Genomic DNA, 144,179 nt, shown 5'->3' with positions numbered 1-144,179 from the left:
CAAATACAGTTTAAAATCCTTAATAGATTGCACTACACCCCTGCCAAAATCGCTAAATTCACACCTGATGATCAAGGCAACTGCCCCAAAGGCGGGACCCCCCAGGCGGGATCCTATCATATGTATTGGGAATGCCCTCATGGCAAGATTTTGGGAGAGGGTTGCAACCATGTTGACAGGCATCACGCAGATTTCCCCCTGTCTGACCCCACAAAAATACTTGTTTGGGGATATTGGGAAATGCTCTGAAAAAGTTAGAAGACTGTTCAATGTATCATGCGTTATTGCCAAGAAATGTATATTACAAGTATGGAAAAGCCCGAACCCCCCCACCATGAACACTTATTTACGTGAATTAACTTATATCAATGAATGTGAGGAACAATACGTGCTAACTTTACCAAGTACGAGCCGACCTAAAGACATTTGGGGCCCTTTCAGGGCGTACCTATGCGATATGCTCTCGGACAATGTAACAACTATGTAAGCTGTAGATTCTTAAACAGCTGGTTGAAATATTGTTATATGAAGGACCATATGTTGTGTTAATTGAATGCTGCTGTAACTGTTGAGACCATCAATAAAGAGATGTTTAAAAAAAAAGAAAACGTAAACAGAAGCGTGGATTTAGGGAAACCAATATAGTTTCTCATTCAAACCGTTTTCCACAGAATTTGCCAGATATCTGATTTGTTGTTCTTTCTTTAGTAATGTTCTTTTATCCCGGTTAATATCTGGGGTTGGTTTGAGTTTGTATAGTACTGTCCATCTCAACTCATCCGGTTTGGGTACAAATTCTATCCAATGGTCTAGTAGAGGAGCATTGGTAATCCGGTTTCTGAGGCAGCTTTTGTCTTCCCCTATTCTCGTTTTGATCTTCCTTTCGGTTTTCCCGATGTATAATTTCTTGCACTGGCACCATATTCCGTAAACAAGCATTGTTGAGTTGCAATTACTCAGTGTAGTTTGTTTCCATGGTAATTCAATTACTGCCACTTGCAACTCTTAGCGCCAAACTCGTAATGAGCCCCAGTGTGTGGGTGCAGAAGTACGAGTCTGACACAATGGTGGCATGGGGACTGGCAAAGACTTTATTCAGGCAAAAATAAAGAGGAAACCTATCTATCCCTAACTCTAAGAGGGGTTTCCCTGCCACTACTAAGGAACTAAGGAATCGGCCAGAATGTCCAAGTAAATAAAAAGAAAAATAAGAGTCCACCATTGTGTCAAAATGCCTACTTCTATCTCTCACACTTTTAACTAAGGTAGAGGATCTTCCTGGCCCAGGTTGAAGGACTCCCTTCTTCTGGACAATGAGCCACAGTTCCAATCATAGGGGGAACTTCACCTGAGACAATGGGCCTCATTACGAGGTTGGAGATAAGGGGTTAAGGTGCCGCTAACCCCTTACCTCCGTATTCCAAGGTCCCTTAGCGGGTCCCACTAAGGCCGGCTGGTTTTACCAGCCGCCCTTAGCGGAAGCCGCTAAGGGACCATGGAGCTAATAACGGGCTCGAATGGGAATGGGGAATGGTTTTCAGAATGGGGACTTACTGGGTCCTCCAAGGTGGGAATGACCCGGTAAGTCCCTATTCCGACAACCCGGACCCGGAATGCGGTAAGGGGGTAGCCATGGTGTTAATAGCACCATGGCTACCTCCAACCTCGTAATGAGGCCCAATGACTCCGTTGTCCAGGCCACAGTTCTGTTACAAGGAAATAAACAGAGTTCCAGCTTGTGGTGCTATAAAATGTCAGTTTTAATTCAAAACGTTTCAACTCAAACATCATTCCTTATTGGCCATAGTTTGGGATTCAGAATTCCTTCCCTCTCCAGGTATTTGGTTCTCAATGTTCTCACAGTGACAGGGGAATGACTCCCTTCCCCGGGCCTTCTTTTGTTTGGGTTCACAATGTAAAACACCAGGAGTTATTGTTTCCTTCTCCTAATGTTTCTTGGCTTCACATTTCACAAAGGACAGGCGGAATGACTCCCTTCACCCAAGCCCTTCTCAGACTTTAGTATGCAGTTCACAATGCCTGCGGGAATGCCTCCCTTTCCCTAGCTTCTTTGTCCCTTTTGCTTTCACAATTCACAGATCAATATTACCAGGGGGAATGCCTCCCTTAACCTGGCTTGGTTTGGAATTCAAAGATTCACAGTTCACATGATGTCCCAACCTTAGGGTGTGGTTCCCAGACCCAAGTTTTCCTCTTGTCTTTGTGCTGTAGCCCTGGTTCACTGTTCTGCCAGGTACCGTGACAATAAATATGACTTTGGTTGCTCTTCGTAAGTCTCCCGTGTTGATGCTGCAGACCCGGTTCACTATACTGCCAGGTACTGTGACTATGAAGAGGACTTTGGTAACTCTTCATAAAAGGGTGCATGTCCCTGACCCATGTTCTGGCACTTGTCGGGCCCTCTGAAGGCCAACCATCTGTCCCGGCAGCCCAGGTGCCTGAAAGGGGCTTGCCAGTCGGTCGCGGCCTCTTCTCTGTGTCCATTCGAGCCCCCTGCAGCTTTCCGGTGTGCTGCAGCTGCTCCTCAGTGTTTGGTTCTTCACAAGCTGCGTGTCCCCTGCCGACTGCGCGTTCCAGCTGCTGCTTGTGCCTAGACGCCTGCTTCTCCACGGTTCCGGTCAGTCTCTCCATGGCAGACCAGATAGGGACATCTCCGCCTGCAGGGCAGCATCCCCAGTAACAACTTACTCTGTTCTCTGGTCCGGTCTGCCTCCCGTCTCTCCTTCCTGGTTTCCCTCTTCAGTTTTGAATGGGTTCTGCCCAATCAGGTTTCGGGAAAAACTAGACTTCTCATTCACGTTCTCATGAGTACTCTCTATGCTTCTGCACTTTATCCACATTCCCACTACTGATTGTGAGGTCCTCCAGTGAGTCAATTGGACTCTCCTTCGTCTCAGTACTAAGGCATACATATCCCTTGAGGAGTCCACACTCTTCCTCATCCCAGTACTTCCTTTATTGGTGGTATCGCAAAAGCATACAGGAACAGTAGGGAAAGTGTTGATAGAAGGGCGTAGGAAGGTGTGTTAGGGTTAGGTGGGCTATGGGGATACAATGTTATCACTAATCGACTAATCCCAGAGGGGGTTTCCCTCCCCATGAGATCCACCTGTGGTGCACCACCGTGACCTCATGGGAAGGGGCTCCCCCTAGGGGAGAAGTGACAACATCAAGGAATTTGTCACATTACCCACACTTTGTATAGGCTTGCAAATGGTGCACTAACTTGGGCATCTGATAGGAGTGTTTGGAAAATGCCTATACAATGCCTCTAGACAAGCCAAAACTGTTGGCTTTTCAAATACCATATTGCTTATAAATCAAATGGCCAAAGGCAGACCTGGTTAACACATTTTTGTTACACCACTACCATGTTTACAACACCGATTAAACCATTAGCTCTCAGAAGACTGGTTTGAAAACACCCTGGCAGGCATTTTGAGGGCAAAGTTTGATTCTAAGACTTGATAAAGTTAGCTCAAAGAGATTCCAGGAGGATGCGTTTTGGGCAGAAAGTAGGTGGGACCGGCCATAGGAATTATTATGGCTATGGGCAGTAAATGGGTGGGAAAATAACCAAACAAGACCTACAAGCATTGTTCCCCTCCTCGTATGCCATCTCTCCCTAGATGTACTCCAATGCATTCATTTCTGCTTACAGGTGGCGCCTTAAAGCCAAAACTAGGAATGAGCACCCCCAAAGTGGTTAGAGTCATTTTATATTTGATGGGAGGGCCAAAACAAATAAACAATAAGAAATTTAAACATAAGAACCAAAATGACCTACAGAAAGAAGAGTACCCCCAAACTGGTTAGGAACATTTTCAATTTAATGGGGAGCCAACAAAAAAAAAAGAAAAGAATTAAACAATCACAAGTGTAAAAACATAATTTGAAAACCCAGTTGCCAAGGGAATCAGCACAAGAGACACCATGAAGAGCGGATCATGGTGGTGGAGTTTAACAAAGGCACTCACCGTAGTGACTACCTTACTCCTAGTCCATAGTCCCCTTTCCTCCATACTTGTGGGACATTCCATCCTTCGGGGTGGGACCGGAGCACTTTTGATAAAAAGCATCAAAATTGAAATAATGTTATCTTTCTTCTCTTATTACGCGGGTCACCGCACGCGGCCGTAACCCTGCCCTCCTGAGCTCCGCCCCACGCATCGCCCTTCAGTCCTTTTCTATCGCCGGGTCTGTGACCATGTAAGCAATAATAGAGGATACTTATTAGAGGGGACGGTGTCATAATTCCCACTCCCGGGGAGCCGGTTCAAGCCCTGCGTCCCCGAAAGCGGACATCCAGTCCCCAAGGAAGGACCCAGCAACCCCATATAGGGGCCCATTGGACAGTGTCCTGGCACCTATGGCGCCAGGCTCATAAAAGACATCGGTCCTGGCCCCATAGGCGCCAGGCTCATTTTGGGAGTGCTTGGGTGCACTTACCTGATGCAGACCATGCTGCAGGATCCCGGCCTCCTTGAGGCCTGAAAGGAACTACTTTACCTGTGGGACTAATTTACCATCCGGGCGTGGTCGGGGAAGGATACATACCTGATTGGAGGAAGGATACATACCTGGAACTTCTTCCAAGGCTATTTAAACCCCACCCGAACAGCCACACGTGCTTCGTGTTGTTCTGCATCTAGCAGCTGGACGCTCACCGTGTCTGCTCCTGCATCCTGACTTCTGCCACGCCTGCCAGCATCCTGGATCACCTGCAAAGGAAGAGAAGAAGAGAACAGAAGAAGGAAAAGTCCTTACCTGCTAAATCCGCATCCCGGAGACATCTCGCCGACAATCCTGAAAAGGAAGACTTTAATTTAAAAGCTCATCGCGTTGATCGCTGCAGCGCCGCATTCCACTCACCTTTACAGGGCGCCTCTATGTTCAGCAGCGATCATCCGGATTCGCAGTCACGCCCCAGCGCCTAGGGAGAAAAAGAGCAGAACAAAAGGTGAGAGAGAGAAGGGAATAAGGAAAGCTAAATCTCCATGTTAAGACTTACCTGTTGATTCATTCCCTCTTCATTTCGGGACCGCGCCGCATCCTGGCATTTCCGGACCCCGGCCCCTAAGGGGAAAAAGAGACATCAGCGTTAATGAGCGAATGAAAAGACATTACCAAAAAACGCTCATTAAAGACTTACCTGATTTCTACAAGGATTTCACCTCTCATCTCGGGTCGGTGCCTGTTCCCCGGCATTCCGTACCCCGGCCCCTATGGGGAAAAAGACACTAGCATTAGTACATTAATGCATGGACACAAGGGGAACCTCTTATCAAAAAACTTACCTGGAAGCCAAGCAAGTTTGGTTCTCAGCAATACGAAAATCCAGTGAAGTAACTGGATACCAACACGCCCCTGCATCAGAAGCAGGATGGAGAGCTCGTCCTTCCAGACCCTGAGGTGAGACGCTACGAGAAATCACAGAAGGGTTTCGAGGAGGGTGAGAGGGGAAAGTGGGAGGACGATTGCATTACCCCGCAGACAGTTAATCCCCTATTTTCGCCTACAGAAGGATACTTCTGCGAGCCAGGCAAGCCAGATTTGGGGGCCCGGTCCAGTCCGTCTTCCGAACCCTGCGCATCACCTTAGAGAAGTCACAGCAGCGCGAACCAGGCCAGCGCCTCCGTGGGAGTCAGGTGAGCGTAACAGAACGCGAAGCCTTCCTACAAATTCCCACCCAGGCGCTATGGGATGTTCTGAGACTGATCAGTTGGCCCAATTACTGGGGGAATTACGGGCCGAAGTACATGCCGCTCGTCAAGAGACTAATGCCCTCAGGAGGGAATTAATAATATCTAAGGAAAGAACTGATGACCTGGCCAGACAGCTTTTGCAAGGTCAAGCTGGGCAAACTCCTCTACCCGGTTCCGGAGGGAACCCCGCTCCTGTGGTTTCCAGTAACCCTGTGCAGATTAATCTACCTGGAAACATGCCGCTGGCCCCAACCGAACGCTTTGCTGGGGACCCCAAACGATTCGCCGTATTCATGAATCAGTGTCATTTGCACTTCCTATGCAGACCTGGGGCCTTCCCTAATGATCAAACCAAGGTAGCCTTTGTATTGTCATATCTCAGCGGCTGCGCTGCCGATTGGTCAGTTCCACTGGTTTCTCAAGATGACCCGATTCTCCGTGATTTTCAAAGGTTTCAAGCAAGCATGGAAAGGTTATTTGCTCGACACTCTCAGGGGCAGGCTCTGGATGACAAACTTCTATCCCTGCGACAGGGCAATCAGGACCTCCTATCCAATATTGCAACCTTTAATAGACTAATTGTGGAAACGGGATGGCCAGAGGATAAAAGAGTCACGTTGTTTTATCGAGGCCTTCGCGGAGAACTTAAAGATGTCTTGGCCCAAGTTGTAAATCTGCCCCAAGAATGCAGAGTATATAGACTTAGTGGTCCAATTGGATCACAGACTTCAAAACAGAAAAGCAGATTGGTCCAGGTTTGAGACCCGGGTGTTGGTCAAGACCCATGCTAATCCCAAGGGAGTTGATGTCTCTGAGCCTATGCAAATTGGAGGGGTTAAAGGACCCTTAACTCAAAAGGAACGTGAAAGGAGGCAGCAGTTAAAATTATGTCTTTATTGTGGGAATTCTGGACACTTTCTACGAGATTGCCCGGCAAAACCGCCCCGAAAGGCGGTAGGAGCCGCTGATAAAAACCATGAAGACTCTGTTTCGGGAAACGACTCCGCCCGACAAGTGTAGGGGTCCGCTTGCCGAGCTTGAAAACTAACTCTCAGACCTCGCATTTCATTGTACCAATGGTTCTCGTAGATCCAGAACAGCCTAAGCGGTTGCATGCAATAAAGGCATACATCGATAGTGGGGCTATTGGAAATTATGTGGATCGTGAATTGGTCTCTAGGATTAACCTCCCTCTCCGTCCTAAAACCAGCAAAGATGTCATCACCACAGTCGATGGAACTGAAATTGCCTCTGGACCGGTAACACATTCCACTACTGAGGTGACTCTTATTGGTCCCGACGGCCATCGGGAGGGTGTTGTGTTTGATGTAATCAAGGCTCCACAGTTTCAGGTTATTCTTGGAATCCCTTGGTTAGAGACACATAATCCTCGAATTGATTGGCGAGCTAAGAGAATAACCTTCCCCGATTGTACACAAACCTGCTAACCAGAATACCTGAAGATTAATCTAGCATCTGTAACCTCTGCCTCCATGCAACTACCTCCGGAATACCAAGACTTTCAGAACGTCTTCCAAAAGGAACAGGCCAACACGTTACCTCCTCACAGATCGTACGATTGCCAAATCGATCTGGTGCCCGGTGCACAACCCCCTTGTAGCAGGATTTATGCCCTTACCGAACCTGAGAATCTGCATTTGAGACAATATTTGGATCAATACCTAGCTAATGGTTTTATTCGCCCGTCAAAGTCCCCGGCATCCTCGGCTTTGTTCTTCGTGCCCAAAAAAGAAGGCGACCTTAGAACTTGTATCGATTACCGCGCATTGAACCAGATAACGGTTAAAAACCGTTATCCTCTGCCTCTGATCCCTGAACTCCTTGACCAGGTGAAGGACGCTTGCATATACACCAAGTTAGATCTCCGGGGGACTTATCATCTGGTACGAGTTAAAGAAGTCGACGAATGGAAAACTGCCTTCCGTACTAAATACGGATTATTCGAGTACCAGGTGATGCCTTTCGGATTGTGTAACGCGCCGGCTGCCTTCCAATACTTCATAAATGATGTCCTTCGGGAACTCATCGATGTTTGTGTTGTCGGATATATCGATGACATTCTGGTGTACTCCTCTTCGGAATCTGATCACCGAAAACACGTCAGGGCAGTACTTGAAAAACTGCGCCAACACAAACTATTTGCTAAATTGGAGAAATGTGTTTTCCATACCACAGAAGTCGAGTTTCTAGGTTTCATCCTGACACCCAAAGGAGTCCGAATGGACTCAAGAAAAGTGGATGCCATCCTCAAATGGCCATCACCTAGCTCTGTAAAAGGGGTTCAAAGCATGCTCGGCTTTGCCAATTTCTATCGCAGGTTTATCCCGGAATTTTCACGCGTGGTACAACCCATTGCTGCACTCTTGAGGAAAAATAAACGTTTTGAATGGTCTGAAGAAGCCGAGCAGGCCTTTCAGGATTTAAAAGCTAAGTTTACCTCCGCACCTATATTGAAACACCCGCGTCCAGATCTCCCTTAGGTCGTCGAGACTGACGCATCCAGCCTAGCTATGGGAGCTGTCCTGTCCCAAAGAGATCCCGAAACCAACCAACTGCATCCCGTAGCATTTTGGTCCAGAAAATTCTCGGCACCCGAGGTTAATTATGCAATCACGCACAAAGAACTGTTAGCCATTAAGTCCGCTTTTAAAGGCTGGCGGCATTATCTGCTTGGCGCTCGACATACCATCACAGTGATCACTGATCACCGGAATTTACAGTATTTGAAAACCGCCAAGGCTCAGTCATCACGGCAGCTCCGATGGGCTTTGTTTTTCGCTGAATTTGATTTCGTGATTACCTATCGACCTGGCTGCAAGAATGGCAAAGCAGACGCCTTATCCCGAATTGGAATGGGAGAATCTGATACAAACTCAGAACCAGTACCAATAATTCCTGAACAGAGGATTCTAGGCATGACTTTGTTACAAACGCTTGAAGACATTCAAGCCAGAGTAAAACAACTCCTGGACCCTACAACCTTACAGGAATGGATACAAAAGGGATCAGACTTTACCATAGATAATGGTTTACCTTATTTCCAAGGACGCTTATTCCTGCCACATAAGGAATTACACGAACTAGTTATTTCCGGTTATCATGATACATTAATAGAGGGACACCCCGGTATTGCCAAGACAGAGGAAAAGGTGAAACGACAATTTTGGTGGCCCTCTTGGCGAAAAGATGTTAAATCTTTTGTGATGTCCTGTGGTGTTTGCGCCCAAAATAAAAGTGAAAAGAAAAGACCAGCCGGTCTCCTTCAACCTCTAGACATACCACCAGCACCCTGGCGCACCCTATCAATGGATTTTATTACGGACCTGCCTCCTTGTTCGGGGTACAATACTATTCTGGTAATTGTGGATTTGTTTTCCAAAATGGCCCACTTTATTCCTTTGAAAGGTTTACCTTCAGCTTCTGTCCTAGCCAAAGAATTCCTCGAAAATATGGTTCGGCTACATGGATTCCCATCTATACTAATCTCTGACCGGGGAAGCCAATTCATTTCCCACTTCTGGCGCAAATGTTGTCAAATTGCGCAGATCGACGTAAGATTATCGACCAGTCACCACCCCCAGACCGATGTTCAGACCGAGAGGACAAATCAGACCCTTGAACAGTACTTACGGTGTATGTTACAGCAATCTGAAAGCAACTGGAAAGACATTCTTTGGATAGCCGAATACGCATATAATAATTCGGTACACTCTGGAACTTGCCACAGTCCTTTTTATACTTTGTTTGGGCATCACCCTCGAACCTCAAACCTTGACTCACCTCAGAACCTCGGAATGCCTGCAGTAGAACATCTGCATTCTACAATTGCCCAAGCCTTCAAAGAGGCAACTACGCATTTACAACAAGCCAAGAGAAAATACAAGGAGAATGCTGATCTACATCGGAGTGAAACACCACCGTATCAGATTGGGGATCAAGTGTGGTTAGCTACCAGACATTTGCCACTCAAAGGGCCTCGAACTTTTAACCCAAAATATCTGGGACCTTATTCTATTATGGCAATAATTAACCCAGTGGCTGTTAAACTTGATTTACCAGCTAGTATGCGAATTCACCCTGTTTTTCATGTGTCACTTCTGAAACCAGTGGTACCCGGAACCCGACTACTCAAACCTCCAGAACCTATTCTAATAGATGGGGAGCCCGAATTCGAAGTGAAGAACATTTTTGACTCAAAAATGTTTAGGTCAAAACTGTTCTATCTAATTGATTGGAAGGGGTACGGACCTCAGGAGAGGTCATGGGAACCCAGCGACCATGTGCATGCACCTCGATTAGTCAGGAAATTCCACCGACTCTTCCCAGACAAACCAAAACCCCCGGAGGGAACAACCTTGGGAGGGGCTTTGGGGGGGGGGGAGGGGGAGTGCTGTCATGATGCCCGCTCCCGGAGAGCCGGTTCAAGCCCTGCGTTCCCGAAAGCGGACATCCAGTCCCCAAGGAAGGACCCAGCAACCCCATATAGGGGCCCTTTGGACAGTGTCCTGGCGCCTATGGCGCCAGGCTCATAAAAGACATCAGTCCTGGCGCAATAGGCGCCAGGCTCATTTTGGGAGTGCTTGGGTGCACTTACCTGATGCAGACCATGCTGCAGGATCCCAGCCTCCTTGAGGCCTGAAAGGAACTACTTTACCTGTGGGACTAATTTACCATCCGGGCGTGGTCGGGGAAGGATACATACCTGATTGGAGGAAGGATACATACCTGGAACTTCTTCCAAGGCTATTTAAACCCCACCCGAACAGCCACATGTGCTTCGCGTTGTTCTGCATCTAGCAGCTGGACGCTCACCGTGTCTGCTCCTGCATCCTGACTTCTGCCACGCCTGCCAGCATCCTGGATCACCTGCAAAGGAAGAGAAGAAGAGAACAGAAGAAGGAAAAGTCCTTACCTGCTAAATCCGCATCCCGGAGACATCTCGCCGACAATCCTGAAAAGGAAGACTTTAATTTAAAAGCTCATCGCGTCGATCGCTGCAGCGCCGCATTCCACTCACCTTTACAGGGCGACTCCATGTTCAGCAGCGATCATCCGGATTCGCAGTCACGCCCCAGCGCCTAGGGAGAAAAAGACCAGAACAAAAGGTGAGAGAGAGAAGGGAATAAGGAAAGCTAAATCTCCATGTTAAGACTTAGCTGTTGATTCATTCCCTCTACATTTCGGGTCCGCGCCGCATCCTGGCATTTCCGGACCCCGGCCCCTAAGGGGAAAAAGAGACATCAGCGTTAATGAGCGAATGAAAAGACATTACCAAAAAATGCTCATTAAAGACTTACCTGATTTCTACAAGGATTCCACCTCTCATCTCGGGTCGGTGCCTGTTCCCCGGCATTCCTTACCCCGGCCCCTATGGGGAAAAAGACACTAGCATTAGTACATTAATGCATGGACACAAGGGGAACCTCTTATCAAAAAACGTACCTGGAAGCCAAGCAAGTTTGGTTCTCACCAATCCGAAAATCCAGTGAAGTAACTGGATACCAACGCGCCCCTGCATCAGAAGCAGGATGGAGAGCTCGTCCTTCCAGACCCTAAGGTGAGACCCTACGAGAAATCACAGAAGGGTTTCGAGAAGGGTGAGAGGGGAAAGTGGGAGGCCGATTGCATTACCCCGCAGACAGTTAATCCCCTATTTTCGCCTACAGAAGGATACTTCTGCGAGCCAGGCAAGCCAGATTTGGAGGCCCGGTCCAGTCCGTCTTCCGAACCCTGCGCATCACCTTAGAAGAAGTCACAGCAGCGCGAACCAGGCCAGCGCCTCCGTGGGAGTCAGGTGAGGGTAACAGATGGTGGGCGTATGGAGGAAATTGGACTATGGACTAGGAGTAAGGTAGTCAATACGGTGAGTAACATTGCTATACTCCTACGTCCTGTCCCCTTTCCTCCATACTCCTCCATACTTGGGGGAGATTTCAAAGCACTCCTCACAGGTAATACGGGTGGATGGAAACTCATTACTGAAAGAGGTTTTTAAGAACAGCCTGACCGAATTAAGCATCGGCCCTGGAGCTCAGGTCCAAGCAGTAATGCTTACAAAAAGCTGATGGGGAGGCCCACATCGCCGCGTTGGCAGTGGTCTCCTAAAGAACATATTTTTGGAAGGCAACAGCAGCCGCTTTGCCATGTACAAGATGGGCATGAATGCCCTTCGCAGGTTGAAGGCCCTGAATGGTATAGGCCTCTGAGATACTGGAGGCAATCCATCGGAAGATAGCCGCTTTTGAAGCGGGTTTCTCTTTCGGGTCTCCGAACGTAACAAAGAGGAGGAGCTCCTGAGTTCAGTTGTTCTATCCAGATAGAACTTCAGAGCTTGTCTGACATCTAAATTGTGTAATACTCTCTCGGCATCTGAGGCCGGGTTCGGTAAAAAGACAGGTAATGATATAGATTGATTCAAATGAAAATCTGTCACTGCTTTAGGATGGAAAGAAGGATGAGTGCAGAGCACAATCTTATCCTTATGAAAGGTGAGGAACGGGTGTTCCACGGACAAAGCTTGAAGCTCGCTTAAACGCCTTGCCGAAGTCACTGCAATCAAAAAGGCAACCTTCCAAGAAAGGTACTTCAGATCCATCATAGCCATAGGTTCAAACGTTTTTTGGCATAAGGCGGTCAAAACCACATGTATATGCCACTTTGGGTGAGGATTGCGTACAGGTGGAAAAAGATGTAACAAACCTGCGAAATGCCTTTTAATGAATGGGTTCGTCAAAGAAAAGGAACAGGCGTCAGTGGACAAGAAGGCGCCAATAGCCGACAAGTAAGTCCTACAGGATAAGACATGAATGCCCGAAGCAGCCAGATGAGAAATGAACGAAAGGACAGTGTCAATCGTAGCGTGTCTGGGGTTCAATTGCTTAGCTAAACACCAGTGACAAAACCAGAGCCACTTGCTCCTATTCTGAGACCTCGCAGAAGGTTTCCTGGCTGCTTGGATAATGCGCATATTGTCTTCAGACAGGTTAAATTGTGCTAGGGATTTGAATTCAGGCACCAGGCCGCCAAGCTGAATGATTGTGGGGAGGGGTGCCACATCTGCTGATTGCACTGGTGAAGCAGATTGGGAATCGATGGCAGTCTGATCGGAGGACAAATCGACAGATCCTGAAGTTCCAAAAACCAGAATCTGGCTGGCCACCAAAGAGCTATGAACAGGAGAGTGCAATTTGATGCATTCCTGAGCTTGCAGAGTGACCGATGAATCAGAGGAAGAGGCGGGAATGCATATGCCTTCATGTTGTGCCACGGGATCTCGAGAGCATCCCATAGACAAGAGGCCCTGAGACCGTTCCTGGACGCATAAAGAGGAAGTTTCCGGTTTGTGGCAGTCGCAAGAAGGTCCACTTCTGGAGTGCCCCATTGGCAAAAGATGTTGGAGTTGTTCCATGTTCAGTTCCCACTCGTAGCCGGCCGCTGTTTGCCGGCTGAGTGAGTCTGCAGTCACGTTGAGTTGCCCGGAATGTGTACCGCCAGCAGCCAAATGCTGTGCTGGATGGCCCATGCCCACATCTGAATGGCAAGGTCCACAAGAGGTGGTGACTTGGTACCACCCTGCTTGTTGATGTAAAACATGGATACCGAGTTGTCCGTGCGGACACGGACCACCCGGTTCGTGATGGATGGTTGGAACGCTTTCAGCGCCAAAAAAGCATCCAGGAGCTCCAAATAATTTGTGTAAAACTGCCTGTCCTACTGTGTCCATAGCTCGAAAACCTGGAGATGATCCAGAGTTGCTCCTCACCCTAGGAGGGCGGAGTCTGTGGTAATCATCACTTGTGGGCAAGGCTCCTGAAAGGAGGCCCTCACCATAAGATTGCTGGTCGAGGACCACCATAGAAGGTCCGCCATCATGTAGGAAGGAATTGGTATCATCTTGGAATCCGATTCCGAAGCCTGACACCAAGAATTCCAAAGAACTAGCTGCGTACGCCTCATTTTTAGGCACGCAAGAGGAAGAGCAAGTATGACCAAGGGCTTGAGGCCGAGAAGTCTCTGGAACCACCAAGCCGTCATGTGCTCTGACTGAATGAATAGATGACACGTGGCGAATAGATCCGCAATCCTGTCTGACGTCAAATACACCCTGGAGTCGATCGTGTTCCAACGAAAACCCAGGAAGATCTTGTCCTGGGAGACCGTCATGGAAGATTTCTGCCATTTCACCGAAAGTCCAAGGCGGACCAGGACCTGAAGGAGAGACTGGAGATTGCTCAATGCCGTCTGTGGACAAGGGCTGCGTAGGAGCCAATCGTCCAAATACGGATATACATGAACGCCCGGTAGCCGAAGGAAAGCTGCGATCACCGACATCATCTTTGTAAAGTCGTGTGACGCCGAGCTGAGACCAAACGGGAGCACACGGAACTGGAAATGCTCCCCTGCCAGGGAGAATCACAGATACTTTCGATGCGGCCTCCATATCAGGATGTGCATATACGCGTCCTGATGGTCCACAACACTGAGCCAGTCGCCCTTCCGAAGAGAGGACTTTATTTGGCAGGGTGTGATCATCTTGAATTTCTCTTGGGGAAGAGAAAGATTAAACTGGGAAAGGTCGAGGATGGGGCACAGGTCAGCCTGGTTGGGTTTGGGCACCGTGAACAGTCGAGGGTAGAAGCTCACCCCATGCTCCCCAGGGGGAACAGGTTCGCCCTGAGGACTAGAAGCTTCTGAACCTCGGCTCTGAGGGAGGGTGTCCCGATCTGTTGGAAGGGAGGATTGAAGGGTGGGGGAGGGGTAAGCGAAAGCATGCCCGAGCCATGGACAAAACACACCGATTGTCGGTGATGGTCTGCCACGCCTCCAGATGAGACGAGATTTGTCCTCCCACCGGAGTCTTGTGCAACCAACAAAAAATATAATTTTGCAGATTTGTCGGCAGGGAGACTACCTGCTCCTGGAGTGGAGGCTGAAGGCTGAGAGAAAAACCGATCATGTTGTTGTTTGATGGGTGCCACCAAGGGTCAGTTCTGTGTGCCCGGCGGTCCTGAAACCCTCTGAAGCCAGAGAAGGATCAAAGACTGAGTATAAGGGGCCTTAGCTGGGACCTTTGCCAGGACCGACAAGGATTTGGAGGTTTGGGTACTCACCTTGGTCTTTGTGAGTTCGTCATCCGTAGAAGAATGAAACAACTCCTTTCCGTTGAAGGGAAGGTCCAGAACTTTATCTTGCCCCTCCTTCGAAAACTTTGTCGCATGGAGCCACGTCTGGCAGGAGGTGTCAATTCCCACCATCAGGCCTCAAGCTGAAGCATCCACATGGTGTGCCGCAGCCTCCAGGATATCCTGTGCCAACACCCTAGCGTCCGACAAACCGGCCTTGAAGTCGTCTAGCTTATCCGTAGGAATGCCCTCCTGGAAATCAGCCAACTCCTTCCACAGCTTCATATTAGCTGACGCCAGGATCAGCTCGGTATTTGCTTGCTGAAGTTGCAGTGCTTAGTTGGCAAAAACTTTTTTGCCCAGGAGTCCAGAATTTTGTCTTCCTTGGAGAGAATCTGAGCCACAGCAGTAGAGGTCTCAGAGGCTGACTTGGATTGAAGCGTGGCTGCAGCTACCACCGTGGGGGAAGGGAGCGGACAAGAGGCCAAGGCTATCTTCTCAGAGGTGTGAAGCCTGTATCGGGCGTCAGTTCTTTTATTGATATGCAGCCCTGTGTGGGGCTTATCCCACACTTTACGGGCCTCAGCCAAAATGTCCTACTGGAAGAACAGGCCGGTACGCTCTTGTGGCGACAAGGTGAACGCTCCCGAAAGCACCCCTTCCTGCGGAACGGGGGCCTCAGGTACTGGAATGTCAAGGAGGGACATCATATCCAGAACCCGGGCATGAAATGCTCCGACAGAATGTGGCTGCTCATCGCTATCCTGATCTTCCTGAGGGTCATCCAGTGAATCAGGAACAGACGGCTGTGCCGCCACAGGTTTCAAAGTGCTATCCCGTTCTACCGGTGTCTTCTCTACGGGAGACAGGTGGGATAGGGGGGGGGAGCGTTGGAGGCGGACCGGTAGGAAGAGATGGTACCACCACAGCCACCGCCAGAGCTGCCGGGGTGAAAGGTGGAGCCGGAGGTTCAGGGTAGATTTCTTTGAAAAGACCCTTAAAGTACTCTTTCATAGGGTCAGAATGCATGAGCCTCTGAAAGTTCCCAAAAAATACATCCTTTGATGAAGGTTTAGGCGCTGGAGTAGGCAGAGGACTCTCATATGGGGCATACCCCCACAAACGCAATAAGAATGGTTGCCAGGAAGGCCCTCCACTGAAAACACTTGTGTATAGGCGCGTTATAAATGCCATATCATATTATATACATCGGGCAAGGCAGTATTTGGCAGCGGCATCCGAGCACACCAGTCATAAGAAGGGCGGAACAGATTGTTACATTCCACCTAAGGTGAAAAAGGCTGCTCAGCCCCAAAGTTAAGATTCCCAGCACCCGCCATCGAGAACATAGGTGCAAGAGAAGAATCCAAAATGGCCGCCATGGACCATGAGGGGTGGGCCGCCATTTTTTCGATGCCTGAAGAAAACTGCGTCACATGTACAGCTGAGGCAATCGTCTCCTCAGGCCGGTCAGGGGACTTAAGTAACATTTTAGCCTTGACACAACGATCCTTGGCCGAGCCGGTACTGGGGGGTCTCAGATGTTGGCTTGACATCTTGGAGGTGGCCCCAACATTAGCCTCCAAGGGAGGAACCTCGGCAGAGCCGGTAACAGAAGAGTTACGGTGCATGACCGCCCTCTCTGTTCCCTCAACAGAACTGGTAAGACCGCAATGAGTGTGGGAAAACTGAGGAATCAACCTTACAGATGAGGAACAGGTCTCTCGGTTTTGTCGGTACAGACCTTAGCCTCAAGAAGAGGAACCTCGGGTTTCGTCCCGGTATGTGTATCTCCCCCGCAAGGGGCCTGAACCCGTGGCTTGGTACAGAAATCTCCAGAAAAGGAGACCTCAGACCGAACCTCGGTGTCCAAAGCCTCAGACGAACTAGGCCAACGTTTAGCACCCGACAGGTGAACCTCGGAATGTGTTCTGGTCTTGGCAGGTCCGTAATGGGAACCCCCGGAGAAAACTCTGGTATGCCAATTAGGCCTGCGAGGCACCTCAGGAGAAATCCTGGTGGTAGAGCTACTGGAGCCACTCCCGGACTGAGAAGACCCCAGAAAGGGGTCTCCCGGCCAGGGAACCCTAAAAAGTAAGGAACTTACCGGGCGTCTCTTCTTTTCGTCGATGAAAAGCTGAAGATGAGGCGAAGGAACGTGCTGAAAAACATCCTCCACCGAAGAAGACGACGCTGGAGTGCCCGGACGGAGAGGGAATCGCAGTAGAAGCACGAATCCCAGCGGTGGTCAGGCCCAAGACACTCAGAGCATAGAGAATGTAGATCCGCCTTGGCAAAGCAACATTGGCATGAAGAACAAGACACAAATCCCGGACGCAACGGCATAGACGGAGGACAACGCAACAGCAGAACCGGAGCAGGAGAGAAGGACAACAGGAACAAAAAACCCCCGAAGATGCAAGTGCATCCAGTCCCGACCGTGCAGAGAAAAGGACTGAAGGGCGATGCGCGGGCGGAGCTCAGGAGGGCGGGGTTACGGCCGCATGCAGTACCCTGCGTAAAAAGAGAAGAAGGACAAAACATGTTCAATTTTGATGCTTTTTATCAAAAGTGCTCCGGTCCCGTCACTAAGGACGGAATGTCCCACAAGTATGGAGGAAAGGGGACGAGACGTAGGAGTTTGGTTATTTAGAGGTGAAAGTGGCAGGTTAATGGTTGCTCAAGAAATCATTACAGGCAAATATTTTGGGATATTGTTGTTTTGTATTGCAGCCATAGAATCACTTCATCAAAGTATTCTCACTGAATTGTAAGGTTTTATTTTTTAGGGAAACGTAACATAACATTTCTTTGTACAATATTTGTTTAAACAAGTTTTACAGTACGCATAACAACATAAATATTTCCTGCGTTGTACATCACCATACAGTGCCACTATGTGATAGATGGCTTTTGAAAAACAATAAATGTAGAGCATTTCCATAAAAAGGTTAAGGGCAACTAAAAACATAAACCCATAATCCGAGCAGAAAAGTGGTCAAAGGTGAAAAGAAGTACAAAGAGGGGGAATTACTAGGGGGTGATTAACAGAAGCACATGGTAAAAGTGGCGGTAACTGGAATTACCACTACTTTGACCAGTCCGGCGAATCACAAATCATGAATCGACGCAAATACAGTCACTTGTAATACCATTGCCGGTAATAGTCGGCAGGAAATTCACAGACTGTATTACTGGCAACAGTATTATAGCCAACAGTATTTGCTGTGAAGGTACTAGCAGCATAACAGTATTAGTGGCTAATTACAAGTTGGGAAAATGGTGGTAACACTGCCTAGATTTGTCAGTTAAAACTGGTGAATCCCCAACAGAGATACCTCCACCTGAAAGCAGGTGGTAAATGCAAACAGGTGACAGAAATGAGGCCACATGTGCACCCAATGCACACAAGAAGGGAACAAAAGGGCCACAACTTCTTCAAACACACATCTCAACACCACCATGCTGCCACTGGTCTCTGTGCATCAATATGCAGCTGCTCCATCTCAACATTGACCTGCAGTGGCTGGAGGACCAACACATGGACCATGAAGCAGAGGAGAGGAGGATGGTGAGGAGGAGACTCCATGCAAGGCCCATCCCCCGGGTCAGAGCCTCAACATGGACCTTCACAGACAGCCAGATATTCACCCTGTACAGTCTCAACATGGAGACAATTGCTGACCCACAGACACTGATCCAGGAGGATATCAGATGCAGGATCAACATCAGGACAGCCATACCACCGTTGGAAACGGGTACATTCCAGCACACAGTGGGCACACTGCATGGCATCTCCCAGCCCACATTTTAGAATGTGCTCAGTCCGGTGCTGGAAGCACTCCTGCATCATGTGTCACAGCATATTGCCCTACCCACCACCCAGGCATAGGTGAATGCCACAAAGGCACGATTGTACACCTTGCACACCCACCCAAAGTCGTAGCAGTCCTGAACTGTACCCATGTGGAGTTGGTGGCACCCCAGGCATTGGAGGAGGTCTACCACAATCAGAAGCAGTACAACTCCCCCAATGTCCAGGTCACTTGTGATCCAGACCTCACCATCACACACTGCTGTGCTGGATTCCCAGGCTGCACCCATGATGCTATGGTCCTGCGGAACTGCACGCTGCCGGGATACATGAAGAGGTACAGAGGTTAATGGACCTGGATATTCAGTGAGTCCAAGTTCCATCATACCAACCTTGAGCACAATTGGCATGCAACTGCAGGGTGTGGTGGTTACCACACATGAAGAGTGCATGCCCTTCCAAGGCCCTGTACATGCAGGATCTGCTCACACAGGCTGCAAATGACAGACTGCAACCTACAGGAGGACTAAGACATGAGTTGTGATTCTGCATGAAATGGGCAACTAAAATATTCCAAAGAGGACAGCTACACACACAGGACTTACGGAACCACAATGCCACATCACACATGGCAAGATATCTAGGGTTGGCAAACTGGGGGCTGGCCCCCTTAGGGGTGTCTAAAGTATGTCCGGAGGGGTGAGGGGGGGCAGAGACAGGCAAAAAGGACGCAGATGACAGTAGGCAACATAACAAAGGACGAAGGTGACTGTCAATTCAATGTAAAAGGAGACAGTAAAATATAATCATGGACAGCAGATGCACTAACAAATCACAGAATCACTGAATAGCCTGGGCCCCTCCAGACATCCCTATGGCCACCTAGAGTGGGGGGCGAAACACTAGGTGGAGGGCCCTCAAACACCATTGAGGATCCAGGGGTATGGGGGTGGCACAGTATGTATATGCCCATCTAGGGCCGGATGAACTGCAGGGTGTGCTGGATGTCTTGGTTTAGGGACTCAGCAGAGGCTGATGATGCCTCCATATGCTCCTGCACTCTCTGTCCCATTGAGGTCATGGCGGCGGTAGCATGGCCAAGTGACCGGGACATCCTATGGTAACATCCCTGCACGCAGTCACGCATGGCCTGCATTTCATGAAGCTGCTGGCCCGCAAGTGCCTCTATGGATGCTTGCCGTCACTCTCTGGCATCCAGCCTTGCACATGCTGCCAACATGCTGGTCACGGGCAGAGGTGGTGGGCTGTGTGGTGGCTCTGGACTGAATCATAGTGATGAATAGGCTATGGCTCGCCTCCCCCTCGTCGTCATCAGTGGTAACAACATGGACCCTGCCACTATGGCTGCACGTGATGGTGATGAGGGCGTGCTATAACCCTGCCGACTGTGAGCCAGTGCTGGGAGGGAATTGGTGCGAGTATGGCGTGGCAGTGATGGCTTCAGTGGCAGCCATGGTCGGTGGAGGGGCCACTGTGCACCACTGTGGGGATGGAGAACTCATCCAGAGTTGATGTTTCCACAGCGGTGTTGAGTGGAGGAAGTGGAGGAGGTGGTGGCCGCCTTGTAGCCCTACTCTGCTGCTTGCTCCCACTGGCAATGGGCCTGCAGTGGTGGGTCCTGCCTCATCACTCTCTGTGGACTGTTTACCTTTTGGGAATAGACTGTTATGCTGTCAGTAATCATGCAGACTTGTCTGCGGTCTTGCAAGACACTCATGGGACATTGTGTGTGTTCCAGGGATGCACATTATGCATGATTGGCATGGGTGGTATCAGTACAATGAGTGTTACTACTTCTATGCGGTGGTAGTGCACAGTGCAGCATGTGCACAGTATCTGCTGGCCTTCTAAGGTGGCATGTTGTCGTGTGTTTGGGGGGGATCAATTGGCCAAATGGACTTTCATGGCACGCATGGATGCTCCTCATGTGTCCAGTATTTGGCAAACAAGTTTCACCTACAGTGCATGTACATGGTAACATTTCCCCACCTCCACATCTGGTGACCCATTCCCTTGCCCATGTAGTACATCTCTGCTGGGGGATGCATTCTTATGGTCACAGCATTCACATGTACATAGGTTGGCATGGACTTGCCTGCATCACCGCGGGCCCCTGCTCTAGCATCCTTTCTGCCAATCCCCTCGATGCCCACCAATGTGAAGAATTGAGCTGGGTCATCTCCTCCCAAGGCATGAGTTTCAGGAGTTCCACTGTACCGCCTCCTGTGGCAGCACTCTCCCTCCTGTGCTGGGCTATTATGAGCCTGCGCACCCTCGCCTTCAAAGCTTGTGGCAGTCCCTGACAGCGCAGGGAACCGTGCTCACTGCTCTCACCCTTGACATGATGCCAGCCCATATGGCCGTTTTCCTCTATGAAGAGGTCTTGCACGGTCTGTCTTAAAAAGCTCCTGCATGCTCCACGACTGCATCAGCGAGTGCAGTGAGCTCTACCTCTGTGAACTTGGGCTTCCCTTAGCCGCAGTTCTGGTAGGCGTGCCTTTTTATTTTTTGTGCCATGATGCTGCGACAAGTATGGGGGTGAGTGGCAGCAGGAAATGGAGAATTTGGAATGGATTGGGGTTTTTAAAGATGGCAGCTGCTGCGCTTCCCACTCCAGCGACAACATTATTTCTGCTGCCGGTAACGGTGATACCAGCAGTGGTAATACCGTCTGATATGCTACCGGTATCAGTGATACTGCTGTTTATTTGGTGGTATTTACGGCAAATGCATATTGTTGGCGGTAATTACACCGGACGGTATTACCATTACCAGTGCAGTGGTGATTGCGCCCGCAAGGTCTAATATGGCAGTACCTCCGCCAGTAATGGTAATACCACCGGACCAATATTACTGCAGTTTCACCAGCATACTTGTAATGACCCCCAAAATCTGGAATAGCATTCTCAACACAATCAATAACAATAACAGCACTAGAATATGTCACTCACCACCCATACAAGCACTCTAGTATATTATGCAAACTATACATAGGGCCTCATTACAGGTCTGCAGTTAACCATGCCGGTAAAACGGCAGGTGCTGCCGGACCCGTAATGAATTACTGGCACCTGACTTCCCGATAACACCGGGATATTCAGAGCCCGGCAGCAAGGAAGTTAGGCGCCAGTAATTTTGTAAGTCCCCATTCCCATGGGGTCCATGCAATGGGGACCACAGAAGCACCGGCGCCGTTAACAACGGCGCCGGTGCTTCCGCGAAACTCTGCGGGCGGGTGCCGTTCCGCCCGCCAGGTCTGACCCTGGTGGCCGGGCATGCACCCGCCCGCAGATCCGTAGTGTGCCAGTTTGGAAACAACGGTGCTGGTAGGCTTACTGGCACCGTGGTTTCCGGACTAGCACAATCATAATGAGGTCCACAGAGTTCATTGAACCTCTGCTAGATGGACTTGTATACATATAGGTGGTCTCTTCACTAGTAAGAAGCATTTTTCTTTTCAGATAAAGCAACCAAGGGATTATTTTCCTTCAAGGGCCTCACAGGACTCTTTCATTAACTTAGTACTTATTTATTTTGCAACCAAAAGATCCATGTAGAGCGCTTATTCAAAGAGGAGGATAGAGAAATTCTGCACTGGAGAACGTCCAGCAGGATGACCAGCGGCTCACTGGGAAACAGGGATGATGATACAAAAGCATATGAGACATGAACTAATTTTCACCATGAAAGGTCCAGCAAGTAGGTGCTTCTATTAATCGATCTTTGAACATCCTAATATTGATAGAAACTAACTTCCTGCTGAGCATGCTGCAGAGATAAGCCCAGTGTAATGCCAAACTGACCAGCACATATTAGTTTCCAGGACCTCTATGTGATGGCATTCAGATCAGTTTCCCATTTCAACTTGTAAGAGAGAAGGTCACAAACATAGGCTAAGGTAGGCATTATCTTGTAGTTTGTAGAGACAGCAAGGCAGGAGCTGCCCATGAAAGCCATGAATCCTTATCAGTGTATCACAGATAGTCCAAAGTACATAACATTTAGCTCTCTCTCCGTGATTAAGCTTATACTTGAAATTCAAGATCTTAAATCCGTGAGAGCACTTGTTTTCCCATACATCCTTTATAATGAAGAAACTAGCCAAGATCTACCTTTTCCACTTAAGAGTCCTATTTTTGATCCTTTTGATTTCAGGATTATTCCAGAGGCCGGCCTCACTGTGAATCAAGTAATTATCATTTATTGAGGGTGTTCTAGCTGGCAAAACGTTGATCAGGCTTTCAACATAGATGGATTTTGGAATTTTGCAATGTACAGTCAGTGGACAGAAGAGATTAAATTGGTATTAATTACACAGAAGATCTCTCGGGTTCACACTATAAGGGGTTTGAAGGCTGTGGTGGGAACAGCCAGGGGTGTAGGGCCAGCAAGACAAACATGCTGTGACAATTCTCTATATACAAGAAGCTAAATCCCCACCCCACATCAGGTTTCTCCGCTAGGACATACCTAGGGATTTTTGGGGCATTATCTCATAATAATACAATGAAGGTCTAACAGATAAGGACCAGGTATTTACATTCAACTGGAGGGGGAAGAACACACATTGGGTATAAAAAATGTGTAGAATCACTATTTCAATAATACCTATTTTACCCCAAAACATCATATTTCAACTTTGTCCACCTTCTGATGCTGGTCTTACCCACTTGAAATTATCTATCAAGGCTTTCTTGGGGTCTTCAGGGACTTCAATCCTCTGGTATGGTATTGTGACTTTTGCCAGGCTAATAGACCAACTTGGAAAAATGACCCTCTGGCAACAACCAGTAATCTGGAGGACAAAAATCTTCAAAAGTTTAACTTAAAATATGAGAGACACCCAAACCTTTCAAGGACAGTGAACAAATGAACACTTGAATACTCAGGGTTCCACAAAAGGAGAAACATATCACCTGCATAAAGGAAGAATTTGGATTCAAAGAGGCCAAGGCAAACGTTAGAAATCCACCCATAATTTCTTATTTCAGTTTCCAAATTGCTAAATTAATAAAATACGGAGAGTGGGGTAGCCCTGCCTTGTGACTCGCCACATAAAAAAGGAGGAATTTGGCACTATCACATTGATCAGGATTTTGAAGTTTGCACAATGATAAAGAGTCCCAAACATTTTCAAAATGCTGTGCCCAGGGGCATAGGAGAAGTAATCTCAACCTACCTGGCTGGATACTGTTCCCCATCTTTGCTAACCACAGCCAGAGGGAGAGAAGAGTTTCAGTCCAGGTGCAACACATTCAGCACAATTCCCTCCATATTATCTGATTCGTGCCTGTCTTTGATAAAGCTCACCTGAGCCGAGGTATAATCATGTCTAAACAATTGAACAAAGCCTTTCATTCGGCATTGAGATCAATCGATAACTCACCCAGTCCATAGGTCTAATTGTCAGGCCTCAAAATTAAAGTAAAGAAAGCTAAATTCATGGCAATTCTTGGACTTGCATGATGGAGATGTCCAACATAACCTCCTCATTGCCAGCAAAGGGGCATGCCAAACAGGTGGGTGAGGCAAGGTGGACCAAGCATTTTTCGGCATTATATGACAATCACAACCTAGAGAAGGTCGACGGCACAAGAGGCAGAGTGATCCCCTATAACATCTATAATGCAGGCCCAGGCCTGGTGGTTTCAATGGATGAAGTTGCAATGGCCCTTGCTGGATCTGCAAATGTCAAAGCGGCAGGACCAGATTTAATTCCAATAGAATTCTTTAAACATGAGAAGGTGATCTGGGTGACAATTGCTAATTTTATATTTAACATAATACTGCACTTCAAGATTTTTCCAGACTCATGGAAGGAGGCGGTCAATGTTACAATTTTCAAAAAGGGAGACAGAACTGACCCAGCCTGTTACCGCCCAATTTCACATATTGACACCTCAGCTAAGTGGTTTGGGCGGTTTCTACATCAAGAAATTATGGCTTGGGTCACTGAAAAATGGATCCTCTCAGAGTACAAATATGGTTTTCGAGAGGGTGTCGGAACAGTTGACCAGATAGTAAATCTAGGCTTGGTTCTGGATAAATATGTTTGCGCCCTTAAAGGCACAATCTACCTAGCTTTTATGGACCTCTCGACTGCCTTCGATTGTGTGGACTATAGCAAGCTCTGTAGCATATTGCACTCAATGGGAATACCGGGTGAGCTGCTAAAGATCTTGGTTCATGTGCATACCAATCTGACGGCAAAAGAAAGACTGGGAAACCAAGGCCAAGAAACACAGGCATTTAAGATCTCTCGTGGAGTGCGACAGGGCTGTGTCCTGGCCTCACTTCTTTTCAATCTCTACATAAATGAATTACTGAATGTTTTAGCTGACTTGGAGAGCAATGTTCCAAGGATAGCTAACCAAATGGTTTGTGCATTCTTGTATGCGGATGATGCAGTCAGGACAAAACACACCGTTCAGAGATTGGCAAACGGATTCAATGGGTATATGAAAGAGAGAGGCTTGGCAATTAACGCAGGGAAATCCAAGGTCATGTGCGTTGCCAACAGAAAACCGCGAGGGAATGCCATATTAGCAGCGGGGAAAAGTCTCAAATTGGTCAAATTGTTTTGTTACCTGGGGGTGAGGATCTGTAGTGGCTTGGGCTGGCTTTTACACGTAAAGCAGCAAACCGTAAAGGCATCTCAAATTAATGGCTAAATCTTGAGATTAGGGGCATAATTGGGTGGCCTGCTCATGGATCACACCCTTTGAATTTATTCAGCAAGATCAGTACCTTTGCTGACATATGGAGTGGCTGCATGGGGTCATCATCAAACAAAAACAAAAAAATAACCGAAAACATGTTCCTTAGGAAAATCATGGGTTTACCACAGGACTTGCCAGGGAACTTGTTGCACCAAGAGCTTGAATTAGCTTAGGTGGAAGACCTCGTATCAATACAACTTTTAATTTACTGGCTGCGTCTATGGGAGGGGCCCCAACTGTCAATAACCAGAGTCCTGGTGAGGGATCTCATGGCCACACATTCTTGTGCTGCCTCGCTTTGGTTGAAATATATAAAATCATCCTTACAAGAGCTTTGCTTTGGGCACTTGTTTGGTGACGAATTGCGGACAGGCAAGGCTGATAGGGGAGAGTTAATAGACGCATTCTCTCCTCATAGAGCGAGAATAAGGAGTAAGAGTGAATTGCAGAAGCAAATTGTACAATTTTATTACTGCAATCTTGCCCCCAAAACTTTAAGGCTAGCCTACTTCCAATGGTTCGTCACTCCAAGGAAAGGGCAGTGATTATGCCTTTCAGAGCAAATCTTTTGTTCACTGGGGAAAGGGCATTTTTTTCAACAATAAATATCACTGAGAGGAGGAGCCGCCCTTGCTGTGAGAGTGACAGGAATGACTTGCTGCACATCCTGTTTGTCTGTCCTACTTTAGCAAAGACAAGGAAAGATTTCATAATTCCAGTATTAAGAGCGTCCAAGCTTAGACACATGCAATCAGCACTTAAGTTTTTATTGTCAATCCCGGACCTGCTGACAGCCCAGAACGTACATTTATACATTGAGGAAGCCCTCATGTTACGCAGGCACTTTTTATGCTTTAATGAATGATTTTAGTTTATATTTGCAGTGCACAAGACTTTGAGTGTATCTTAATGGATTTTACTGCTGGTATATTTTTAATGTGTGTTCTTTGATGGGCATTTTCATTTCCGAATAAAGATTTTATCTATTACTAAAAAGGTTTCATTGTTGGATATAGATATGCCTCCTATTAAAGATTCAACCAGATCTCTGAAAAGGTTAGAGGGCATCAGAAAAAGAAAAAGTTACTCACCATATCGACTTCTGTACTCCTAGTCCATAATCTCCTTTCCTCCATACTTATTTGGAGTCCGTCCTAGGGTACAGGACTAGGCCTATATAGCACACCAACAAAAAAACAAAAGAATAAGTGTATTCCCTTTAAATGTTCATAGCGCTGTGATGTGGGGCAGTTTGGGGTTGACTAGCCCACGCTGACCCAGCCCACCGGCAACACTCTTTAGTCCTTTGAATCCCTTGTCGGGCTTGTTAAAACTAATGTGTCATACTAAGGGGGATGGAGGGGAGGGCGTATGGAAGAAGGGGGACTATGGACTAGCTGTACAGAAGTCACTACAGTGAGTACATTTTTTTAGCCCAACATCCCGTCCCCTTTCCTCCATACTTATGGGAGGTGAAGTAGGACTATCCACACCGGGGAGGAGTTCAACCTATTCTCAACCAAAAAGGTTTTGCAAGACTGCTTGACCAAAGCTCACATCTGCTCTGGTAGCGGAGTCCATGCAGTAATGCTTTCAAAAGGCTGAAGGAGAAACCCATATACCTGTTATGCTTAGAACATCCCAGGGGACGTTCCTTTGTTAAGCCACAGGTGTTTGCTTGGCCCTAACAGCATGTGCATGCAGAACCTTTGGAGGCTGCTTGTTCTGAAGTGTGTAATCTTGAATAATGCAAGCAACAATCCATCTGGCTAGTGTCTCTTCAGAAGCCTGGGAACCTGGATTCTGGCCACTAAAGGTTACAAAAAGGCTATCTGCTTTTCTGAAAGATTTAGAGCGATCAAGGTAACATTTTACAGCTCTTCTGACATCTAAACAAGTGTTATTTTGTTCTTCTGATCTTGGAGAAGGGAGAAAGTAGGAAGTGCAACCTCTTGGTTGATATGAAAAGATGAAACAACCTTGGGAAGAAAGGTCGGGGGTGTTCTGAAATCAACGTTGTCTTTGTGAAAAACAGTGTAGGGTTCCAAAGCAGATAACACTTGAATCTTGTCAACTCTTCTAGCTGATATAACAGCTACAAGAAACGTGGTTTTCCACGTTACCAACTTAATATCGGACTTAGCCATGGGTTCAGAAGGCTTATTAGCGGGGGCTTTCAAAACTACATTTAGATCACAAGATGGGTGTGGCTTAGCTACTGGAGGATATAGATGATGAAGACCATCAAAATGTCTTTTGATTACTGGATTAGATACAGAAAAGGAAATTTGTTGAGAGCTTAAGTAAGCACCAATGGCTGATAAGTAATTTTTACAGGGCTCAACCTTGACTCTGAAACTGCTAAATTGGAAATTAATGAAAGTACATCATCCAGAAAATATGTTTGGGGGTTTGAACCATGTCCTAGCATCCAAAACAGAAACACATCCACTTGCTCTTGTATTGGAGGTGTGTAGAGGATGTCCTAGTTGCTTGAAAGATTGATAGATTTTCTTCTGATAGACCAAGCTCCCGATAGAATAGTGCCTCATGAACCAGGCTCATCATTTCATCGATAGAGAAGAGGGATGGAGCACTCTTCCCTCCAGCTCGATTAGCAGCTCTGGAAATATTGACGAGGACAGGGGCTTTCCTGCTTCAGTCTCAGAAGATTGGAGCAACAAATCCTTGTTGGCCAGTTTGGCGCTATTAGTATGAGTGAACATAGATGGGATACTCAAAACTTCTCCAGCACTTTCATTATCAGAGGGACTGGAGGTAACGCATATAGGTTTCTGTAGTTCCATGAAAATGAAAGACCGTCTCTGAGTCATTACCCTGGCTCATGAGGGAAACACAGAGGTTACACTTGCGAGTTTGTGAAGTCACAAACAGATCTATCTCTGGTGTCCCCGAGACTTGGAAGATTTCTAACACTACTGCTTGGTTCAACTCCCACTCAAGTTTAGCATACGAAAGACGGCTCAGTTTGTCTGCTTCTACATTTAGCTCCCCTGCTCGATTAACGACTTTGAGTACTATCTGGTGCTGAATTGCCCATTCCTAGATTTGGATAGCTAGTTGGCATAGAGGAGTGGACATTGTCCCTCCATTTTTAGTAGCACCAAGGAGCTTTGAATGGCTGGAAGAAATGACTTAAATTCTTTAAATATCGCTAGAAGCGCCAAAACATTTATGTGAAGAGACCTCTCCTGTTGGGTCCATAGTATATGTGTCTGCAGGGGACTTAACGTTGCTTCCCAACCTGAGCAAGATGAGTCTGTGGTCAACACGTATTGGTGAAGATTCTCCTGAAACTGAGTTTCCTTCAACGGGTTCATGTCATCGCTCTACCACCTGATGCCTGCCTTTAGTTCTGGTGGGAAGAGTTTTTTGATCAATTGTTTGTCCAGTTTCTGATTCCAACATGAGACGTATTGGAGCTGAATGTGCATCATCCTCAGGCGAGCAAATGAGATAGCTAGAATGGAGGACCCCACTGGTCCTAGTAGATGTTGATACGACCAGGCTGAGGTTTGTTGATGGCATAGGAAGTGACTGGTAGCCAACCTGATATCCTGCAACCTATCTGTCAAGGGAAAAACTTTCCCTATGTTTGCATCCCATTGGAATCTGGCAGATTTGATGCCTTGAGTTGGAAAACGGCAAGATTTCTTCAGGTTGACTGATAGACCCAAACTGAAAAGTAGATCCAGCAGAAGTGGACGAGACTTGCTTGTTGAAATGAATCCTCTCGAATCAGCCAGTCGTCTAGTTATGGATAAACATGTACCCCTTGATAATGTAAATGGGCTGCTACCCAAGTCATTTGCTTTGTAAAAACACAAGGAGCTGCATTCCGGCCGAATGGCAGAACTCTGTATTGATTGTGAACATCAGACTCAACAGCCCCTCCCATAGTGACCCGGAGTGACCCGGCATCCCGAGTATCCACTGACACTTTCCAGACTGCAACTCTGCTTCGCCAGGTGCTTCCTTCTGTGCATCCCTGCCTTTGTGCTGGGCTCTGCCTCCAATCTTTGTAACGGTCGCTCTCTGCCTTCCTGACAAGGGTTCCCAGTCCGGCACTGCTCTCCCGGCGGTACTCAGAGGACCCTTTTCGGCATGTTGCCACTTCGGCTTCTCGTCCCCTATACACAGCACTTCTCGGGTTCTCCAGTCCTCTTGCACCATCTGCAGCACTCATACTTCACTAACCTCTTTCTTTTCCTCCTTTTGCATGCCACCTTTTATATGTTCCCTGGCTGTTGATGGATTGCATTTGTCATTCCTAATTACCTGGCTTTGTGTAAACTCCTTAGTGTGACATGCCTGATTTTCATGGCTAAATGCAGCTAAACCTCTCTTCCTCGTCGCAGTACCAGTTATTTTTACTATGGGAAATCGGTATTGCTCCTAGTTGCCTCTTCTTCTTCCCAGTACTGAGGGGGTATTTACAGGGGATGATCGAATGAGACTGGTAATAGCCCATAAAGGCTAAGGGAGGGGCTAGGTTTCTTCGATATGAGCTTGTGACCTACAAACCTACCAGGCTTATTTGCTCGGCTAACCAATCTTTACTAAGCATTCCCAGTTTTCGCCGGGCCAGAGCTGGAGGAAGATCCTTTACGGTTCTTGCCTCCACGCTCTGGAACGCTCTCCCGCCCGACCTTTGTAACTTTCCAGAATACCTTCTCTTTCGTAGGAATCTGAAAACCAATCTGTTCTAGTTCTCCAGTCTGAAGCTGCTCTCTTCCTCTCTTCCACTCTCCCTCTCCCTCTCCCACTCCAGCGCCTTGATGACACTCTGTCTTTCCTTGTGCACTACAAATATATATACACAATACAATACAATACGAGGGCAGAGTAGGTCAATGCCAGGAAAGGGAGGATACCATGTCTCGCCATCAGATACCCTCTCTCCAATCCCTAAGGACCTTCCCCGAAGGTCGTCCTCCCTGCTTTTCCACCCCCAGGGTAACAATCCAAGAGCGATGGCCCTTCCCATGCCACCTGAACAGAGGATCCCAGGGGAGTAGATTTGAGAGTACCCTCTGGTTTCTCACAGTAGCCACAAAAAACAACAAAATCTTCTGACCTGAAACTCCGGCATAGATCATCTGGATTATTGAGGGGCCTTAGTAAGGACAGTTAATAATTTTGCCATTAAGGTACACATTTTCTTTTTGGTTAACTCATCTTCCGTAGATGAATGAAACAAATATGTTCCCTTGAAGGGAAGATCCAAGATTTTACTTTGGACGTCTTTATTGAAATTAGTCAATATGGCCCAACCTGTACGGTGCATGTCGACTCCCAAGCAAACAGCTCTAGAGGCTGTATTAATGAGCTGTATTGAGGACTAGCTCAAGTCTTGGGCTTTCAGTTTGTCCTCAGCAAATCCAAATTTGAATGCTGCCACCTTACCCTGAGGCAGGAACTGTTGGAAATCCGAAATCTCCTTCAACAATTGCTGGATAGCAGCCGTTAGCATAGCGCCACAGTTAGCCTGGCGTAGGTGCCGTGCCAAATTGAAATACACTTTCTTACCAAATGCTTCCTAAGGTTTGTCCTCCTTCAAAAGGGGTGCAGACAATTGTCCTGTAGGTGATACTGATGAAGCTGCCACTACCTAAGACTGGGGGCGAGGAGAAGCCCAAAAATATTTGGTATCCGACTGCAGTTGTCGATTCCTAGTTTTCCCCTTCTTGTTGACAGATTGTACCAAATGTGGATTTTTCTTTAATTTTGAAAAGATATTCCTGACCTGTCTTGATGCTGAAGAGACATAACTCCTGATAAGACACCTGGTTCAGAAAAATTCCCTCTGGCAAGGGTAGGCCCAGAAATTCCCGAACCCCTCGCATTGTGCCATGGAAAGACAGCAGGCAGAAACATCCTTGTTGTTGTCATACATTATAGTGGTAGTAGTATCCAAAATAACTGGACCTGCAGAAAGTACATGTCTACCTGTAGTCTCTTGGGTCTCCGTAGCCATAGGGTGAGGATAGCCACCTGCTCCGGGCTCCATTGGTGCAATTGGAGCATTCAGACCAGTTGCTGTAACAGTGTGAATAGCTAGCATGGTAGGCTGAGAGGTTAGAGTTGAAGGCCAAGGTGCTTGCAGATGTGGCACTACTGTCGGGTAAATAGGTTGAGGTTATACAGGCTGCTGTGGCCTAACCTCTCATTAGATTTTTAAAATAACACACCATAGCCTCAGAGTGTATTATCCTTTGAAACCTGTCAAACAATCTGTCCTCTGAGGAGGAGGACGATAATGATGCGGTCGGGGTCTAGGTTGATGTGGAGGTCAGGTAACATATGTGGTGGCTATGGGGTGGAGAAGCAACAATGGGTGATGCTCGATATCTCATTGACGAGGATTGAATAGGATAGGACTTAGCCCACAAAGTAGTATTCAGAGACCAGTCCACCCGTAAAAAAGCCTCCTTGCTAACAGTGTGGGGCAGTGGGTCCCGAGGAGGTCGTTGTTGCGCAAAATTTGTAGAGGCCGCAGATAAATGAGATTCGGGAGATGATACTTTTGATACAGCTTCCGCGGTATGAGTAATCACCACTGAGGCAAAAAGTCCTCCTTTTGGTTCAACGAGAAATTAGTCTCTCTTAGACGGATCAAAAGATCTCTTGAACACCGCCTAAAGAAAAACCACACCCCAGAAGCCCTGGAAGAATTCAACTCTGCAAACAAAACCTATAAATCAGCCATCATCGCCCATAAAGCAGATGCCTTCAATACTAGAATTAGTAATGCGTCCTCCGATAGCAAAGAGCTATTCACCATACTCAAGGAATTGGAGAATCCAATCCCCATAATTAACCGAGTCAAACCTAGTAAAGAATGGTACACTACCATCCAAGATGCCTTGGACACTAAAATTAAACTATTACAAAACATAATTATCTCCAAAAGAAACCTCTTGTCCGACAAACACTCCACGGCCAACCAGATCTCCACAATCATAGAAAATACCGCCCCCCTCTTCAACTTCACATCAGTCTCTCATGATACAGTACTTAATACTATATCCAAACTTAAAGCGTCCAACTGCAAAGGAGATAACTTTCCAGCACACCTAATTAAACTCTGTGCCCCCACCCTCACGCCTATAATCACCAACTTTGTTAATGCCTCCTTCTCCACAAATCAGGTCCCAGTCAGCATTAAAGCGGCTTGGGTGACCCCTCTACTAAAAAAGCCCACTCTAGACCCTCTAGTGCCCACAAACTACCGGCCTATAACGACTGTCCCATTTTTACTTAAAATCATTGATAAAATAGCTTACAACCAACTACAAACTCATCTAGAACAAAATAACCTCCTAGGAGACAGACAATCAGGCTTCCAGCCTAATCACAGCACAGAGACAGCCCTCCTGGATCTTTAAATCCAAATGGACTCTATTAGAGACTCAGGCAAACTTGCCACACTACTGCTACTGAACCTATCAGCAGCATTCGATTTGGTAGATCATGACAAACTATGCAACACTCTAAAAAAAGATTTTAATCTTTCCAAAAACGCCACATACTGGATCAAATCCTTTCTCACCGACCGTACATCCAGAGTTGCCATTGGAAACTTTGCAGTAGACCCCATAACAGTACCCTCAGGGATCCTACCTCTCCCCCACCCTCTATAACGCATATACTAAACTCTTATTCTCAGCCTTAGACGATATGGGTGTCATTTACACCAATTTCGCAGATGACACACATATCCTCATCCCTATTACAGGCGACTGCACCCAAGATACCATCACCATCAATAAAGTTTACTCCATAATCCAAAACTGGATGGCCCTGAACAGTCGCTGCCTAAACGATGAGAAAACGGAGGTCCTCATTGTGGGCTCACAAAAAAGAATAAGCACCCTTCACCCGGACAACTCTCATATTAACATCGACGGTACCCAGATCCCAGTACTTAAACAAGTCAAAACGTTAGGTGTCTACATTGATGCCAACCTCTCCATGCACAAACAAATAGCAGCCCTTTCCTCGTCCACAGCCTACACAGCAAAACTTATTGCACTCAGTCGCCAATTTCTCACCCCTGTAAATTGCATCACCCTGGCTAGAGCCCTAATCCTAACAAAACTAGATTACTGCAACATCCTCTTCCTAGGAACGTCCAAAACCAATTTAAACAAAATTCAATTACTACAGAACAAAGCCCTTAAAGCGGCTTTAGGGATGAAGAAATCTGAACATATATCCAGTACTAGAAGAGAAAACCACTGGCTGCCATTTGAAGCAAGGATCATATTTAAAACTCTTAGTATCGTCTACAAATGTACCACCAACAAAGCGCCCAGCTACCTCAACAATTCCATAAAAATAAAATGTCATGCAGGTCGCTGAGATCTAATAATCTGGCCCTCTTAGAAGTTCCTCAATACAAATACAGCAGAGCAGGAGGAAGCAGTTTCAAAGTTCTAGCCCCTTCGCACTGGAACACTCTACCTCTGAGTATCAAAAACGAGGACTCCTTACGAAAATTCAAAAAAGTATTGAAAACCTGGTTATTCAATAAATATTAACCGCTCAAGCCCTACCCTCCCATGACCAACTACACTTCTTAGGCAGCCGCAATAATGCAAATAGTGCTGAAACAAAATGGGAAGGGCTAACTGACCAAAGGGAAACTGGTATATGACTACATGATCTCTTGTAACTTATGTGTAAAAAAAAAAAAAAAAGTATTATTTGTTTTTGTAACTGCAACATTGTATAATAATGAGTGAACTCTCCTGTATCTTTCGCCGTGATACCCTAGGGTCTGGGCGAGTAACAAATGTAATAAATAAAATAAAATCAATAAATATGCTTGTCAGGTTGTTGCGCAGCCATCTTGTGAGGGATGTGACGCAGCTGAGTTGAGCCCAGTGATAGTTTAGTTCGAGACCTCAGAACAAGATTAACAGAGGAACCGTGAAGCACCTTAAATGAGGTACAAGAAGGCTTGCTCAAGGTGGAGCTCGGTGTTTGAGACTCCCTCAGCGCAAACCCCGATAATAGAGGAATCGTCAGAACGAGGTCTGGTAAAGGGTCGGTGACCGTGGGGCTCGGAGAACACAGTAAACTTTGGATGCTGAGGCATCACCTCAGGTTCATCAGACCGAGTACTAGACCATGAACGTTCTTCTGTGCCTGCACCCGTAAAAGCCTTTACGGCCTCAGGGCAAGCCCCAGTAAAACGGTGGCCAGCCGCTGAAGAACTTACGTTGCTCCCATCTGAATGAACAGAACGGGGTGCGATAATATTAGAAGAAACACCTGTAAGTGGCCTCTTCTGCTGTCTACATATTCAGTTGCATGCTGTGGCGGAGTACTTTGGAAAATATCTTCCCAACGTAGGAGTCTTTGGCACAACACATGAGGTGAAAAAGCATGCCAGAAATGACAATACACCCATCTCGAGACCTAGGCACTCTAGGCACAGGCTATATGAATCTGCTGCGACGTAATGCTTACCGCACAATGCGAATGATGAAAAACCGATAACACTCGATATAAAACAATTAACGTGTTTTGCCATGAAGTGAGGGAAATAAAAAATGAACTAGAAAAAATATGCAGGAAAAACATCACTGCGTGCCATGCAAGGCATCCAGTCTCGTCAAGGTGGAAAAAAGGACTGACGGGTGTCGCCGGTGGGCAGGGTCAGCACAGCTAGCCACGCCCATGCTGCCGCGCATGGAATAAAAATGTAAAGGGAAATCTTTTTTTGTGTGCTAAAAAGGCTCTGTTCCCGTCCCCTAGAGCGGACTCCTCATAAGCAGGGAGAAAAGGGAACGGGACGTTGGGGTATGATTGATACTGGAATAAGCTCGGGGTATGATTGATACTGGAATGGGCTGAATGCACCGGGTAGAGGAATGTATAATCTCTCTCTTCAGGATGCAGACATCACCTGGGTCAATAATAAAAAGGGCTGGCAGCATGGCCTCCAAGCTTGTGGAGACATCTGGAATGCCCATATTACAATAGCAACCCATTGAGTCATTGTGAGCAAAGTTCAAGTCACACCCTAGGATCATATCATTACTCTTAAAGGACAGACGATTTTCTGTGACCAACTGTATGAAAGCCCCCTGTGAGAAATGGGGGGCATACAATATTTCCAAGCACCAAGATCCTACCATCCACCACTGCTTCCACGAAGAAGAAGCATCCCTCCAAGTCACAAAGAACTGCCCATAGAATATAGCACAAGGACATCCTTAATGAAATAGTCACAACACTGGACTTGAAGGTGTAGCAGCTTGACACTTCAGCATTATATGTATTACCCAGACTATACCCACTATCTTTTTCAAGGAGGTGTGCCTCCTGCAAGAAGGCAATTTGAGCCCTCTACGGTGGAGCTGCAAAAGCACTTTCTTCCTCTTCGCTGGACTAGAAAGACTTTTCACATTACAGGACACTATTTTAAGGTGAGAGAACATTTCAGAGAAGATGTAACATATTCAGTACACTGTACACACTACGCTAATAGAGGTACAAGGGCAGGGTCAAGAAGGGACCCCCTCGTAGCATACAGAGCAATGGCAGGTTTACCATGCCAAAGTGAATGTAGAGGCCATGCCATCTGACACCAGTATAACTAAGGTAGCTACCCACAGTTTTCAAAATATGACTATTTACAAAAAAACATTTTCTAAAACGTGTAATGTGAAAGCAAGCCAGAATCCCTCCTCCCCCAGTATCAGACATATATAATTATCTGTTACTAGGAAACATCATCAATAACATCCGATTGACAGAACAGACAGCGGCAGTAGGAACATCAACAGCACATGAACGCCAAAATACAGGAGTGACATCAATAGAAGTATGTGACAGTGCATCAGTGGTAATAGAAGCAGACAGACCCTATCACTCACCCAGCATCAATAGTCAGTGCATATCTACCCTTCAGCTGCATTTGTCAGCTGCAGACATTTAAGTAGATGCCAGCAACCTAAACAACTGATGGCATATAAGGAAGAGGTGCCCAATTGACAGACTCACAGCCAGCTTCCTTGATGGACAACAAGATCCCCTGTATCCTTGAAGGGGACAGCTATGAAACAAACTTTGCTTCAAACTGCAGAAAGCAAGCGTGAAGTGCCCCACTCTGAGCAGCGTAATCACCTAGCCCAGGATAGGGATTGGCACTTCCTGGAGGTAGGTTTCAGGAATTCCTCTGCTGCCACATGAGTGCAGTATCCATGCCGAGGCATCCCATTGCACAGCAATCCCAAAGGGCAAGCAGTCCTCGGGAGTTCCTTGCTTCCTTCCATATCCAAAGATAAGTGCCAACTTCACACACCACAAATGTCAACATATTTCGCAGTATATTCCATAGTCAACAACGCAAGTAGAGAAGGAGACAGCAGGCAACCACACACAAGGTCTTTTTCATTGAAGATTGGAAGTACCGGATAAACAGTAAAAAAGAAAAAAAGGTTCCACTCCTGGCAGACATACCTCCTCCAACTGTCTTTCCACCTGCATGGAATCTTCAGAGCTAGTATTACACATTCCAACACACATTACAGATGACCAAGTCATGCACTGCCAGGTTAAATGAAACATCAAGGATCTTATTTGCCAGCATTGAGCATATTCACATTTGGCTATATGCAAGGCCTGGCTGAACTTGGCGCAACACTCTAAACATTTAGGAAAGATTTGCCCCTAAATGGGATTAAGACAGGTTTTCGCTGCTGATGAATCCTGAGTAAAAAATGTGACAGACTATTGCCAAATCACAAGCTGTGGATCTGCGGTTGAATCAAGGGTTTATTTGTGGAGTTTGCCAAGTCAATCAGATCCCTCTCAAGCTGATTTGTCGAGTTTGTTGAGCCAATTAGAGCTCTAGAGTCTCCTAAAGGACGTTTAACCTCTAGAGAAGGTCCAGCTGACCTGTTCTTTCTGGGTTTTTCTAGGTTGTAAGAGAAGGAATACACAGAGCAGGCTCACAAATGGAGGGTGTTTGTAAAAACATGTTGAGGTTTGGAGCCGGGTTTGTAGGAATTGTTGCAGTTTGGTTTAGATCTTTTATCTAGTTTTTTGTTTTTGTAAGATATTGTTGTGCAACTTTGGTTTAGTGTTTGTTTATTTTGTTGATGGAATGTTGTTAGTGTTCAAATTTGTTTTTAAAAAATGCCCTCCTTTGCATTCACCCCCTGCACTGATACCGCCATCCCTCAGATCATTACTAGCATGAAACCCACCTCATGCCAGTGGGACGTCTGCCACTCTAATCTCGTTATCTGCCCATGGGTTACCAAGCTAGTTAATCTGTCATTTTCTGAGGGCTCTGTTCCACTCTTTTTCAAGGAGGCTTGGATCACTGCCCTCTTAAAGAAAGACAACCTTGAATCTTTAGCTACGGAAAATTATCGTCCAATAACAAACATTCTGTTTCTCCTCAAAATTCTTCACAAAGTCGCCTACTTGCAATTTCAGTGATTTATTGAGCAGAACAACATTATTGGCACCCAACAGTCAGGCTTCAGATGGGCATGGTAGGGAGACGGCCATGATTGATCTTAAGGCTAATCACCTAAACATTGTCGATAACGGCCAACCAGCACTTCTAATGCTTTTTGATCTCTCCTCCGCATTCAATCTTGTGGACCACACCATCCTGGTGGTTAGACTACAATCTATAGTTGGCTGCTCTAGTCTGGCTTCTCTTTGGATTGCCTCTTTTCATGGGCCTCGGAATGCCAGAGTTTCCACAGAGGCGGCCTACTCTAGGTCTGCCCCCATTACTTGTGGCGTCCCTCAGGGGTCCTGTATCTTGCCTTCTGTGTTTAATATTTATATCATCCCTCACTTGAGACTGTTAGAAGGCCTCGGTGTCCAGTATACAAATTATGCTGGTGACACTCGGGTTGTCATGAAACTCACTGGCCGGTATGCACAGGATCTCGCCGACCTTAACAATATCTATACTGCAATCCATGACTAGATGGCTACTAATTCAATGGCACTCAACACAAAACAGACCGAACTCCTGATCGTGGACTCTAGCCCCAAACTTAAAACCCTACCTCTGGAAAATGACAGCTTTACCATCCTCAAATGCTGTTATTCCTGTAGCTAAATAAGTGAAAACCCTCGGCATCACTCTAGACATTGAGCTAACCATGAACCAGCATGTTTCCCAGTTTCAGGGCTCTTGCGGTCTAGTCAACAAATTACTCAGTAACATTCAGCCTTTTGTGTCATATGAGAATGCAGCCATCCTAGCCTCCGCCCTCATTAGCTCCCGCTTGGATTACTGCAACAGTCTCTTGAGCAGTTGCTCTCTGACTAACCTATCTTCCCTCTAGATAACTCCGAACGGTGCAGTTTGTGCAATCTAAGGTCTTTCCAATTGAATGCATATAACAGCCCTAAGACGGGAACTTCACTGGCTTCCAATGAAGCACAGATTTATCCACAAGCTCCTCACACCGACTAAGTGTGTTCTGAACACTGCTCCAAAAATACCTCATTGACAACCTTCTACACTACACCCCATCGCATACTCTTTGATCTAAGAATCAACGTAGACTTGAGCAGCCCCGGTTTAGTCTGGCTAAGCAGGCGGCCGTAGCTTTGATGTTATGGGTCCTACTGCTTGGAATGTACTTCCGATTTCCCTTAGAGCTCCCATAACGACCAGGGATTTAAAAGAAAACGGCTGAAGACCTTCCTCTTCAACCTCCCCCCTGATTGACTCTTATGCCTGATGTTTATCCGTTGATGCCACCGCCTCACGCAATTTCTGACTAGGACTTCTTGTCTCGCCTAACCCTGTTTGTTCGTCTCGTTTTTTGTGCACCCTGAGGCCTACGGGCATGTGGCGTGGTATATAAAAATTCCAATAAATACCCTTTGTGTGCCTTTTCTCTTTTGTGTCTTTTTTATTTTATTTTAAAAAGCCAAAAAGGGCCGCTGCAAACTCTCCCTCCCCAAAAAGCAAATACATATGTTTTTCCCTTTAACAGTTTCTACTTGTATGTTTATTTCTCTTGTCGTATCGCCTTGCTTGCTTTTCTGTGGGTTTGCTATGTATATTTTAAATTAGCAGAGCACAGTAGTTATTATGATTTATTTAGTAGTTATATTGTGGATGTGCGGTGGCTCTGAGAGCTAGTTCGTTGTATCATGTTTGGACTAGGTGGGGGCGGGTTTGGGGCAACCCGTTTCTCAGCTTTGCCAATTGCCATTTGTGGTTCTCATGGCATGCATGTAATGCTGGAAGGGAAAGGAGAGAAAGGTTGCAGTGGAGGTGGGGGATTCCCCCACAATTGATGGGTAAGGGGCAACTTGTGCTTTTTGTGGTTGCCAGAGAGCAGCGTGGGCCTCCTGTGCATACCCCCCAAAGGTAGGGTGGGCACAGACTCTAACGGATGTCTCACAGAAGCCGAAAAGGAAGGGGCCTTTTTTGAATGCTCCACAATATGTGGGGAAGCAGAGCCTCTAGTGGATGTCCCCAGAGGGGCAGAGTTGGTGGGAGGAGGGGTGCCTGCAATACGCATCCTCAAGGGGCTGCATGGGGAGGCCCCTGCCAGGGTGGTGGCACTGAGGAGTGGTTTCCACCCAGCAGAATTAGGGAGTTGCAGAGGATAAGGGATGGGTCTGTGAGGAGGTGGCTCAAGGGAAAGACCAGCACATGCAGGTGCTGCAGAAAGGAGTAGCTGCAGGGAGGGAAGGGTGTTGAGGAGGTTGTAGAGGACCCTTCCTGAACCTGCCTTGGAGGGAAGCCAGGCACAGGATGAGTCAGAGGAAGAGGAGACCTCTACCTCTATAGCCTGTCAACAAGGGCCTGGTGTGGGATTATTATGACCTGCCACCAGTGAAGACCATCAGGGGGAGGAGCGTGAGGTTTCTTGTATTGTGAACAGCTGTGGGAAGAGGGTAAAGTGGGGGCAAGATGGAAGGGGCAAAGGCTGCACCATAAGGAGTGAACCAGGTTTGCCGGTGGCGCAAGAAGGTATTCTTGGCGAACAAGTCCTCTGCCTAAGCAGAAACCACTACTAACCCGGCTGCCACCACCGCTTCCTTTAGCACTGGTAGGGTGAAGGGTGCAGCACTACCCAGGGCAAGGGTGCAGCATCGCAGTGACATTGGACACACAATGTCAAACTCCCAAAATAATCCAGTCTGCCCAACTGGTAGCAGTGGCATCACCAACTGTGGCCAGTAGCTGGCCCTGTTGCCAGGACCAGCCAAACAAGAGAATGTGTCCTCAAAGCCATAAAGTGAGTTGTCCCAATAACCCATTGACACCAGGGGCAAGTAATACCAAAGCAAGAACAGGGATATATGAAATACATTGCTTATCATTATTTAGTTAGAGGCTAACTCTGCAATCCTCTTTGCGATGCCTATGGTGTTGGACATACGTGGATATCAATGTTTCGGTCCATTATTCGCCAAACATCTACAAATAATTGCAATCATTGCACCTTAAAAACCCCATTAATTGGAGTGCTCATGTATTAGCAGTCTAAGTGTAGCACAATTACCTGTTTCTTTTTATAGCCAAGGGAGACGCCATTTCGAAAGTCCTCTATTTCCCATGAAGTCGGTTTCAGACCTATATGCTGACGTGTGGTGCTATTTTTGGGTGCTATATAAAATCAATAAACACTTTAAGTATTTTGTACTACTCTCGGCCACAGTGGTCAATCTTGTATCCTTTAGTAATGAATATTACTTCTGACTCACCTCCTCTTGTTTGGTCCCAGGAGCTTCTCCTGATGCACGTCTAAGGCAGGTTTCTCATGTGGTGCAGAGCGCACAATAGTTGCTAAGATGTGCGTCTACACATCGTTACATATGTCATGTAATCCACGTACATCTAAACACATGACACTCGAGGTGCATCCAATAGGCACCTTTTTGCAAAACAACTATTATTTTAAAGGGAAATTATTGTAACAGGTACGTCCTATAAAAATAAATAAAAATAAACGTTGCGTTTAGTAACTCGTGTTTATGTGGGAGGGGCAGCGAGTGGCAAAACCACAGGCAGTTAATGTTATACATGATAAGAGTAAGTGTCAAGGCTCTGGAAAATATTTAAAACATTATTTTGCCAACATTTTAAATTGTCAACGGGTGCAGAGTACACCGACGTTTTAAAAGGGATTTTGCATGCCTTTAAAAAAAAAACTAACACCTTCTTAGGATGTCATTCATTCGCATCCTAATTGATGCCACATCCTCCACCTTTTCCCATATGTCCACTCCCCTGTGGCTTCCATCCTGTAAACCTTCCATGCACAATGGTGTTATTTTACAATATGTTAAAGTTATTTAGTGCAACTATCACCTGAGGGTATCTTGGCGCTCTAGACGACATAGCCCGGAGGGGTCGCTAGGGAAAGAAGAGAAAACTGCAAAATCGTAGAGAGGACGCCTAACAGCTATTGAGGACAAAGAAATGTTTTAAGAGCTTTACAATGTTGCCTGGTGCCTAATTGCATATACCTGCTGCACCCTTGAATTACTGTGGGGCCCTTCTAATGGAAGGAACGGCCATCCAGTGATCCGACTGTCGTATAGTCAATGCTCTGACCACTAGTTCACAGCTCCATGAGTAAGTGGGCCTTTTGTTCCACAGAGTATTGTGATAACCACACCACTGCAGCAGCCATAGCCTCATTGTTCAGTTTTGGTACCGCTTTGTGAGAGAGAAAAAACATCTGGGAACTCCTCAGCAGTGATTGCTTTTTTCACATAAGCTGATGGGATTCAGGGTTTTCCACAAAATAGTGGGGCAAGACGTACTTTGTCATCATTTTAGTCAGGTTAGCATCAAGCAGATATTGATGGTCATGAGATTTGTGAAAGTTTTGGCCATGCAGAAATACTTCTACAACCCTGGCCAACGAACTGTGGGAAACACTGCTACGGGCCACTGGAGTACAGGGACACTCCCAGTCACCAAGGCATTAGCAGCAGTATTATCAGGGCTAATTGTGCAGACTATTGGAGGTATGCTGCTTATCTGACTATAGATGGGGGGATGCACCTGCAGTCTTTTGACTTCATCCCATGTCTGTGAATGTTACCGCAGCACATGGGACAACATAGAAGTGCTGCCCATCTTGGTACCTGACATCACTCAGCACACTGCGTTCTTCTGAATCACCTGAACATTTTGTGGGAAAGTCTATCCACACCTACAATTGGTCTGTGTGAACTCTTTACTATGTACATGTGAACAATCACAAAGAGCAACCACAAAACACCTCCTCCCTTTTCCAAAGAGGCCACGGTACCTTCTCTAACTTGGATTAACTTCTGATAACCCCATCAGCAAGTTTCACAGTATTTCGATCCACATGTACTACAAAACGCTGTACAAGAAAATCAATGATCCTCTGCATCATATTTAGTTTGTGTCGCTTTTTGACTATCCAGCATCCTCTCTCAACTGGTCATGGTCTCAAAAGGCTACTCTTGCCAGGTCCATCTATCCTGAACACACACACACGTTGTGTTTCCTTCCTCAAGATTTCAAATGGTGACCCAATGTCAGGACAGGAGGGACAAGCATATATGCCTCGATACTTTCTATATGCAGCGCCACCCATTCCAACCCACATTTCCATGCCATCTGAACCCCATCCATATGTTTCCTATCAAAACCTCTATCACAACATTGACTTGGGGGTGACACATACACTTGTGTATGGTGAATACCACTGAGTTGCAAAAATGCCTCCATCTCCTTTGAAGCTATAGAGGCACCATTGTCTGCGAATGTCATGGCAAGAAGTCACCAAATCATCTCTTCCAAAAATGAGATGATCCTTTTATGGTGATTTTATTTGACACACCCGCTTATGGTCACCTAATGTGTAGATCGCGCAGGGAAGTAAATAATCTACTCACTATAGCTAATATCATAATGAGATATGATATGATATGGCATTCATAACGCGCCTATAGACAAGTGTTTCAAGGCGCGATGAGACAACGAAGGGGGTACATGGGGAAGACAGACAACGATCCTACTAGGCCAGGTGTCATTCAGATAGCGCAAGTGCATAGGAAGGCGGAAGGGGAGGGGACAGTGCATTAAAAGGATAATAGAATAAATAACAATAAGTAAAGTACGGCCAGCAGCTGGGAAGTGCAAGAGTAAAGGGTAAGTGCAGGCATCAAGTGTCAAGTGCTGGTAAAGGGACTGCAGGGATACAGAAAAAAAAACGAGACACACAAATTCTAATAGTAAATACTCCTATGGCCTTTTGAGGTGTTTCAGCACACCCAGTGGTTGTGTACACAACCACTGGGTTGTGTACACCCAGAGAGAGCAGGAATGAGGAGGACAAAGACTGATACCAGAATGTAGTTTCCAAAATGTTTTATTTACATGGATCTACATGATAAAAAAATGTAGAATCCCAAAACATCATATTTAATTTTCTTCTTTTAAATGCATTTCACTGCAATTTAATGCGGGGGAGACCCCCTGAATCCCCCCCTCACGTCTCTTCACCGTAATCATTACCCTTACTAAGTCCCCTATCTTTATTGTGGCGGAATTGTAATGGGATTGGGTGACAGAGTACTAATAATGTACTGGGGTGCGGAAGAGTGAGGCAGGGTAATGGATTACTAAGGAGTTATTCGCCATAATGACTACTGTACTCCTAGTTCACAGTGTCCCTCTCCCTATACTTGCAGGAGTACGAAATAGCATGAATGGGACTGGAACATGTTTTTCGTGAAATAAAGAAATCCCTCCATTTTCATTGGAGGCGGATAGGTGCACATGACCAAGCACCTCTAAGAGTGGGCCTCAGTCTCGCTCTGCCAGGCTTTTTCCATCACCTAGATAGTGGGTGACTGATGTCTAGTTTGGGTCTGAGGGTTTATGGGTGAAGGGCAACTTTGGACGAGGACTACAGAAGTCACTAGAGTGAGTTAACTTTCTTACTCTGGCATACCTTCCCCCCTTGCGCCATACTTGGGGAAGATTACCAAGCATTCACACACTGAAGAGGGGCAGTGGCCCTGAACTGTCTTCTTGAAAAAGGTTCTGCCATACTGCTTCCCCAATCCTGCCATCAGCCCGATTTCAAGTAGTAATAACAGCAAAAGTCACAAGGCCAAAGCGGCAGCCCTCACAATGACTTCCCAAAGAACATGTCACTCGAAGGCCACTGAGCTCTTTGCCCCTCCAAGGACAGATAAGGCGGAAAAACAGAAGGGTTATCTCCTAATTAATGTGAAAGTATGATATTACTTTCCGCAAAAAAGAAGGCTGTGTACGAAGTACCACCTTGTCCTTGTGGATTGTGGCAAGGAGCAAAAATTAAAGTTGCAAACTACCAGCCAGTCACTTGAAACCTCATTTATATATATAGGTTATCAGTCAAAATCTCGAAAAAATAATCTCGAATAACAATAAGGTCGAAAAAAAAAGACCGAAAAAAAAAAAGTCGAATTTTTTTTAAAATGATATATTTATTTTGGGGTCCGGGATTAAAAAAAAAATGGTTAAAAAAAAAAATAAATAAAAGGGGGGGTTTGGGGGGAACCCCCCCATTTCGAATAAAAAACGTCATAAAAAAAGTTCGACCTTTTTTTTTTCGGCCTTTTTGTTTCGAGATTTATTTTTTCGAGATTTTTTAATTCGGTATTATGACCATAAACCATATATATACATATATATATATATATACATATATATATATATATATATATATATATATATATATAAACAGCACACCATTTCTTACTCACCAAAAGTCAAATATCACTAGGCAATGGCTAGTGGCGAGTGCACATTTTACACCCAGATAGTGGTAATGGGTTCAACTCTAGAATGGGCCTGCAGCTCACTGGCCCTACAGGCCGACGTGACAACCACCAGAAAAGCTGCCTTTCATGCCACCAGATTGATGGCAACCATGGCCATGGGTTTCAATGGTTTGAGCCAGAGCAAGGGCATTGAGTTTAGTAATGACTTCAAGGCTCTTCATCTCAAATGCAGACAAGCAGAACGTAAATGGCGGTGCTCCTACTCTGCTGGGGATAGGACTGTTTTCTGTGCCATCACTTCTTCTCATCATGTGGCTATTAAAACAGGCAAAACAAAAGTTCTTCACCTCCCAAATTCAGAACTCTATCACTCAGCCTAAAGAGCTTTTTAGGGTAGTGCGTTCTCTGTCTGCCAAAGAGTCTTCTGATGACTCTATTCCCCCGACCCAAGAACGTTGTGATTCTCTGGCCGAATTCTTTGGCTGCAAAATAGACACTATTCGGTATATCTCTGCCACTCGCAATCCGGTTGAGGTGACACCAGGTTTATCTTCGGCTCTGCTGACAGGGCATATGTATGTTACCATCTGGTGCCCTCTGGGACTCCTTTCTGCTCTTCATGGCTGTGGATATCACTTCAGCAGTTCAGAGAATGAAGACGGCCTCTCCAACCGATGCCATCCCTTTAAGAATGGTGACAGACATTCTGCCTCTGATCATGTCTAAACATCATGGCTGCGGTTAACCATTCTTGTTCAACCGGGACCATTCCCCCTGTTCTACAATGTGCCACAGGGATTCCTACTGTTAAAAAAAAAAAAAAAACCTTGGACCCTTTACTTCTTGTAAACTTTCACCCCATTTTTTTATGAAGTTGTTGGAATCCCTTGTCTCCCTGCTGCTTGGGCAGTTCTGTGATGATATGTTCTTGTTTGATGATTTTCAGTCGGGTTTTAGGCCAGGACATGGTACCGAGACTGTTCTGGTCTCGGTGCTTGATGACCTGACACTCATTGCTGATCTGGGTGGAGTGGCGGCATTGATCCTCTTGGATCTCTCTGCCGCTTTTGATACTGTAAAACACTCCATCCTGATGAGTCACCTGTCAGCGGCTGGAGTATCTCGCTCTGTTCTTTCTTGGTTCCATTCTTTTATTTCTGACTGCTCGCAGATGCTTTCACTCCAGCCCTTTCTTTCTGCTGCTGCTGCTCTGGTCCGTGGGGTTATTTAGGGTTCTGCCTGATCTCCCACTCTCTTCAATATTTACATCCAGCCTCTGGTCGCTCTTATCCACTCCCATGGGTTCAGGTGTTACCAGTATGCTGATGATACTCAGATACTTGTTCAGCTGGACCTCTCCCACCTTTCCCATGCCACTCAGCTGCGAGATTGTCTATCTGCTGTGGGGTGTTGGATGAGCGACAATTGTCTCAAATTGAATGGGGATAAGTCTGAGGTTATGGTTGTGGGTTCTACTGCTGTCATGTCCCCTTGGACTTTGTCTTTCTGGCCCTCTTCCTTTGGCTCCTTTCCTGTTGCTGTCCCTGTGATCAAGAATGTGGGTGTAAAGCTGTCTGCTTCCCTCTCTATAACCTCCGAGATCAGCTCACTTTGTCAGGCTGGTCATTTCCAGCTGAAGATACTCAGAAAAGTTTTGCAGTTTATTCCTTTTAAATTTGCGGGCTCTGGTGTTCTCCGATTTGGTGCTTAGTTGGATCTATTATTCTAATTCTCTTTATCTGGCCCAGCCTGACTATCTGTTACCCCACCTTCAAATTCTTCAAAATTCAGCCCCCCGTCTTACCACTGGTTCTTCCTATCAGGAGCACATCTCTCCAGTTCTCAATGCTTTGCATTGGCTGCCAGTGGCTAAACATGTGCACTTCAAATATCTTTGTCTGGTGGATAAGGCTTTTTATACAGATGACCCCGAGTATTTGCAGTCGACGTTCGACCCTACATTCCTGCCAGTGTGCTACGCTCCAAGGATCGCTTCCTTCTTGCTGTCCCTAGGTTCCGCCACGAACTGGCGGTCGTTCATTTTCTTTTAGGGCTGACATGCTGTGGAATGCCCTACACATTGTTCTTCGCTCTGTGGCCGCCCATTTGTAATTCAGAAGGCCTCTGAAACTAAACTTACTCTTCTAAGCCCTTCCTCTTTCTTTAATAGTGCTTCTCAGTCTTAGCGCCAGGTTGCCTTTGGGTGTCAGTTGCGCTGTACCTTGGTATGAAAAATCTTAAAATGACATAACATCCCATCTAGGATGAGGGCAACCAACTGAAGGAAACAGGAGCTTAAGCACCTCGAAATGCTGCTTCAACACATTGCATCGGCTCCCTTTGAATCCTTATAGGCTGCCATTGCAGAAAGGTAAGTGCCACAGGATTCCACATAGATCCCTGAAGATGCCAAATTGGAAATGAAGCACAGAACAGGGTGATGGCCACACGACAATGGGTTTATATATCTGTTGAAGAACCAATGGCAAAAATGCATTTGTTTTCTCTCTCGTGGAAGGGAGCCCGGCAGCCACAATGAGTTCCAAGTTTTCATTTCAAAACCCCAGATATCGTGTGAACCAGACTGACAAGTGAAGAGATTGAAGGGAGGATTGCCCGATCCTCCCTCTCTCTGCAACAGCACGTCCGGCCTGTGTGGAAGGCTTATCAGAGAGGAAAGGGCTACTCTCTTCACTTCTGAGAACCAAAACATGGTGGGCCACAAGGAAGGTACTAGAATTACTGCTCAATAGCTCATCTCCATGAATTGCTCGATAGATCTTTGTTTGAGGGGGTACGTGAGGAAATGTGTGGATAGCTAATCCCTCCCTAGGAATGACAGTCTGCCCCCCCACATGCCTGCATAGCCAAGAGGGAAAATGGGGGCACCTCAGAGTGAGCGGGGAAGCAAACCCATCCACCGTCAGAGGGGCCCCTCCTCCCTCGCAAGATACATGTACCACTTTGGGTTGAGTTCCCACTTGTAGGCCAAAGCATCCGGTTTGATGAGAGCATCCACCTCTAGAAATTTCTCACCCAGCAGATAAAAGGCCCACATATGGGCGTTTTGTTTGATGGCCCACTCCCACAGCTCTAACGCCAATTGCACAAGCTGAGGGGACCTCATTCCACCCGGTTTGTTCAAGTAAAACCTAACTGTCGTATTGTCCATCAGTACCTGAGTGTATAATTCCCTGAAGATCAGGAGGAAAGCCTTCAGAGCATTGAGGGTGGCCTGGAGCTTCATCACATTGACAATAAATAGACCCCTGCTCGATGTTCCACAGATGGCACACCTTAAGTTGCCCAGGGTTGCTCATCAGCCCAACAGTGAAGAAAGCAACTGACGGTCCAAGAAGCCAGGGGGAACATGAACCCCTCTTCTCTCCTCAGAATGGAATGGTCTGTGATGATTCACACATTCTTATCACTTCTCCCCAGAGGGGAGCCATTCCCTATGAGGCTAGGGAGGTGGGGTAGCTACCCAATAGTCCCCCTAGGGTGGTACAAAGTGGAAAGACCTCATAGAGAGGGACTACCTTCATGGGGAAAAGGACTCCCGTCCCGTGAAAGACCTCCCTAAACCCTTGTTCCCAGAAACCATGGCCCTATTAACTCCTTCTCCCTCCATTCCCGAAACTACTACTGTGTGTTAGTGTGAAGTCTCTACTATCTCATCTGTAGGACCAGATAGGTCTGAGACGAAGAAGAACAAAAGAAACATACAGAACAACAGTATAAGGGATTACCAAAGAACTGTGACGAGGTGGCCACTAGGAGGCATGAAGATAACTTCAGAGGCATTGATGACGAACACTGACGCTACGCTGGGGCGGTACCAGAAATATAAAGTAAAGACAAAGTAAGGACTAGGGGTGTTTGGGAGCAGGAAGAGCAGTGTGGAAAGCAATGTCTGTCCTGCTGGGCCCTGGAAATTCAAACCTGCACTGCCCGAACCATAGATCTTGGAAGAAGAAGCTGAAGGGAACCATGCGAGCCGGAGTAAACCTGACTCGCTGCAGAAGCAGGTAGAATCCAACGGTAGTGTGGCCTATCCAAGGTGGACCGCGTTGTTCTTAAAATAGGCCGAGGTGGCCGGAGCAACAGCTCAGTGGAGACACACAGACCATGGAAGAGGAAATCAGGAAAACACACTTAATTTAACGTATGCAGAACCAACAGCGACCTGAGACCACGGGAAGAACCGGTAGAGCTCCCCATTCAAGATACAGGTAACGGAAGTTGTAGGATCGCCCGGTGATGTCCAGGGAGTGCCAAGAGTCAAGTTTTCCTTGGGAGTGATCTCCCTCATCACAGTATTGACACCCAGCGAACCAAGAGTCAATTATTCCTCTGGAGTTATCGCCCTCGGCACAGTGGTAACAGGAAAAACCATAAATCCCAGGAGTACATCGGGAGGGAACTCCCTTATCATAGTGTTGACACGAAAAACCATAAATCAAGAGTGCCTCGGACGTGAACTGCCTTGTCACGGTGGGAAACCCAACACATGTGAAAGATACCAAAAGGACCAAGAACTGTCAGGGAGTAATCGCCCCAATAATCAAGATAGAAGAAGTCCGACAAAGCATCAACAATAAGAAGAAGATACTGACAGCCAAAATAAGCTTGCCCAAACAGACCCAGAGATAGTGGAGGCATTCGCCAACTTCTATGCCGCGCTCTATGCCGCCCCAACGGCCCCTATAGATTCATCCCTCCTAGATGAGATTGTGCTCCCGCACTTGTCGGAAGTGCAGAGAACACGCCTATATAGGGAACTGGACGAAGCAGAAATAGCAGAGGCTATGACCCAGTTACAGTCCGGGAAAACACCAGGCCCAAATGGTTTCCCGGCCGAGACCTGGAAGAAGTTGGACAGCAACAAGCTGGCCGCCCCCCTCCGCGACCTGTTCCTCGCAGCCATGGAACAGGGCACCCTTCCACTAGACCTACGAATGGCCAACATTGTGGTAATTCCCAAGCAAGGCAAACCCCCCCCGACCAGTGCACATCGTATAGGCCGATAACGCTTATCAATAGCAAAGTCAAAATCCTGGCTAAAGTGCTGGCCAATAGGCTTCAACCGGTCATATCCTCACAGGTTCATCAAGATCAATGCGGCTTCATGCCGCAAAGATCGACTAGAATGAACTTACACCGCTTAAATCTGCTATTGGAAAGAGCCCCAACCCTCAATACACCGCTTGCGCTACTCGTAATCGATTTCGAGAAAGCATTCAATTCGGTGATATGGGAAAGTCTCTGGGCAATAATGAGGCGCACGGGCATCGGCGAAGCCTTTCTTAGCTGGGTCCAACTTTTATACGAAGCCCCATTAGCCGCAGTTATAGTGAACGGCTGTACCTCTGGGACCTTCCCGCTGGGCAGAGGCACCCGACAGGGCTGTCCTCTGTCCCCCCTCCTTTTCGCACTAGCGATAGAACCACTGGCCCGATGGCTCCGACAGGTCACCACATGGTCCGGATTCCACTGGCCAGAAGGGCGAGAGGACAAGCTCTCCCTTTACGTAGACAACCTATTACTTTATCTACGCAACCCAGTCCATGCATGTCCAATCATAACCCAAATGCTAAAGACCTATGGGGACTTCAGTGGCCTCAGAGTGAACTGGGGAAAGTCGATCCTCTTCCCAGTAAGAGGTGACGACCTAGCAATTCCTCGGGACACCCCGTACCGAGTAGAGAGGGAGGGCTTCCGCTACCTGGGCATATGGGTCTCGGGGCTCTATCGGACTATGTGCTTCACAACCTGCACCCACTAATTGACCGCTTTGCCGGGGATGTGCAACATTGGATGCTCCTACCCCTTACGCTTATGGGCAGAGCGGCCCTCTTTAAGATGATGGCACTTCCACGTTTCCTTTACATACTGCAAAACGCCCCACTAGCTATACCAAACTCGGAATTCGTCTGAGCGGAGCGTCTCCTTAGGAAGCTGATATGGAAGGGAGGGCAGCCCCGAATTGCGCTGACCACGTTGCAACAATCTATCTGGGAGGGGGGTATAGGAGTCCCACACCCTAGGTCCTACTACTGGGCCAGCCAATTACATGTAGTCAATGACCTCCTCCACAGGGATCGCAAACTTCCACATATTAGAGCGGAACTACCCATTGTTCAGGACACCCCACCACTCGAAACATTATACCAGAGTCTATCCAGGCCCCCAGCACAAACAATGTCGACTCACATTGCGATCATCTGGAGGCAGGCTCACATGCACATAGGCTGGGGGAACAAGATCACCACAGCACAACCGCTGTGGAACAACCACATGTTGTCGGAGGTACGAAAACTGAACGCTTGGACCCGGTGAGTGAGGGCGGGGATAACCACGATAGGAGATATTGTTACCGATGGCTCCTTCCTCTCCTTTGAAACACTCCAGCAGAAGTTTGGAAACCCAGCAACAGAACACTACCATTATACACAACTAACGCACGCCCTCAATGGTTATAGGCAAGCATTTACCGATGCACCAGATTGCACACCCCTGGAACGCAACCTACTCACACACCACATCCCCACCAAGGTAACAACTATCCTATACAAGGGCATTAATGCATTTGCTACCCCGGAACTGGTCAGCCTCAAAGCCAGATGGGAACGGGATGTTGGGGCCATTGAACCTGAGGACTGGATCCAGGTTCTCATGCACCCACGCGAAATTGCAATAGACTCCAGAATAAGACTGATTCAGCTCAAAATACTCCATAGAGTATACTACCCCCGAGTGGCCCTTTTCGGTTGGGGAAGGGCAACGGATCCCAACTGCTTGAGATGTCGGGGGAGGAAGGCACATTCATCTCCTCTGGGAATGCCCCAAAATCAGGACCTTCTGGACACAATGCTCTCAAATATTAGGAAGGACGCTGGGTCGCACAATAGCATTACAGCCTGCGATAATGTTACTGGGAGCCCCAGATGAGAACACCGCAAACAAATGGGAGGGTATTTTTCTCTCCATAGCAATGGGCCTGATAAAGCGTGACATAGCGCAGAAATGGGGAGCCCCGGAGTGCCCAAAAGTGGCTCAATGGTCAAACGAAATTGACATTTGCGCGGCGAAAGAACACAGAATATACACAGCATGAGGGTGCCCAGCCAAGGCCACGAAAATTTGGGGAAAATGGGAAGCATGTGTGACCTAAAGACTGCCTGCATTGGGGGGGGGGAGAAAAATGGAGGGGTGGGAGAAGGCGCAGGAGCGCAACGCGGAACTCGGCAAGTAACACGGCCATCCTGCCAGAATACCAGGATGGTTGGGGATCATGTACCTGGCCTTGGGAACCCATCTCCCATGTGGGTTGACCATCCCCAAGTTCAGAAGAAATCCCAGGGAGCCCCGGCAGGGTTCCCCTCCCTTCCGGGAGGTAAATTCTTTAACGCATCCCAGCCAGACCTCCAGGAGGGTTGGGGGTCCCTGGCCTTGGGCACCCTTCTCCCATGTGGTTCGACCATCCCCAAGCCCAGTCTGGTGCTCTGGCTGGGCTGCGTTACAGCCTTTCCCTCCTCCCTCCGGGGAATAATGGGGACCCTGTCAGAACTGCCACTGGTCGACCCACATGGGAGACAGACAGTCAAGGCCAGGGACATTTCCCCCGACTATCCTGGAGCTCTGGCTGTCCTGCGTTGCAGCTTCTCCCTCCGTGAAAGGTCGGGGACCCTGCCGGGGCTCCCTGGGACGGCTGCTGCACTTAGGGATGGTCAACCCACATGGGAGACAGGACCCAAGGCCAGGAACCTTACCCCCGACTTTCCTGAAGCTCTGGCTGGCCTGCGTTGCAGCTTCTCCCTCCAAGAAAGGTCGGGGACCCTGCCGGGGCTCCCTGCAACTGCTGCTAGGCTTGGGGATAATCAAACCACATGGCCGACAGCCGCCCAAGGCCAGGGGCATCACCGCCGACCATCCTGGAGTGCTAGCTGGGCTGCGTTACAGAATTTTCCCCTGGGAAGGGAAGGGTACCCTACCAGGGGCTCCCTGGCAATGCCGCTGTGCTTGCGGATGATACACCCACATGGGAAACGGATGCCCACGGCTGTGGATACCACCCCTTACCACCCTGGAGTTCTTGCTGGCCTGTGTTACAGCTTTTGCCCAACAGGGAGTCCTGGCAGTGTCCCAATACTTCCCAGAAGGGAAAAGCTATAACGCAGCCTAGCCATAACACCAGGACGGTTGGAGGTGATGTCCCCAGCCTTGGACATCTATTTACCTTGTGGGTGTACCATCCCCAAGTACAGCGGCAGTTCCATGGAGCCCCGACAGAGTCCCCATCTTTTCCTGGAGCTAACAGCTGTACTGCAGACTCTCCAGGATAGTTGGGTGTTATGTCCCCGGACTTGAGCGGCTGTCTCCGATATGGGTTGACCCTCCCCAAGCCCAGCGGTAGTTCCATGGAGCCGGGCAGGGTCCCTGTCCTATCCCAGAAGGAAAAGCTGTAACGCAGGCCAGCCCGAACTCCAGGATAGTCGGAGGTGATGCATCTGGCCTTGGGCGCCTCATCCCCCATGTGCGTCGACCGTCCGCAAGTCGAGCGGCAGTTCCGAGGAGCCCCGGCAGGATCCCGATTCTTCCCCGGAGGAGACATCTGGTACGCCGCACAGGCAGAGGTGCAGCCTGGGCTTGCGGACGATCAACCCACATGGGAGACAGCCGCTCCCAGGGAAACACCAATGTTATGCTGGCATGGGGGGCAATTTGTGGCATGACCCTGCAATTGTGTCCCTGCCCACCAGAATACTTTCCCAGATGGCCCACTCCCATCCACACCACCAACAATACAGCCCCACTCCCACCCAACCCACTGACAATGGGCCCTAACCATAGAATAATAAAAAACAGCACTCACATAACGTTGCAGCTGCTTGCGTAGATTAAGCTGTAAACAAAACAAAAAACATTTGTTACCTATGGTCAGGCCAGCAAAAACAAAACATAAATACTACTCACAGATCACGGCCCCGCTTTCAAGCCATCCCTGGTGGTCTTCTGACCCTCACCACCCAGTAAAAACACATTTGCCCCTTCCTAGGGACAGATTTCCAGATTGCAGTTGCAATCTGCCCCCAGGGAGGGCTACATGAGAGCCCCTCCTCCATTTTGGGTGGGGCCACCCCCTTTCCATTACATAAGTCGCTGGTGGTTTAGGATGCACCCCAGCCCCCACCAAAACCCTGATTTTATTTTTATTTTTTTGTATGTTTTGCCCATTCCCTTGAGGCAGATGGGCACATTAGTGTGTCCATCTGCCCCAAGGGGGGGGACAACATGCACTGCCTCATGCTTGGGGGGGCTGTGACAAGATTTCTGGTGGTGCCCTCCCCCTCACCCCAAATTTCCTGGAGGTCTAGTGGCCTTCCACTCCCATCCACAACAGAAATGTATTATTTTCTTTTGTTGGCCCCTTTCCCAGGGTGGGGAAAACGTGCTGCCCAAGGTTTAGGGGGGGGGGGGCCTGTGGCAAGATTTCGGTTGGCACTCCCCACACCCCAAATGGATGGGGGCATCTCATGTACCCCTTCCTAGGGGCAGAAATCTGCCCCCAGGAAGGGCTACATGAGGTGCCCCCCATCCAATGGGAATGGGGAGGGAGCAAACAATGGGCCCGTTGATAACAGTGCCTGTTGTTAGCTCCCTGGTCTGCTAGCGGGACCCGCTAAGGCCGCCTGGTTTTACCAGGCGCCCTTTGCGGGTCCCGCGATCAGACTCGTAATAGGGCGGTAAGGGGTTAACGGCACCGGCACCATTACAGGCGCTGTTAACCTATTACAGCCAACCTCGTAATGACCCCCTTTGTATCGGAGTGGTCACGTGCAGCATAAAACATAAGATCTCCGAACAAAGGGCAATCCATTTAACGCGGAACGAAGAAACATTAAACATTTAAAGAGGAACAAACAAACATTGAACATACAAAGCAAAATAAATAAACATTTAACAGTAGAATAATTCTTGAACAACAAACAATGGAATAATGAGTTACAAGTGAAATGCACAACTACGGAATACCGAACTGAATTAAAACGTTGTGAACAAACAGAATCAAGACCTTTTTGAAGTTTAAGAGGGAACAGGACCCTCAATTCAAGAAAATCACATTATGCTGAGTTGCACAGTGAATATAACTTTAAAGAGCAAGCAAACTACTACATGTTGTGTTCAAATTTGAAAATAACTGAAGAATAAGCAAATAAAAACTGAAGTCTGATCAATAATGCAACTTTAAACTTAAACAACAGAAAGAAATATAATTTCCAACTTGTGCGAAAGCTACCCGAACAAATATTTGAGAATGGAAACAACGGTACTGTAAAAATTAAAATAAAGCAAGGATTTTTTCGTTTGAACTGTGCTGTTTAACCAAATTATTGAGCAAGAGAATCCTTGAGATCTGAGACATTTGCTGAAGTGAGGACAGAGTCTAAAGGTTCCCTTGTGTTTCGTGGCTTGGAAACTTGGGGAAGGGTGCCCAGAGTATTGGTTAAAACTATATCCTCTCGAATCCAAGGAAGGTGACTAAGACTTTTGTGGAACTGATTTACACTTGGGGAAGGGAGCTGAAAGGAAGCTGCAAGCTTGAAGAATCTCAGAATTTTTTGTTGTACACGGTTTTCTTTTGGTTGCTGACATCCCTATGCATTGTACAGATATAGTTGTGAGGGCAAGCATAGGTTTTGGACACAGACAGATTCCTAAGTTGAACTATTTGACTGAGATTTTTCTTAGTTTTATTTAGGTACGGAAATCCCACCTTGGCATAGGGCAAGCTAGGCGTTCGACCATCCTGACATATAAGTAAAATAAAAGTGTTTGTTTGAATTTGAAGTCTGTGTTCTAGACCCAAGGGGGAAGGGGGATTTATCGCCCCCGGCAACTTGTGATCCGGCGCAAATTTTGCCAGACCGAGTTGTGGTAGCGTTATTAACGCTGGGCAGTATCCCAGCGGCATTACTGCCAGGATTCGGCCCAACTCGTCATGAGGCCGTAAGACTCCAATGATCACTCACCATTACCTATTCTGACTGGGCCTAATGGGAGTTGTAGTGCAAAACACTTTGGGAGCTAAAGGTTACATGGGCCTGCAATAATACATTATGCCAAAGAAAACATAGGCTATGGCCAATACTTGCAATAAAACACCAGTTACATGAACAAAAGTCGCAGGCCAGGCTGCATTAGTGTGAAATCACAACAAAAGTAGCTTCTTTGGGGACATTTGGCCACCTCCCGGGAGGAAAAGGCAGGGCAAGCTTGACCATGAGAACCAGAACAAGAGAGCCAGTGGCAACAGGAGCAAGGTAATATAAGGGATAACAGGATACAGGAAGGTGTAGGTTGTTCAGATGAGGTCAGAGAAGGAGGGATGGTGGATAGGAGTGTGGAGGCGGTTTATAGAGAAGGTGAGGTATTGGCTGGTGAAAGTGGTACTGTGTTGTAACTTGTGAGTGTGTGCACAAGGTGTGTGAGTGAATTTGGTGAGTGACAAAATGTGGGAGGTGGTCTATCTTAAGATGGGGAGGAAAAGTGTCTCTGACTTTGGCACTGTTGAACTTTGTGAGAGAAATCTTCTTAACTTTGGACCCCTAGTTTTTCTATGATCTATGAATTTCATTCTGTACATAGTGGTCCAGTGCCTTCGTTCTTTAATACTGCTTTGTCTGAAAATTGTGACTTGTTTATTTTTCCTTTTTTTAAATTTCTTTTCCCCCCTTTGGAGTTGGTTCACTTTTAGTTGTTGTTCTTCTTTTTATTATTGACTATTTCTTTTTTTACATGTGTGCATTTAAAGTTTTTTTTTGGAAACTAATTGATACAATAAATATATATATTTTTTTTTTAAAAAGAATGACGCCATTTTCTGCAAGGGGGAACCCCTTCCCTTGAGGCCAGGGAGGTGAGGCCCCTACCTGATTGTCCCTCTGGGGGGGGGTGGTACCCAGTGGAAGGATTGCATGGAGAGAGACCCCACTCTGAAGACAGGCATCTAGAGAGAATGTGGTATGACCCCCTCCCAATTACCCCTCCTAAACCTACACCTATGGTACAACCCAGTAATATACCCAACACTGCATCTGTGTAGGGCGAGTGACAGAATCCACTGAGACAAAGAAGAGCCCATACTACCCAAGTATGACTTACATCACCAGGACTGGGGGGAGGTTTAGGTGCAGAACTATGAAGATCACTACCGGAGGTAGGTGTGAGCATTCTAGTTCTCCAATAAAGGCCACTACCAACACCGTCATTAAAAACAGAAGAAGGACTAGGGAGTTTGTCCAACTCTCCCTTGAGGGGCCACGAGCAAGGAAGCAGTCCGTGTGGAAGCAAGAATAGATTGCTATCCTTGACGCTGTCGAGAAGACAGAGACGTCGCCACACAGTCCGGTGTTGAAGGACCAACCTGGAACCTGGCGAAGCATAGGTGCAGGCCCGTGGAGAAACTAGACTGTGCAGTCAGGTGCAGATGCACCGACTGCAAGGGACCGTAGACTGCGGAGCTGCCGCAGTAAATCATAACGACTGGAGCACACAGGCAGAAACCCTAAAAAGGTACCTGGGTTACCGGGATGGTTATTGGGGGCACAACAAAGTCAGGGAAGACTCAGAAGAAGTTCATAGAGCAAGACCCACAGAGCAGGGTCAAGAAGGGAACCCCTGGGATAAAGAGGAACCTTGAATATCTAATGAGATAAACACGGATCTAGGACCCAAAACAAGGGAGAAGTATAAGCCATCTTTTACGGCTTGATTGTTTAATCTTTATGTGTTAGATGCAAGTGACCTTTTCATCCCAGCAGTCCTAATTCCTTCAAAAGTTGGCTTGGAGCATATTTCCTGGCTTGCAGACGATTTTCTCCCTTTTGATCAATCGTGTGTGGGCTTAAAAAGACTCCTTAAAGTCTTTTCTACATTCGCTCTTGACAATGGTTTAAAGATTAACCTAAAGAAAACTCGAATTCTTGCAATTTCGAGAAGCATGAAAAAACGCCAACAAATTTGATCTTGGGATGGCATTCTGATTCCGAAAAAGGGTGGATCAGTAGAGGCACTCCCTAATATTATATATTTAGAAATTAGTTTAATCAATGGTGTAAAATAATATCAATACTTTTTTTGAGGTGCGGGGGAGGAAACGTGAACCTGGCACAGGATCACTGCAACAGTATATGTAGAGGAAAAACGAGGATCCAAAAATAGGAACCCTCCCGTCCCCTGCACTCTATCATAAATCCATCAAAGGATGGTTCAACAAACTTTCAAAAGCATTAGTAATAGTTAAACAATAGTTTTCAAATTAGATAGAAAATAAAAATAAACATTCAATGATTTCATAAAGACACCAAAAGGTGGTTTTAATTATAGTCACAATTAGTTAACCATAAAGCCTTACTGTACAAAAAGCCAAAATGACTGTCTAAAAAATACCATGAAAACAATAAGCAATGATAGTCCATGTATACAATTTATGGCTGACGCGTTTCGGGATACATATCCCTTCTTCTTGAGCCTAGTTGATTTGGACTGCGGAACCTAAATAAACATAAAGAGCTGTTTCAATACACAACATGTTCATATATTAGACATTAAACAAAGTAATTATTATTGATCTCACATAGACATTACATGTATTGGTCTAACCAATTGGGTGTAGTTCAAAGACATCTATAAAGGATGTTAATCCGAGTCATCCCAGTTAGAGGGGTCCCACCCGGGATCAGTGCGCCAGAGAGTGTACATTAATTACTACAGAAGTAATCAAGAAGAGTTGCTAGCGGTTGCCTATCAGTGTCAACGGCCTCCATTACATATATCAAAGCCATTCAAATAATGCAAATAATGGTATGTCCATCAGTTACATCAGCCTCCATTAATTATATTCAAGGAATTCGAATAGTGGCGTACCTTAAGTTTAAATCAAGGTCAAGTGTAAATTTCCACTCAAAGCATGGTAAAACCGTTTGTGCCAATTCTTTCCGCCGGTCAGTGAAGGAGAACTGCTCTTTTCAAAAGTGCATAGTGCCTACGGGTCAAACAAGAACAAAGCGATTCTAAGGATAAAATATTAACTTCCCACATAAGAGGTCAACACACTAGTATGGTTTTTATATAGTTAGCGCTAAAAAGCAGGGCCAATTATAAAGTCACGGCTTACCTCTAAAGTCGTAAAATCTGACGGGAGAAAACGAGTGTGTACTCCGCTAGCACGGTGATCTTAAAGTGTCCCAGGTTATTTCGCAAACAGGACAGATTGTTCTGTATGGAGAAATAGAGAGATAAGAGAGCTCAATCAGTTCCACAAGGCGGAACTGCGGGGTCTGTGTCTGCATTGAGTTGACAATCTGTAAACAAATATGATATTCACCTCTGTAATGGAATCCAAAGGGATACTTGGACACGTGTAGAAAAACAGCCGCAATAGCGGATGAACGCTTCCCGAATGCGAGCGCCTCCGAGCAGGAGGATGCGTCCCCCGTGCTGGCTGAGGTGGGTCTACTGGTAACCCTGACAACCCTTGACACAGACAGTAGCCCATCTAGGACTAAGCGTGTGCGTGGTAAACATAGAAGACGTCCTAAGTGAGCACACAATACAAAAAGTGGCTCTTAGACTGGTGCAAATGGGAGCGCCATTTTGGAATGTACTTTGTAGAATGGAAAAAGTGACTGCTGCAGCATATAGACAATGTCTGCTCATTAATGTAGAACAATTTAAGGACCCGTAAAACACTATATTGTGTAAAGTAAGGAATGTAAAATGTTAAGTCATTCATGTTGGTCTAAACCAAAGAAAAGGGTTAGTTATGTGATTTGACTATGGTAAATAAGCGTGCACACTACACACTGTGGCCACAGTAAGGATCCCCCTGATGGAACAACATTTCAATTTCCATGGTTTGGTTCAGATTGAATGTGTATGTCTGGAAAGCGAACTCGCACCCAAGTGGAAAACACCTCAGAAAAGAAACGGATGCCAATATGCTGTAGATAGAACCCACACCATACTTCAGAGCTTGAGCTTATGAACAGTGGGCCGGTCAACATGTCCCGGACTGATTAGACTTTAACAGTTATTCCACTGTTGGTAACGGCTAATGACATTTGATATGTCTATTCAGGTAGAAATTTTAACTATTACATAAGTACAATTAATTAACTAGAGGAAGAAATACGGGGGAATTGTGGTGAAAAAAATCCAGTAAATAGTTTTGAATAGGAAGAGAATTAATTAAGATGTCCTCTACCCCAAGTAGTATAAACCAGCGGGGGCAGATGAAAAAAGAAAAAGAAAAAGGTATCTTTTTACACTACATAGTGGGGACACCATTTCTCTACGAGAGAGCCAGGGGTCTATTAAGTTCAGATAAAGCACCTCAGGGAAAATTCCTCATTGAGCCCTTGCGGCTTAAGTGTGTCCAGCTGGTGTATCCAAAATTTCTCCCTACGGGAGAGGATGGATTGGTAGTCTCCCCCTCTATGTGGCTTCTTGACGACCTCCAAGACTTGAAACTTGATCTGGGCCACCGTGTGGTGGTGTTCCATGAAATGTCTTGCCAATGGAGATTTCGTGTTCTTGCACCTGATGTTGGATTTATGCTCTGTTATTCTTTCCTTCACCGCTCTTGTGGTCTGGCCCACATATAGTTTACCACAGGGGCATTTGATTGAATTGATAACACCTAAGGTTGAAAAGGATAGTCTCTGATCCTGAAGGACTCGACGTTGAATGTACCAAGTTGTTGGATAAATTTGAAAAGAGGGGCTACCCACAACCTGTCCTGGAAGAAGCCAAGGAGAGATCCTCTAAGGTTAGCAAGGAACAACTTCTCACACCTAAAATCAAAAATAAGGAGACTCCATTACTCTATATCTCAAAGTACTCCCGGCAAAGTTTTCAAGTAGGGAGAGCAATCAAGAAACATTGGAGTATTCTCCAGAACGATCCATTGCTTGAAAGACTATTTCCCAAATACCCAATGATGGCCTTTAAGAGAGGCCAGAACTTGAGGGATAAACTTGTGCGAGCCGAGAAGCCACCTAAAGATAAACAGACGTTTCTACAGACAAAAAAGAAGGGCACATTCCCATGTCTGGGATGTTCCCATTGTAACAATGTAATTAAGGGTGAAAACATATCACATCCCCTTACGGGCAAGAAATTCAAACTCCGGGATTACGCGACCTGCATGTCGACAGGTGTTATCTATTCAATCAAATGCCCCTGTGGTAAACTATATGTGGGCCAGACCACAAGAGCGGTGAAGGAAAGAATAACAGAGCATAAATCCAACATCAGGTGCAAGAACACGAATTCTCCATTGGCAAGACATTTCATGGAACACCACCACGCGGTGGCCCAGATCAAGTTTCAAGTCTTGGAGGTCGTCAAGAAGCCACATAGAGGGGGAGACTACCAATCCATCCTCTCCCGTAGGGAGAAATTTTGGATACACCAGCTGGACACACTTAAGCCGCAAGGGCTCAATGAGGAATTTTCCCTGAGGTGCTTTATCTGAACTTAATAGACCCCTGGCTCTCTCGTAGAGAAATGGTGTCCCCACTATGTAGTGTAAAAAGATACCTTTTTCTTTTTCTTTTTTCATCTGCCCCCGCTGGTTTATACTACTTGGGGTAGAGGACATCTTAATTAATTCTCTTCCTATTCAAAACTATTTACTGGATTTTTTTCACCACAATTCCCCCGTATTTCTTCCTCTAGTTAATTAATTGTACTTATGTAATAGTTAAAATTTCTACCTGAATAGACATATCAAATGTCATTAGCCGTTACCAACAGTGGAATAACTGTTAAAGTCTAATCAGTCCGGGACATGTTGACCGGCCCACTGTTCATAAGCTCAAGCTCTGAAGTATGGTGTGGGTTCTATCTACAGCATATTGGCATCCGTTTCTTTTCTGAGGTGTTTTCCACTTGGGTGCGAGTTCGCTTTCCAGACATACACATTCAATCTGAACCAAACCATGGAAATTGAAATGTTGTTCCATCAGGGGGATCCTTACTGTGGCCACAGTGTGTAGTGCGCACGCTTATTTACCATAGTCAATTCACATAACTAACCCTTTTCTTCGGTTTAGACCAACATGAAGGACTTAACATTTTACATTCCTTACTTTACACAATATTGGGCCTCATTACGACCCAGGCGGTAAGTTACCGCCTGGGCCGTGACTTTACCACCATGGCGTAAACTATGTTTACGCCATGGTGGTTGGCGGATTTACCGCCCCATTCCAACCTTGGCGGGGCGGTAAATCCCCATTTTCCCATTTTCCCTTCCCCATTCCCATTTTGCCCCATAGGGCATAATGGGAGTGGGGAAGGCGTTAATTACGCCACCGTAAATTACGGTGGCGTAATTAACATCAAGGTCCCTTAGCGCCATGGATTTTAACACCTGCTAAAAGCAGGTGTTAAAACCTCCATGGCGCTAAGGGACCTCGGAATCAGGCGGTAAGGGTCGGCGCTGTTTACGCCGCCGTAAAACCCTTACCGCCTGAGTCGTAATGAGGCCCATAGTGTTTTACGGGTCCTTAAATTGTTCTACATTAATGAGCAGACATTGTCTATATGCTGCAGCAGTCACTTTTTCCATTCTACAAAGTACATTCCAAAATGGCGCTCCCATTTGCACCAGTCTAAGAGCCACTTTTTGTATTGTGTGCTCACTTAGGACGTCTTCTATGTTTACCACGCACACGCTTAGTCCTAGATGGGCTACTGTCTGTGTCAAGGGTTGTCAGGGTTACCAGTAGACCCACCTCAGCCAGCACGGGGGACGCATCCTCCTGCTCGGAGGCGCTCGCATTCGGGAAGCGTTCATCCGCTATTGCGGCTGTTTTTCTACACGTGTCCAAGTATCCCTTTGGATTCCATTACAGAGGTGAATATAATATTTGTTTACAGATTGTCAACTCAATGCAGACACAGACCCCGCAGTTCCGCCTTGTGGAACTGATTGAGCTCTCTTATCTCTCTATTTCTCCATACAGAACAATCTGTCCTGTTTGCGAAATAACCTGGGACACTTTAAGATCACCGTGCTAGCGGAGTACACACTCGTTTTCTCCCGTCAGATTTTACGACTTTAGAGGTAAGCCGTGACTTTATAATTGGCCCTGCTTTTTAGCGCTAACTATATAAAAACCATACTAGTGTGTTGACCTCTTATGTGGGAAGTTAATATTTTATCCTTAGAATCGCTTTGTTCTTGTTTGACCCGTAGGCACTATGCACTTTTGAAAAGAGCAGTTCTCCTTCACTGACCGGCGGAAAGAATTGGCACAAACGGTTTTACCATGCTTTGAGTGGAAATTTACACTTGACCTTGATTTAAACTTAAGGTACGCCACTATTCGAATTCCTTGAATATAATTAATGGAGGCTGATGTAACTGATGGACATGCCATTATTTGCATTATTTGAATGGCTTTGATATATGTAATGGAGGCCGTTGACACTGATAGGCAACCGCTAGCAACTCTTCTTGATTACTTCTGTAGTAATTAATGTACACTCTCTGGCGCACTGATCCCGGGTGGGACCCCTCTAACTGGGATGACTCGGATTAACATCCTTTATAGATGTCTTTGAACTACACCCAATTGGATAGACCAATACATGTAATGTCTATGTGAGATCAATAATAATTACTTTGTTTAATGTCTAATATATGAACATGTTGTGTATTGAAACAGCTCTTTATGTTTATTTAGGTTCCGCAGTCCAAATCAACTAGGCTCAAGAAGAAGGGATATGTATCCCGAAACGCGTCAGCCATAAATTGTATACATGGACTATCATTGCTTATTGTTTTCATGGTATTTTTTAGACAGTCATTTTGGCTTTTTGTACACTAAGGCTTTATGGTTAACTAATTGTGACTATAATTAAAACCACCTTTTGGTGTCTTTATGAAATCATTGAATGTTTATTTTTATTTTCTATCTAATTTGAAAACTATTGTTTAACTATTACTAATGCTTTTGAAAGTTTGAGGAACCATCCTTTGATGGATTTATGATAGAGTGCAGGGGACGGGAGGGTTCCTACTTTTGGCATTCTGATTCCGTCAGCCTTCTGCATGACATATTTGGGTTATATCTCGGCCAGTCCAGGTTTTGTTAATGGCAGGAATGTGCTAAATCATAAGGCGACCATGTTGACATCGCAAGCCCTAGCGATACACCGTAAATTTGGTACCTTCTCCATTTTGCTGGTACTGAAGTGTTATGTTGGTACAGTGGTGCCCAAACTAATATATGGCCGGGAATTGGTTCATGGCTCCTCTCTGAAACCATTAGATCTGCGGGAAGCCAGGTTTTGGCTGCAAATATTGGGAGGCCCAAACTGTGTCCCTCTTGCCGCTATGAAGTTTGAACTGGGCCTTATTTCGATACATGCTTGGGTAGAATGGAATCTGTTGTCTCGATTTAGGAGACTACGTCTCACCATGTGTGATTCACTTTACCTGAACTTACAAGAAACCATGAATCTCTGCCCTATTGGCAAACAGCCCAACTTTGTCTTTGAAAGCAAAACCTAAACTAGTCTCGAAAAGAACATCCAGAGGATATAATTTAAATTTCTTGCATTAAGGATTTTATTAGACCTAATACATTTCTTGTTGTGTGAGTTTAATCACAGATTTATTTTGCACTCAAACAATTATTTATTTAACATAGTAGAAAAATTGTTAAAAGGCTCATCATAATTCCATAAAATTCATACTCTTGAATCATTCACACATTTGTCCTCAGTCCGTTCCTTTAACAAGAACTAAGGACGTGGCTCTGCTGCAGGGGAGATGCGATTCTCCGGTCCGTATTGAAGGTCGGGCAAAGTCTGTGTGCATGACTTAGTCTAGGGACAGGTCCAGCACGTCGTTGGCTGTCGGTTTCAGGTTCCACTCTCCTGGTAACTGCAGCAGCTTCCTCTTTGAACAAACATCCAGCTAAGGGTACCACCAGCACCACTAACAGGTCTATTATGATCTGACCCGCTGGGATTGAAGCATTGAGTACACTCGTTCATAAAAGCAGGATCCTCTACCTGAAGGCTGATAAATCTTATTGACAGCGATAATACACCACAGATTTATTCCTGTTGGCGCTCTCAAGAAAATGTATTAAATTCTCCTGATGAAGACGTAACACAAAAAATGTTAACACGTCGAAACCGGTAGAGAAAGTGTGGATAAGGCTATTTGTGAAGATCTTCTATTCCTTGCCTATCCGAACTACTGACCACCCACAAGAATCACTGTGATCATTTTGTTTGTTGTTGTTTTTTTCAAAATATAATATATTTTTTGTATAAGAATTGGAATGTCAATTAATTGTGATGTTTCTCATGTGTTTTTAACCTGTATTTTTGGATGTTGTGTATGAATGGGTAAATGTATGGTGTACGACTGAGGACAAATGTGTGAATGATTCAAGAGTATGAATTTTATGGAATTATGATGAGCCTTTTAACAATTTTTCTACTATGTTAAATAAATAATTGTTTGAGTGCAAAATAAATCTGTGATTAAACTCACACAACAAGAAATGTATTAGGTCTAATAAAATCCTTAATGCAAGAAATTTAAATTATATCCTCTGGATGTTCTTTTCGAGACTAGTTTCTGTTGCTAATACCCTCTTCCGGAGAGTGGGGTTTCCTGTGCCTTTCAGAGAAACATTTGAAAGCAAAACCACCTGGGAGTGAATACTAAATAAATTGTATATTAATATAGATACCCTTATCTCTAATCCACTCAAAGTGAAGTCCCAATTGTGTGATTGGATTGCCACTCATGAGAAATTTGCGATTTACTCTTCCATGGCTCATCTTGCCCTTGAACATGAAAGAAGGGGCGACATTGCAATATATCTTATTAAATTCCCAGATAAAAACTTTCTTCTGAATAAGCAAGTCATTCCCCCTGAGTATTGCTGAGCATAAAGTGGCTGTGAAGTCAAGATACCAGGAGAAAGGAGACATTCTGCTGGTAGTGCTACATCTACAGGAAAAGGGATAATCTAACCAAGAGGTCATGGTTTTATGTGAGAAAATGTGAAGCCAGAGACCAGGAGAAGGGAGTCATTCTCCTGGTAGTTGAATCTGCAAAAAGGATAAAACCACAGAATATTGTGATCCAGTAAAAGGGAGTCATTCCCACTGGGGTGAGCAAACTGAGAACTTTTCTGATACAGAGTGTTACAGGATGGACAGTCCTTTGTTTGTGAAGTATTGGAACCAGGGGATGGGAGTCATTCCCCCTTGTTAAGAACTTGCAACCAGAACTGTGCTACCCACCCGAGGAGAAGGAAGTCCCTTTCCTGGAACATGAATATGAACACAACCTTCTAGTTTAGTTATAAGTGTAAGGGACCGAGTAAGAGTTTTCACACAGGACGGTGGACGCTTTAGTTTACAAGGACTTTCTGACAAACCCATTAGCAGTTTAGTTAGGTTACCCCTTTATTTTCTTGGTGAATAAAAGTCGATAGCAACCACTATACCACCTGTGTGTCAGTCTGCTCCTTCTGCACCCTTACAGACAGGTGTGAAAGGAGAGTGACTGTGGAGAAGGAAGGCTGGGGTATTAGTGGATTACGGGGGGATAGTGGTAGAGGGGGGAGTAGTAGAGGTAGGGAGGTCGAATGGTACTGCTGGAGTGACAGTGCTGAGGTGGGAGTAGTGGAAGTGTGCGGCTGGAATAGTAACAGCATGTAAGTGGGAGGAGTGAGAGTGTAGCAGTGGGAGTAATAGGTAAGAGGCGCAGAGAGAGTAGAAGTGGCAGGTCTCTGTCCCGGGGGATGAGGAGGGCGGAGCGTTGCCAGGGTCCGTTTCTCGGATAGGAACTAGACACGAGCTGTAGGGCGCACCAGCTGCGTTTCCAGGGAGGTGGCTCGCTCAGGAAGAGAACCAGGGAGGAAACACTGGCGTCCAGTGCGTTTGGTAGAGGCCCGTTCCTTTAACAAGAACTAAAGACGTGGCTCTGCTGCAGGGGAGAGGAGACTCTCTGAGAAGGCGGACCCAGGCAGGGCGGAGCAGCGACTGGGTGGAGGGTGCTGGGTTCCAGGAGGAGGAGCGGTCTCTGGAGTCGGATGCAAGGAGTGAGAGTGCTCAGAGGAGGCGGTAAGAATGGGTAAGGGGAAAGGGAAGGTTGGAAAGAAAGGGGGGGTGGAGGAGGAGGAGACAAAGAGTGGGAAGTCATCATCTGTGAAATTTACACTTGTGGAGGGGGGGAAGGGGGGAAATGAGGGACGACATTGCAGCAGATCCCCTCAGAGGGATGTTGAAGGGGGGCTGGTCCGGGACATTTCAGGGTCAGGGACTCCAGGAAAGTGTGCTTTGGAGGGGCTGGAAGCCTCAGTGAGCAGTATGTCTGAAGAGAAGATGCAGTCTGATAGTGTGTGGAAGGTAGTGTTGAAACCTGAAAATCGTGACAAGACGTTTCTGGGGGTGAATCCGACGGAGATTGCTAGATGGTTGAAGGCAGCAGTGGGAGATGTTTCTCGGGTACAAGTGGTGGCTGGGGGTCGGTTGTTGGTGGAGGGGTCGGATGCTGATAGCAAAGCAAAGATTCTGGAGGTGCATTGCCTGGGTAGGCATGCGGTTAGAGTGTTCGATCAAAGTGGAGTGTCTTGTAAGGGGGTGCTGTATGGAGTGCCAGTGGTTATGAGTATGTCTGAAGTGGAGGAGCAACTGGCGGGAGTGGGGGTGGTGGAGGCATGGAGGTTGGGGAGGAGGGATGCACATGGGGATGTGGTGTCTACAACTGTGGCAGTGAGATTTGAGAGAATGGAGTGTCCGGAGGTGGTGGAGATGGCTTATCAGAGGTATCGTGTGAAAGCATATGTGGCAATGCCATTAAGGTGTTATAAATGTCAACGATTTGGACACATGGCGAGAGCATGCAGGAATGAGAGACATTGTGGGAGGTGTGGTGGAGAGCATGATATAAAGGAATGCAAGGTGGGGACTCCGGAGAAATGTGTGAATTGTGGGGGGGAGCATTCTTCTGCGTTTAGGGGATGTGAGAGTTACAGGGTGGCGAGAGAAGTGGTACAGGTGAGGGCGGCGGAAGGTCTGTCTTATGCGCAGGCTGTTGCAAAGGTGAAACCAGTACGTGTAGTGAGTGAGGTGAGTAAGGAAAAATTGGTGGTGGATGAGGTTGTGGGAAGAAAGAAAGTGGTGGGTGAAGTGAAAGGTGTAGAAATGGTGGTTGTTTCGAAAACTGAGTTTTTGTGCTTTATAGTGAATGTGCTAGATCTGGTTCAGGGGAATACGTCCATCAGTTCATCAGATCTTACGAAAGGAGTGGTGGAAGCTGGGAGGAGGTTTTTGAATGTTGTGGATGTATCAGAAGAGGATGTGTTTAAGAAGGTTGTTAAAGTGCGGAAGTTGAGTGGGGTGCCGGCATGAGGATTTTGCAGTGGAACGCGAGGAGTTTGTTGAGGAATGGGCAGGAGCTGAAAGCTGTGTTATGTGAAGAATTGAATGTTGACGTGGTATGTATTCAGGAGACATGGTTGAGGGGTGATTTGAGATTTGTGATACCAGGTTTTGAGTTGTTTCGTAAGGATAGGTTGGAGGGGAGAGGGGGGGTGTGGCTTTAGCAGTTCGAAAGGGGTTGATTGCAAGGGAGATTGTGGTGGATGGAGCAGTAGAGGCGATTGGGGCAGGGATTCGGATAGGAGGATCGGAAGTATTGGTGCTGAACTATTATAATCCGTGTGAGGTGGTGGAAGTGGGTGTGTTGACTGGAGTGATAAGAGGACATGTGGGACCGTGTGTTTTGTGTGGTGATTTTAACAGTGCCAACACGTTGTGGGGTAGTGATAGGACAGATATGAATGGAGAACTGTTGGAAGACATGGCGGATGAATTGAGTCTGGTATTGCTGAATGATGGATCGGGTACGAGATTGGACGTGAGGACTGGGAAGCTATCGTGCTTGGATCTGACCTGGGTGACTGCTGCAATTGCAGGAGAATGTGATTGGAAGGTACGTGAGGATGGAGACATGGGGAGTGATCATTCTGCTATTTTGGTGACTGTGAGGGGTGAGGTAGGGATCAGGTCACGTATGACTGGGAGTCGGTTGAATTTTAGGAAGGCTGATTGGGAGGTGTACAAAGGAGTGTGTCGGGATTTGATTGTTCCAAGGGGAAGAGAGGGGGGATTGGATGAATGGAATGAGCATCTGGTGCAGGGAATGAGAGCAGCGTCTGTGGCAGCAATTCCGGAGGTTGAGAAGGGGAAGAGTGGGAAGATTGAGGTTCCTTGGTGGTCGGTGGAATGTTCAAGAGCAGTGGCGACACGAAAGAAGGCTAGAGCAAGAGCGGTGAGAACGGGAATGTTGGTGGATCTGGTGGCATATAAGAAGGCTAAGGCGGTGGCGCAGAGGGTGATTAGAGAAAGAAAGCGAGGATATTGGAGGGGCTATTGTGGGTCTCTGGGGAGTGCTTCTGGTGTGAGTGAGGTTTGGAAACAGTTCAAGCGGATGTCCGGATTAATGAGGTCGCAGGGTGGTATGTCTGTGTTGTTGAAAGGAGAGGAGGTGATTAGTGAGGATGGGGATAAGGCGAATTTGTTGGGGGAGTATTTTGCGGGGGTTCACAGTTCAAGGAACTTCCCAGAAGAGGTGAGGATACGAATGGGTGTGGTAGAGGAGGAGACGCGAGAGGTGGTGGCGAATGTTGGACCTTGGGAGGAGCAATATGAGGTTCCATTTTCGATGACAGAGTTGAATGGAGCGATTCGAAAAGGGAAGTGGTCTAGTCCTGGGGTGGATGGAATTATGTATGTATTTTTGGAGAAGTTGCCTGAGGAATGTAAGTTAGAGGTATTAGCGTTGTTTAATGAGATCTGGAAGAATGGAGTTTTGCCAAAGTTGTGGAAAAGAGCGATTGTTGTGGCGATTTTGAAGGGTGGCAAGGTTCCTACAGAATGTAAGTCATATAGACCGATTGCGTTGACTGTTGTGCTGTGTAAAGTTATGGAACGGATGGTGGTTGAGCGATTGGGGTTTTATTTAGAGTCGAATGGATGTTTGAGTGACTTTCAGAGTGGGTTCAGGAGGAATCGATCGGTGGCTGATCCATTAGTGAGATTAGTGACTGGGGTGGAGGAGGCATTATGTGATGGAGAGTTGGTGGGAGCGTTCTTTTTGGATTTGGAGAAGGCGTATGATATGGTATGGAAGGGAAGGTTGTTAGTGAGACTGTTGGAGATGGGTGTGAAGGGAAGAATGTTTCGGTGGATCAAAGCATTTTTGGCAGATAGGACATTTCAGGTGAGAGTGAGGGGGGTGCTGTCTGAAGTTTGGAAGATGGAGAATGGGACACCACAGGGAAGTGTGATTAGTGTGATGTTGTTTAATGCGATGGTGGATGGGTTGATTCGAGCTTTGGCAGGATTTGGGTGTCAGGTGGATTTCTTCGCGGATGATGGTGTGGTCTGGGTAAGAGGGCGGTGTTTGTTGTTGGTACAGAGACGGTTGCAAGCTGCGATTGTACGCATGGAGGAGTGGTGTGGGAAATGGGGTTTCTCGGTGTCTGTGGATAAGAGTGTGAGTATGGTGTTCTCAAGGAAAAGAGTGCAGCAAGAGTTGAATTTGGTTTTGAAAGGTGTGAGGGTGAAGAGCGTGGAAGAGTTTCGATATTTGGGGGTGATTCTGGATAGAAAGTTGAATTGGAACGTGCAAGTGGATGGAGTGATAGACAAGTGTAAACGCAGGTTGAATTTGTTGCTGGCAGTGACTGGGAAAGAGTGGGGTGCGCAGCAGAAGTGTTTACGAATGTTATATAAGGGATTGATTTTGAGTGTACTAGATTTTGGATGTCAGGTGGCAGTGGGTTTCACAAAGAGTCAGAAGTTGCGGTTGGATAGGGTGCAGGCGAGAGCGTTGAGAGTATGTTCGGGTGTGATGAGGTCCTCTCCAATGAATGCGGTTCAGGTACTGGTGGGGGAGATGCCATTGGGATTGAGAAGGGATGTGTTGAATATGAGGTGGTGGGTGAAGTGTAGTGCGAAGAGTGTGGCTCATCCGGTACGTGAATGTTTGCGGTATAATTGGAGGTTTGACTATTATGGGGATCGGTGGAGGAGGAAAGGGGGCACTTTGGGGTTTCACATGTGGGAGAAGGGGGTGCAGTGGGGTGTGGGCGAGTTGATGGTTGTGACAGATATGGATCTGGTGAGGTGTCCGATGTGGATGATGGGGTCTCCAAAGGTGTGCTTGGAGTTGACGAGTGTGGTGTCAAAGAAGCGGGGACTGCGGGGTGAGATCAAAGATTTGGGTCAGGCATATGTGGCAGAGAAAGAAGGGTGCAGGGTGTTCACGGATGGTTCAAAGGATCCGGTATCTGGAAGAGTGGGAATGGCGTATTATTTGGAAAGCACTGGGGAGTATAAAGTGGGGCGGCTGACGGATGATGTGTCAATTTGTACGGCTGAATTGGTGGCGATTGCAATGGCGATTGGAAGGGTATGCGAGTTGAGGTTTGAGAAAGTAGTGGTATTTTCAGATTCATTGAGTGGGTTGCAGGCGATTGTGGCAGGGGATGGAGATAGGAAGGATGTGATTTTGGATATCAGGAGAAAGATTGATCAATGAGTGCGTGGGGGGATGGATCTGGAGTTGGCGTGGGTCCCCAGTCATAGCGGCATTCTGGGAAATGAGTTAGTGGATCTGGCGGCGGGTGAGGGTATGAGAAGGGAAGCGGTTGATGTAAGGTTGCCTTTGAGTGTGGATGAGACAAAGGTAGTGATGGTGAGGCGGGTCATGGATGAGTGGCAGGAGAAGTGGGTGAGTGGGGTAAAAGGTAGGTGGATGTTTGGTATTCGTGAGAAAGTGTCAGTAAAGGTGGATCCGGGAAGTCTAGAATGGAGGAGGGGGGAGGAGGTGATGCTGAATCGATTAAGAATAGGACATGTGGGGCTGAATGAATATCTGTTTAGAGTTGGGAAACGAGAGTCGAGGGAATGTGCGGTGTGTGGAGAGCCTGAGACTGTGGAACATTTTCTGTTTAGGTGTGAGAGACACGCTGTAGAGAGAGAATTGATGAGGGTTCGATTGTCTGCGCAAGGTGTGGCTGAGTTGAGTGGGAAGGCTTTGTTGGGAGGTGACGGGGTGAGTGGCAGGAGGAGGAGTAGTGTGTTGTTGGATTTTGTGAGGCAGACAGGGCGGTGGGAGGAATTGTGAGTTTTACGTAGGTTGAATGCTGAATGGTGGATAGGTGCACATCATCCAATTGGATGGGGAAGCGCCTGCGTGGGTCCGCCCACGCCTACTCTAATTTAAAGAAAGAAAGAAAGAAAGAAAGAAAGAGAGTAGAAGTGGGGTGTAAGCAGAAAAGGCAGTAGAGGAGAGTGAGAGTACAAGGGTGTAAGATCGGAGGGTGGGAGCAACTAGCAGGAGGTGCATGAGTGGAGAGACAGGAGAGGAAGTGATAGGAAGAAAGAGGAGACAGTGGGTGGAGAACAAACGAAGGAGCAGAGTATACAAAAAGTAAGGGAGAGAGATACCAAGCTCCAGGGAAAGGAGCAGAAGGGTGTGCTAGACCAGACAATTGTAAGGCACTATTCCACCAACATCCCTGATTGAAGTCACCGAGATTGCTCCCGGGGGGGGGGAAGTCTAGCCAGAGAAGGTATTTGTCTTCAGGACATTACCTACAGACAGGTAACTTTTTCAGTGGTAGGGGTTAGCAAACACTAGTACGAGTCTTGGGTTGAGGTAAGACTGGGTTAGGAAGGAATTGCCCATCCCTAGGTTAGAGGGGGTGGCCATCACTAGGCCTGTTGCCAATTTGACAATGAAAAATTATTAATCTCATCTGGAAGTTGGTGTGTTTTTGAGGCATCTGTGACATACCTCAACCGAGAACTGTAGAAATTAAACTCATACCAAGAGAAGTCACCACTGTGATTTGTATGTATGCCATCATGTCCAAAAGAATAAGATAGCCAAGAAATAGCTAACTATTCATAGGTACTGTAGAAACACCTTTCAGGCTTTCAGGGGCCTCAGACACATGCAGATGTGTCTAGTAACCGGGAGTGTTCTTCTATAAGGCAAAAAGGAGCGCAAAGGATTGTGCCAGTGGGGCATTTATTACAGATGATCGTAAGGAACGAATTTAAGGGCAACTTTGTACTGCAGTCTACAAACAAGATCATAACAAATCTAGTAGCAACACTAACATCTATAGCACCGGCTCAAAATTGGAAGGAAACAATTTAGGCGGATTTGAAAAACGAGCGTGGTGGGTGGATACATGAGTGGATGCCTTCATATCCCATAAAATATTTCTCATTGATTTTCTTATAAGGAGCTTATCAGAATCATAGTCGATCTTATATAAATCCTACTTAAAACTTATAAATATTCAGTAAGTATTTGGGTGCCATATAATATATTACAAATGTGCTTTTATTTTCCCAAATCCCCACTAGTTTCTCACAAGTTCTTATATGCATCCTGTAGTTCATTTTTGTATGGGAGGGTAAACGAGAGAAAAGTGGGAGAGGCACGCATCCAGCCACAATGCCCCCGCACTCCTGCAGCCAAGCCTGGAGTCTGTGCCCTGGCCATTGGTGTGCATTCCATGCATGCACGTGTCACTACATTTGGAAATATTATGTAGTGCGTTATTTGGGGATGCATATGGCATATGATGGCAGCAGCTGCATATATGAAGAACAGGGTTATTTATAGTGGTGGTATTGTTACATTTTAGGCAGCACTTGACATGTGACTGTCAACCCCTTTTGGCTTGACCATTGCTTGTACAAAACAAGTTAAATGTACCATACTAATACTACATTTCCAAAAATTAATCCTACTGAAATGCACTTCTAGTGGCCAATAGTACTACATAATTTTGAGAAAGAAGACAACTGTTGTGAGTCGAGAGATTTAGGTCATTGTCAGCGAGATTTCCTGTAAAAATGTGCATGATAATGCGAGAAATCATTTTAGACTAGTTGTTTGACATCAGAAGCAAATTAATAATTTACAATCAATAAACGGAAATCCTGTTGTAAAACGTCACAGACAAGACTGTACATTCATATTTAATACTGGTGCATAATTAACAATGATCATGAGTAAGCAGTGTTTATATGTTTTTATAACTCGGGCCTGCATTTACACGGGTCTGGCCGGAATGTCCCCAGCTTGGCAGACTTTGGCCACATCGAAATAAACCCACTGGACTCCTAGAGCCCACATTGTAATAACAACGAGCGAGCGCTGGTCCTACTGTCAGGTGGGTCCTGCAAGGCTTCTCTGCTGTTCTATTTCCGGTCGCTTTTCAGCGCGCGGTCCAGGCGCACGCTTCCGGATTGCCCTGCACGTCGCGCAACTCCAGCTCCATGGAGACTGCTCCGCGCTCACCGGAGTAGTCGATTTGGCAGGTGTAACGGCCGCAGTCGCTTTCCGTCGCTTCATAGAGGGTGAGGGAGGCGTTGCCCCTCATCAGCTCGGTCTCCTGCACGTCTGCCCCGACACGGTAGGCCTTCACGCCATCATCGTACTCGAGCACTGCATATCCATCCCGGCTCCACAGTACCCCCAGTTCCGTCAGGTCCAGATCATCAATATCGTCCATCGTGAATAAGCACATCAGCAGGGCATTCATCCTTGGGCAGACGTGCACAACGGGCGCCCCAGTAAACACCCAAAAAGCTGCGGAGGGAGCCGTCCCGTGTGAGAGGATCAGGAGAAAGAGCAGCGATGGCAAGGCCAGGCGTCCGTCAGATTTTGGCGCCATTCTCTTTCCGACCGTTGGCTGCTGGCGCGTGGCGGGAAGTACTTGCGGGCGGCTTAATGCTTTCCGTGCCGTATGGCAGGGATGGCCGAATCGCTGTCTAGCCCTACTTTCCGTTGACCGCGCGATTGTAAAAACGAGACTGTGTTCGCAAACACGGCCTAGGGAGAGAAAATAAAATACAACGAATACAAAAGAGACGATTCGTTATTTCACTGCCGAAAGCAAGTGAAAGGTAGTACTGCCAAATACATTGTAACCTCATGTAACGGTATACGTCGATGGGTCTGATACCGCCCACCACACCCAATGGAATTTGGAATGTGTTGATCAATTTCTGTTATTTTTCTTTTAATTCTGTGAATTGAAGATAAAAGCACAATTATAAACATAATAAGTATCAAAATGGAAGGGAAAACCTATTCAAAGTTTAAATGCCATCCCTTCCTGCGGCAGATTTTAGATTTTTCTATTCAACATTTTTGCCAATTTTCAAATTCTTCCTCTTTATTACCCTGCTCAGTGCAGCACACAATACACATTATTTGCATTCAAATTTTATTCGAACAAGAAACATCTGGTGTATCAACGTTTCATGAAGAGTCGTGTGTCAAGACACCTGCTAATCAATGAGGTCTGAATAGCGTATTTTTAACTCTCGAAAACCAGAACAGATGAGTCCTGCAAGGTCCAAATATGGACATGTATTGTTGACATGCAGCAGTGTCTGTTTTTTTTCTTCAATTCTGAGTTTCCAACCCATTTTAGTATATTTTAAACCAAATTTGTGCATAGTATCATTCAAAAGTTGAAACCTCTGTGTGGAGGTCCATCCCTCGTTTCAAACACTTTAGCCATCTGCATACATGCCAACCCTCCCGATTTAGGCAGGAGACTCCTGACTTTCTTGAAAAAATATTGCTATTTTTCACGTTCTCCCACCTAAAATACTCCTAGCCCCAGTGCATCCCTATGGGAAAGGGTGCGACTCCCGATTTCTCAGATGAAATCTCCCACCCAGCAGAGTCGGAATGTTGGCATATCTGCATCTGATTTCGGGTTTTCTAACCCGCCTCCCGAAACAATATGTTCAGATAATATCAAATTGGATCAGAATGTCTTTGTCAAATTATTTTGTGAAGGAAAGTATTGAGAGTCAAGACAATGGAAATTGTAGGCACCTTATAGTGTCCACATGACAAGACAAGCCAACCTTCTAGCTGGTACCCTGGTATGTATTAATACTACATTCCACATTCAGTATCATAATACTTAATCCCCCGCACTATCGTGAGTGGGGGTTTAGATTCTATTAAAGACAAGGAGTCGAGTATTATGCAAAACAATCTTTACTACTAACACATAGCAGCAAAGAAACTTTTGTAAAATCAAAACTTCTCTCATAACAGAAAAAACACAAACCTCATAAGCACATCTAGTGCAGGAACCCAGTCCAAGATGGGGCTTAGAACCAGCCCATGCGACCAATCAGGATGGATCCACCCCCATAAATGTCCTTTCCTCTAAACACAAATCCTCTTCTGAAGCTGCAACCTGACGCTACAGTGAGCAAAACAAAAATGGTCCACAGTCCAACTAAAGAACAGCTCAGCCAACTCATCAAGGCACAAACTCCAGAGATCTTTCACCAGTTCATCATCTTCTAGCTCATCAACCTGAAGCTGTAAATTAGACAAACATTAGCAACGGGTGGGTGGGATAATACTCGCCTCCTTGCCTTTAATAGAATCTAAACCCCCACTCACAATAGTGTGGGGGATTAGGTATTCTATGGCATGACAAGGAGGCTCATATTATGCAAGTTCAAAGACCTTGCATCACATTGAAAACCACATGATCAATATGCTTATGATAGAAAGTTTTAAAGTAGATTCCCTGGACCAGACAGCTGCTTTTAAGATCTGCTCCAAACCTCCCCCAAGGAAAGCCGCCTTAGAGGCCATAGCTCCTCTTACCGAATGTCCTCCAAAGGAAGAGATGTCAATCCCAGCCACTTCCATAACCCATTTAACCCATCTAGCCAAAGTAGCTGAGGACACTGCCTTATAGGGTTTACGGTAGGAAATAAGCAGCTGAGAGGTACCTGGGGGGCGAAGCCCTTCTTTTTTTAGTTCAAAACACTTCAAACACTGTACTACACATAATTTATTATTCTCAGGAAACGCAGGATAAGAAACAGAAGAAATCCTACATTTAGTTCTCTTGGCCACAAAGAAAGTCACCACCTGAGGAGAGAAAACCTTGTTGTCCACTTCGAGAGCCCTGATGTCAGACACTCTTTTAATTGAAACAAGACATATAAGCATGGCTAGCTTTGAAAAAAGCTGTTGCAGGGACAATTCCTGATTATAAGGCCAAGTGAGAAATAAATTGAGCACTTTATCAACATCCCACAAAACCGAATACCTGGCTTTAGGAGGAACTTTAACTCTGATGGGCTTAAGGGCTTTTCTTACTAGGAAATGCTTCCCAACCAGTTGCCCCTTAACCAAAACATGGCCGGCCAATATCGCCAACCTGAACCCATTAATTGTTCTATAGGCTTTGCCCTCTTTGAACAACTCAACCAAAATATTTACTATGTCTACTGGAGGAGCAAAAATGGGATTGAAGTGCCTAGCCACACACCAGCTAACCCAGCGGTTCCATGCTGAGGAGTACCCCGCCTTGGTGGAGGATGCCTAGGAGTCTTTGATGACATTAAGAGTCCTGCGAAAGGCCTCTGAAGCACCAGGAAGAGCCGAAATCTACTGCTATCTCCAGGAGATTGGGAAAAAACAGGGTTACTATTACTAGGGTAGTGAACTGCCTGCGCAACTGCACCAAGGCCCTGGCTATCGTGGTGAATGGAGGAAAAGCATAGGGTAGAGGGCCCGATCAGTCCTGGAAAAACGCATCGGTTGCCACTGCTAGGGGGTCCGGTCTCCAACTGTAAAACAGAGGAACCTGGCAGTTGAGACGGGAAGCAAATAGGTCTATCTGAATGGGACCCCAAAGAGACTGAATCAAGGCAAAAATCTCCTTGTTCAGCATCCAGTCGCTCCTGTCCTGAAGGTAACGGGAATTCCAGTCTGCCACCATATTGCTGGCTCCCGGTAGATACTCTGCTTGTAACAGAATGTTCCCGTCCAGGCAAAAATGCCAGAATTCCCTTGCTAAGTCCCCTAGGGCCTTCGAGCGGGTCCCCCTCAGGTGATGATATATTGCACTGCTGAAATATTGTCCATCCGAAGGAGGATACAGCAATTCCCTTGGTCTTTGAGAAGGCTCTTGACCATGAAGGAAGCTGCCATCTACTCCAGACAATTTATATGAAGTAATTTCTCTTGGTCTGACCATTTCACTCCAGTGGAAGTCTGACCTATCCTGGCCCCAAAACCGGCTCTGCTGGCATCGGACTCGAGAACCACACCAGGGGACGGGCCAAAGATCGCTCTGCCATTCCAGGCGTCCATATGCTTAAGCCACAATAGAAGCTCCAACCGGGATTCTGGATCCAGCACTAACCTTTGACAATATGACAGACTCTTGCGCAGATACCTCCCCTTGAGGCGTTGAAGTGCTCTGTAATGAAGAGGCGCTGGAAATATAGCCTGAATGGAGGCGGACAACATTCCCACAACCCTCGCTAACTATCGGAGAGACAGAATCCCCTTCCTTAGGATAAAGCGAATTTCCTTCCGAATTCTTGAGAACCTGGAGTCTGGAAGAAGGAGGATGCACTACTTTGAATCTATACTGAAGCCCAGAAATTGGATACATTGAGAAGGACAAAATATGGACTTCTTGGCATTTAGTACAAACCCTAGGCCCTGCAAAAGAGAGGTCGTTAGATCCAAGTGACCTTGCAGAACCTGGAGATCCTGAGCCAGGAGAAGCATGTTGTCTAGATAAATTATACTCCTGATCCCCTTCGACCTGAGGAAAGCCATCACCGGCTTCATTAGCTTGGTGAAACACCACAGGGCTGACGACAGGCCGAACAGGAGAGAGGCAAACTGCCAAAGGCGACCCCCCCCCCGAGAGAATTGGAGAAACTCCTGATGAGGGGGAAAGACAGGAACCACCATATATGCATCCTTGAGGTCCAACTTGACCATCCAATCCCCTGGGAGAAGGGTATCCCTTAGAAGATGAATGCCCTCCGTTTTGAAATGATGGTAAACTACAAATAAGTTGAGGGCTCTGAGGTTTATCACAGGGCAAAACCCCTCTTCGTGCTTTGGAACCATAAAAATCGTGCTGAGAAACTAGGAAGCCCTGAAGGTGGCCGGGACCACCACACCCTTGAAAATGAGATCTTGAATCTCCACGTCCACCAGCTTCTGCTTCCCTTGATCGAACACAAGAGGAGGAGGCAGAGAGAGCTTACACGGAGGGGAGTAGAACTCTATCTGGAAACCCTGAACCGTCTGTAACACCCATGGATCCGAGATGAGCCCCTTTCACCGATGAAGAAATTGTACCAACCTGCCCCCCAAACCTCTGTGGGAAGAAACATTTACAAGACGACAGAATACCTGGAGTGGATCTCGCTCTGTTTGCACCTCTGCCATTTCGACCTCTCCACTGAGTTCCTCTCTGGGGATAGAAGGGCATCTGGGAGCCTCGAACAGAGGAAGAGTGATGAGTCCCTCGTGAGTCGTACTGCTGTGGGTGGGTAGAGCCCCAGAGGAACTGCCAGAAGAGCGGGCTCTTTCTCGTCCAGCCTTGTCAAAAATTCTAGACGCAAACACCTTTCTAATGTTTGCTTGGGCCTTGTCTAGTGCGGTAAAGGTATGGACATATGCAGAGAGGTCCTTAATGAACTTATCCCCAAAAAGATTTCCCTGTGCTTTGGGGCCAGCCTCTCCTTCAACCATATCTTGCAGTTTAGGGTCTATGCGCGTAAGGAGAGCTTTGCGCGCCTCTCTGGATATGCTGGAATTGGCATTGCCAAGCAGGCAAAAGGAACGCTGCACCCAGCCCCTGAGCGCCTGGACATCGATCTGTGAATCATTAAGAGTGGCCTCCTCTGTGAACTCAAAGATCTGGGTCAAGGGCCCTAACATGTCCAACAGCTTGTCTTGACAGCCTCGGAGTGCCCCGTCAACCCCCTTTTTTGGGTTCATTCCCCTCTGGGACAAGAAAGCCACCATAGATTGATCAATCACTGGGGTCATAGCCACCTTGTCAGGAATAACAGGCCGGGGACATTGAGACCTTAACTTATTCCTGTCCTCGCTTCGAAGAGACTTCCTGATCAAATGATGGAGGAACGAGGAAACCGCTTCAGAAGGGCGCCATTCCGCTGATCTAGGGTGTTGGATGAGAGAGGGGTCGAAAAATGGAACCCCACTGTCATCAAACAATTGCTCCTCAATTGCCTGGCATACCCCAACAGATGAAACCTTCCTTTTACACCTCTTAGGCTGGGAATCCGAATACTCAGAAGAATCAGGGGATGATAAAGGAGTAGCGGTAACCCTAATTGGGGCAGAAGACTGAGCAATACCCTCCCCGAACCTACGCTTCAAGGTCCTAACCGGGGAGTCGGGAGAAGAGGGAGAACTCGGAACAGGGCTTAGTTGCCCTTGCAAATGCTTAGATTTGGCTGTGCATTTTCTGGGCGCTGCAGAAGGACCCTGATCAGGATTGCGATGGAAGTCAGCAATCTTATTGATTAATCTATCAAACGCTGAGGCTAAAGTTGAATTTAAATTCAATGGGGCAGAATCCATGGAATCCCTTCTAGCCCTGGAGACAGATGGGGGTGGAACCAGGGAAGCCTCCCCCAACCCCCTAACTCCAGAATCCTCATTAGGTCTATCAGTTTTCTTCGAAGCAGCCCTAACCTGGGTGCTGGCATCCACCGAAGGGGCCCCCAATGCCCCTTTAGTTGACTGCATGGCTATTAACAATGGGAAACAATGGAAAATGGGAATATGAACAAAAACGCCCAACTGTCGCTGACAACCCAGGAGGCCAAGCAGACCTCCAAATGTTCCACCTGAGTTCTGTGGATTATTTAAAATATATATATATATATATAATGTATAAAAATAGCCCAGGCTGAACCCGGAAACGAAGCAGGCAATGTTCAATAATAATAATAGCACAAACAAAACCTTAACACGCGTGAGCAACGTGAAAATAAGGTGTAAATCAATTGCAGCCTGAGGCAGTCACTTGCACTGCACGCCGAGCAGGCGAACACTTTTGGTCACCAAACACCTCTACACACGAGGCGTGACTGAGCGGTAACACGCTCGGGCTGCTCCCCAGCAGGCGAGCGCCCCAGCAGGCGAGCGCTTTCCGTGTACAATGACACAGCGCCGAGCAGGCGAATCGAAAAGGCGGGGAAGGGCTTGTGCACGTAGCGCTGCACCTAGCCTGAAAGTCGCCAAGCAGGCGAACAATAAACTCCCAAGGGGAAGCGAGGGTCGGGGAGGAAAGAAGAGAGGGCCGACCCTGGGCGTGACTGAGGCGAAACTAACGCCTCACGCCGAGCGGTCGCAATAACAATTGAAACCTCCCCACAATGTTCGAATAAGCAAACGCTACTTCAAAAGCACACAGATATACAAATTAAACACAGATACTACGTATCGAAAACGCCTCACAGAAAGTAAGGACTAGCGTGTAACAAATAGGACTTACCTCGTTGCGTCAGCAGCAAAGAAAGAGGAGTAGTGTTTAGAGGAAAGGACATTTATGGGGATGGGTCCATCCTGATTGGTTGCATGGGCTGGTTCTAAGCCCCATCTTGGACTTGGTTCCTGCACTAGATGTGCTTCTGAGTTTTGTGTTTTTTCTGTTATTAGAAACGTTTTGATTTTACAAAAGTTTTTTTGCTGCTATGTGTCAGTAGTAAAGATTGTTTTGCATACTATGAGCCTCCTTGTCATGCCATAGGATCGGAACACTCACACCCACACCTATATCAACTAAGCCAATATTTCTTCCTAATTATAACTGACACTTTTAGATATGATCGAGTTGCAAGTTTAAAGTGCCAATTGAACGGCGAAGGTTACATGATTTAGATTTTTTAGAGACAAATATGCATATAGCATTGATCGATTGGTCAACTTCTGTAGACATCACATGACTGAAAACCCCAATCACAGCTATGAAAAAGGTGTCATCTATCATGTATGTGGACTTTACTTATAAGTAGTGAGAAGCCTCATCTGAGTCTAGGAAGTGTTGGGATGGAAAATAGCCTATCCCAGCGCCCTAGGCGCTTTCAGGTAAGGCAAACACCATTTATAAATAAATCAAAATAAATTAATATGAGGTGATGTAACATACAGGGTGGGAGTAATCCGCACTATGAGACAGCATGTAAAAGTAATGCAGCGCTTAGAAGTAAATGTGCAGCACTAGAAACCCAGAGCCCATGACTCCATTTTGTAGTAGGCCCAAAAGGGATAAGCTGCAGGCCTGCGCTATTCACGTTCTCGGCTTAATTTCTGCAAGGCAGACTAACTCTGCAGAGCCCCGTTGTCACGGAAGTCCACTTCCCTCTCGGCCCTCAGTATTGCAAATATTTAGTATCTTCCAAAAGAGTGCGCCCTGCAAGAGCGTGAGACAAAACTATGCTCCGTGCTGTGCCCATTCATCGCCACTAAACGGCCATTAAGCCTCTAACCCCCACCCAGCCAGTCCGTAGCCAGCCCCACACCACTGACCTGTCCCCCACACCTTTGCATTTCCTGATAAGCAATCGACCCCCCCGTCCCAACACAAATCGTGTGTCCCCAGAAGATCTAAGCTTGCACAGCTGTATTTCTTGCAAGCATGAGAATATATTCCTTGTAACGTGAGGTACAGGGAGGGATAAATTAAAGATCAAAACCTCGGGTGGAGACCTTGAGTGTGGGAGCTGCGGTATCAAGGAGGCCCTGAATGTGTGGGTCAGCGTGACTGTATTTTATGCCCCCGGTACCATTTCCTGTGCCACCTAGGTGCCTGCCACAATGAGTTAATATCCAAGCTTAGCATGTTTAGTTCAGACAGGAACAATGTATTAATGTGTGACCCGACCTTCACCGCGAGGATGAGCCCAGCTGCCCATGTGGATCCAGACAGATGGGAAAGAACTAACCAATTTCTGCCTGGCATCCCATATGGAGCATGCTCATGTGTAGGGCGCCTCCAATCATTGGCACCCATTTGTACTGTATATTATGACGCATGTGGGTTTTTGAAGCCTCTGTTTGTGACTGTAAGAGTAAGAATGCTCTTGAGCAGCACATTCCTTTACTGATAATTGTATTTTGTACAATTAAAACTTGTTATCCTTGCAACGCTATCTCCTAGCCTTTATCCCTAGTGGGTTCTCTTTATTCTGGAGTGTACGAAAAAAGGGACTTGCCTTCATTTGGTGACCCTTACGACGTGATTCCATCGCTCACCTACTACTAGTGCGAGAGAGAACTACAAGAAGAAAATTATGAGCTCCATATAATTGGAGAGCCTGGAAGAATATTGGTGGTTGTTTTAGCTTATTTTAGTATATTTTGTTAGTGTATTTTTTATATGTACGGAGGAGGCCCATGAGGGGCGTGTGTGATGTGTGTGTGGGCGTATCGGCTGAGCGTGTAGGGAGTGAATAAAGATGCTCTACGGGGCAAAGGTGAAATTGATGTTTTCTTTGTTATGCACAATGTGACGGAAATGACTGATAGTACTGTCACGATTATAGTACATATGTTTAAGTAATACTGGACGTATTGCATTTTTTGGGTTCGTTTGTGGGACAACTGTACAAGCGCATTTCTCGACCCACCATACTGGCTGGACGTAGTCATGGGGACGGACACACCCCTAGACCACATATTTAAGCCCCTGTTCTGTGAGATAATTAAGAAGTACCACAACCAATGGGTAACCTAGACTAAAGGAGAAGGAATGCCCCACTCATAGCCAGATTGGGGGTCATTTGGGAACTTCTTGTTGGTTCCATTTTGTACGACCCATATGCCAGGGTTGTCGCTTTCTCCTCTGCACCTCAAGCCCAATTTAAAATCTACTTTCCAACATATCTAATACCATAGAATTATTAAAACCACATGCAGATTGAATAAGAGTGCAGGGTATTCTAGGTGTATATGTTTTTCTTACCCATCATTGGGTTGCCATAACAACATACCAATTGGTCCTACCAAAAAACATGGCATTGTTGAAAATGTATTCTCTGACAAATAGGTTAGCCACTACACTAGCCTTCAGTGAAGACGAAGCTACAAGAATCTTAGGCCTTATTTCAAATATAGACAGACACCCCATCAGATGATAACCCAGATAGACAAGTATATACATTGGAAAAACAAGTTCACAAAGAGATCTCACAGAAAGTGCATACATCTACATTGGCACAATACCATAAATCCAAGATGATCCCCGAGACGTAGAGTACCTGCGCCCGACATTGTTCAAAGAAAACTAGGAGTTTGTTAAACGCTGGGAACAAATCCTGAAAAAATGCTCCTTGGACCTTATACTGCTGACAATTGAAGAGCTAGCCAAATCTTTATCTACCATTAACCAAGAGATAGAAGAAATTAAGGAACAATTATCCACACTGAAATCAGGAGACGAATTCGGCAAGATCTTAAAGGACACTAATCAAAAGTTAGATTCTTACAAAAAAGACATTGAGCAACGGAAAATAAGCAAATTCCGGAGAAACAAGCTAGACTACACCAGAGATATTGTGTATACCTGGCAGGAGTTCAATCATAATACTAGACAAATTCCGTACAGAACAGTAAAACAACCTCCTAACAAGGGAAGTACGGATAGTAGTGACATCACAAGTGGCGAAGGTGAGAACATAAATAACACGAATACCCAGAACACTGGAATCCTACCTAGAAAAGAGGCATCTCTCACACAACCTGCTACTTCAGAACCCATTGCTGCAAACCAACCCTCTTTTTTAGAAGGAGGAAAACCCAAAGAGGGAAAAAGAAAGCAAAGGCCCAGGAACAAATGAAGGATCACCTCATCATTAATATTTCCTCTAAACAACTATCCAAATCACACATGGATACACTGAATTTGGGACCATCACACATTCCGATCTACAACACAACATGTTTTGAGGAGGAGATGCACCTTTTAAACTAATACAGAAGATGGACCATTTTTTGAGCATTTTTTGAAAATCTACCAGAGACACAAAATAGACTCACACAAGCCGAATATCTGGAAATCAGAGGTAAAATTATGTTTCACCCACAAGTGAATCACCCAGTTATTGATATTTTCAAACTAAAAACAACAAAGGAACTAAGGCGCCTTAACTACAATACACAACAGAAATGCAACATGAGGAAACATCAACTCAAATTAATATAGGAACTGGTGGAAGACAATACCATCACAGTGAAACCGGCAGATAAAGGAGGTGCACTAGTTATCATGGACACTACCTCTTACAACCAAGGCTGTATGAACCTATTACTTGACCAAAGAACATATCTAATCTTGGACAGTGACCCTTCAACATCAATAAAAGAACTAATCACCGAAACGGTAAAGAAAACCTTGGACTCAGATTGGATAACAGAATGAACCAGTGAATTTCTTCTAAATTCATCCCCCATCACATCAGTCTTTTACGCTCTGCCAAAAATTCATAAGAATCTGACAGATCCACTGTTCAGACCGATTGTTGCTGTCACTAAGTGTGTTTTCTAACCACTTGCAAGTTACCTAGATACAGCTTATACAGGCTACCATTACCTATCTAAAGGATACAGCAATTTTTTTTACAACTAATGAGCGAGCTTCAATTGACCAATCCATCACTGATATTCTTTACTTTAGATGTTACCAGTCTATATACCTCTATTCCCCATGGTGAAGGGATAGACACAATGGAATGGTTCCTGTTACAGCATGAAAACGCCTTGATTCATAAAGTCTTTGCCATCCAACTACTTCATTTGATTCTATATAACAACTACTTCAAGTACAATCCAAGATGGCAGTGTTCGCTATTGGCAGGAGTGGGGACTTCCTGGATAAGAGCATCACTTTGCCACCTGACAATCTTTCGCCACCTCGAAAACGCCAAGAGGTTCGCCATAGACATCGCCTACAGCACGAAAAATCGCTGGATTGCATTCCCTGAAGTTCGCTACAGTAAATAGCATTCCTGCCACCAGCTATCAGGAATCTGTGTTTTTTGCCAGTTACTACAGTCACCTGCAACTTCCACCCTCCATTGTACACCACAAGGAAGGCACCATCCTTAGCACCACAGCCCTGTTTCCGCTCTACTCAATTTCTGATACGCTTGATGTTCTTGCCCCTGTCATGAGGATCCGTTTGCAGTCCAAAGCCAAGTACAATTCCTGGTATGACTCTGACCTAGCTACACCTAAACGTAAGTGTAGGGCAGCTGAGAGGAAATGGAGGACTTCCTGTTCATCCTCTGGCAAACTGGCCTGTCGCCTGCTACAAAGGCAATACCGACTCTGTCCTCACCAAGAAGAGAGTCCACATTCAAGCTCGTGTCTCTGCGGCATCTAACAACTCGGCCGAACTCTTCAAAATCTGCAAGGAGCTGGCCAACCCTGCTGCAGTCTCTACCCCTCCTGTTGCCTCCCAGGCTCTTTGCAATGCCCTTGCCTCTCACTTCATTTAAAAAAACCCGGGACATCCTGTCCACCCTCTCCACCCACACTCTTCCTCTTCCCTCTCCATCTGTGCTTGCTGACCCTCCTTTAGCAACCCTCCCACCATCCTTCTCGTCCTTTCCTCTTTTCACCCCTGACGAGGTTGCTAGACAAGTCCCATCTATGAAAGCCTCTTTAAAACAGGTTCATCCCTGTTCCTCTAAAACCATCAAGGACCACATTGACACCCTCGCTCCGGCCCTTGCTGATTTTTGCAACCACTCCTTTGCCTCTGGATCCTTCCCCTCCCCTCTGAAGCACTCCTTTGTGCATCCTCTTCTCAAGAAACCCACAGCTGATCCTTCTTGTCCAGCTAATTATCGACCAATTTCCATTACTCCCTTTCTTGGTAAACTCCTGGAAAAGTTGGCCATCTCTCAGCTTAACCTTCATTCCAATTCTCTTGGCTGTCTCCATGACCACCAGTCTGGCTTCAGAGCTGCCAGAAGCATGGAAACTGCTCTCCTAAACATCTGTGAAGATCTGCTCACCAACCTTGACTCTAACATTCCCTCTGTCCTCATCCCCCTCAATCTCTCTTCTGCCTTCGACATGGTCAACCATACCATCCTGCTCAACCGTCTCCGTGAAAACCTGGGTATCACTGATCAGGCTCTGGCCTGGCTGACCTCTTTCCTCTCAGATCGACCCTCCCAGGTCCAACTTGGGTCCTTCCTTTCATCTATCTTCCTCTCTACCTGTGGTGTTCCCCAGGGGTCTAACCTCTCGCCCTGGCTTTTCAACCAATACCTGGCAACTCTCGCCCACTGCATTGCCATTTTCTGCTCAAATTTCCAGTGCTACGCTGACGACACTCAACTCATTTTCAGGCTGCCCTCTGCCACCTCCTCTCCCTCTCTCATCTCTGATTGCCTAACTGCCATTCAAGATTGGTGTGCCGCCAATGATCTTTGTCTGAATGCCAGCAAGACGGAGATCCTCCTCATCGGCACACCTTCACCATCCTTTCCCCTCACTCTCTGGCTGGCCTCCCTTGGCCCTCCTCCTACCCCCACCTGCGAGGCTAAGAAACTCGGGGTCATCTTTGACTCCACCCTTTCCTTCTCCGCCCACATCTCTGAGGTCTCTAAAAAGTCACATTTCCGACTGCACCTCCTCAGAGGTACTCTGCCTTTCCTCTCCTTCCCCCAGAAGCTCATGGTATCTCAAGCTCTGGTTCTCTCTAGCTTGGACTATTGTAACAGCCTCTTTCTAAATCTACCTGCCTCTACTCTCCGCCCTCTGCAACTAATCTAGAACAGGACTGCAAGACTTGTCCTTGGCCTCAATCCCTGGGATTGTACCTCTCCAGCTCTGAAATCTCTTCTCTGGCTCCCAGTGGATGCAATGATTACATTCAAAACCCTCTGCATTGTCCTCAAGGCTTTCTGGGGCCTGGGTCCAAAATACCTTCAGCTATCCCTCTGCAAATACCTCCCCTCTCGAGCTCTTCGCTCCTCTACCTCTAACTCACTCAGGGTCAGTTGTTTTTCTAAGAAACGAGCTGGGGGTAGATCTCTGTCTTCGGCTGGGGCCTCCCTCTGGAACAGCCTCCCTGCCACTCTAAAACTTGAGGAGAACCATCTCCAGTTCCGGAAGCACCTCAAGACCTTCCTCTTTTCTTCTGCCTTCGCTCCCCCTCTCCCCTGCTGATCTGTTCTCTCTTGGCACCGTGCACCTGGCCACCCTCTGTCTTTTGGACCCAGGTACCTGCTCATCCTGTCACCCTCCCGCACTGCCTCCGTGCCACCCCTTGCACTGGGGTCTGTATCTGTACCCATACAGCCCCCCCTTTTTCTTCCTGCACTTATCAGACCTACCCTGTCTGCTGCATTAAACCTAGCACTTGCAAATTACTGGCTGCATTACCACTGTTTGTTGCCTTTATTATTTATTTATTGTTATTTATCTGTTTCTCCTCTCCCCCCTTCCATGCACTTTTCCCCTCCCCCCATGCACTTGCGCGTTCTCAATGTCACTGGCCCTAGTAAGATCACTGTTTTGTTCTCCCCTGTTCCCCTCCCTTGCCTTGTTGCGCTCTGAAACACTTGTGTACGAGCGTGATAGAAATAAAAAATCAATCTATCAATCAATCAATCACCCGCTGCCTAACCAGGCCCAGGCTGTTTAGCCAGGCACTGATTGACTGCTGTGCTCCATTTTTCCACCTATCCCATGCCGACAGGCGAAAGCCGGCCCATGTTCTCCAAGGCCCACAGAATCAAGCTGCCTCCTGTCCTGAGCCGGTCCCCAGCCGTACACGCCGTCAGCCAGAACCACTGCCCAGGCTGTCCTGGACTTTGATGCATCCCTGTGGCAACTAACTACTTCGCTAAGGTAACTCCATCTATATCTGCATTACCGCTCCCACTCGCCTCCATATTGCCTCCTAAGTGCCAGGAGTGACGGTCCAAACATACACCCAAGTGCCCACGTAAGCCCCTGTGCTCCTAAACTCCTTATTACCACCATCCAGTGCTCAGCAAGTCACGCGGCAACTGAATTCTCCAACACCTCCCCCATTTCGAACTATGAGCATGGCGTCACAACCGCACACCGACTAGCTACCGATGACACTTGCCATTGTTCATGAGACACATGTGCACATTGTATTAATGGACAATTCCTTATATTGTAGCCAGGAACATGGATTGGAAATGTTGCTCTCTAACTATTGTCATGACACACTTGTAATCTAGCCTATCGTGCCTTACTGAATGTGCCATATTGAATGCCCTATCCAATGTGCCTTGTACAACGAAATTCTGCATTGATTAATACACATACTGACTATGCCTGAATGTACACTGTCGTTATAAGTCACCTTTTATGCCATATTCCCATACTGGTGGACTACTATTGTTTAATGGCCTACTGCTGCCCACTTAGGTTAACTGTTAGCAGCCCTACTGAACTAGCCCACTGTTTATCCTGTATTTAAGTGAACTGGCCTATTGTTTATCTTATGCCAATATGAACTGGCCTACTGTTTATACTGTGCCTAATTAAACTGCCTGTTGTTTATCTTGTGCCTATTCATATTGCCTATTGTGTGCTGCTCGAAGTGCCCAACTACCAGCAATTCGTCTGCCAAAACATGCACACCAGTACTTACAGCCTCTTCGCTATCAGTATACTCTTAATAACTAGCCTCCTAGTTCACTGTGATAGGCTCCCACCCCTTGGTGTAGTACAAACCCTACCTAACCTGACCAAAATGTCACTATATAGCCTTCCTATCATCAGCCAACCTAGCCACTTGACCACACCAAGCTCATAACGCAAGCAATCCTTGCACTGTAAATTATAGGAAATCTACACTGCGCGCCAGACTAACCAAACTCTACGAACCTCTAACGAGATCACTACCCTCAACAAACAAGAAAACAAACTTCCATGCCCACGTTAACAATGCCAATCATGTCACTATGTCGCCTCACCCTCAGACCACCTCTAAACAGCAGACTGTGCATAAACCTAAGACAGCCGACTTCATACCTACCACCCCTATCCATGCCACAGCCATAACGGAGGCCCACCCTCTTAAAGGAGCCCTTATACACGCTAGGTTCCTGGTTGCCCATGCAACTGACATTTCTGACCTGATACAGGCAGACAACTTGGATTTCCTGGCCATATCTGAATCATGGCTACATGACGCGGCAGGACCTTTGCTCTCGCTAGCTGTCCCGGACGGTTATACAATATTTAGACAGGACAGAGATAAAACATGAGGCGGAGGTATTGCTATCATATCCAAATCAAGCGTCCTTCTGAGACTAGCTCCTCCACAAACTATACAATCTTGCAAAGTCCTCACCATTAAACTCCATCTAATTAACTCCCAAACCCTTACCATCCATTTAATCTACAGACCGCCTGGTCTACTTGGGACATTTGAGGAGGACATCTACACCCTATTATCTAACAACTTTAAACCGATTACCCAACTACTTCTACTAGGCGACTTTAATCTAGGATTCAATGACCCGGCAGATAAACGTGCTTCAAATATAGCCAATATCCTATCAGAATTACGCTTCTCCCAAAAAATTAACAAACCCACCGACAATAAAGGGAGAACCCTAGATTGGGTAGCTGACTATAATTGTACCTCCACCATCACCTCCATCTCCCCGCAATTGTGGGCAGACCATTTCCTTGTGTCTTTCACACTATCTACTACTAGACCACTCCCGATGGTCTCACCAACTGCCCCTCCTTGTTTAACAAGGAATAAAAAGAATATTACAGTGGACAAAGTGATCCCGGCCATTCTCCCTACCCTTAATTCACTGGCTGACAACTTGGATCCAGGTACACTGGACAACGAGTACAATAAAATTATGCTAACTGCACTTGACAAAATGGCTCCACTTAAACATAGACCCAGCAACCTTAAATCTCACCTAAACAAGTGGTTCACCCCTCAGCTAAAGGACCTACGACTCCTAAAGAGGAAATGTGAAACCGCCTGCAGACGACTCCCCTCAGATGACAACAAATCCAAGCTAAATAAAATCTCTTCCCAATATAAAAATGAAATCTGCTTGACTAAACATAACTCTTACAATGAACGTATCTCTAACGCCAATTCCAGTATGAAGGAATTATTTATCATACTAAAAGAATTAGAGTCTCCTATGCCTATACCTGATATCTGCACCAAAAATAAAACATGGTGCTCAGATATTCAACAGGCACTTTCTAATAAATAGAACCTCCAGAACAAAATAGCCCAAAAAAAGTCATCCCATAACTCGCCATCACAATTGAACAATTTAAGCTCCCCTAGTGAAATACCATCTGACCGTCCCGCCAGAGTCCATTTCACTAAAACCTCCATACTCGAGGTAGAAAAAGTCATTCTATCACTCAAGCCTTCCAATTTCCAAGGCGATCCTTGCCCAGCCCAGATTATAAAAGATGCTGCAAGAGATCTTGCCCCTTTTTATCTCTAAAGTGATCAATGCCTCCTTTGCATCTGGCACCATCCCCACCAAGCTGAAGCAATCTTGGGTACTCCCACTGTTAAAGAAGCAAACCCTAGATCCACTTATACCTACCAATTACCGTCCTATCACAACGCTACCCTTCTTGCTCAAAACACTTGATAAGGTTGCTTACACTCAGATCCAAAAATATTTGGAACTCCATAAGCTCCTGCGAGCAAGACATTCAGGATTCTGCCCCCTACATGGGACGGAAACCGCCCTCATCGACTTAAAAACTCAGGTCGATGAGCTAAGAGACAAAGGCAAAACAGCCCTCCTCCTACTGTTAGACCTCTCAGCCACATTCGACCTCGTGGATCACAAGGTTTTATGCGGCCACCTGGACTCGGCAGCCCACTTCTCCACAGAGGATATCAGATGGATAGAATCATTTTTGAGTGACAGAACCATGAGGGTCTTCTCCCCTTCGGCAGTGGCTGACCCTACGCCTATCACGTGTGGTGTCCTCGATGGCTCCTGTGTCTCCACTATATTATACAATATATTCACCAAGTCCCTGTTCGATGATCTGAACCTTCTGGGTATCACCTACACTAACTATGCAGATGATACTCAGATTCTCCTCCCACTTTCCGGGGATTATGACAAGGATTTGATCTTGGCCAGAGCTCTAATACTTTCTAGGCTAGATTATTGCAACGCTCTTTACATCAGCGCCAATAAAGCCAATATTCAGAGGATACAAATCCCTCAAAACAATGCCATAAGAGCTGTACCTGGTGTGAACAGAAGAGTACATATCTCTGCGACTAGGCCCCAAAACAACTGGCTCTCGACCCATAATAAAATCCTCCTAAAAACTGCATCCCGCACCCACAAAGCATTAAATAATGCTTCCCCCAGCTATCTCATGGATAGACTACATACAAGGGCATCCACCAGACCCATGAGACCCAGAAATGCCAATTGCCTTACTGTACCCAGATTCAGACTGACTAAGGCTGGCGGTAGTAGCTTTCCCGTGAAAGCAGCCAACTTTGGCACTCCCTGCCACACCCTCTTAGAGAAGATAACCTTACTTGAACTTTAGACGTAATTACATTAACTTGCTCAAATCCACTGATCTTTAGGATTGCTGCACCACTCATACTTAGGATGTATTTGTATATTGCATCAAAGTATTTCTTGATACCTGCCTTCTTTTATTTTTGTATCCTTCATGTTTATAACTTGCATATATGTTTTTCCTTGTCCATATCTTGTAACTCTATAAGCTTTGCACTGTCTTTTGCTGCACCCTGATACCTCCGGGACTGGTGCACATTCGAAATAAATAAACTAACAAACAAAACCAACAATGCAGTTTTTACTTACAGATAGCAGGCACCTCCATGGGCTTGAAGGCTCCCACAAAACATGTATCCCAAATAATTGTAAAAATAAGGGAGACTCCCCAGCAGGGGAATGAGACCAGGAGATGATTTGCAAAGAAAACAAAGTTTATATAATCATAAAAATTGCCAGCAAAGAACTATGCTGCCCGAGAGCGCTCTGCCGAAACATAAGACAGACACCACATTAAAAGGACACACAGCATCACTGATGACTACATGTATATGGTACATTTTCTTGTATCAGATTGTGGGTGGCATATAGGACAGTCGATACTATATGGGAAACAAGATGCTGATTGGTCGGCGTCTTGCAGTTGCTCTTGGCACACGTGGGTCAGCTGGTCTCATTTCCGCGGTGTGAAGGTCAGGGCAAGGAAGCAAATTCTCTAACTAAACTAAACAACAGGAACTGATAATGCAGAAATAATGGCACACATAAAAATGTGCATGAATGCGGGTATTTAGGTCAGATGATCTAATATATTGGCATTCCGACCCCTGCACTCTGGATTCTCTTCGATACCGCAGGTCTCTCATCAATGCGCCAACCCCTAAGGTTTTGATCTAGCATCTGTGCTCCAGTGGTCCCAGTGATATAGGGGGGTGTGTGTTGCTTTTGGGAAAATATGCTGCTACCCAAGATTAGGGCTGTGGCAGGGGTCCTGGAGTGATCGAGGTGCAGGTTTGTCAGATAGGTATTAGCATGAAAGGAACTGGGGGGTCGGGGCTAGTGGGCTCTGGCCTGGCAGGGTGGGGGTTAAGAGGGCACAGGCAGTTTAGTGGAGGTGAATGGGCACTAGGCTTATGACTTGTCACTGTCTGACACTCTCCGCAGAGCATATTCTTTCGGAAATTATACTACAGGATTGCAACAAGGCATAGCTGGGCTTCTGTGAGAACAGGGCTCGCACGGAGCTGGCAAGGGGGAGGCGATGGTGTGGGCTAGTGGTGCGAGGCACTGGGAATGGGAGAGCTGCATTTCTACTGAGAAACAGATTTTCAAGCCTAGTAAAAAAGATGGCGTTGGGCCTAGTTCAAAATGGCATCTTACTGCGGGGATGGGGGCTACAGTATCTGTGTTATTCTTTATTGGATGTGATGCAACAGTACGCCATGGGGGGTGGCTACGCCTCCCCGTTGGTTATTTCATATGTTATGTCCCCGGAGTGATGCAAGGGGGGGCAAGGATCATCGCCTTCCCAACAGGCTCTTCAGTAGCACCATCGTATGAAAATATATTCTTGTATCATTTAAAAAAAACAACACATACTGGACAGGAAACAGCTAAAAAAATCGAGATTGATTTGAAGGACTTAGAAGATAAAATCAAAAGCAAATTCGATGTGGAAGCTTTTAAAAAAGGCTTAGACAAACATCTTAAAGAGATGCAAGAATTTAAGAGTGAAACTGTCTCCGAAAGAATCAAAAGAATGAAGAAGGACATTCATAACTTCTCTCACGAGAAAGCTTTCCGTTATACTAACAAGGACTACAAATTTGGAGAGCCCAGACCCAATATAAAACAAAATCGGCGAGTACGGTTCCGGAATACATCGTACAGTTCGAGTGGAGGTGGCTCCTCGGACAATGACGAATCCGAAGATCCAGATATTCCCAGTAACAGGGGGGGGGTGGCCGTCCCTTTAGAGCTAGAGGGAGAGGCACAAGGAACAATAGCCAGAGAGGCAATAACCAAAGACAGTCTTTTTTAGGAAGAGGCGGAGATCAGAGACAGTGGGAACCAGAACGGATGCAAACGAGAAGTTACAGGGGTTGGTAGTGAACCTTTCTGATACCCAGATCACTAAAAAAGAAGAGGAAGTGCTCAATAAGGGTTTAAATTTCGTACTAACTAAGTTTCACAATCCCTTTGAATTTAGGATTAAATTCAACCAGTTTATGCGGAAAGTCCACCTGAGAGAAATCTTTATGGATAATGCATTTGATAAAGGTGACAATTGTAGCGGTTTGAGAAATCCCTCTGTTTTTGTGCACCCATTAACGCACATTCAGCAGAATCCAAGGTTTTTGAAAAAAAGGTTTTGGAGGAAGTAACCAAGTTGGAAACCAAGGGTATCCCTCACCATTCAAATCTAAGTATGGTAGAACAGAAAATTTTGAAAGATTTGGGTGCGAATGATAAGATAATTATTCGCCAAGCTGACAAAGGGGGAGCCATCGTTATATTGAATCGGGGTGATTACATCCAGGAATGTGAAAGATTGCTATCAGATGAGAACCATTACCTCAAAATAGACAAAGATCCCAGTAATTACCTTTTAAACATCATACGGGACAAGGTACAGAAGGCAGAACAGATGATTAGTAAACAAGAGAGTGAATATCTTATTAGAGAGAATGGTCAGATACCCATATTTTACACATTACCTAAGATTCACAAAAGTTTGGAGAACCCGCCGGGGAGACCTATTGTCTCAGGCGTGAGTTCCCTTTTGGAACCACTTTCCAAATTTGTTGATTTTTACTTGAGGCCTTTCATTCCCACCATGAAGAGTTATATCAAAGACACTACGGATGCGATCAACAGAATAGAGGGGAACAGTTTCGACCCTGAGGTGAATTTACTGATCTGCTTAGACATCCAAGCACTATACACTAACATTCCGCAGTTGGCTACTTTGGAGGTAGTGGAAGAGACTCTATTGAAGAGAGCTGATGAAAGCCCGGTATCCAACTCGTTCATAAAATGGTGCACAGAGATGGCCCTTACAGAGAATTTCTTTCAATTTATGGGGCAGTTCTATAAACAGATTGAAGGGACTGCTATGGGCTCAGCCATGGCCCCCAATGTTGCGAATTTATATGTGAACATGTTTGAAGAAACGGTAGTCTATAATGAACGTAATCCTTTTCAGAATAACATCATCTGTTGGCTACGTTATATAGACGATGTGTTCGTCATTTGGAAGGGGAATGGAGAGGAAGCAGGCAATTTTGTACAGTGGCTCAATGAACAAAATAGATACTTGAAATTCACTAGCAATGTAAGTAACAAAGAAGTGAATTATTTAGATATATGCATTTACCATCAGAATGGGTTACTTTTAGTCCGACCATATACTAAAGCAACTGACAAGAACGCATTATTACATTTTAAGAGTCATCATGCCTAACATGTGAAGAACAATCTCCCGTTTGGTCAATTTTTGCGGTTAAAAAAGAATAGCAGCACCAATGAATCATATGAAACTGGAGCAAACAATTTGATTACCAAGTTGATACATCGGGGCTACCCTGTCCCCTTGGTAAAAAAAGCAACGAAGAGGGCTTTTAACAATAATCGCAAATCTCTTCTTGACCAGCAAATTCAAAGAGAAAGAAGGACAAAGGAAACACCTCTAGTTTTTGTCAATACGTTTAGTAATTTATCATATAAAATCAAGGGCATTGTGACAAGAAATTGGAAAAGAATCATGACCAAGGAAATAGGAAAACCTATTGTAGCTTTCAAAAAGAGTGCTACCATACGAAATTTGATAATGAGAAATGATGTGAATATCAAAAAGAGGCCGATGCAACAAACCAATTTGTGGGGCCTTCCTCCAGTGGTTGGGCATTTTCCTTGCGGAAATTGCTCGATGTGTTCTCAAACAAGAAAAACAGTGAATGTAGATTTGGGGTTGGATAGGCTGTGGATCATCAATGAACATACCAATTGCAATACGAATAATGTGATTTATTTGATAGTATGTCCTTGTAAACGTATGTATATTGGCAAAACGAACAGAAAATGCAGAATCAGAATGATAGAACATAAGAGCTGCATTAGGAATAAGGTAGAACAGGCTCCCATGGTAAAACATTTCATAGAAATGAAACATTCATGCAACGACTTTCAGTGGTGTATTTTGAAACAGGTGAAGGGGCAATCCCAGATGGCTACCAATAGAAAATTATTACATCTAGAACAGAAACTTATTTTTTTGTCTAAAAGTTACATCAAAGGGATGAATGAAGGTGTCGAATGGCATAATGCTTAATCTGGGGTCTCAGTATTTCTCGCATCATGTAATACAAAGTGACTGTGGCACAAAATTATGCCTATGGACAGTTTGATGGACAGCTCATCCCGTGACACTGTTTTTCAAATAATGCTTAATTTGGAGTTTCACTGTTTCATGTAATACAGAGTTACTGTGGCATAAAATTATGCCTATGGAAAGTTTGATGTACAACTCATCCCATGACGCCCTTTTTTTCCATCATGTTATGCAATATGGTTGTGTCACTAAATCATGCTGTATGTAGACTTGATATATAGTACTACCCATGACTCTGTTTTCACTCTATACGCACGGGGGTAATTTTTATCATGACGCCTACATTTCCCAGAATCGCGTGGATGTGCGCATGTATGGGCGTTCTCAGACGCGCCGGTGGCGCAGTGACGTCATCGCGTGTCTAGGATGCGTGATGATGTCACTGCGTCACGTTTTGGGTAAGTTTTTTTGACCCGCGAAGTCCGCAGAGTTTTCGGATCCTCCAGAGACATAGAGGCAGCTCGTTTGTTGTGGCTGGCAGTGAGGATGTACGAGACAACGCTTATATGTAAGTGAGCAGAGGGTCACTACTAGGTGGTCTCTGTAGAGGGGCTTGTAGACTTAGTGATTGTGAGATTTCTTTGTTGAGAGGAGTGATACTTGAATGGGAGTTCTGTCCATTTTTTTACAGACAGGTGACCCATGAAGGGGAGTAGAGAATTGTTACACTGACCCGGACATGGGAAAGAGTGCAAAGGAGTATTTGGAACTGAGAGATTGTACAATTTTCCAACATAATGCTACATTGAAATAGGTAAGATCTAGCACCTATGTATTTATTGATTAGCCTAGGAAGTGGATGATTGCGGGAGTCTGCAGCAATACCCCGTATTAATTTTGCTTATATTGCACACTATTTTAGACAGGGGCGAGAAAGGATATGTAAGAATTCCTGAAGAAATTGGGAATCTACAACACTTTATAGAAAAAGCCCAAGATTTACTACTGGGAACAGAGGTACGTAATTTTAGACATATCCTGCACCCTTTGAGGGATGAGGGTTCATGTTTTTACATGTTTTTCATGTCAGTAGAGATTGATACTCGATTACAAGTTACTAATAGGGTGTCTATTATTTTTTGATCAACAGGGTTCTCCCCTAGAAAAGAAGAATGTTCTAGATTACGGCACAAGAAAATTTGTCCCCTGAAGAATGTCCGACATTGTTGTGGTTCAAGGACAGAAACTTGTACAAGTTGGGTAGTTTGCATTACACTGATAGGGAATAGGCCATTAGTAGTGTGGCACAGGAATCAGAGTGTGAGATGTACACACAGTGTAAGATCCTTACGGAATATTTACAAACATTACTCACTTATGGTGTCAAAACTTGTGTGGTTTTTAAACATGATGGTCTTATGTATTATGATCATTTTTTATGATTGTTTTATGAAATATATGGAATTGTAATAAAGTTTTGTTATATTTTATATTAGTGTTGTTGTGGTAAGAGGGGTGAATTACACCCATAAAAATATCAGACTTTCTTCTTATATGTAAAAATGTATGCTCACAGAGCGAGAGGTCTGTTTCATCCCTTTCTGTGACTCAGAACCGTGGAGAATAGAGCAATCTTGGGTACTCCCACTGTTAAAGAAGCAAACCCTAGATCCACTTATACCTACCAATTACCGTCCTATCACAACGCTACCCTTCTTGCTCAAAACACTTGATAAGGTTGCTTACACTCAGATCCAAAAATATTTGGAACTCCATAAGCTCCTGCGAGCAAGACATTCAGGATTCTGCCCCCTACATGGGACGGAAACCGCCCTCATCGACTTAAAAACTCAGGTCGATGAGCTAAGAGACAAAGGCAAAACAGCCCTCCTCCTACTGTTAGACCTCTCAGCCACATTCGACCTCGTGGATCACAAGGTTTTATGCGGCCACCTGGACTCGGCAGCCCACTTCTCCACAGAGGATATCAGATGGATAGAATCATTTTTGAGTGACAGAACCATGAGGGTCTTCTCCCCTTCGGCAGTGGCTGACCCTACGCCTATCACGTGTGGTGTCCTCGATGGCTCCTGTGTCTCCACTATATTATACAATATATTCACCAAGTCCCTGTTCGATGATCTGAACCTTCTGGGTATCACCTACACTAACTATGCAGATGATACTCAGATTCTCCTCCCACTTTCCGGGGATTATGACAAGGATTTGATCTTGGCCAGAGCTCTAATACTTTCTAGGCTAGATTATTGCAACGCGCTTTACATCAGCGCCAATAAAGCCATTATTCAGAGGATACAAATCCCTCAAAACAATGCCATAAGAGCTGCACTTGGTGTGAACAGAAGAGTACATATCTCTGCGACTAGGCCCCAAAACAACTGGCTCTCGACCCATAATAAAATCCTCCTAAAAACTGCATCCCGCACCCACAAAGCATTAAATAATGCTTCCCCCAGCTATCTCATGGATAGACTACATACAAGGGCATCCACCAGACCCATGAGACCCAGAAATGCCAATTGCCTTACTGTACCCAGATTCAGACTGACTAAGGCTGGCGGTAGTAGCTTTCCCGTGAAAGCAGCCAACTTTGGCACTCCCTGCCACACCCTCTTAGAGAAGATAACCTTACTTGAACTTTAGACGTAATTACATTAACTTGCTCAAATCCACTGATCTTTAGGATTGCTGCACCACTCATACTTAGGATGTATTTGTATATTGCATCAAAGTATTTCTTGATACCTGCCTTCTTTTATTTTTGTATCCTTCATGTTTATAACTTGCATATATGTTTTTCCTTGTCCATATCTTGTAACTCTATAAGCTTTGCACTGTCTTTTGCTGCGCCCTGATACCTCCGGGACTGGTTCACATTTGAAATAAATAAACTAACAAACAAAACCAACAATGCAGTTTTTACTTACAGATAGCAGGCACCTCCATGGGCTTGAAGGCTCCCACAAAACATGTATCCCAAATAATTGTAAAAATATGGGAGACTCCCCAGCAGGGGAATGAGACCAGGAGATGATTTGCAAAGAAAACAAAGTTTATATAATCATAAAAATTGCCAGCAAAGAACTATGCTGCCCGAGAGCGCTCTGCCGAAACATAAGACAGACACCACATTAAAAGGACACACAGAATCACTGATGACTACATGTATATGGTACATTTTCTTGTATCAGATTGTGGGTGGCATATAGGACAGTCGATACTATATGGGAAACAAGATGCTGATTGGTCGGCGTCTTGCAGTTGCTCTTGGCACACGTGGGTCAGCTGGTCTCATTTCCGCGGTGTGAAGGTCAGGGCAAGGAAGCACATTCTCTAACTAAACTAAACAACAGGAACTGATAATGCAGAAATAATGGCACACATAAAAATGTGCATGAATGCGGGTATTTAGGTCAGATGATCTAATATATTGGCATTCCGACCCCTGCACTCTGGATTCTCTTCGATACCGCAGGTCTCTCACCAATGCGCCAACCCCTAAGGTTTTGATCTAGCATCTGTGCTCCAGTGGTCCCAGTGATATAGGGGGATGTGTGTTGCTTTTGGGAAAATATGCTGCTACCCAAGATTAGGGCTGTGGCAGGGGTCCTGGAGTGATCGAGGTGCAGGTTTGTCAGATAGGTATTAGCATGAAAGGAACTGGGGGGTCGGGGCTAGTGGGCTCTGGCCTGGCAGGGTGGGGGTTAAGAGGGCACAGGCAGTTTAGTGGAGGTGAATGGGCACTAGGCTTATGACTTGTCACTGTCTGACACTCTCCGCAGAGCATATTCTTTTGGAAATTATACTACAGGATTGCAACAAGGCATAGCTGGGCTTCTGTGAGAACAGGGCTCGCACGGAGCTGGCAAGGGGGAGGCGATGGTGTGGGCTAGTGGTGCGAGGCACTGGGAATGGGAGAGCTGCATTTCTACTGAGAAACAGATTTTCAAGCCTAGTAAAAAAGATGGCGTTGGGCCTAGTTCAAAATGGCATCTTACTGCGGGGATGGGGGCTACAGTATATGTGTTATTCTTTATTGGATGTGATGCAACAGTACGCCATGGGGGGTGGCTACGCCTCCCCGTTGGTTCTTTCATATGTTATGTCCCCGGAGTGATGCAAGGGGGGGCAAGGATCATCGCCTTCCCAACAGGCTCTTCAGTAGCACCATCGTATGAAAATATATTCTTGTATCATTTCAAAAAAACAACACATACTGGAAAATCAGCAATGGGAACATTACATTACAAAAGATTACATTTTGGAGACGATATATTGATGATGTCTTTGGCATTTGGGAAGGAACCAGAGAGGAACTTATACAATTCTTTGACTATCTGAATATTTGTCATTACCGGATCAAATTCACTCTAGAAGTGCGCTCACCACACATCAATTTTTTGGATGTGTCCATCCATTACACGGGCACAGAACCTTTGACAATGATTTAAAGAAAACCTACGGATGTCAATAACAGCCTAAACTACAAACGTTTTCATCCAATACACCTGAAGGAAAATGTACCCTTCAGCCAGTTTCTAAAACTCAAAAGAATAATATCAGAGACAGAAAATCTACATCAAGAATATCATATTATGATAACATGAAAACCATATTCTCAGAGAGGCGTTTTCCAGAAGAAATCTTAGAAGGGGCAATATCAAGAGTGGAGCCATTAAACAGAGAGATCTCCTCAAAAACCACAAGAAAAAAGAAAACACCAGGCTGATTCATTCTCTAAAATTTTAATCTCAGAGTTATCAGATAAAGAAGATCATACATAAGAATTGGGACATGATTAAGTTGGACCCTACTCTTAATAGCCTTTTTCCAGGACCACCATTGCTTGCCTATAAGAGAGGAAAAAAACCTCAGAGACACCCTTATGAAAGCTGAAAAAATCAGGAGGCCAATACAAACATTGCTGAGAAAATGAAAATGTGGCACATTTGCCCGTTTAAATTGCCAGCACGACTGAAACCTGATCAAAGGAGAATACATTAGACATCCGAATAAAGGCAGGAAAATACTACTACATGATTATGCAACTTGTGATAGCAAAAACATAATATATGCCCTGAGATGTCCATGCAGGAAATATTACGTAGGGAAAACAATGCACAAAGCCAAAGAACACTGGATTGAGCATAAATCCGACATAAGGACTAGTAACATCAAATCACCAGTTTTCAGAGACTTTAGAGATGACCATCACATGATAGCACAACTTAGATGTATAATCTTAGAAGTGATGCACCCTCTAGCGAGAGGTGTATATTTGTCGAAAAGACTATCACAAAGAGAGCTTTTTTAGATTCATAAATTAGACTAAATGGTGCTTTTGGGACTCAATGAGGAATTCTATTTAGGTCCATTCCTGTAGCAGGGGTCTTCTAAATGTTACCGGTCACCACTTGAAATCCTGTGGACTTTGAACCCAGTTTGCTAGACTGTGAGCTCACCTGCAAGCAACTATTTGAAATACAACAGTATGCACATCATTGTGAGTATTGGAGCTCACAGAACTGTATCATAAATAAATGAAAAACACTAATCTGTAGAGATTATGAAGTCTACAATAACAGTGGTGAGCAGCCATTAATCTGCACTCTTTTTAAATATCTATTGCATCCAGCAGGTTGTCTAACCCTGCAAATGGAATTCAACTAGGACGGGATGCCTTTGGCACAATGTCAGATATGTTACATCAAAATCATCTAACTTTTGAGATTGTGAACTCTTCAGAGACAGCAAGGACTCTCTACCTAAATGTATTATACATAAACTAACCACCATAGTCCAGAAGGCGATCCTTTAGAATATGAATTTTCACAATTGGATATTGCTGCCTATCTGTAGAGATTGGGAATTTCTCAGAATAAGTCCATATAGCGTCATTAAATTGTTATTAAATTGGTTTACTGTATCCAGATGATAGAAGTACTCTAACAAGGATATGAGTTACTAGGAATACTGTTATGCACTTTATGTAATAGGGAACTGTTTAGAGACAACATGGACTGCCTATTCAATTGTATTACGTTTAATCTAACCATTGTGGTCCTACACAGGAGCATTTTCTTACCTTTTTCTTTTATAAAACATTTGATTTCTGTGAATTAACAAGAGCTCATTGTAAATATGGGCATAGTATGACTGTAACGTATTCAGCCAGAATCATTTACTAGGACCAGAGCTAGGGTTCACCAGAATAATATAATTGCCACATGGCTATTACCTTGCACAAGTGTATTCTACTTTTTCCATTTAGAGATGCAGTAAGAATAATCATAGGTAATTTAATTAAAATATTATCATTAATATGGATGCATGAGCTGCATCTACATCTACACCCTTCCATACCATACACGTTCATTTAAAGTATAGACACTTTGTCAATTAGACCACACAACTTCAAAACACTCACACATTAATACATTTTTAGCTTCAATACATTAGGCAAAGATTGGCATTACGTTCACCAAATACATTTCCTGAAGTCTATGTGAGACTTTATCATAATTTTTAATCTCATTAATTTTTAATCTCAACATTAGCCAAACACCATTTGTATACAGAGCACCGCTCCACAGCAGTGTTTAAGAGATATTGTTTACATCTATGATGCCATTCACGCTCTACGTGATGACGTCACCATGATGCGGTTATGCCGCATTATTAAGTGGCCATTTTGAATCTACTGCCGTTTCTACACCGGAATTTGGTATATATATCCAACAGGTAGACATACCCAGTAAGTACCCACATACAAGGTAAATCCAATAATTTAACCTTAATTGGATGCATTCTGTTTCATCCTACACCTGATCATTTCTGTTTACCTAGAGGGAAACACCACGTGGGTAACCTTCCATGCACACCGTACACGTTGCAGACAACAAACAGGACGAGCTTTTAATTGTTTTATAAACCGTGTTTAAAGGCCCCACTAGAACTACGTTAAGACTCCTTACAACATGTTTTTTTTACAAACACAGGGAACTGAAATAGAACCCAGTTGAGGTACAGAAATTAGAGATATAGTAGCAGTTCAGCTACTCGCACAAAGTCAGCCATTTCGTTATGGATTTATTGACTTGCCCAATATAACTAGACACTGCTTCAAAAAATAGTAATCACCCGTGTACAATTGTAATAATAATGAGATTCAAGGATACAATTGAAGTAGGCAATACTGTGTTTTGAACTCTTACGGAACTATGCTTTATGGAATTGGCTTATATAACTGGACACCACAATGGGATCTATTATCTCAAGTACCATGGCAATCACAATGATGTTGATGGATATGATTGAAGTTGGCGACACTTTTTCACATTTTTGACTGAACTTTGCTTTGAGGAACAAAGAGGACTTTGGAACTTTTGTAACAATGTGTACTTGATTCATTTGGTACAATCTATCTAAAACTCTATTCTTTTTTATTTCTTTGTAGAACTTATTTGAATTTAAAGCCCCTTATGAAGAGAATGAGAATCTCGAAACGCCTTGGGCAATAGGAATGAAATGATTCACATGACAATATCAAGTTGTCATTTCTGAAAGTGTATGCTGCTAGATAATCTCTAAACCTAGTAATATTACAACCTATGTTAAGACTGTGACAGCTACCCACTCCATGGGCCAGCTATTTCTAAAAGGTTTGGCTTAGTTACTGATCCACAGAAGGTGTGCAGGGGACACGAGTTCCCCCAATTTGGGAACTTTTCCTGTTGGTTCAATTTTGTACGATCCATATGCCAGGGTTTTCGTTTTCTCCTCTGCTCCTTAAACCACATTTTAAAACCTACTTTCCAACATACCTTAGAATCATCAAAACCACATACAGATTGAATAAGAGTGCATGGTATTCTGTGTGTATAAGAGAATAATTCCAGACAGGGCAGCTATAATACATGCCACTCCCAAGCCACTCACAGTGAAAGATATGCAAAAGTTCCTACGGTTATGCAACTATTGTAGAGCTTGGATCTTACAGTACGCAGCATACCAGACCTTTCCTACAATACCTCAAAGAAGCCCAGAAAGAGGGCAACACAATTCAGTGGACAACAGAAACGATGACAAGTTTCACTGACCTAAAAGTGGTGATTTCAACAGCTCCTGTCCTCGCCACCCCTGATTACACACAGGAATTTTACATTTTCTCTCACCCAAATGGCTCACTCAACGACAACAGTACTCACACAAAAAAGTTCAATGAGCCACAAACCACTGGCATACTACAGCGGTACACTCAATTATGTCGTGCAGGGGCAGTTCGCTTGCAAACAAGCCCTTGTTGCCGCAGCCTTCACCATTGAGAAAAGCTCCACAATTGTCATGGGATGCTCAGTAACATTATACGTAGAGCACTCACTCTTTGTTATACTATATCACTGCAAGTCCACACTCACCCCACAAAGAGCATCAACATACGGAATAATACTGTCCAGCCCCCATATCCATGTAGTGAGGTGCAGAACAGTAAATCCTGCCACGTTTCTCACCGAGCCATGCACGGCTGAGGACATACAACAGCATGATTGCGCATCCTATGAAGTGGAGGGTGACGATTTCCCCAAAGCTAAAGACAGCCCCTTACAGGAAGGATAAGTACTTTTTGTTGATGGGTCGGCATCCATTGACCAGGACACAGGTGAAAAACATGTTGGGGCGGCAGTGGTGCGCTTAGAAGAAGGAGAATACAAAACATTGGTAATGAAGAGATTACCCAAAGGGTGCTGTGTTACCATCTACTCAGACTCTGACTACATCACCATTATGGTCCATGCAGGTCTGTCACACTGGAGAAGGAGTGGGTTCAGAAGAGCAGATGGCTCACCGGTACAACATGCTGCTGTACTTAACGCATTGATTTCGGCCAGCGCAGGGCCCTCTTTGGTAGCAATCGTTAAATGCATAACACATACCCATAATACAGAAGAAATAACATTGGGAAATGCAACCGCTGATGTGGCAGCCAAGGAGGCAGCATACCTTTCAGTACCTACTTTAGCAGAATATGTCATGGCCACATCCAACATAGAGCAACGCACAGATGCATACACAGCCCTCCCTATAGCACAAATTATCGAACTGCAGCGTAGGGCACCCACAGAAGAACAGGATCTATGGATCAAACGTGCGTGCATCCAATCACCCACGGATCTCTGGTGGAGACAGCAGACCACAGGAAGAGTAGTGATGCCCGTGGAGTTACTATACACGGCATTTAAACAGTTGCATATTCCATCCCACAGCTCTAACCAACACATTGCAGCGGACCTTCAGGAAGATTGGTTTATCCCAAATTTACAGGAACACCTGGCAAAGATGGTAGTCCAATGTACAAAGTGTCAAGTGTTTAGTACAAGAATGGCACTGAAAACTCTGAGAGGAACATTGCCACGCCCGATAGGTCCCTTCTGTGAGCTGCATATTCACTATGCAGACATGGGAGAAATCTGCAATGGAGCACGATATCTAATTGTGGTGGTGTGTCCATTTTCTTGATGGGTTGAGGCTGGCCCATGCGCCCACCCAGATGCCAAGTGTGCTGCAAAAGTTCATGTTAGAGAGGTTTTCCCCTTTTGGGGAGTGTGCGATGTCCTGCGATCAGACAATGGGACACATTTTTTCAATGAACTCTCCAAGGAGGTGACTACTCTGTCGGGGATTAAAAATCAAATGTGCTCCATTTACCACCTACAAGCAAATGGGATGGTGGCGAGAATCAACAGCCTCCTCAGAAGCAGACTTTCCAAATTATGCAGCACCCTGAAAAGGAATTGGGTTTAATGCCTGCCCTTGGCACTGTTTCATTTATGCACCCAGCCTTGTAAGGACCACCACCTGTCCCCCCACGGAATAATGACTATTCGAGGCATGAAAGCACCCCTGTCACCAGCAAGGAGAGCATCAGATGCTCACAGAGCAGCTACAATTCTGGGTGAGGAGTTCAAGCAATACATAACACAACTCACATGGGCAATCATATGCATCACAAAACAAATGGTGCCACCCCACACAGAAGAAAGGGAGACCACCACTTCCCCAACGGCAGACCCCTCCCCTGCCCAGCCATTGTTGCCTGGGGAGTGGATCTATGTCAGAAAATTTGTTCGAAAATGGAACAACCCTGGTTCCTTGGGCCTTAGGGCTGTGTTTCCCACTCCTCTTGCAGTAAAGGTGAAGGGGCTGAGATATTGGATACACCTCTCTGATGTTTGTAGGCCACCACAGGACACCACACCGGGTCCCCAGACAGAAAGCAACAACACTACCTCAAAACAATACCTCTACGCTGACCATATTTGTGCATGTGAACATAATTACAGTACATGCATTGCTGCTAGAGCACGAGCTGCAGAAACTAAAACTCTTTCTCACTCTCTCTATATCTCTCTCCCTCTTTCTCTCTCGCTCTACCTCTTTTCCCCATCTCCTCCCCTCCCTGTTTTTTTCCAATTTCCACAGGTGCAACGATGATGGAGATGGCACCACTGAGCGATTCTTCAAATGTAGATAGTAGAAGAAGTAGAATTAGTGCTACTAGGGCTTACAGCTATGACTGTGGCCTACATTTTTTTACGGCAGTTTTGTTTACTATACTTGTATTTGTATTGGGGACATCTTTTATCTGGGATGGCCATCTAAAAGAAGGGGGGGTTAATTGGTCCTGGAACAGGAGTACATCTTTGAATGTTACAGGAATAGAGTTGAACTGAACAAGGATACCCTCAAACGTTACTGAATTTCTTCCCAACGTAACTGATCTGTCACCTCATGCCCCCAGCTCTATTTCGATGCACTTTACAAGAGCTAAAACTGCCCCTACCCTCTCCCCTGATACAAATGAGAGGATGAATGTGAGTATATCAGCAGCAACAGCTGAATTTCTAATAATGCCAAATGATACAGGTTATAATAACAATAGCCTTGTAAGTAGCTGCTCTCAACCCACAATATGCAATAGCAAAACGTTTAAACTACTAATGCCAGTGGTAAAACAACCCCTATGCAATACTAACATTACTAGAGAGACAATATTAGTTGGACAAATGCCCACATTGCACAGTAACCAAAGGAGAAGACAAACGTGCCAATGCAAAGATGATGCATATCATGGCTTAAGACTAGATGTGGTGGGAGACATTTGCCACCCCAAACACTCGAACAGTTGATACTCCGACATCAGTGTGATGGGAAGACCAACGACTAATGGTAGTTGCTACATTTGCTCCTTAATATCGCATGCATCTGGGGCACCCAAGGTCTTAGTACCACAAGAAGTACCCATGATAGAAACACAATGTTTGATCCAACTTGCACTATGCAGGATCAGAGGCCTTTTAGAGGCACGCAACATCCATCTAGAACTTATCAATCCTGACCCCCCAAAGTGCAAAACGAGTTTGAGCAACCCTAACTGTCTCAAAGAATCACATCTGGTGATCGAAGGAGCAAGATATGTCAATAATGAATGGCAAGCAACAACACATGCATGGAGGGCCGAAGGACTTCTGGGGCTGTCTGAGAAAATTGCAATACTAGTGGAGCAGACATGCGAGCAAACATGGACAGAACATATCAGAAAGTTAACTTGGATTGCGGCCCGTGAGAAACCAGTGAAGGTACAACCTCAAAACATTATTTTTTCAGTGAAGCAACAGTGGCTGTTGGGTCAAACGAACAATGCAACAGAACGTTCATAGCACCGACCTCAAAAAATGCACAGCTACACTGATGGATTATTACTGGATTTGCGGGTAGCAAGCGCACTTGCACCTCACACCTTCTTGGAGGGGCTACTGTTCGCTATCAATGCTGCATTCTGCCCTGTTTATCGTACCAGAGGAGAACCAAAAGGGGGGACTCAAAGCTCCCACTGTGCCTCCCACCCAAGAAGGTCGGCGCACAGAGCCACGACCAAACCTTCACATGCTCCCCCTCTGACCCTCTACACAGAAGAAAAAGAGCATCAAATTACATTTCCATCGACTCGTCTGAGCTGCTGGCACAAATACCTGAAGAATCTAAGCTCTACAATTCGGCAGAGACACTTTTTGCATCCTTAGTACCCAGCATCCAGACAAGGGCCAATGCCAAGTGGCTCCAGAGAGTTTGATGGGAATTAATCTAGTTGGCAAACAATGCTGAACAAGGTTGGACCTCCTGACTGCTAGGGAGGGCAGTGTTTCCAAATAAATTGTGAGTTCATGTTGCACATCCGTACCTTCTGAAGATGGGGAAAAAGGGTCATTGTCACAAGTCATTGCTACTGTACACGAGCAAGGGGTGATAATAAAGAAAGAAGATGGGGTCAAAGAAGAGGACTGGTTCTCCCAGGCCTTTATCTGGGTTCCATCATGGCTTGGAACATTAGTGAAAATGCTGGTCCCTATCAACGTGGTTATCCTGGTGATATTTGGCATGTGCCAGTTAGGTCTCCGGTGTTGAGCCAAAGCTGTGCCTAATAGTGCAATGATGATTATTTTATTATTGGGAATATTTTATTATTGGGAATAACAAAGTACCTTGTGATACAAAAGAGGTGGTGATCCAAACTGAACAAAATGACAGTCCAGCGCACCACATGACCCCTATCTCTATCAGCGATATAGTTGATAACTTGTACCACACAACCATTGTACCTCCCCCTGATTCCGAAACGTATAAAGAAGTGTAGGTGGATTTGGCGGGCGATGGAGGGTGCATATACATGACCTGCACACCCGAACAGTATGCGCAGCGTGGGGAGAGTTTGAGGCATGTGTGCAGGTCGTGGATGCCCATAAAGGCAACCTCAGCATGGGACAAAGAATAAAGGCGCGTACATGAGCGTAAATATGGGGGGCGGAGAATGTTTTAATGTAGAAGTAACAAAAGGGGGGAATGCTGGATGGAAATGAGCCTATCCCACCACCCAGGGCGCTTCCAGGTAAGGTGAACCCCATATGAGGTGATGTAACATACATTGGGGGAGTAATCCGCACTATGAGACAGCATGTAGAAGTAATGTAGTGCTTAGAAGTAGATGTGCGGCACTAGAAACCCAGAGCCCATGACTGCATTTTGTAATGGGCCCAAAAGGTATAAGCTGCAGGCCTGCGCTATTCACGTTCTTGGCTCACCAGGCCTAATTTCTGCCAGTGAGACTAACTCCGCAGAGCCCCGTTCCCTTGGAAGGCCACTTCTTCCTCGTCCATCCAGTGTTGCAAATATTTAGTATCTTCCAAAGAAATGCGCCCTGCAACAGCGTGAGATAACACTAGGCTTCCTGCTGCATCCGTTCATCTCCACTAAACTGCCACTATTGATATTAATATTGATATTTTATTTCTATCACACTCGTACACAAGTGTTTCAGAGCGCGACAAGGCAAGGGAGGGGAACAGGGGAGAACAAAACAACGATCTTACTAGGCCCAGTGACATTGAGAAAGTGCAAGTACACGGGGGAGGGGAAAAGTGCATGGAAGGGGGAGAAGTGGAAAGTGCGAAGCAAAGGTGAAACAGATAAATAATAATAAATAAATAATAAAGGCAACAAACAGTGGTAGTGCAGCCAGCAATTTTCTAGGTTTAAGGCAGCAGACAGGGTAGGTCTGATAAGTGCAGGAAGGAAAAGGGGTAGGGGGTTGTATGGGTACAGATACAGACACCAGTGCAAGGGGTGGCTCAGAGGCAGTGTGGGAGCGTGGCAGGGTGAGCAGGTACCTGGGCCCAGAGGATGGCCAGGTGCACGGTGCCAAGAGAAAACAGATCAGCAGAGGAGAGGGGGAGCAAAGGCAGAAGAAAAGAGGAAGGTCTTGAGGTGCTTCCGGAACCGGAGATGGTTCGCCTCAAGTTTTAGAGTGGAAGGGAGGCTGTTCCAGAGGGAGGCCCCATCCAAAGACAGAGATCTACCCCCAGCTAATTTCTTTGAAAAACGACTGACCCTGAGGGAGTTAGGTGTAGAGGAGCGAAGAGCTCGTGAGAGGTATTTGTGGATGGATAGCTGAAGGTATTTTGGACCCAGGCCACAACTCCCACCCAGCCAGTCTGGAGCCAGCCCCACACACTGACCCGACCCCCACACCTTTGCATTCCCTGATAAGCAAGTGACCCCCCTCTCCCAACACAAATCAAGTGTCACCAGAAGATCTAAGCATGCACAGTTGTATTGCTTTCAAGCATGAAAATATATCCCTTATAGCACGAGGTACAGGGAGAGATAAATTAAAGATCAAAACCCTGGGTGGAGACCTTGAGTGCGGGAGCTGTGGTATCAATGAGGCCGTGAATGTGTGGGTCAGCGTGACTGTATTTTATACTCCCTTCCCCCGGGCACCATTTCCCTTGCTGCGCAGGAGCCTGCCACAATGAGTTTATATTCAGGCTTGGCATGTTTAGTTCAGACAGGAACAATGTATTAATGTGTGACCCAACCTTCACCACGAGGATGAGCTGACCCACTTGGATCCAGACCGACGGGAAATAACTAATCAATTACTGCCTGGCATCGCCTATGGAGCAGGTTCAGGTGTAGGGTTCCTCTAATCAGTGTCACCCATTTGTACTCTATATTATGACCCTTGTGGGGATTTTAAGACCCTGTTTGTGACTATAAGAGTTAGAGCGCTCTCGAGTAGCAGAGTCCTTTGCTGATATTTGTGTTATGTACAATTAAACTTTGTTATCCTGGCAACAATATCTTCTGGCCTATTTCCCTAGTGGGTTTCTTTATTCTGGAATGTGCGTAAAAAGGGACGTGCCTTCTGTAGATGATGTATTCCTTTTTATCTTGCAAGATGCAAACTGCACAGAGGAACATCCCCTGGTTCCTTTACCACCATGCAGCTCTAGGCAAAGGTGAGTCATGGACTGGTTTGGCGCTAAGAGCAAAATATGAGCCAAGTCAGCAAACTGCCCAGACCCAGTCTCCTACCTCTGCACCATCACAGCACACACCATCCCTTGCATTTGGCCTCTTCCCCTCACCCTTAATAATCAAAAATCCAAACTTAGCGCTCTGCCACTGCCCCACCCCCCGCCCCACCTCCGTAATCCATGGCTGGCATCATGCCCACACTCAACACAAAATCCTTGTCTGGCCTCCTAATGTTGGCAGAAACAGTACAGTGAAATTTAATGATTTGCCTAGGATCATACACTTTAGGTAATCCCTCTTGATTCCAACATCCCCTGTTTCCTCATCTTACTTGATCTCTGCTCTGCCTTTAACACAGTCAGCCATTCCATCCTGCTCAACCGTCTCACTCTCCGGCCGGCCTCTCTTGGCTCTCTTCCTGCTCCCACCTTTGAAGATAAAAACCTTGGGGTCATCTTCGACTCCACACTCTCCTTCTCTCCTCACATCTCTGACGGCTCTAAGAAGTCACACTACCAGCTGCACCTCCTCAGAGGTATTCTTTCTTTCCTCTCCTTCCCCCAGAAGCTCACTGTCTCCAGAGCTCTGGTTTTCTCTAGGCTGAACTATTGCATCAACCTCTTTGGAAATCTGCCTGCTTTTACTCTCCACCTTCTGCAACTCATCCAGAACAGGACTGCGAGACTTGTCCTTGACCTCAAGCCCAGGGATCCCATCTCTCCAGGACTGAAATCTCTGCACTGGTTCCCAGTGGCTGCGAGAATAAAGTTCAAAACCCTCTGCATTGTCCACAAGGCCCTCTGGGGCCTGTGTCTCAATACCTTCAACTTTCTCTTCCTAAATATCTTCCTTCTCAAGCTCTTCACTCATCCGCCTCCAACTCCCTCAGGGTCAGTCGCTTCTCCAAGCAACGAGTTGGTGGTAGATCTCTTTCTTGGGCTGGTGCCTCCCTCTGGAACAGCCTCCCTCCCTGAAACTTGAGGTGAATCATCTGTGGTTCCGGAAGCGCCTCAAAAAATGTCTCTGTGCTTCTGCTTTTTCTCCTCCTCTCCCCTGCTGACTTCCTGGCTGAAACTTAATCTGCACTGGTTACCTGGCCACCCTCTATTCTTGGGCCCAGGTCCCCTCCCCCGCCAGTCGCACACCTACACTGCCTTCCTGGCAACCCCAGCACTTCCGACTGTTTCTGTATCCCTACAGTCCCAATAGCAGCACTTCCATCTAATGCCTGCACTTACCCTTCTACTTGCCACCTGCTATCTGCACTTACCATTGCACTCGCCACCATCTGGCTGTACCTTACTTACTTATTTATTCTATTATCCTATGTACTGCACTGTCCCTTCCCTCTTCCAATGCACTTGCGCGATCTGAATGACACCGGGCCTAGTACGATCGTTGTCTGTTTTCCCTATGTTCCCCCTCCCTTGCCTCGTCGCGCCTTGAAACACGTGTGTATAGGCGCGTTATAAATGCCATATCATATCAAGAGGTTAAGCTTGGATTTGAGCCCCATCTGCACTTTCAATTCTTGACAACCTGCCCTTTTCTCTCTAACCAATAGACACTTGTTAGTGCTAAAGCTTTAAAAGCTAAAATAACTTTTTTATGGATATTTCTTGAAAAGTACACACCTCAAGTTACAGGAAAAGTGAGAAATATGTTAAGCAAAAAAAAAGATTGTAGCTTTGTTTTCCCCACTCTGAAGTCAAGACTAAAATTACTAGAATGCTGAGTAGGCAGGCTAGAAAATCTGTGTTTGCAGCTGTACTTTCAAAAAATGAATTGACACAAGTAGTACATGGGGCTTCCTTTCATTCCAATGTTAACTTTGACTGGTGACCACGCCCCTTTTGTACCCTTAGCCCCACCCGCTTTTGATATCAATTTGATATTTTGATGCGAACTCCAAAATGCTTGATAATTGATGTAAAATGATTTAATTATATTATGATATGAAATGCTTTATATTCTGTTTTTTTCCTTATGCAATAAGTGAAAGTTTTTTTTACACGTGTATAAAAGGAAAACACAATACATTTTTATTAAAAGCTCAAAAACAACAGCAGCTTTCCTAGTATAAAATGGTAAATCTTAGATCGTTTTCAATATGTCAGACAATTCCGGTCCTTTTACCTACCTCTGAAAATAAGCTTGTTTCAAAATGGCATGGGCTCTATGAAATACTTGAGCAAACTGGAGCATGTACCTATAGGGTAGCCCAACCTGATGGAAGACAAACAACCCACCTCTGCAACATAAATCTCCTGAAACAATGGAAAGAGAACCCTTCTACTTCTAACTATTCCATGTTATCCTGTTTGGTACCCCAGGAGAGTGATAACCTAGGACTCATTCCCCAATAACTACTTAAAGACTAACAAAACCATTCAAATTACCTTGTTACCACTTTCCTCAACGTATTTTCGTGAAAGACCAGAGATAGTACATGGACATTATCATTACATCAGAACCCCAAAAGGAAAAGTGGTTCATATAAAACCATACAGTCTCCCTGATGTACGAAAGAAAATAGTCATTAATGAGGTTGAGAATATGTTGAAGACAAATATTATCGAGCCCTCTTCAAGCCCATGGTCCTCTAGTATCGTGTTGGTAATTAAACCAGACCAGTCTTGGAGATTTTGCATAGAGTTTATGCAAGTCAGCGCCATTTCCGCCGTTGATGCATATCCTATGCCATGCATCGATGACTTGATAGATAAATTGGGAAATGCAGTGGTCTTGTCTACTCTAGATTTAACTAAAAGGGTATTGACAGGTCCCTGTACACGGACCAGATAAGGAAAAACAGCCTTCTCGACCCCCATACGGCTATTCCAATTGAAATTTCTCCCTTTTGGTCTGCATGGAGCCCCAGTGACTTTTCAATGACTTACAGACAGAATACTACAATCCTTTTCCAATTTCTGTGGGGCTTACATTGACGATATAGTTATCTATAGTAAAGTGTGAATGGACCATCATTCCCATCTTTACACTATTATGAGAGCTCTCTGAGAGGCCGGATTGACTGCCAAGCCAAGGAAATGTAAGATGGCTCAATCAGCCGTGAATTCTCTGGGCTTCTTTGTGGGGAATGGTAGTGTACAGCCTCAGCAAGAAAAGGTGAAAGCCATTTTAGATGGTCTCACACCCAAGACCAAAAGAGATCTTAGACCATTCGTGGGCTTGATTTGGTATTTTCGAAGGTTTTCCAAAAATGTTCAGACAAAACATCACAGTTGCCTGATAAATTACGAAATGCAGAACCCCAGAAAATGTGGTGGACCGATGAGGATTATTTGTTATAACAACCTCAAACAAACTTTGTTTCACAAACCCATATTAAAGGTGGCAGACATCTGGAAATAGTTTGTTTTACAGACTGATGCCCCCCTGACTGGATTAGGAGCCATATGAACTACATGATGGCTTAGAACATCCTTTATTATTTACCAGTCACATACTATTTCCCAGAGAGAAAAACAACTCTGTGCTAGAACTAGAAGCCCTTGCCATCAAATGGGCGATTCTCCATCTCAGTTACTAAAAATAGGGAAGGAAATGTGCCCTTAGTTTGGATAAGTTAGGTGAAAGAATCTAACCCTCGAGTCATGCGTTGGTTCCCTGACTTGCAACCATACTGTTTCGTGGTGGAACATCGAAAAGTGTAAAGACCAGGGGAACGTTGACTTCCTTTCCTGGTTCCCCTGTGAAACAGATCCGTCCACACCGCATAGGGGAAGGGTATGTGAAAACCAGAGGGTGTTTCACTGCCTAAGCCCCCAGGAATGCCTTAATTAGGTGGCCAAGGCACGGCCATCACCTTTGAATCCAGACTCTGGGCATTGACAAGTGCGGGAGGATCACCTGGGTGAGAGGTCCTCATGGAGTGGGGGAGGAACGCCCGATGGTGAGACATGGTATCCCCCTTTTCCAAATACCCCTGTCCCTTCCTAATTTATAGGATATGCCAATTTCCTAGACCCCCTCCCTTTCCTTCACAAACACTGAGCTGAGAAAGAGGAGATCTGAGGCTAAAAGGAGTACCACCCATGCAATACATTGGGCATGTCCCACTTATAAGATCAGCCAGGGTCAGGCACTTGATCCTATTTACATACACCTCGTACCTATTAACTCTCCCCACATGTTTAAAAGGTGGAACACTGAGACACACTCTGAGTAAGGCGATGCACGAGAACAAGCAGTTCTTCCAAGGTCGAGAGCGAACCAGGTACAGCAGAGCGACAGGGAGAGAGACAGGACTGAGGTATGGAGAAATCGTGGACACCCCAGCAAGACATCGTTACCTTCAAAGGTTCTTAAAGGTTGCACGAGGAAGCCCAGCCAGAGAGATGAGACAGACCTCTATTGTGTTTCAAGGAAACCAGCCACCCTACCGGGTGAACAGCAGAGTTGGGGAGGTGCAGCAGCAGTTGTGGTATCAGCCTTGACCTCAGGATCTAAGCTGCGAAAGACAAAAACGAACTAACACAGCCGATGAGTTGATGAAAGCAATGAAAGTCTGATATGTGTTAAATGAAACTTGATGGCAACAGTATCTGACAAATTAATGTTGCACGTGTGCCAATAAGAGGCTAGAGAAAGCAAAGCATTGTAAGGAACTGTAAATTAAAGATACAAAGTAACAGAGTGGTCCTGCGAAAGAAGATTGCCCAATCAAAAGTCTCTGTGAATGTCTGATGCCGTAGTGGTGGCGGGAAGAGAAGGAAACTGACATGCAGGATTTAAATTGTTAGGTTTGATCCCGGCAGAGGGAAATCTGGTTGTTGTTAGGTTTGATCCTAGCAGATGGAAACCTGGATGTGACAGATACAAGATTTGAACTGTTGGGTTTGATCCAACAGAGGGAAACCTGGATGTAAGAGATATCTTTGAACTTTGAAATAAGTACTGTGCTTGAAACTACATTTACCAAGAGTCCTTGGGGTAGGAGAGAAGAAGTTATGTTTTAAGGTCGAAGTTGTCATGCAGAGGTAAGAGCAAAAACCTTGCAGTTCGAACGTCTTTGACAGCAGAAGGAAAGTGAAAGGCGGCTTGAGCCTGACGGAAGGAAGCCTATGAAGGTGTGATTAAAGCTTGGGGAAGGGAACACCCACAAATTGTGATTGAAATGGTTGAGCCCAACGGATGGAAACCTCTATTGAATTGTGGTAACCAGAAGGCAACACATTGTCATTGAACTGTAAACTAGTAACTTGTTGCGGAAAGACAAGAAGACCCTGGTCCACGAAACAAACTGCATCCTTGTGTCCAGAGCAAGAGTGTGTTGCAAGGTCCAAGTATGACACCTTACCCCATGCTACAAAACGTGGGGAAGGGAGTTTACTCAGCCATACTGACATTTCTTTTGAAAACTGATTTTCCTTGTTGCATTACACTTTCCCTTTACACATTGATTGTATTAGAAAGAGGGCAAGCATTAGGTTTATTAGTATAAGCCATTTTATTTTGACTAGAGACTGACTAGGACTGTATTTTCTTTTTGTTTGATGGTTGGTTGATAATACTCCCATCTTAGTTATAGGGCAAGATGGGAGCTTTCCAACCCCTTTTAAACCATCAATAAAGGTTTTGAAACTTGCAGCTCTGGTATCAGTGTCTACTTGTGATGCCATGCCTCCCTCACATAAGCAAGGCCTTTCCTCGATGGGGCGTGTGCAAAGTTTTAAGGTACGACAACAGCACACACTTTTCTTTTTCAATGAGCTCTTCAAAGAGATCACTGCATTGTTGGGCATTAAGCATTGGATGTTGTAGGGGAGGAGTGGTCCAAAAGACCCTCCCCCTTGCCTACATCTCCACCCCGGGTGAGGGCCATGGCTCATCGGGCGTTCCCTCCTACCACCAGGGCCCAGGTGGTGGATGGCTCACCTGCTGAAGACATTGCCCGCACGTATTAAATTTAGCTAGGCCTCAGAAACCATTTTCTGTCTGCTAAAGATGGTGTGAGCTCAGCGCGCTGCAGCACGGCCCCCACCTTCAGATAGTTTCAGTCCTCCCTGTCTCCGCAGCACCATGGTAGATCCGCTGCAAGCACGTTCCCACGAACAAGACGGGCATGATCTAGCGTAATACATTAACATTGTAACAGTCCACCTTCCGCAGTGTATCGCTGCTTCCACGATGACCCTGTCAGCAAGGCCTGGGCGATGGGAAAATCTGTAGAATGGTCATCTGCTGAAAGCAGACAGGTACCCAAATATGAATGTACGAAACCACTTTTAACACATGTATCCTCTCCATACAACCACTCTTACTAAAGAAATCTGTGAAATTGTGTAATTATCGTACATGACACCAGCCGTGAAGGACCCACACCCCTGCAGGGGTGTACAAATGTTGAAAGCATTTGCGGGGGATTATTCTTCATAAGTACCACGGAAAGCCCCACGCCACGCGGTCCCGCACCACAACTAAACTGATGCTGCTAGAGTACACAAGAAAACGAATGTAACCATACCCATGACACATGTGAAGAGTGTGCGAGAATGCACTTGTCACAAGTGTATGTCTAGGCTCCTCATGTGCCATCTCCGCCACGTACAGTGGCGGGTTACTTTCTATGTACTCCACCAACCCTAGAACTACCTCACTAACTGCAAATGTATATGCATATAACTAATTACTGTAGTTGTAAGACATAGTGTATGAATAAGGTGCTCAGACTGGGTATAATCGAAACACATCCAGCAAAGGTTAAATGCATGTTTCAAAATGATTTGAATAAGTATTATAGAGTGTTCAAATGTTTGTGATGTTTTTACCTAAAATCGGCAACACACGAGGGAGATACCTTTGTGAAATGCATGCAAGGCCGTTCCCCCTCCCACCCTGCGAAGGCTGCCAAGACATGAGAGCAGAGGCCCGCGCTGCGCTACTCCACCTCCCCCAACCAGACTGGAGCCGCTTCAAAGATTTGTAGCCCCCTCGGCAGCACCCAAGGCCACGGCCCGCCACCTGCACTATTTACAGCACAGCAGTAAACCTCTGCCTGAACACACACTTCTAACGGTGCCCCCTCGTAAACCCCATAGCCCACCGGACCATCTTAGACTTATGGCCCTGTGCAATCAGGACACCCAACACTTTGACAACACACAGCGGAACATCCATAACAACTTCTAACAAGGCAGAAAGACCTGTACCGCCCGTCCCAGGCCCTGAAGCTTAGCCCCTCGACCTATAGCCCCGGTCAACAGGACACTGGTAACCATGTCCTGACGTATTACCTCCAGACCCCTCACAAGGTACATTCCTCCTGTGTTGCATTAACCTGTAGAATAACCTATTGGAAGATTTACTAAAGAAGATAATATTGCAATGACTGAATGACTGCGGTGTGCATGGCCCAGGGCAAATAAGTCAGGAAAGGACATTCATCTCTGACACTGGCCACGATGGCACAACAACACCGCCCGGATGAACCCAGCCAACCTGCCAGGCCCAGCCCAACCCGCGAGGCTGACCAGTGACGTCTTCCAGCCAAAGCCAACCACATCGCAGCAGCACCTATAGTTAGTCGTCGCCACCCAATCCCATTGAACTTTTGCCCCCTATAGTGTGTAGGTTCTTATGACGTTTTTTGTAAATATATACGCCTGTCTTTGCTATTGTCAGGCAGAGCGCTCTCGGAGTTTTGCAGAGTTCTTTGCATGCCCTATTCTAATTGATAAACTCCCATTTAAGCTCACCCGCACTCTGTCCTGGCTTTATTCCCGATTTGGGAGAGTCCTTTATTGTCTCTCATTGCGGGGAGGATCGTGCTGGTTGGGGACGCATGCCTTCAGTGGTGACCCCGAAAGCGTGATTATTATTATTATTATTCTTTCCCGACCTAATATTACCGTCCCCTTTTGGCACGAGAATCTCCGGTCGAAAAGGGATACGCACGGTGAGCCGGCTCCGGGAGGCTGCCCGCCAACGGCGACCGGTACACTAAGAAGTGCGCACTCAATAGAGAAAGTGTACGGGATCCCGGTTGAAAAATCCCCTTTGAGTACCGCTCGCCGGAGCCGGGGCTGACTGTTGAGCTGACGGCGACACTGCCTGGACGGACCCAGTTTCGGAGACTATCGGTTCAAGACGGGCACGTGAGTATTGAGTGCGAGCGATTGTAAAGGGAGCGGGGAAAGAAGTGTAGGACAGGTAACGAAGAGGGGGTACGTAGATCTACTAAGGATCATCTTAAAATTTCCTTGCTTTTTCTTTGCATATGGCCATTAGGATTACGAGGTGATTAAGAGATAAAAGTGACGGGAACCTAGCTCCGAAAGGGGGTGGAAGGCGGCGCCGCATAGTGCTATATTGACTAGTACTGGGAATATATGAGGAAGTGGAATATAAGATAAAAGTGTTCAGCAAAAGGGGGCACTGAGAATACATTAGTGACCGCTATTTACTTCTTTCTTTTCTTTTCTTTAGGGGTATGAGGAGAATAAAAAGTGAGATTAGCACAAACTTAGGGGGAAAGTAAGAGAAAAAAAAAAGTCCTACTAGAAGGGGGGAGAGCAGGCTAGTATATACATATATATATGCGCATCCATATATTCAAATAAGACGGATAGGGACAGCCGGCTAGGGAGGAAAGGGAGGGCAGCTTGAGTGGTGAATTGAGTGGTACCAAGAGGTGTGTGCACCTCGTATGTGTCAAAAGACAATTTGATGTTGTGAATGTGTAAAACGGTTATACATGTATAGTAGTTAAATGGTCATGGTAAGTGTGACCGGATAAAACTTTTTTGAAGACAACGTTGATACAGTGAAGTGAGTGGGTACCTTTTTGATTTCCGAGTTGATATTGTCAAAATAAATGATGGGTTGCTCTTGTATGTGCCCCCCAAAGAGAATAGTGTAAAAACTGTGTACAACCAGCCTTGTATTGTGCAGGCAGGGGAGGAGAGCCCAAAGGAGCCCAATATTGAATGTGAAGTAGAAAACGAAAAATAATACTGATAATACATTTACATTGTAGTTGCAGACACACAAGCACTAGGAGGGCGCAGAGATGGGGGCCGAAACACCCCTATCACATATTTGTAAGAATCACCCAAGGTACGCGGAGCGGATTAAGAAATATCACGACCAATGGATAACCGAGTTGAAGGGAGAGGGGTTACCCCAGATATGGCCCGAGGGAGGGTCATTTGATAAAAGCGTTCTGGATATGGTGGCCACATGCATTTGTTTAAAGTACAAGGGGAAGCAGTTGCAAAATAGGAGGGAAGTATTAGATCTTTGGAGGTTATTTGAAGAGATACCACTGCCTAAAACACCAGCATTAAATCCTGATCTCCCGTCCACCACAGACAATCCACTAATGATACAGAAAGATGTCAAAGAATTGTCAAGTGTAGCGCCACCAGTAGAGGTAATAAGTTTGTACCCGATATTAAACAAGCCTGTGCCCGCAGAAGGATACAGTGACCCCACATATGTGCCTCCCCCGACAACTACTACACCCCACCGGCCCACGGCACCCCCACCATATGAAAGTACGAGAGAGCGAGGCCAGACGAGTACACAAAGGGTGGACATAGAGAAACTCACAGATGATTTGCAGTCAAAGACTCTCAATAGCAAAAGATGAGCTCTCGAGGATAAAAGACATGTGTGGACAAACAGCACTTAATACGGCTAGATCAGGGCGCACGTCTAGAGCGCCAGGTGAGAATAGAAAGCCTGAAGAGGGGTGGAAAAAAGGCGAGATACTGTTCAGAATTGAAGAAGAACCGACACGAATAATTGAAATAGGGACACGAGAGGGAGATACTGACAATGAAGAAAGGCCTATGGGGGACAGAGAGGAATTGCTATGTGACATAAGGGACGAGTTAGAAGAAAGCGACAGGTTGAGCATGGCAATGGGAGGGGGAAGCGAAGGGGGGGATGGTACGTGTTCAATGAGAACACTGGATGATGAGTGGACGGGGCGATTAAGGAACAGAGTGGGGAAAATGGCATCACTGGGAACCTCAGCAGCAAGAACGGGTGTAGAGGCAACGACAAAAGGAAGGCTAAAGCTCCCATTGATACATAGGGGAGGAGGGAGGCCTAACTACATCCCATGGGCTCAGATGGATAAAGCCAATTTATTAAAGCTATTGCCCCCGTTATCAGGAGGGGCAAGCAAGTGGATATACGCCTTTGAGAAACACACTGCCGGGGTACCCCTAGCTATAGGGGATGTGAAGAGTTTGCTCGTATCAGCAGTGGGCGATCAGGCTGAAAGAGTATGGGTTAAGGCCGGTTTCCCGGGAGTAACATTAGACTGTGACCGCCATGATGGGGCCTCCTTTAACACAGTGCGTGCCAGGGTGTGGGATGCTTTACGCGAAACATTCCCAGATACACCGGACTTACAGTCAGTGATGCAGTGTACAATGAATGACGGGGAGGAGGCTATGGATTACATTTTTCGGGTCCAAGAGATGTGGAGAGCTGAAACGGGCACGCCCTGGTATCAATCGACATCTTTATTTTACTTCATTATAAAAAGAGGGCTCCCAAAGGAAGTGCAGAAGGCGCTCGACAAGATAGCAGGTATTGAAGCAAAGGGATGGCCAGAGATTCAGAGCATAATAGTACACCATTGTAAACAAATCAAGGAGAGGGAGAAGGAGGTGGCGCAGAAAAGATTGGCAGACGAGGCGAAGTTAGTACAGACAAAGTTGGTGAAGGTTGCAGCGGCAGTAGCCGCGCTCCCACACAACAGGGAGGGAGACGATGAGGAGGAGGGGCTGATAGCACTACAAGGAAGGGTGGCAACTAATTGGGCGGGAATAGGACAGCGGCAGTGGAATGAGCAGGAGCAAGGCGGAGGTCCGCAGTGGCAAGAGTGGACCCCTCGAGGGGGACGAGGTGGGTACAGGGCCGAAGAGGAGGTGGATCAGGGTACGGGGGAATGGGAGGAAATGGATGGCAAGGTCCTAGAGGAGCGCAAGGAAGTTGCTGGAACTGCGGGAGATGGGGGCATTACTCTAGAGAGTGCAGGAGCAGACCCAACAACGGGTTCCAAGAGGTAGAACAATATGGCCATCCCCATCCGGGAAGCCCATATGGTCTCCCAATGGGACAACAGCAACTAAGAAACCCAGGCCAAGGTAATGCCGGCCAGCAACAGGGACCCCAGTATAGAACACAGAACCACCCACAAAACAATGACAGTATGCAATACACGCCAGGTAACCCTTTCGCGACAACAGCAAACGGGGCCCCTGCACCAGCACCTTACAACGGCATGTCAGTGGTGTCAGGAAGTGTCTTTAATGAGGGGGGGCGATGAGACACCCCGCATAGGACAGCCCACAGAGAACACTTGCGTGTCCAGTTCTATCTACCACCTACAATGCAGCAGAGGAACCATTGGTAGGGGCGCAGATAGGAGACAAGCAGTTCATATTCATGGTTGATTCGGGAGCGGAGAAATCATGTATCAGAGAGGGCCGGTTCCCGTTATCTAACCGGAAGTTAGAGACGCAGGGGTTCTCTGGGGCTGTAATTGAAGTTCCTTACACCGAAGCTTTGGATGTAACAGTGGGGGGTAAAACTGTGAAGGCACCCTTACTGTATTACGAACATTCCCCAATAAATTTGTTAGGGAGGGATCTCCTGAGTAAACTTAACATGACTATATCATTTACCGAGAGGGGAATAGTGTGCTCTACACCCGGGATATGCCCCTTGCGTGCGATGTTGGTAGTGCAAGCCTACACAACCACACAGGAAATACGAGGGCTGCCACAAAATGAGGAAATGTTCATTGAAGGGCTAAAGACTTTGGCCCTCATAATCCCAGAACTAAGAAGAATGGACTGGAGGATCCCAGCGGAATTCCTCTTCCGCCCCATAGTGTGTCCCAACGCAGCACTAGGATCAGTGGTATCATTGGACTTGCACGCTGTACAGGTATCAGCGAAAAGGATCGCTGTGATTGGAGTGGACAGGGAAGGATGTGAGTGGCGCACAGTGCTGTGTACAAACGCCAACATCGCCCTACGGGAGTTAACAGATGAGGATCTCTTTTCAGACACAGAAGGGGATGGTGAGATAGTAATGGAAATAGCAATGCCCTGTGACATTTTGATTCAAGCCAGGGAAACCCCCGTCAAATTGATGGCAGTGGTAGGAGCACCGCCGTCATTTTTTGATGACGACATGAGGCTCGTACCAAACAATTTATGGACAACAGGCCCCCATGATGTAGGGCTGTTGCACGGAGTACAACCTGTGGTAATAAAACTAAAGCAAGGAGCAATCTTACCCCGAGTTAAACAGTATCCATTGTCCCGTGAAGCTGAAGAAGGGATAAAAGAAACAATAAATGCACTACTAGCACAAGGGATAATAGTGCCTTCAAACTCCCCATGTAACACATATATTTATCCAATCAAAAAAGCAAAAGGGGGGTCTTGGAGGATGATACAGGACTTACGCCCCCTCAATGATGTAATTCAGAAGGAGTTCCCTCTAGTCCCGAACCCTGCATCAATACTATGCAGCATCCCAAAGGTGGCATCACATTTCACAGTAGTAGACTTGAAAAACGCATTTTTCTCAATACCCCTGGCTGAAGAGAGTAGATACCTCACAGCATTCACACTGGGGGGTAAAAGATATGAACACTGCAGACTACCACAGGGATACTGTGAGAGCCCGAGTATATTCAACCGCATATTGCATGAAGACTTGGGAAACCTATCAGTTGAGAGTACGATTATTCAGTATGTAGACGATTTATTAGTGTGTGCACATGACGAGGTAACATGCAGAAAGGATTCAACAACGCTCCTGACCCTACTGGCAAACAAGGGGTACAAGGTAGACAAGGAAAAGTTACAGTACTGCCTGACAGAGGTCTTATACCTGGGACAGCTCATATCAAAAGATGGAAAAAGAATAATTCCCGACAGGGTAGAAGCAATAAGATCAGTAGGAGAACCCACAACAGTGAAAGACATGCAGAAATTCTTGGGGATGTGCAACTATTTCCGAGCATGGATATTAGATTACGCAGCATACACGAGGCCCCTCCTACAAGCACTCAAGGAAGCACAACAGGAGAATAAAAAAATAGAATGGTCAGAAGAAATGAGCACATCATTCCAATCATTGAAAGAGCTAATTTCAAGCGCTCCAGTGCTAGCAAACCCTGATCATGGACGCAAATTTTACCTATTTTCACAATGCAAAGGAACACTCATGACAGCTGTACTGACACAAAAGACGTCCCTAGGACACAAGCCATTGGCTTACTATAGTGGTACTTTGGATGCCGTGATGCAAGGCCATTTCGCGTGCGAGCAATCACTCGCTGCAGCCGCGTTCGCGATTGAGAAAAGTGCCACAATAGTAATGGGTTGCCCTGTGACATTGTTTGTGGAACATTCATTATTTGCAATACTTGAGAGGTCAAAGAGCACACTGACAACACAGCGGGCGACAGCCTACGAGATTATATTGTCTAGCGCCAATATCCATGTAGTGAGATGTAAGACAGTGAACCCTGCCACATTCATTACAGAAGCGTGCACACTAGAGGACATGCAGGACCACGATTGCGCAACCTACACAGGAGAAAGAGGGGAGGACACAGTGGTGTGTGAGAACGCTCTGAGCGAGGGGGAAGTGTACTTCGTGGACGGGTCTGCATCAATTGACGTGGACACGGGAGAAAAACACGTTGGCATGGCAGTAGTGAGGTTAGAAGACGGTGAGTATGAAACACTAGTACAATACCGCCTCCCCTCACATTACTCCGCACAAGCAGCAGAACAGATTGCGCTCATAGAAGCACTACATGCAGCAAAGGGTTGTGCAGTGACAATATACACAGACTCAGCTTACATGACGACGACAGTACATGGAGGTCTAGCAACATGGGGGCGTAGGGGATTTCGACGGGCAGACGGAACACCAGTACAGCATGCGGAATTGTTGAAAGAGCTAATTGAGGCCCTACAAAACCCTACTGCAGTAGCAATAGTAAAATGCCAAGCACATACATCCAACACGGACGTTGTGTCTCTGGGGAACGCGGCAGCGGACGCTGCCGCCAAGGAGGCTTCCTATTTTCAGAAATATGACGCAGGTGAGTACATGCTTCAGCATAAGAGAAACGAAGAGCCCCCAGAAGGGTACAACATGATGCCCATATCACAAATACTAGAATTTCAGGAAGGCGCTAGCGCAGACGAAAAATTGATGTGGACTAAACGAGGGTGCAGCAGGTCGGGAACAGACTTGCTATGGCGGCAAAATAACTCAGGGAAGGTGGTGATGCCCATCCAGTTACTTGAAATTGCGTTTCAACAATTACACTTCCCCGCACATAATACCAAACAGCACATTGCAGCAGAAATACAGGAAGATTGGTTCGTGCCCTGTCTCCAGGAGCATGTATCTCGATTAGCAATGGAATGCACAACATGTCAGATCTATAATTCAGGAATGACACTACGCACACTCCGGGGAACAATTCCTAAACCCACTGGCCCATTCAGAGAACTGCATATAGACTACGCAGACATGGGGGAAAGGTGTAATGGCGCACGGTACATGATCGTGGTTGTGTGCCCATTCTCAAGGTGGGTGGAAGCTGGACCATGTGCACGGCCTGATGCCAACGTGATGCGACGTGATTCGCTCAGACAATGGCACTCATTTTGTAAATGAACTTTTCAAGGAAGTAACTGCATTATTGGGAATAAAACACAAATTGTGTTCGATTTATCATCCTCAAAGTAATGGCGTAGTGGAAAAGATGAACGGACTGCTAAAGGGCAGGCTATCAAAACTCTGCTTTTCATTGAAAAAGAACTGGATCTACTGTCTGCCCCTTGCGCTATTTGAATTGAGAAATCAGCCAAGTAAAGATCACCATTTGTCCCCGCACGAAATTGTGACTGGGAGACGAATGCACACAGCACACTCCCCGCTGCGCGAACACTCAGATGCACACAGAAGCGCCGCTATATTAGGAGAGGAATTCACGGACTATTTGAAAAAACTAACAAGGGCAGCGCGCGTAATATCACGGCAGCTCTCCCCACCCTTCACTAGAGAGGAGGGAAACATAACAGGGTCTGTCACAGAACCTGAGCAGCAGCTACAGCTAATGCCAGGCGAACTAATATATGTCAGGAGTTTTGTGCGTCGATGGAATGCACCACGGTTCCACGGCCCATACGAGGTAGTGTTCTGCACGCCCACAGCTGTAAAAGTGAAGGGCTTGCGGTACTGGATACACTTGACAGATGTGCGAAGAGCTTATAATAATGTGCAAGAGGAGGCAGATGAGGAGGCACAGACAACAGCAACCAATTTAACTGAACAAAATGTCTGAACATCGACTTGTGTGTGTGCTTCAGCAATGAACACGAATGGGAAAGTGACTGATGAAGTATTGTTGCATTCTCTTGTCTATTTGTTTTTTGTTGTGTTTTATCCTATTATGTGATTGATGAAATGATCAAATTATAACTTGTTAACACCCTTGTCTGTGAATTCCCCTCCCTACAACCCTACCCGCTTCCATTTCCCGTCAACATATAACGGCCCTAATGGTGCCAACAAAATGTTTACATGCATGCACTTAATGCACTTTTGTATCTCAAACAGGAACTACAATGGCATCTAACAGGCAGCCTGCAACGGATAGAATTAGCTGAATGAGAGAATTATTAAATGAGAGATGTAGATATTCGTATGAGTGCGGATTATCTGTGTGCATTACGATGTTTTTTATGCTAATGTTTGGCCTGGTTACATATTGGTTTGTCGCGTTCATCTCTATCGAGATGAACAAGGGGGGAGGGATTAACAGCACTGGGATCAACAGCACCACTGGGACCAATGTAACTACAAGTGTCAATACGAGAGAAGGTGATTTTCTGGTATGGGATGGAACTAAACTTGTATGGGGTTATCACACCACACCATCCAATGCTGTCATATCAGAAAAGAAAGAGCCACAGGGTGGAATGCAAAACAACACAGTGTCTCCACCAGTGATGTATAGGTATAATGCTCGCAGCTTAAATGACCGAAATCCGTCTGCCATATCGTGGTTGTATGATACCCCCACCAGTCAACCTGCCCCCGTCTTAAAAAACAACCTGCAAGATAAACTCAGGGACGAAAAGGAAAAAATGATAGCAGCACACGAAATTTTATACGATGAATGGGCCGCGGGGGGGCGGGAATGAGAGAGGGGGGTCTATTTTATCCTTCGCCCAGGAAGTTGGGAAGTACATGAGGAACAAGAACAACAGACGAAAGAGGGAAGCAGGGAGGAGGAAGTATGATGAGTACTATGGGTTAGGTCTAGATAAGATGGAAGACCCACGACACCCCCACCAAACAAATAAGTGGTATGCAGATATGAGTGCCACAGCTAAACAAACAACAAACGAGAGCTGTTATGTCTGCTCCCTCATCCCTCACGCTTCAGGTACACCCAAAGTATTGTTACCCAAAGAGTTGCCAATTATAGATGCCCAATGTCTCCTTCATCTCACGTTATGTAGGATTAAGAACACCTTCCAGGCACACAAAGTTACTTTTCAAATGCTGCAGAACGAGAAAACATGCTACCCAAAAACGGCAGGGGTAGTATGCTTGAAAGAACCATTTTTTGTAATACAAGGGACACTTTTTTCTGATAACAAGTGGAAGGATGAAGAAGTAATGTGCAAAGCGGAAGCACTGAGAGGTGTGGCACCAGAGAAATTGCAGTGGATAGAAGAAACATGCACACCAGTATGGAAGGAACACATTTCAAAACTAACCTGGGTAACCGCCATTGAAAAACCTTTCAAACTACAGAGCGAAATAGACTATGAACTGTGTTTTAAAGGGGAGGGGAAGACCTCCATGGGAACAAACAAGAACTGTAACAAGACCCTCACCATCCCAGATCTGAGAAAAGGGACAGCGGCCCTTATGGACACGTACTGGGTATGCGGCAACCAGGCATACCTACACCTTCCCCCGTCGTGGAGTGGCAGCTGCTCAATGGGCACTCTACACTCAGCCCTAATGGTAATACCAGAAAGCCACATTGACGGGAACAACAATACACCGGGACGCCGGCAACAGAGTGCAGCCCAACCAACTGCGGAGTCACAAATGTATGTCCTGTCTTCCGGAAACAAGGGAGAAATGCTGAACCGTAACAAACGTGCATCAAACTACATATCAAAGGAATCATCAGAACTATTGGCCCAGATCCCAGATAAATATCGATTATTCAGCTCAGCAGAAACATTCTTTGCCTCACTGGTCTCAAGTGTCCAAGCAAGAGCAAATGCAAAATGGCTCCAGATAACACGCTGGGAACTGATTCAGCTGGCGAACGACACTGAAGAAGGGTTTAACGTAATCAAAGTGGAACTAAGGGCTTTACGACTGATGACTATGCAAAACAGGTATGTCCTGGACCTGTTGACAGCAATGGATGGAGGTGTTTGCCGAAAAATCGGAAGTGCCTGCTGCACTTTCGTACCTTCCGAAGACGCAGAAAATGGCTCCCTGTCCCATGTGATCGAGGCAGTCCACAACCTAGGAGAAAAAATGAGAATGGAAGGCGGAGCAGAAGACAGTACATGGTTCGATAACATCTTCTCCTGGGTCCCCTCATGGCTTGGAACAACTGTGAAGTTTTTGATGCCAGCTGTGGTGTTCCTCCTTTTAATTTTTTGCCTGTGCCAGGTGGGTCTTCGAGTTTGTGCTAACGCAGTACCAAATGGTGCAATGATGATGGTGACAATGGGCAACACCCGTGGGACAATACAAAACATGCAGGAAGTACAGGTCCAAACAGGAACGGATTACACACCAAGATATCAGCTAGTGCCTATCTATCACGACAAAGATATCATAGATAAAGCATGGCACACCACCATCAGAGAGCCCCGTGTATTAGAATGGTACCAGGAGGTGTGGGTAGACTTGGCGGGAGATGGCGGATGTATCTACCTGACTTGTACCCCAGATGAATATGCCAGAAGAGGGGAAAGCTTACGGGGGGTGTGCAGAGCATGGATGCCCATAAAAGGCACACCTGCATGGGACGAGGCAGTGATGGACGAAGCGGAGTGTAGAAGGTTGGAGGAGTTAAAGTATTCGTTACTTAAGTAACGAAAGGGGGGAAATGTAGGGGAGGAGTGGTCCAAAAGACCCCCCCCTTGCCTACATCTCCACCCCGGGTGAGGGCCATGGCTCATCGGGCGTTCCCTCCTACCACCAGGGCCCAGGTGGTGGATGGCTCACCTGCTGAAGACATTGCCCGCACGTATTAAATTTAGCTAGGCCTCAGAAACCATTTTCTGTCTGCTAAAGATGGTGTGAGCTCAGCGCGCTGCAGCACGGCCCCAACCTTCAGATAGTTTCAGTCCTCCCTGTCTCCGCAGCACCATGGTAGATCCGCTGCAAGCACGTTCCCACGAACAAGACGGGCATGATCTAGCGTAATACATTAACATTGTAACAGTCCACCTTCCGCAGTGTAACGCTGCTTCCACGATGACCCGGTCAGCAAGGCCTGGGCGATGGGAAAATCTGTAGAATGGTCATCTGCTGAAAGCAGACAGGTACCCAAATATGAATGTACGAAACCACTTTTAACACATGTATCCTCTCCATACAACCACTCTTACTAAAGAAATCTGTGAAATTGTGTAATTATCGTACATGACACCAGCCGTGAAGGACCCACACCCCTGCAGGGGTGTACAAATGTTGAAAGCATTTGCGGGGGATTGTTCTTCATAAGTACCACGGAAAGCCCGACGCCACGCGGTCCCGCACCACAACTAAACTGATGCTGCTAGAGTACACAAGAAAACGAATGTAACCATACCCATGACACATGTGAAGAGTGTGCGAGAATGCACTCGTCACACGTGTATGTCTAGGCTCCTCATGTGCCATCTCCGCCACGTACAGTGGCGGGTTACTTTCTATGTACTCCACCAACCCTAGAACTACCTCACTCACTGCAAATGTATATGCATATAACTAATTACTTTAGTTGTAAGACATAGTGTATGAATAAGGTGCTCAGACTGGGTATAATCGAAACACATCCAGCAAAGTTTAAATGCATGTTTCAAAATGATTTGAATAAGTATTATAGAGTGTTCAAATGTTTGTGATGTTTTTACCTAAAATCGGCAACACACGAGGGAGATACCTTTGTGAAATGCATGCAAGGCCGTTCCCCCTCCCACCCTGCGAAGGCTGCCAAGACATGAGAGCAGAGGCCCGCGCTGCGCTACTCCACCTCCCCCAACCAGACTGGAGCCGCTTCAAAGATTTGTAGCCCCCTCGGCAGCACCCAAGGCCACGGCCCGCCACCTGCACTATTTACAGCACAGCAGTAAACCTCTGCCTGAACACACACTTCTAACGGCGCCCCCTCGTAAACCCCATAGCCCACCGGACCATCTTAGACTTATGGCCCTGTGCAATCAGGACACCCAACACTTTGACAACACACAGCGGAACATCCATAACAACTTCTAACAAGGCAGAAAGACCTGTACCGCCCGTCCCAGGCCCTGAAGCTTAGCCCCTCGACCTATAGCCCCGGTCAACAGGACACTGGTAACCATGTCCTGACGTATTACCTCCAGACCCCTCACAAGGTACATTCCTCCTGTGTTGCATTAACCTGTAGAATAACCTATTGGAAGATTTACTAAAGAAGATAATATTGCAATGACTGAATGACTGCGGTGTGCATGGCCCAGGGCAAATAAGTCAGGAAAGGACATTCATCTCTGACACTGGCCACGATGGCACAACAACACCGCCCGGATGAACCCGGCCAACCTGCCAGGCCCAGCCCAACCCGCGAGGCTGACCAGTGACGTCTTCCAGCCAAAGCCAACCACATCGCAGCAGCACCTATAGTTAGTCGTCGCCACCCAATCCCATTGAACTTGTGCCCCCTATAGTGTGTAGGTTCTTATGACGTTTTTTGTAAATATATACGCCTGTCTTTGCTATTGTCAGGCAGAGCGCTCTCGGAGTTTTGCAGAGTTCTTTGCATGCCCTATTCTAATTGATAAACTCCCATTTAAGCTCACCCGCACTCTGTCCTGGCTTTATTCCCGATTTGGGAGAGTCCTTTATTGTCTCTCATTGCGGGGAGGATCGTGCTGGTTGGGGACGCATGCCTTCAATGTGTACAAATTACCACCCCCCCAGCCAACAGAGTTGTGGAGAGAATAACTGGCTTTCTAAAGAGCAAGTTGTCTGAGCTTTGCACTACCTAAAATAAAAATTGGGTGCAGTGCTTACCTCTCGCTCTATTTAGCATGTGAACGCAACCCTGTAAGGATCATCACGTATCACCCCACTAGGTGGTAAGGGGGGACGCATGCACATTCCCCTATCCCCAATCAGGCTGTGTCTTTTCTAGCGGATGAATTTTGTAGCAACTTGTGTGCCATAACCAGATTCATAAAATGTATCAAACAGATTGCGCTGCCACGACTGAAGAGACGACCAGCGGTGCATCTGATACTCCACCGACGTTGCCTCCTTTCCAGTTGTTCCCTGGTGACCATGTCTTTGTTAAGAACTTTGTCTGCTGGTGGATTGAACCTAGTTATTATGGCCCCTTTGATGTTGTCAATGCTACTTCTCCTGCGGTAAAAGTTTGTGAATTACGATGCATTTATCTGATGTTCTCAAGGAACTTTAGGCCACACTCCCCGCTCACACTCAGTACAGTACTAAACACCACATGTTAAGGGCCTGCCAGTAAAAACTCTTCTCCTTGTAATAATTCTAAAGAACCACGTGTAACTGCACAGTGACTTCTGTTTTCTTCCTAATGTGTTTTCAACTTTATCTTTTCAAAGTTCTGCTACAAGCCTACCTCTATGATCAATAAAAATGCTGCTAAATGTTATTTACACTGACAGAGATTTCTCTCTCTCTCTCTTTCACTCTCTCTACCCATTGTTTCCCTTTCTGTTGCCTCTTTCTAATCTATGCACCTCACTATGGATGGACATGGATCCAACAACTCCATCTATGAAAAGCAACATTCGCGTTTTCAGAAAGATTCTGTTATAACTGGGTTTTCCCCCAGGTACATATATTTAATGCGTTGGGTCGCTGGTATATTTGCTATTTCTATGTTTGGACTAGGAATATATTTAGGGTGTAGTTTTATATGGGGTGGTCATACAAAAAGGGGGGGGGAAAGAAATGCAACTTTTACTTATGGATCTTTTACTAATGGTTCTTTAATAAATTACAGTTTTGCAAATATGATTGCAGCTATTAATACTGCAGCCGCGGTCCACGATATACAACCAAATGCATCTGCTAATGATACATGTGTCACCCAGCAACCTATGGGGAATTTTGCAAATGTACTCATGTTATCGTTATTTCCTAATTTGTTTCTAACATAATAGCAAATCATACTTTTTTTCTTGTGTGTCACTTTTTAGAGGCCTGTACCATTTTCAAAGACAAGCTAGAACGGCCAAGTATTATCAGTACCAAGGACTTGGGTTAGATATAATAGAGGATGTGCACCATCCAGAGTTACGTAATAGCTGGTATGCAGAGATGAGCTCAGTGGGGAAACAAAAATAAATGGAAGCTGTTATGTGTGTTCCTTGATTCCACACTCGTCGGGGCGCTACCAAGGTATTACTGCCACAGAAAATTCTGATTGTGAAGGCTCAATGATTACTCAATCTGACCTTGTGCAGGTTGTAAAGTACTTTCCACAATGGAAGCGTGCACCTCGAAGTAATTGACCCTGATCAACAGCAATGTGCCCAAAATCCCAAAAGTATACAGTGCCTGCAAAGACCATGTTTAAAATTAGAAGACGTGATGTTCGTGGCTAGCAGATGGCAAAAGACTACAAAAGACTACAATGAGCTTTATAGCAGGTGGACTGGTAGGATTTGGAGAAGAAGTGATTGAAAAAGTGAACACGGTATGCAGTGCCTACTGGAAGCAGCAAGTAGCAAAGTTGTTGGCAAGTCAGGATTCAGTTGCATCTGGCATTGCAAGTCAGATGCAAGCCACACCAAAACATTGGTATAGCAATACCTTACTGCCCGACAATCCCCTACGCCATTGCAAGAACGGGAAAGAACTACTGGAAGGGAGGGAGATGACTGACATAGGGGAGGGAAACATCCACCCCCTCCTAGCTGTTCAGCCACCGGGAGTGTGCTATGTTGTGCAGCTTCTGAGAGTGATGCCCTGGAGACCCTTTGTGCAGACGTTTCGCTCCTGGAAACACGACAACCCCTCCTAAGAGAAAACTAAATAAATGACGGCTACCATTAATGAAGAAATTGCAGAACAATCCACTTAAAGTAAGCCTGAAACCACTGCAAAAACTGGTGCAGATTGGGGTCCTAAAAAGGTGATGGGCAAAAAGACTGTATACCGGCACATGGGGGATGGCACAGTTAGGAGGGTACATATGCAGGGACCTCTGGACAATTGGATAGCTCCTGATAAGAGGAATGGTAAATCTGCACTCCTTAGCCAAGCTGCCCTGCCCACCTGTATTGAGGCCCACAGTGTAGAAGTGGACTGTCTAGCTACCAAAAGGCATACCAAATTTCCAACCCAAACGGGGGAGAGCCTCCAAGGAATAACTCATGGCACAAACTCTGAAGAACTGGAGGGGAGGGAAGTGGATCAGGGGTGCAAGACTCAAGCCTCGATGAACTCCATAAACAAACTACCAACAGCCCACGCCTAGATAGGGAAATCTGCCCCTGCAGCCCTGTTGGGCAAGATTGTATGCAGTACCCATTGGGGGTACTACAAAAACCCTGACCTCCTGGAAATAGGAACCCAACCTTTGGTATAAGTCTGTACTACACAGGTTGGTAGCGCGTTGATCAGCCAGGCTTATCTCAAGAGGGGTCAATGTGAGCTGTAGGGGAATTACAGAGAGATTCACAGTGACAAGTTTCCAAATAAACTCTTACACACAAGATCTCTTGATTAAACAATGATTAATTAATTTAACAGTCAGAGTAAGCCTTCTTCCGAAGGGGGCAATATAAAGCAACACAAAATATACTTTCGAAATACACTCTTAGTTTTCTAAAATCAGCACATACCCTTTTGGGATGGCCCACAGACACTACCTACACCCTCAGCTGACTTCAATACTTAGGGTGCTGGGGACATTAATAAATCACTGTTGCATTAAGAATATTATTGAGAGGAGTGTCAAAAGAAGAGATGTTTCAGAATAGACAAGTATTCACACAATTATTCTTAAGCAGGTAAGTACTTTCAAAATAACCCCTCAATGCAAAGTCAGTTAACCCTTTCCTGGAAGGAAGACACAACACCTAAGCAGAAGAGCGAAGAGTCATTCAGGGAGTCAGTGCAGCCAATGATAAGTTAGAAAAAGTCAAGGTGAACTGAAGCACTTCTTTCAGGTAAGTAAAAAAGTCTTGCACAATGTTTTAGAAGTCTTGGTGGAATAGAAGAAATCAAAGTAGGGCCACAAGCTGATTAGGCTTGTGAGGTAAAGAAGCTGTTAGCAACTCTACAGATGCAACCAAGACAAGTCTCGAATGAGGACAAGTGAGGTTACACAAAAAGAGGTCCCTTTAGGTTGAAGAAAAGTGCAGCAGATGGCTTCTGTTCCTGTGCAGCTCTGCAGATCCTGGAGTTCCTGGGCCTGAGTTTTGGGGTCAAGAGGGAGGACTTCTGGGGACTCCTGCACTGCAATGGGACGGTCACTGACCGCAACCAGCAATCTTCAAACAAGTGGCACTTTGGTGTTTCAGCTCCTTGCGTCTACTGCAAATAGCAACACTGTGGTTCCTGGCTGTCGAGATGGGCTTTCCTTGCATCTGGGGTCCAACACTCTGTTGAGGTTGCTCAGGCTCGGTCAGTCCTGCTTCCTGGGAGTCCAGAGGATCTTCCTGGCGCACTTGGCCAGCTTAAAAGCAACGCACACGATCTGGTGTTCCTCTCCCTGGCTCTACGGATCCAGCAGCAACTGCAGTGGAAATTCAACCAGCTTTGAGAGGATGTCCAGGTGGCTTAATTTGGAGTTGATTGGTCCTACCAACTCAAGGGGAGAAGTCATCCTTGCAGGGCTTGTCTATTCGAAAGGAAATTGGAGTTTCAGCACAGCAGCAGGGCTTCAACGGGCAAACCAATGGTCCAGGAGTTGCAGCAGGCATCCTCTTCAAGTTCTTCTTCGGATTCTTTCGTCCAGTGGTCGACTCTGCCTTGCAAGCGAAGAGACTCGCCTTTTATGCAGGTTTCTCCCATTCATTCTAGCCTAGTTGTCAGCCACCCAGCAGGGTGGCTGTCCTTGCCGGACGGCCAGCCAGCCAATCACCTAAGAATGCATTCCTGTCTCCTAGGTGACTAATCACAGGGAGTTTCGGGCACCCCCCTTGCTTCCGGCCCCTGCCAGACACCCTGGAGCCAGAGGCTGGCTTCACTCTTGAATCCTCAGCCAAAGACAAAATGAACAAAGGGACCAAACCTGGTTTGGCGAGCAGAGTAAATCTCAAGAAGGACCTTTCCACAAAGAAATGGCGAAAGAAGAAGACCGGGGCCGTTTTGACAAAAATGGCACCCTTGGGTGCTTTACTGCAGCTGCGAACGGAGCCCGCTGTAAATGCACACCACGGTAGTTAAAAGTAAACCACTGCCACCAGCCATTCATCGAGGGGAGGGTAACATAAAAATGTTACATGAGAAGCTAGACAAAGGGGATACGAAGTAACCCCCCCAGCACCCTATTGTAAGATAGTGTGTGCTGGGTCTAGAAAGTCACAAATGTAAGTAAAGTCAATTTCACTTTACTGCTCTTGGAAACAGAACATTATACAAAAGAAGGTATTTAAACCTTTGTGGAATCTGAAATACTTCCCTGTGCTACTGCACTGAAGGTGCTGTGTGACACAATGTAAAAGATGATGCCTATGGAGTTTGTCAGACTCAACAATCAAAAGAAACACAGTGTTCAAAATCACATTAAAATACATGAGAGAGTGGGAAAAAGGGTATCACTCTCTGTCATGATGCCTACCCCCGGGGATCAAGACCAAGTCCAGCAACCCCGGAAGCAGGCATCAAGTAATTCCAAGCAAGCCCAACAACCCGTGCTAGGGGCTATTTGTGTGCAGCCCCTTCATACTTTCTCTCAGCGCCTGAATAAGGGAGAAAGCAACAGGTTGACATTATTTTATCAAACTGGGTTGGATAATACAAATCCTTACCTGAATATTACCGGTTGCCACGAGGAACTCTTCGCTAGGGTCAAGCTGCAACCTGCAAGGAATCGGACAAGAGTGAAAGTCAGACATTTGAACTCTTACGAACTACATACTTACGGCGTCTTGCCGGAAATCTCAGCGTCAATATTGTTCTGGAACTCACCAATTCCTTCGAGCCAGTGAAGCAACTGGTTATCTACGCGCCCCTCCGCTCAATGCAGGATGGAGAGCTCATCTTTCCAAACCATCAGGTGAGACTATAAGAGGGGACATCAAAGGTGATCAGTGGGGAGAACAGCGGGAGTGGGGGGGGGGTTAACGCTCAACTCCACGGGTGGTTAATTCCCTTTCTCCATTTGCAGAAGAATATTCCTACTGGCCAAGCAAACGAAGCTAGGTGGGCCAGTCCAGTCCGTCATCTCGGCACTACGCGTTACATTGGTGGAGACCGCAGCTGTCCAGTTCAGATCGACGCCTCTGTGGGAGCCAGGTGAGCATAACACTCTCTCCAGGTTAAAATTTCAAGTCGTCAAAATCCAGCAAAGTTGCTGGGGGTCTCTAAGGGAGAGAGGAATTAGCACATTTCTGAGAATTCTCCCTAACACTCACTCCCCCACCCCAAGACTCAGTGACAGGATGATTTAATCTACCCCTGAGTTAATCTCCTTACTCCAGTCGGTCATACTTTCTGTAGAGGCCATCAGCATTTTGGTGATTACACCCTGACCTGTGTTCTATGGTAAAATCAAACCACTGTAGGCTGATTGACCATCTTAACAATTTAGGATTTTATCCCCCTTCATCTGCATTAACTGTCACAAGGGTTGGTGGTCTGTTTGAATCACAAAAGTAGATCCATACAAGTCTGGTCTAAACTTCTTTAAAGACCACACAATGGCAACATATTCACGTTCTATGTCAGCACGTTCTATTCACCTTGTTTCAGGGTCCCCAAAATCCAGCAAAGTTGCTGGGGGTCTCTAAGGTAGAGAAGAATTAGCACATTTCTAAGAATTCTCCCTAACAAGTACCAACAGGCCAATGGATGAGAAGAGTTGAGGAACTCTGCCCCACTACACAGGTCAGAAGAGGAATGAAGGACAGAGCTAACTACTACAGAGAGCTTGCATTATGTTAAATTTGTGGAGATTAACCGTACTTCCTCAAGCCCATTCCTCAATCTCTCCTGGCTTTTAGAACTACTCCATCTTGTACCAAATCTGAAATCTATCATGTTAAGGGACGTAGGTAAGCTGGAGCTCCCCCGTTACGACAGCATAACACACTGGGCACTGGATACTTTTGACTCATGTTTCCTGGTAGAAAATATTTTCAAAAATGCTCCATCATTCAAGGAGCTGGGGTTTGAGATTCTGTTTTTCCACCCACAGGAACAACAGGCCCTCTCCACCGTACCCTCCCTAAATAATCAGAAACTGACATCATAGGAGGCATGTGGGGATAGACAAGGAAATGGGAGGCAACAGTGGCACTGGTCTCCAATAAAAGAAGCATTTTATTGCCCTCCGGAGGGGGCAGAACATTGGCAGTCAGTCTCTTGGAACACCATGGGATACCGATCTTTCCATAACTATCAGCCAGCACTCAAATTGATAATGAGGTCGGAAATATTTTGCCTTCAGGAAACCTGGCTGATGAGACAATTTGAAATGGATGGCTATACTCTACTCAGTTTATCCAGTCACCCGGAGAAGGGCAGTCCGAAGGGAGGATTGAGTATTGGGGCAAACACGTATATGAATTTAGTAGAATTCCCGGCAGCGACCTCTCATTTTAACCTATTATGCGGTTATTCCCCCAATTTACTCCAGGGAGTCGGAGCCACATTGGTGGCCATGCTATATGGCCCCCCGAGAGGGGAAACAACAAAGGGACTAAGAGAAGCTCTGACAGAAACCCTTAGAAATTGGAGGAATAGCTTCCCCAAGGGGGGCATTTTCCTGGCAGGAGATTTTAACGTAAATTGTGTATGACACTCAGGGGAAGGTCTGCAGGGAAGGAAGGAATGGAAATTAAGGCATTAGACTTGAGAGAGGCTCTGGATGAGTTTGAACTCTCCTCCCTGGTTGTAGAAGAAGGAGAGGCACAAACAACATAGACTAATGGAATATACAACAGTAGCATTGATTTTGTATTTGTTAACACACTAGTAAGAGAGATGTATACCCTAATTTGAAAATATCCCTGCCCCGTGTAGTGATCACACCATACTCAGGATGAAGTGCAGGGTGAAGTTGGTGAGATCCAGTATTGCTGGGATAGGGAACCCCATGGTCTACCAACAAGGCAACAGGCTATACTGGCCGGTGGCTAGGATACAAGTCTTTAGATATGCAATTAGGGCGCAGCACCAAAGCAAAGAGGAAATCATGGTGGGTTTGGACTGGGAGTTAAGGAGGTTGGGGACTTCTTTGTTCGATCCACCCCCCCCGACCCCCCAAGATATTCAGTTGTTGATGACCAGCCAGGAGAAGTTAGATGTTGGTTTGACATGGGAATATATAAGGCAAAGAGGGACTTAAACTCCCTGATACGGAAAACCAAAAGAAGCCTGATTATCCTCTGGGCAACTAATAGAGAAATATTGGTAAGGGCTAGGTCCAAATATAAAACCTGGCTCCAGAACTACAAACATGGGGAAAACTCGGCTGCCTGGAAATTCTTTAACAAATTGATCAGGACACATGAGATGCAGAGGTTCTGGCCCTAGATTCGTAGTAATGGGGGGGCAGTGCAGCGTTGGAAGTTTGTGGTGTGGCGGAGGACCAATGGGGTGCCTTTATTGAAAAATTATTTTGACAGGATGTCGAACTTGAGAACCAAAAGGGGGCTGGTTCAATGAGGGACACCATGGTGTCAGACTATATAAGAGGAGCTGACATTGAGGGGATTATTTCCAAGATGAAGCCCTCGATGGCTACAGGTCCGGATGGACTTTGTAATGTAGTGATAAAGAGTGACCCGCCATTGTGGAGCTCTCTGTTACAATGTCTTTTTCTACACATTTGCGAAAGGGGAACTATACCCAATAACTGGAAAACCTCCATACTTATTTCGGTGCACAAAAAGGGCCCCACAACCTCCGGCAAACTTCAGACTTCTGGCAATGTTGAAACCCTAGTGCTAGGATCGCCACTACTTCACTGTTGGAACTCCTGGTAGAGTGGGTGAAGAGAAAAAGCCTGCTTCCCTTCCATCAGACTGGCTTCAGTAAGGGAAGTGGAACTAGCCGCTCTATCTGCGCATTGCTGACATTGATAGCAGATACTCAACACTACCCTGGCACTGCTCTTTACCTTTCCTTTGTGGACTACTCAGCTGCTTTCGACAGAGTTATTAGAGCTAAATTATTGTACAAGTTAGAAAGGTGGGGCATAGATCCCTCACTTCTTTACTTTATAAAATTACTGCATTCTAAAACAGAGGTTCGGGTGAGAATTTCGCAGGAAGGTACTCTATCAAAACCTTTTACGATGAATAGAGGAGTTAAACAGGGGTGCCCTTTAGTGCCCCTGATTTATAACCTCTACACAGCGTTGTTGGTAATGGCACTAAGAAAGGCACATACCCAGGGCCCCCAGCAGTTATCGAACAGAAGAAGCCCTATGTTATTTAACATATGCGGACAATACAGTCATCCTGAAGCGGATATTCATAGACCTTCAACACTCATTGGAGGCCTTTCATGCTTTTGCATTGGAGCAGGTACTTCGTCCTAACAGTTCAAAAACAAAGGTTCTGACCATGGGGAGAGTAACATATGGGGCCATCTCCTTTAAATGGAATTCAAGCGGTGTCACTTTGGAACAAATGCAAGAATATAAATACCTCGCAATGATGAGAATTAGGCAAAAATGGCATTGCCATACATAAGGGAAGGGGTTACCACTAAGGCGTGGAAGAAATGGCTGGTACTGAAAGAGATTATTGATATGCATGGTGGACACTCGGCGGAGGCAAAGTTCAGAGCATACAGACAGTCAATTGTTCCTAGCATACTATACGCTTTGGAAGTAAGCCCGTTAAGTCTAGTTGACTGGCTGCCTAGATTAGAGACAAAAATATTACGCTCTTTGCTCGGCCTACCGTCAAGTGCCCCGATTGAACCAGCACACTTAGAACTTGGGCTTCCCTCCCTACTCTCCCTTTGGATGGTAGTGGCCTGGAAATTTGGGTAAAAAGGGACGTGACCGTGTTGAGCCTTACTACTTTACACTCTGTACCCAATTCTCTAAAAGTTGTTGGTAACGGGAATTGGGGAAGATGGTAACACAGCACTTTGAGGAACTTGGAATTAAATCCCTATCGGCAACATTGCTAGAGCTCCATCTGTTAAAATTGGAGCAGAAGTCCAGATACCACAACATCTCGCAAGGGGTGAATTATCTGGCCACCCTGTGAAGATATAAAGCCTTTTCTCAGCAAGGTTTTGATAAGGCCTCTCTAAATCCTATCTCACAAAACTTTGCACCCCTGCCCTAACAAGATTTATCTTGTCACTGCGTTAATATATTCTTCCTGTGTTGGAAAACACTGGGGCCTGAGTGGGGATCCCATGGACCAAAAGGCGATGCTGCCTGTGTTATTTGTTATTTATTGTTTGTTTTGGTTAAAAATATAACCTTTACAAAAGTTTAAAAGAAAGATAAAACGAAAATTAAAAAAATATTAACATACAAAGAAAAACACAATTTTTACAATGGTTACTAAATATCATACTAAAAATACCATAAACAAATCAAACTCTGTTAAATTAATATGGCATCAGTTAAAACAAATCCACTAGTTGAACACATCTAAAACAGAATGTTCCCCTTCTTTACAGCGTACATAAGAATCCAACATTTCCTTAATAATGAAATAAAAAACAGTAAAGGATTAAATATCTACAGCTTATTCCCCTCATCCGAGAGTTCACTCTGGCATCTAACAAACAAATAACCAGATACATGCTTCCTACATATGCGAGTTAACATCATTACATCCTATTTCAGTAGATTGCATATCTTTCAGAAATCTTAACAGATAAATCTGCAAAGAGACTGAAGCTCTGTGTAACATTTTATACCAAAGTTGGTTTAAATCCACTCTTTCCAGGTTGAAGAAAATGTGTTAAAACAAGTAAAGCGCTCTTTCCTGAGTGCTTCACACTCTATTAACAGGTGGCACAGAGATTCTATGTATCCAATGGATTTTCAAAATCTCCAGTGCGAATCTCCCATGTCTTAATAACATTGAACCGAAATGACATAAACCCTGCTCTTTTTGTCTTGTTAGGGAATTGCCTGAGATATGAATCCAACACTCCCATTTTCTATAGTGTGAGACCATTTGATAACAGTTTTGTGTTCAATACAGCTTCCGTAGTTTTCGCCCAGTTTGCATATTTGTATCAATTTATTGACTCTTCCAGCATTAAGTATCAGAGATTCAAAAGTTAAGCCCAGATTCCCCAAAATAAGGCTACATTCAATCTTCAATTCCAACAAAAACCCCATCTCCGGAACTCCCTGATGGAGCCCTTTTCCTGTTCGTGCATAGAGTGTTGTTTTCTGCAAAGACATAATCTTCTCCACTCAACCCGGCTTCTAAGACAGCATTCCTAGTTCATAGCAGATGGCTACATACAGGACTGATTTAGGAATACAATAGAATATGGGCCTCCAGATTCGTGCTTCATACGTCCTCAGCTCTGCTCTTGACCACAAAGGAAAACATTCTTGGCCATAGCATAGTTGGAGAAGTATTATAGAGTTGTAATACCTCAATGCTGGAAGCAACGAAAATGTTCCATATTTACAATCCACCTTTTTATCTGGGAAATTTGTTGGATCACTTTCCCCTCCAAATACTGCTGATAGTATACTTTTTTGTTGTTTGCAAATATGGGGTACCCCAGATACAACATAGTAGTTCTAACCTCTAACCTCTAAACTCTCATGATTCAAAAACCATGAAAAGCTCAATGTGGATGTCCATTATTTTTAGAGAATTTCCGGTGATGTATTCTCTGAATGCAGTTGTCAGGTGCTGCAATCCTCTAGGAGTATAATCAAAAAGCAAAAACTAATCTGCATAAGCTACCCAAAAAAACCTCTGACCCTCTATCTTAGGGGATGCAAATGCTGCCTTCTCCAATTCTCTTCCAGCATCGGCCACATAAAGATTGAACAGCGTAGGTGCAAATATGCAGCCCTGACGCAGACCACTAGAAATGTTTATGGGGAAGGATAATGCTCTTTCTTCATTAACTTGAATATGCATCATCGAACCCTCGTGTAGTTGGATCAGAATAGAGAGAAAGCCCACAGGGATGCCCCAGTTGGTTAATTTCCACCATTATGTTGATCTATCAACAGGATCAAATGCCTGGGGGAGGTCCAATGCTGCAACAAAAATGAGTGTACACTTGGTTTTCCATGCCTTTTTTATTTTTTTTAAAAACATTTCTTTATTGATCGGTTCACATCAATCCATCATCAGCCTTACATATACATCATTGCACATAGTATTAAACAAAAGGCAATTACACTGTAGGGGAAACTCAGAATCGGACATAACCTGCAAGCACAACATCTGACCCTACCGCTCCAACCTCAACTCGAGGTGGAACTTGCAGTAGAGCTCTTATTTTACCATACTCTGTGTAGTCAGTTCGGGATGTCTTCCTGTGTCACCAGGTACGCTGTGAGGGGATTCCAAATGTTTTTTGGTCGATTCTGCGTTCCACAGAGGGTTGCGTATTAACTATCGGTATCGCTAAGCCAGAGTAAGTCTTTCAGCCACTTATTTACCCTTGGGAGCGTTGTACTTGTCCATTTCATAAGAATGCACCTTCTGGCCGCAATCATGCATGTTGCTAATGGCTTTCGGTGATTTTTAGGTACCCCAGGCGACCACCCAAACATGCAGCACA

The sequence above is a fragment of the Ambystoma mexicanum genome, chromosome 8, assembly GCF_040938575.1.
Source record: "Ambystoma mexicanum isolate Mex_15411 chromosome 8, UKY_AmexF1_1, whole genome shotgun sequence".
NCBI lineage: Eukaryota > Metazoa > Chordata > Amphibia > Caudata > Ambystomatidae > Ambystoma > Ambystoma mexicanum.
The sequence above is the reverse complement of the archived record's forward strand: the minus strand, read 5'-3'. Positions refer to the sequence as shown.